We start from the raw sequence: 144,179 nt of genomic DNA on the forward strand, positions 1-144,179 counted from the left end.
ATCATGTCTTAATTGGCTTAAGGTGTGTGGGTAAACAGTGCATGATGTGTTTTTTCTTTCAATTACCCTTAATCTCCTGCTCTTCTTTTTGTATCAAGGATCAGGGCAGAAGACCTAGATTAGAGGTGTTAGAGGTACCTGGGATACCCCAACTCCAGGAAGAACTCTCAAAGAGCTTAGTTCTAGGGGTTTAGGTAGGAACACCTGGAAAATACTTCAAGTGGAGAAGTATTGGGTTGGCCAAGAAGTTTGTTTGCGTTTTCCTGTAACATCTTACAGAATAACCAGAATGAGCTTTTGGCCAACTCAATAAATGTTAACTAGTCTTGTTACTTCTTAGTGATTTTGTTTCTCGGGTTTTGTTGTTGTTATTGTTTTCTATCCTTTGGACTGTTTGACAGGGAGTAGGTCTATCTTCTGGAAGAAGGCAATGGCAACCCACTCCAGTACTCTTGCCTGGAAAATCCCATGGACGGAGTAGCCTGGTGGGCTACAGTCCATGGGGTCGCACACAGTTGGACACGACTGAACCACTTAGCAGCAGCAGGTCTATCTTCTGAGGGTCCTGGTTAGAGTCACAGTCAGGGTTACCTGGGGCAATTAGAGGAGCTGATGATGTCAAAGCGCGTTATTCCCTTCACCACACCAACACCTGCTCCTTTTAAAAATGTCTTGGGAGAAATGTGTTGACGGTTAAAGAAAAGCTAACTTGTAACAAGAAAATTGACAAATGAAGATTCAGCTCAAACACGGCAGTATCTATGTATCCATGAAGTGCTATTGAATCCAAGTTGGAAAATGCAATAATACACCTATTTGCTTAATGCTGTATTCTGTGCTGTGCTAAGTCACTCCAGTCATGACAGGAGTGGGATCCTGTGGGCTGTAGCCTGCCAGACTCTTCTGTCCATGAGATTCTCTAGGCAAGAATACTGAAGTGGGTTACCATACCCTCCTCCAGGGGATCTTCCGGACTCAGGAATCAAACCCCCAGCTCCTGCAGCTCCTGCATTGCAGGCAGATTCTTTACCACTGAGCCACCAGGGAAGCCCTTAATGCTATATAATTAAAGGCAATTTTCTAGTGTCAATGAAGCTTCATGGAAACATTGACTTAATGCACAGAAAAATGTGACAAAGGAGGTGCCTAGAACTCATAAGATACAGAAACTATTCACTACACACTTTTCTAAAAAGGCTCTAAATTCCTGACAATTGCAATTATACAGCCTTTGCAGATTATTCATTTGTCATAGAAATGCATTATCAGTCATTCTGCAGCACGGTTTAGGTGAAGAAGATATTGTGGAATCCTGATGACTTACTAGCCAGATAACCTTCTTTTCAAGGACATTAATTCAACAATGTTCAGGGCCCCACCCTTGGGTCCCCATTCAACTTTTACTACTTCTTTGGAGGCTCCATGTCCAAGTACACACTCGTGGGGAGGGGTCATTAGAGCTTCAACCTAGGAATTTGGGGGAGACATTCAGTCCATAGTACTCCCCATGGACAAGTTAGGATTACAGTGAACATCTCAAAGAATTTTTGACATAAACAAGACTGCTCATTCAGAGGCATCCAAGGGAAAATCCTCCTGAGGAGACTCTGCTGTCTGACAAGAGAAGTTCATGTAATGCAGAAACCACCTTATCTTAGCCAGCTGCAATGAACCTTATGCTTGTGTGTGTGTGTGGGGGGGGGGTAGGTGTGTATGTGTGGGTGTGTGGGTGGGTATGGGTGTGTGTGTAAGTGTGGAGTGCACATTTGTTTGACTGTGTTTATGTCTAGGTCAGCTTCCTCTATCAAAGCTTTCTCTCCTCCTTTCAGAGGGAATAGAATTAGGCATTTCCAAAGACAATTTAGGGTGTCCCTGAAGGCTCATATGGTAAAGCATCTGCCTGCAATGTGGGAGACCTGGGTTCAATCCCTGGGTCAGGAAGATCCCCTGGAGAAGGAAATGGCAGTTCCATGGATGGAGGAGCCTGGTGGGCTACAGTCCATGGGGTTGCAAAGAGCTGGACACAACTGAGTGACTAAGAGAATTTAACATTTGTTTGAAGTCAGCTCCCACTCACTTCCCTGTTACTTTTCGTTTTTCTTCATCTCCATCCTTTCCTTACCTACTTGGGAAATTTTGGAGACATATTGATCAAAGTCATCATGTTTGCATTCTACGAATTTCTATCTCAGATAAACAGAGTCAAAAAAGAAGTAAAAACAAAAAAACTGGATTTTTGTTTAAAAAAAAGAGCTAATTAGAAAAAAAGAACAGAGAAACAAACCAACTGAGAAATGCAGTCTAGTTATAATCATGTTTATTGCTTTTAAGAGTTCTAGTTCAAATAAGGAAAGAATTTATAAAGATGAATTTTGAAGTCTTTAATATTTAGTTTATGAATCTATTGGTTTATAAATCATATTAGAAAATCATGACTGTTCATGTGATAATATTCCTGAAAAAGTACAGGATTCCTTTGGCCAACTAGAATGAGAAAACAATAAAACCTTAGAGATTATGTGCTATACATCTTCTATAGTTTATTATATTAAATTATTATCACTGTAAAATTCTAATTTATATAGTGGCAAGGTTATATCTCTCATGGTTTAATCTTTCTAAATGACTTGAATTGATCTAAAGACTCAAGTTACTATTTATTTCACAAATGTTTTAGAGTTTAAATATTTCAAAATTCATAGGTCCCCAAAACCACTCTCACTTTTGATACCCTTGACAAGTTTGGGAAACCCCAAGAGCATGATCAGAATGACCTTGGTGGCTCACTGGTAAAATATCTACCCACCAAGCAGGAGACACGGTTTTAATCCCTGAGTTGGGAAGATCCCCTGGAGAAGGAAATGGAAACCCACTCCAATATTCTTGCCTGCAAGATTCCATGGGCAGAGGAGCCTGGCAGCCTAAATTCAGTAAAATTATATTACTGATCCTTAATGTGGACATTATCAAAATAAGAAAAACAGACAAATGTGGATCACTAATTCTAGCCTTAAGTAACTTTTATTTTAGAAGCTGTAAAATGTGAAAAGCTCTTGAATAATTATACATAACCATATCTATCTATCCATATGCATGAGTCTGTATTACATATGTATTAATATGTGTATATGAACTGAAGTTTACAGTCACATCTCAGTTAAAAGTAATTACACATAAATTCTTTTTTTGTACCTCTGTACTAATGGAAGACATGAAACAGAATCCTTAAGGATTCTTTAGAAGCTGAAAAATCATAAAAGAGACAGTTTTCTGAAGAATCTTGACAAAGCAACACGTGGGACATTTCCATCCAAAACTCCTGATCTAAGACTCCCTCTGGAAGCCCTCTGACTACCACCCCCTCTTTGTCTCATGTTCTTTGTTCTTTTTCTCTTAGTTCCTCCTTTCATGTTAAAATTCCAGATTATTAACAAAAGTTAAAACCTTTCTTTTTTCTCTTTAATTCTAATGTTTTCACATTTAAGGATTAATCCTCACTGTTTTGAAAATACCTCACGGAAAGGACACAGAATGGGACACAGAAGAAAAAATCTTGACCACCTGTCTCTTCTCTCACTCTCTGGATCACTCGAATCAGAAAATCCAGGTGGAGCATGGGATGTCTTTTTATGATTTCTACCAAGTAAGACAGTGGGACCAACGGACAGCCTTTCAAGGCCAATCAGTGATTCTGTTTCTAGTGTTCCAAGGCTTCCTGGCCCTATATTACATCCCTCTCCGAGTCTTAAATGGTACTTTACAGACACCATCTGGTCAAATGATTACAGTGACCAAAGAAATATAAAAGTTGTAGGCAGTTCTGATGAGATGGATGAAACTGGAGCCGATTATACAGAGTGAAGTAAGCCAGAAAGAAAAACACCAATACAGTATACTAACACATATATATGGAATTTAGAAAGATGGCAATGACGACCCTGTATGCAAGACAGCAAAAAAGACACAGATGTGTATAACGGACTTTTGGACTCAGAGGGAGAGGGAGACGGTGGGATGATTTGGGAGAGTGGCATTCTAACATGTATACTATCATGTAAGAATTGAATCGCCAGTCTATGTCTGACGCAGGATACAGCATGCTTGGGACTGGTGCATGGGGATGACCCAGAGAGATGTTATGGGGAGGGAGGTGGGAGGGGGGTTCATGTTTGGGAACGCATGTAAGAATTAAAGATTTTAAAATTAAAATTAAAAAAAAATAAATAAAATAAAATATAAGTCAGACAAAAAAAAAAGTCTATAAAAAAAAAAAAAAGTTGTAGGCAGCACTTCCACATGCACTGGAAATTCAGTAATTTCCAAAGGTATGGAAGGCACACATGAAAGTCTCAGATATGAGGTTCCCATCCTGACGTTGACAACTGGCCTAAGTATGTTATCCCTTAAGGTAACTCTGTCCAAAAGGAAAACCTGAGACTTTAAAATGTGAAATGACCCTTGTGATACCTTAGTTTTAGCTGTCCCTCTCCACTGCTTTCACTAAACCCAAACTGACCAACCAACAGCTATTTGACTAGGTCTTGTTGTTTCCACATCTTATCCAAGGAAAGACACAACATTTCCCCCCATAGTTTAGGAATTTGACTGGCGAGACCTTCCTGAAAAAAAAAAAAAAACTAAACCATGATTACCTTCCTCGATACTACCTTATAAAAAATTTCACTTCCTTCCCACAGTCATTTAAACTGACTGGAAAAGGTCAGTTTTCATTCCAATCCCAAAGAAAGGCAATGCCAAAGAATGCTCAAACTACCGAACAATTGCACTCATCTCACACTGATAGCAAAGTAATGTCCAAAATGCACTCATAGTAAAGTAATGCTCAAAATTCTCCAAGCCAGGCTTCAACAATATGTGAAATGTGAACTTCCTGATGTTCAAGCTGGTTTTAGAAAAGGCAGAGGAACCAGAGATCAAATTGCCAACATCTGCTGGATCATGGAAAAAGCAAGAGAGTTCCAGAAAAACATCTATTTCTGCTTTATTGACTATGCCAATGCCTTTGACTGTGTGGATCACAATAAACTGTGGAAAATTCTGAGAGAGATAGGAATACCAGACCACCTGACCTGCCTCTTGAGAAACCTATATGTAGGTCAGGAAGCAACAGTTAGAACTGGACATGGAACAACAGACTGGTTCCAAATAGCAAAAGGAGTACGTCAAGGCTATATATTGTCACCCTGCTTATTTAACTTCTATGCAGAGTACATCATGAGAAACGCTGGACTGGAAGAAACACAAGCTGGAATCAAGATTGCCGGGAGAAATATCAATAACCTCAGATATGCAGATGACACCACCCTTATGGCAGAAAGTGAAGAGGAACTAAAAAGCCTCTTGATGAAAGTGAAAGAGGAGAGTGAAAAAGTTGGCCTAAAGCTCAACATTCAGAAAACGAAGATCATGGCATCCGGTCTGTCAGACTTTATTTTGGGGGTCTCCAAAATCACTGCAGATGGTGATTGCAGCCATAAGATTAAAAGACGCTTACTCCTAGGAAGAAAAGTTATGACCAACCTAGATAGCATATTCAAAAGGAGAGACATTACTTTGCCGGTTAATGTCCATCTAGTCAAGACTATGGTTTTTCCTGTGGTCATGTATGGATGTGAGAGTTGGACTGTGAAGAAAGCTGAGCGCCGAAGAATGGATGCTTTTGAACTGTGGTGTTGGAGAAGACTCTTGAGAGTCACTTGGACTGCAAGGAGATCCAACCAGTCCATTCTGAAGGAGATCAGCCCTGGCATTTCTTTGGAAGGAATGATGCTAAAGCTGAAACTCCAATACTTTGGCCACCTCATGTGAAGGGTTGACTCATTGGAAAAGACTCTGATGCTGGGAGGGATTGGGGGCAGGAGGAGAAGGGGACGACAGAGGATGAGATGGCTGGATGGCATCAGTGACTTGATAGACGTGAGTCTGAGTGAACTCCGGGAGTTGGTGATGGGCAGGGAGGCCTGGCGTGCTGCGATTCATGGGATTGCAAAGATTAGGACACGACTGAGTGACTGAACTGAATGCTGCAATGTTTTAATAAAGGCTTGAGATAGTGGCTTGTCATTAGTCTCTTTTCATATTAGAGATAACTACCTATTAAACATTTCTTGTAGAGGAAATACATAAGATTCTAATTTTTTTTTCCAATGCTCCTAAGCTCGTCAGTAGTGTAAGAATTACACTGGACACAGTTGAAAGTCCACCAACCACGCATTCAATGAAAATCCAGAGAAAGACTCCAGGTTGGCCTTTGGAGCAAGAGAGACCATTCTGCTGGGACAACTGTAGTGTATGGTGGCCCAACACCTAGATTTTCCCTTTAGAACCCCAAACCTCTTTTCCCCATTTGCCAGCAGCACTGGGTCTCTGGCCTCTCTAAGATCTTCTAGGGAATCAATCTTGCTCAAACAGAGATGTCTCACCAAGGCTATGATATCTCTTTGGCCTTATCCTGTATCCAACAACATGATGGCAGATGACAACAGACCGCCCTGAGACCTGCATCTTCTGACCCTTGGTATTCTTTATTCTGGGCCATCATTACTCATCGAGTTTATTATCTATAAAATCCACAGACAGGTCTAAAGGCTGTAACATGGTTTTGAGAAGGTATTCAATTCCAAACAGCTTCTCCAGGTACTGATGATGATCTTTTGGAAGACGGAGATTTCCTGCTTCATACCACATCTCTGAAATCCTCCCCACTCAGACCAATACATATTAAACTATGAAAAATAATAACTCAGCCATGATGGATTTTAAGCAATTAGCACTTCACAAAGGTTTTGAAACAATGCAAATCTTATAAAAGAAAATTGGTGCATCTAATTAGTCTTATAATTCACCCATCTCTGTGATTGTTGGATACCATAAAGCCTTAATAATGAGCATAAATCTATACTGATGATACAACAGCCGTGTTGACTGCCGAGAAACATCCTAATTATGCAGTAGTGGAACTGTGGGGGGAGTTTTTAAAAGCTAGGTCATCGGGGCTTGTCTTAATTTTTAATGTTTACCAAAAAAACACATAACTGAAACCATATATTGAATTCACTAAGATAAATGACCCAATTTCTTTTCCCAAATCAAATTAGGCAAATTTACAACGTCTGTCATGTGTTTATGTTTTGTATATCATGCTGTGAAAATAAAGAGGCATCGTTAGGTGGTGGGGTTGAATGGATGGGCCAACAATAAAACCAGGGACCTAGAAAAATAAAAGATGTATAAATGTCAACAGGCAAACAAAAATAATTCAGGCAAAAAAAACGCAAAGTGATATCTTTATGATAACGGCTTGCTCCTAGTGTTTGGATAAGAGAGAAGGAAAATCCAAGTTCATGCATATAAGGCATCTGGATGAGGGACCAAAAAAGTTAAGTTACAAAGAAGAAAGGAATAAATGCTACCTTTTAAGGAGACGGGGATTGAGGCAAAAGAGTGGCTGAGGGCAGAATTTATATTTTCTGTCAGTCTTAGGCAATAGAACTAGAAGCATAAAAGAAAAAATTCAGAACTGAGTTGTGCAGTGTTAGTCACATTAATGTCAACATGTGACCCTGTTTTTCAGTGTTGGTTCTGTAGAATTAATGACAATCTTAAGAATGACACTCAGGGAGAAACATTACATCAGTGTTTACTTTCAGTATTGAGGCCATGTAGATGGCCAAGTCCCTTTAACAAAAGTTTACTCTTTCTTTAAAATTTCAACAAGACCCAATGCATTAGAGTAATAAATTAAACTTCACACAGATAATTCACCACTTACCTAAATACTGTTTACAGTGTGAAAGGGTATAAAATCATGTTTCATTAAGTAACACTTAATAGGAGTGTGGACTGTCAAATGTTTTAATGTGCTAGATGCCGAATTTAAAAGTTAAAAATGATGATAGATGTTCATGACACTTAATGCAATAATCATTTCATGGTGCATATAAGTCAAATCATTATACTGTACTCCTTAAAGTTGCACAATGCTATTTGATAATCATATCTTAATAAACAAGACATGGAAGAAACCTAAATGTCCTTCAACCAACAAATGAATAAAGAAGATATGTAGGCATACCTCAAGAAACAAGAAAAAAGTCAAATAAATAACCTAACTCTACAACTAAAGCAACTAGAAAAGGAAGAAATGGAGAACCCCAGAGTTAGTAGAAGGAAAGAAATCTTAAAAATTAGGGCAGAAATAAATGCAAAAGAAACAAAAGAGACCATAGCAAAAATCAACAAAGCCAAAAGGCGGTTCTTTGAAAGGATAAATAAAATTGACAAACCATTAGCCAGACTCATCAAGAAGCAAAGAGAGAAAAATCAAATCAATAAAATTAGAAATGAAAATGGAGAGTTCACAACAGACAACACAGAAATACAAAGGATCATAAGAGACTACTATCAGCAGTTGTATGCCAATAAAATGGACAACGTGGAAGAAATGGACAAATTCTTAGAAAAGTACAATTTTCCAAAACTGAACCAGGAAGAAATAGAAAATCTTAACAGACCCATCACAAGCACGGAAATTGAAACGGTAATCAGAAATCTTCCAGCAAACAAAAGCCCAGGTCCAGACGGCTTCACAGCTGAATTCTACCAAAAATTTCGAGAAGAGCTAACACCTATCCTCCTCAAACTCTTCCAGAAAATTGCAGAGGAAGGTAAACTTCCAAACTCATTCTATGAGGCCACCATCACCCTAATACCAAAACCTGACAAAGACGTCACAAAAAAGGAAAACTACAGGCCAATATCACTGATGAACATAGATGCAAAAATCCTCAACAAAATTCTAGCAATCAGAATCCAACAACACATTAAAAAGATCATACACCATGACCAAGTGGGCTTTATCCCAGGGATGCAAGGATTCTTCAATATCCGCAAATCAATCAATGTAATTCACCACATTAACAAATTGAAAAATAAAAACCATATGATTATCTCAATAGATGCAGAGAAGGCCTTTGACAAAATTCAACATCCATTTATGATAAAAACTCTCCAGAAAGCAGGAATAGAAGGAACATACCTCAACATAATAAAAGCTATATATGACAAACCCACAGCAAACATTATCCTCAATGGTGAAAAATTGAAAGCATTTCCCCTAAAGTCAGGAACAAGACAAGGGTGTCCACTTTCACCGGTACTATTCAACATAGTTCTGGAAGGTTTGGCCACAGCAATCAGAGCAGAAAAAGAAATAAAAGGAATCCAAATTGGAAAAGAAGAAGTAAAACTCTCACTGTTTGCAGATGACATGATCCTCTACATGGAAAACCCTAAAGACTCCACCAGAAAATTACTAGAGCTAATCAATGAATATAGTAAAGTGGCAGGATATAAAATCAACACACAGAAATCCCTTGCATTCCTATACACGAATAATGAGAAAGTAGAAAGAGAAATTAAGGAAACAATTCCATTCACCATTGCAACGAAAAGAATAAAATACTTAGGAATATATCTACCTAAAGAAACTAAAGACCTATATATAGAAAACTATAAAACACTGATGAAAGAAATCAAAGAGGACACTAATAGATGGAGAAATATACCATGTTCATGGATCGGAAGAATCAATATAGTGAAAATGAGTATACTGCCCAAAGCAATTTACAGATTCAATGCAATCCCTGTCAAGCTACCAGCCACATTTTTCACAGAACTAGAACAAATAATTTCAAGATTTGTATGGAAATACAAAAAACCTTGAATAGCCAAAGCAATCTTGAGAAAGAAGAATGGAACTGGAGGAATCAACTTGCCTGACTTCAGGCTCTACTACAAAGCCACAGTCATCAAGACAGTATGGTACTAGCACAAAGACAGACATATAGATCAATGGAACAAAATAGAAAGCCCAGAGATAAATCCACACACATATGGACACCTTATCTTTGACAAAGGAGGCAAGAATATACAATGGAGTAAAGACAATCTCTTTAACAAGTGGTGCTGGGAAAACTGGTCAACCACTTGTAAAAGAATGAAACTAGATCACTTTCTAACACCGCACACAAAAATAAACTCAAAATGGATTAAAGATCTAAATGTAAGATCAGAAACTATAAAACTCCTAGAGGAGAACATAGGCAAAACACTCTCCGACATAAATCACAGCAGGATCCTCTATGATCCACCTCCCAGAATTCTGGAAATAAAAGCAAAAATAAACAAATGGGATCTAATTAAAATTAAAAGCTTCTGCACAACAAAGGAAAATATAAGCAAGGTGAAAAGACAGCCTTCTGAATGGCAGAAAATAATAGCAAATGAAACAACTGACAAACAACTAATCTCAAAAATATTCAAACAACTTCTGCAGCTCAATTCCAGAAAAATAAACGACCCAATCAAAAAATGGGCCGAAGAACTAAATAGACATTTCTCCAAAGAAGACATACAGATGGCTAACAAACACATGAAAAGATGCTCAACATCATTCATTATTAGAGAAATGCAAATCAAAACCACAATGAGGTACCACTTCACACCAGTCAGAATGGCTGCGATCCAAAAATCTGCAAGCAATAAATGCTGGAGAGGGTGTGGAGAAAAGGGAACCCTCCTACACTGTTGGTGGGAATGCAAACTAGTACAGCCACTATGGAGAACAGTGTGGAGATTCCTTAAAAAATTGCAAATAGAACTACCTTATGACCCAGCAATCCCACTTCTGGGCATACACACCGAGGAAACCAGAATTGAAAGAGACACATGTACCCCAATGTTCATCGCAGCACTGTTTATAATAGCCAGGACATGGAAACAACCTAGATGCCCATCAGCAGATGAATGGATAAGAAAGCTGTGGTACATATACACAATGGAGTATTACTCAGCCGTTAAAAAGAATTCATTTGAATCAGTTCTGATGAGATGGATGAAACTGGAGCCGATTATACAGAGTGAAGTAAGCCAGAAAGAAAAACACCAATACAGTATACTAACACATATATATGGAATTTAGAAAGATGGCAATGACGACCCTGTATGCAAGACAGGGAAAGAGACACAGATGTGTATAATGGACTTTTGGACTCAGAGGGAGGGGGAGAGGGTGGGATGATTTGGGAGAATGGGAATTCTAACATGTATACTGTCATGTAGGAGTTGAATCGCCAGTCCTTGTCTGATGTAGGGTGCAGCATGCTTGGGGCTGGTGCATGGGGATGACCCAGAGAGATGTTGTGGGGAGTGAGGTGGGAGGGGGGTTCATGTTTGGGAACGCATGTAAGAATTAAAGATTTTAAAATTTTAAAAATAAAAAAAAATTAAAAAATTAAAAAAAAAAGAAGATATGGTGTGTATGCACACGCACACACACATATATACACATTGGAATATTACTTGGCCATAAAAACAAATGAAGTAATGCCATTTGTAGCAACATGGATGGACCTAGAAATTTTCATACTAAGAGAAGTAAGCCAGGCAAATGTAAATACAATATGATAGGCTGATATGGGGAATCTAAAAAGAAACAAAAGATACAAAAAGATTTACTTTCAAAACAGAAAGATTCACAGGCATAGAAAACAAACTTATGGTTATCAGAGAGATACAATTCTTTAACAGGGTAGATAATTTGTGAATAATTTTTTTTTATTCCTTTGCTCATCTTTTTGCTTATCTATCACTTAACATTAAGTGCTTTCCAAGAGAAAAGCAGATAATTTTGAAGAAGTCCAGTTTAACAGAGTTTTGTTCTTTGGATTATGGTTTTTGTGAATTCTCTGAGAAATCTCTCTATCTCTGTGTCTCTAAGTTTCTCTTTTTTTTTTCTGTTAAGCACATCAGTCATACTACATTATTTTACCTCTTAAAAATATTTTAATATCCATATGGTATTGATTCCCTCCTTTTAAAGACGTTTCCTAGATATTCTGTTTATTTTTCAAATGTATTTAACAAAGCTTCTTTGAAAATATTTTTGTATCGAATATAATTCATCAATACTTTAGAAATAATTACCTTTAATACTGAGTCATCCAAGTGAATCAATTCACACCTAGTTGCCAGCTACAGAAAGCCAATGCAAACGGAAGTATCAATACACCTTGATGGCTCATAAAGTTTGCAGGTGGAACTTCAGCTTAAGTGAGACATGACACTCAAGTGAATTCTGTCACAACAAACTAGTTTCTTTCTATGCTTTTATTTTGCTTTCCACAGAATTGTGTTCATTCTCAGGCTAGCATCTCTGGTTGCAGTGGTTTCCTGGCTCATATATTGGAAGAAAGACTTCTTAAAAGTCTGGGCTTCATGATTCTCTTAAAAATCCATAGCAGTTATTATATAGTTAAGCACAAAAAGGCATTTTTGTAGGTTTCACAAATATTCAAAATTTTATAAAGCTGACTATTAGGTTAAGAAGCTTTGGAGGAAAAAAAACTATCATTTTTCAAAATGGTTAATGTAACTTATTTTAATAACTGTAAAACTAACCTAATTCAACCATTAACTGCAATTTACACTATTACTTTTACTTTCTTTGATGGCATGTCTGTGATAAATGTTTCCTATAGTATTCCACTATACTGTGATATATACAGGAATGATAGTGTTCTCTGATTCAGGTAACATATTTCAGGTGGTCCTCTCTGTCCTGGAATAAGTGACCTCTCCTCAATCTTAGCTTAGGAACTGGTAAAATGAAGACCCTACTATCAAAAAATAGCAAAATATTGTGATGGTTACTAAAGTGAAAAAGTGAAGTCACTCAGTCTTGTCCAACTCCTTGCGACCCCATGGACTGTAACCTACCAGGCTCCTCCGTCCATGAGATTTTCAAGGCAAGAGTACTAGAGTGGGTTGCCAGCTCCTTCTCCAGGGGATCTTCCTGACCCAGGGATCGAACCCAGGTCTCCTGCATTGTGGGTAGACGCTTTACCCTCTGCACCACCTTCCCTGGTGGCTCAGATAATAAAGAATTTGCCTGCAATTCAGGAGACCTGGGTTCAATCCCTGGGCTGGAAAGATCCCCTGGGGAAGTGAATGACTACCCACTCCAGGATTCTCACCTAGAGAATCCCATGGAGAGACGAGCCTGGTGGGTCCATGGGTCAGAAAGAGTCGGACATGACTGAGAGAACAGTTGCATGGGTTAACATTAATATCACATGTAAAGCATCTTGCATGCTAACTGGCAATAATAGGTCTCTGATAAATATTAATTCTATTCCATACTATCTAGTACTGGTATGTGAAAATGTTTGCTGCTCCTGCTGCTGCTACTAAGTTACTTCAGCCGTGTCCGACTCTGTGCGACCCCATAGACAGCAGCCCACCAGGCTCCCCCAGTCCCTGGGATTCTCCAGGCAAGAACACTGAGGTGGGTTGCCATTTCCTTCTCCAATGCATGAAAGTGAAAAGTGAAAGTGAAGTCGTTCAGTCGTGTCTGACTCTTTGCGACCCTGTGGACTGCAGCCTACCAGGCTCCTCTGTCCATGGGACTTTCCAGGCAAGACTACAGGAGTGGGTCGCCATTGCCTTCTCCGAAAATGTTTTGACTGGTGCATAATATACCCTAGTAATGGTTAACTGCCTCTTCAGGACTGCCAAAAATAATTTGGTTTATCCAAATCTAACACTAGAGAAAACACCATCTTTGCAGAACTCATCCGAGACATGCCTTATAATTGGGCCAGTTTCATTCAGAAATGCAGCATGTTCCACTACTCCTGCATCAACCTAACAGCAGCAATCTCTAGAAAACACCATAATTCTGGGATTTGCGTGTGCATGTGATTTATAAAAATAATTCTTTCCAAATGAATACCTTATGAAACAAATTGACTTTCTGAATAGATTTTTCTTCTTCTTTTAGTTCTTTTATACTCCTAGAAGTGCTATACTTCAGCTCCTTTAATATTTAACTAGCAGTCTTTAACCTCAAGTTCCAGGGGAAAAATGCATTATGATCCAAGAGTCTTAATTATATTCAAGCTCTGTCAGTAAATGAATAGCGCAGTGTAAGGAAGTTACTTAATTTCCCTGGGCCTGAGTTTCCTCCTATAGAACAGCAGATATTTTGATGTTTTGTGAAAGTGACAATCCCACTTTAAAAACCTACGACTCTTCATCGGATAGAACTTCTAGTTAGGAGAGAACTTATAAGTAAAATTCTAAGACACTTGTTAACGATTCTATTTTCAGTGAAAGGATGATGCTTAGATAGCCAAACTGTAGAAAAGTAGAAAACCAGGAAGGTAGATGGGGGGTGTGGGGGCGGGGAGTGGAAACAGGATGCAAAGTTGGAGAAATAAGTTGTTCTGAAGGACAGAGACACAGAAAAACCACAATGTGTTCAGAACACACAATTCGGCAAAGGTAGTCTTAGTTTTCTGCAGAAGGCGATGGCACCCCACTCCAGTACTCTTGCCTGGGAAATCCCATGGACGGAGGAGCCTGGAAGGCTACAGTCCATGGGGTCACAAAGAGTCGGACAAGACTGAGCAACTTCACTTTCACTTTTCACTTTCATGCCCTGGAGAAGGAAATGGCAACCACTCCAGTATTCTTGCCTGGAGAATCCCAGGGACTGGAGCTTGGTGGGCCACCATCTATGGGGTCACACAGAGTTGGACACGACTGACGTGACTTAGCAGCAGCAGCAATCTTCGTTTTCAATTTTTACCTCAATGAGATACAGATTTATTATTTTATCATCCTGAGTCTCAATTTATTAAATGGAGATAACATCTCCCATAGGGTTAGTCTGCGGAGAAGGCAATGGCATCCCACTCCAGTACTCTTGCCTGGAAAATCCCATGGGCGGAGGAGCCTGGTGGGCTGCAGTCCATGGGGTCGCTAAGAGTCGGACAGGACTGAGTGGCTTCACTTTCACTTTTCACTTTCATGCATTGGAGAAGGAAATGGCAACCCACCCCAGTGTTCTTGCCTGGAGAGTCCCAGGGATTGGGGAGCCTGATGGGCTGCAGTCCATGGGGTCGCACAGAGTGGGACACGACTGAATCAACAGCAGCAGCAGCAGCAGCAGCAGCAGCAGCAGCAGCAGCAGGGTTAGTCTGAAAATCAAAGACAATCTCTCTCCAGTAAATAATATGGTTCTTGGCAACTTATTTTTATTACTTTTGCTGTGTGCTTAGTCGCTCAGTCGTGTCTGACTCTTTTCGACCCTACGAACTGTAGCCTGCCAGGCTCCTCTGTCCATGGGATTCCCCAGGCAAAAATACTGGAGTGGGTTGCCATGCCCTCCCCCAGGGGATCTTCCCAACCCAGCAATCGAGCCCAGGTCTCCTGCATTGCAGGCAGATTTCTTACTGTCTGAGCCACCAGGGAAGCCCTTTTAAATAACTCAAATCTTCTCTATTTTTCAATTATCTCTTCTTTTTCCTTTTTCATCAAAATAAAAATTCAGAAGAGATTATGATTTAAGGCAAATATTTAAAAGCTGATTCATGCTTAATGCAATATATTCCTGAGCACCCAATTAAATGCTACATGAAATAAAGGAGGAAAGGTGGAGTTCTTTGAACAGAGGTTTCCTGTGGACAGCAGCCACAGCTGGTCATCTGCAGTGAAAACTGCAGTCCTCGTGCAATTAGACCACATAGATTATCTTTGCAAGTGATATGGAGTTTATAAAATGTATGCTTTAATGAAGCACTTAGGCATATGCACTGCCATGGTGAACATTAGCACAATTATTCATATTTAAACATTGCACTTTTGATTTTTTAATCAGAAAATCACTTGTCTTTAGCTTTCGATGGTCATGTCTTTTCTAGGTTTCTACTTGCTAAGAATTTTCATGAGCTCTTCGAGGAGCTGTATAATGTAAGCCTCGTTTCATTTATTTTACTGGTTTTTAGTCTGTGATCTGCCTTCCCCTTGCCACAGAACCATTCAGAGTCCTTGTTAAAAATGCCAATTCAGGAACCCCATCCAGATACTGAATCAGATTCTCATGGAATTGTGTCCCACGGACTTGGAATGCTAAACTCCCAAAGTGAGTTTCACTCGTCACCATTTTAAGAAATGGTCTCTTTAGAGGGTTGGTAAAGTGCAGAAGGAAGAAGGCTAGACCACCAGTTAGGAGGCTCGTTACCGCCGCAGCTCTGCACTTTGTGATTCTATAAATCCTGGCAAGCCTTTTTGAGTGTAAGCACATGATGCTGACAACTTGGACTTTCCTGTGTGAATAGTTAAGTTACTTCAAAAGCAATAAACAGAAACTATTCCAAGTCAAACAAAACACAGGATTGTTAGATTTGAGTCTATTTCTCATCCGTAAGGCAGCTGGAGTGAACTCCACAGTCACTGTCCATATTAATATTTAGTGACTCTAGCAGATGAATACGGTTAATTCATTCATATTCAACACCTTTTTGTGATTGCAACATTCAAATGACTGAGAGGCAAGGGAGGCAAATCAGATTCTGATCCAAATACGTTTATCTCAAAATCCACTTGCCTAGGCATGCCGAGTGCAGTCTGACGCATGTCTCACACACACTTGCAGTAAAAGCAGGAACCCATCCTTACCAACTATCTCCACACTGCAACAAAGGTTGGGAAGAAAATAAGAGGAAGAATGAAGGAAAAAGGAAGCCTGCCTTCTTAGAAGCTGAAGGCATTCTGCGTTAACAAGCACCCATTCTCTCATTCTTTCTTCGAAAATATGTACTTAGTACCTATGATAAGCCTGAGCATTCTCCTAGGTGTTTGAGATACAGTAACAAAAGACTCCTAATTCCTAGGAGTATACGTGATACTCATAATCATGCATTCCATGCTCAACTGGTAAGACTGGAAGGTTGCCCATAAAATTCTACACTTTACTCTCCTGTTTTCTCGTCAACAGCTATCATTCAAGGCACCAATACAGTATAGATATATACACAGTTAGAGACACGTGGATGATACAGAAATAATTATATAACTATGTTTTTTCCAGTAGTCATGTACAGATGTGAGAGGTGGACCATAGAGAAGGCTGCGTGCTGAAGAACTGATGCTTTCAAACTGCAATGCTGGAGAAGACTCTTGAAAGTCTCTTGGACTGCAAGGAGATCAAACCAGTCAATCCTAAATGAAAGCAACCCTGAATATTCATTGGAAGGACTTATGTTGAAGCTCCAGTACTTTGGCCACCTAATGTAAAGAGCTGACTCATTGGGAAAAAACCTGATGCTGGGAAAGATTGAAGGCAGGAGAAGAGGGTGACAAAGGATGAGATGGTTGTACGGCATCATCAACTCAATGGACATGAATTTGAGCAGACATCGGGAAATAGTGAAAGACAGGGAAGCCTGATGTGCTGCAGTCCGTGGGGTCACAAAGAGTCAGACACAACTGAGCGACTGAACAACAATGGAGAAAGATAGATGGAGAGTTCTTGTGCTGCCTCTAGGGGAGCCCTAGAATGTGGTGTGCTATTGATAAGATGCACAGAACGCTGCTGAACCATTTTGGAGGAGACGGGGAAAGCTGAGCCTTATCTGCTGGGTCCATTTTTGCTCTTGTCATTCTTCCTGCCCAGAACACAACTGAGATGCTGGAACTGGAACCACAGAGAAACCACGTGGACACACGCCAACCACAGCTACGCAGAAATCCAAAAGACCCGGGCACTGACCACTTGTAGGCTTGCCATCATTTATGGGAAATGGTTAGAGGCCTGTCAAGTTTCAAATTTATAAAATGACCAAGAATTTTATGCAGCATATACTAGCAACTCCAGTTGTACAAGTACACAACAGAAATCCAAGAATTTTATATTGAAGGCACCTGCAATCTTTCAAACAGGGAAGCATTCCTTGTATTTCTACATGTTTTATAGAAATGTGTGAAAAAGATCATTTCCGGATACATAAAGTGGTTTGAGGTTTGAGACATTTTATGAGCCAGATGTTTCACCTCACTCTGATGCAGAATTCATAACTCAGACTAAAATATACCTTCAAAACCAAAATACTCTGCCTAACTTAGCATTGCAACATAAGAAAAATGTTTTCAGGCTTATATTACATATTTTATATTTATTGTGTCCCTTAATAAGTGAGAAGAATAATTGCATACTGATGGACCCTAATGATTCCTTATGGTTTAAGAGTTCATTATTTTGCGAGATAATTTTGTGTGTGTGTTTGAGACTATCAGCAGGCCCATCTCCATGTTTAAGATTTCAAACAGAACAAACCGAAAGTTTGGGGCTGACACATACATACTACTATATATTAAATAGACAGCCGACAAGCACCCACTGTGTAGCACAGAGAACTCAATACTCTGCAATAACCTAAATGGTAAAAAAATTTGAAAAAGATTAGATACATGTATACATACATCTGAATCATTTTATTGTACACCTAAACACAACACTGTTAACCAACTACACTCCAATATAAAATAAGAAAAAAAAATCACAGAAAATAGTTACACTGACATCTGGAAAAGGAGATTGGGATATTTGGGCTGAGACATGTCAAGAAGCAGGAAAAACTGCAGAAGTCATACAAACACACAAAACATCCACAAATATAAGATAATTAGAGACAAATTATCTGTTTCAGAACTGTGGTGGAGATTAGAGTAAAAAATGTATGATGGAATCTCTAGTTTCATATTCTCGGGGCATTTTAACAGCAATAGTGAGCTATTGTGGGAAATTTCAGAGGGGCAACCTCGGTGCAATGGGCTGAGGTTGAAGTTTTCCTTTATAAGAAGAAGGAAGAAAGATGTATAAGACTCAGAGACCCTTTGGTACTTTCAAACATTTACATGTTCTAAAAACTAGATGTTTATTTTTTTTTTTAACTTTTGGATTGCTGCAGTTAATATATATCATTCAATAGCAGCTATACATAGCAGGGCTTCCCTGCTGACTCAGTGGTAGAGAAACTGCCTGCCAATGCAGGGGATGCGGGTTCCATCCCTGGGTTGGAATGGGAAGATCCCTTGGAAAAGGAAATGGCAATCCATTCCAGTATTCTTGCTTGGGAAATTCTACGGACAACGCAGCCTGGTGGGCTACAGTCCTTGAGATCCCAAAAGAGTCAGACATGACTTAGCAACGAACAACAACTACACACATAAAAATACATACTTAATTTGCTGCAATTAAGAGTATAAAAAGCAAGTCATTGGAATATTTTGAGGAAGGTACCGTATTATATACAGCCACATAGGCTGGCAAAAAGTCAACTGAATACAGAGCACACTTATAACTGATTAAGATACACCTAAATATAACACGTACTTCTATTTGTGCCTATAAATCTAAGTATACATTTCAACTCTTCCTAGTCCCACATACTGGATTCAGAAACGCAACATTTAAAATGTAGTTTTAAGGCTTCCCTGGCGGCTCAGGGGTAAAGAATCCATCTGTCAATGCAGGCGGTACAGGTTCCAATCCCTGGTCTGGGAAGATCCCACATGCCAAGGAGCAACTAAGCCCAAGCAGCACAACTGCTGAGCTGGTGCTCTCAAGCCCAGGAAGCTCAGCAAGAGAAGCCCCCACAGTGAGAAGGCCAGGCTCCACACCTAGAGAGGAGCCCCAGTTCACTGTAATTAGAGAAAAACCCGCAGCAACGAAGACCCAACACAGCCCAAAGGACAGAACTAAAGTAAAAAAGTGTCATTTTAAAAAGCACCCCACTCATTCGTATTTAATGAACATGCATCTATTTATACTACTCTGAACTTTTCATTATTTATGCACCGCTCTATCATTAGCAAGACAAACCAAAACAAACAGCAAACAAGTTTAAAAATGCCACAATCTGCTTCTTGAATTTGCTACGCTGCACAAGCCTCTCTCTTTCAAACACAACCCCCTCTCGCCTTGCATCTTGCAAGCATGCCTTATGCCTGGCCCTATACCTGTAATCTAGGCTGAAACAAGATTAACACGAGAGACTTTATGGGAGCAATCTTTCTTTTTCTCCAATAATTGGGTTTCATAGTAATAACAAAGCTCAGTAAATTACATATGCCCAATGAAATACATTATCCATATGGGTGGAGGGTGGAGGAAAATCCCAAAATAAGTTAAAACAAAAATGGAGTAAAATGAGTTACTTTGTCCTACTGTTATCACAGGCATGATACACATTCTTTGGGAGCTGATTACCCAGGGGCAAACACAGATTATAGCCTTTGAGAAGAAAAGAAGCAAAACTACATGAGAGAGACCAGAGCTGGCGCTCTCTTTAACCCCAGTCTTCCCTCAAACCTCAGATGTGGGATGGGAAATACCAAAAGGGATCTCTTCTGGCAAAGCTAATTATTTCCAGACTATTCAAATACAACATATAAAAACAACTGTAACTACAATAAAATACTCAACTTTTTTTTTTTAACCTCTCAGAATCAATGCACATACTTGACATGAAGGGATCAACTTATTTTTACCAGAAGGAAAAACAAATCAAATTCCAGCTGATCATTAACTTTTTCCATTGAAACTATATTTTGCAGATTTTAAAAGTACTGCTTTTTAACAATTTTTATTAAATTATAGTTGATTTTGGCTGTTTTGTTGTTGTTGTTGTTCTTTTAGAGAAAAATGTTTAGAAAACAATGGAATTCAGGATACTTACCTGTAAATTTCAGAAGCAATTCCAGTTCTCAAGGTTATTCAAAAGTAGAAATTATATTGGAATGTTTAAACTAGCATTCATTCCATGCTCTAATGTGACCCAGTATCTAAAACTGAAATTCAGATTTAAGCTTCATAATATTAATAATGGTTACATTCAAGGAAAAGTTCCAAACACAGGATTTGATGATGTCTCATGAATATGCCTTTAGTTACTACTAGTGGGACATTGATTTGGGAATAATGTAATAGCCCTTTGTATCTGTCACAAAACCAGATAATTTAATCAGTTTAATTCAGAGGCAAAAAAGTAATGAACCTCTTTTGCAGGAAAACTAAAACACTTTTTTTCATTTATTTTGATTTATTCTGCTTATTATTCCAGAAAATATTTTAGATAGAATACAAAAGTATATAAGCTGTGATGGATGGTGTAAGTTAAATGTGTGATTAATGTAAAAAATAAACAAGGTCAGAATGTAGAGGACCATGGCTATAAATCCTTACCATAATCTACACACCTAACATGAGCCTGCAAATGTGTTATGTCTAAATTTCTTGGCAGCCAAAGGAAAAGTCCATAAGACATTAATAGAAACAAAAAAGTTGCAACCAGATTCCACTGAACACTCTCTAGGAGGGTTAGGGAGGCTGCGGGGAGGGGCATGGAAAAACTTAGTGTGTGTCCCTAAGTTGACAGTTGCTGCTGCTAAGTCGCTTCAGTCGTGTCCGACTCTATGAGACCCCATAGACAGCAGCCCACCAGGCTCCCCCGTCCCTGGGATCCTCCAGGCAAGAACACTGGAGTGGGATGCCATTGCCTTCTCCAATTCATGAAAGTGAAAAGTGAAAGTGAAGACGCTCAGTCGTGTCTGACTCCTAGCAACCCAATGGACTGCAGCCTACCAGGCTTTTCTGTCCATGGGATTTTCCAGGCAAGAGTCGTGGAGTGGGGTGCCATTGCCTTCTCCAAAGTTGACAGTGGAGTGTTTCGAATAATTATGTGATGAGAGAGGTGGTCAAAAGAGACAAGGGGACTGGCAGGTTTGTTCTTAGACTCCACTGAGAACAAGTGGAAATATTAGATCCAAAAGCAGAATAAGCTGTACGAAAATTAATCTTCAATAGCAGAATTCATTCCTAAATGGAGAGTGATACCTGCATAAGTAGAGATTCCAAGTAATTAAATCCCCAATAAAGCCAGCCGTCCTGCAATATCAGCTAAGAGTGTAAACTGGATCCACTTAGAAGACTAGGGGACAGATGGTCCTCACATCTATCGTGTTACTTTCTAGAAAGAGATGATGCAAGGATTATAATCAGAAAATGATACACACTCGTGATCCTTACATTCTTCCTTACAATCCATTCCTGAATTGCTTAGTCAATACTCCTCACAGTTTAAAGAAGTCCAGCAAGAAAAATATTGATGACCACTGTTAGTCAACTTCAAGTTAATGTGACTAGAAAAGAAAGCTGGCTGCATCCACACTGACAGCAGAACCAAAGTGCGAGCTGCACGTGTCCAGACGATGAGGTGGAAAGTCGCGTTAAGAGGGTCACTGAAGATCATTGGTTGAAACACTCCTCCACATCCCTTTTGTTCCCTCATCAGCCACATGCCTCAGAAAACTCGATTTGACACAGGATAATTTCATCAGACATCTGGAGACATCACTTCTGGAGGTAACCCCTCTGAGATGTTCTTTCAAGTTCACAGAACATCTGATTTACCAAAATCTGGGGGCTTTATATTTTGGAGACCAGGTATGATTCTGAGAACAACCCTCAGGAAAAAGTCGGGTGAGGGCTACAGAATGACGTGTTTAACAACCCTTTCCTCAGAAGTCTTAGACGAGTTCTTCAAGGACTGTGTGTGCTTTCTCCTTTTCCTACCTTCTTCCTTTCAAATAGCTCAGTCGGTAAAGAATCCGCCTGCAATGCAGGAGACCCCAGTTCAATTCCTGGGTCGGGAAGATCTGCTGGAGAAGGGATAGGCTACCCACTCCAGTATTCTTGGGCTTCCCTTTTGGCTCAGCTGGTAAAGAATCTGCCCACAGTGTGGGAGACCTGGGTTCGATCCCTGGGTTGGGAAGATCCCCTGAAGAAGTGAAAGGCTGCCCACTCCAGTATTCTGTCCTGCAGAATTCCATAGGTTGTATAGTCCATAGGATCGCAAAGAGTCGGACACCGTTGAGCAACTTCCACTCCTTTCAAAAGTACCCACTGTCTGTCCCCCTGCCACGGGGCAGTCGGCAGTGTGCTCGCCTTTTCTGCCACTATGGCTCTCTAGTACCCTGCGGTGTTGAGGCCCATGTTCTGCAAATAAGCAATGGCAGTTGTTTCATGCAGCACATCAGATACAGACTGCAGGTACTCAGCGGGTGCCTTTTCAAAGATCTTCATGAGGGAAGTACAACTTTATCACCCACAATCCCCGTCCACGCTCTCACTGAGGCCGGTCCCTACATCAGATTAGAGATATCTTGGAGTGACCATCCAATCCCTACCAGCATTGGTTTACTCCAGCCTATAAATGGCCTGGTTAGGAGTAATTGAAAAGAACATTATTTTTGAGTATGTTCCCTCTCAATGTCCCAGTCCTTCCCTCTTGCACTGATGGTTTCTGTGTGAGTCAATGGGTGTCAACAGTCAACAAATAACGATGCTAAACTTTGCTTCTTGCAGATGACACAAAGCTTCAGAGATACGCGGGCAGAGAGAGAGCCCTGTTTTACAAGGGCTTCCCAGGTGACACTAATGGTAAAGAACCTGCCTGCCAATGAAGGACACAAATGAGACATGGGCTGGATCTCTGAGTTGAGGAGATCCCCTGGAGGAAGACATGGCCACCCACTCTGGTATTCTTGGCTGGATAATCCCATGGATGGAGGAGCCTGGCAGGTTATAGTCCATGGGGTTGCAAGGAGTCAGACACAACAGAAGCGACTTAGCATGCACACACTGCTTTGAAAATACTTTCTTCAAAATAGACTCTTCTTCCTTTAAAGTTCCTTTTATTCCTTCCACATGGCAAAGCCTATGTAACCACTGAGCATCACTAGAACTGGTTATCTATTGCAATCTCTCTCCCCCAACAACCAGGAAACACTAGATAGCAAAACACCGAAAGCCTACAAAACAACAAAAAATGTTGAGTTTTTTTTTAAAGCTTCATTTTCCTTAAAAATCATCTCATTCTGAAAGCAGCAGGAAATACTGCTTCTTCGTGAGGTGACATGAAATGTCCATACTTCAGCGTGTCTTTCGCTTTATTTCAGACCTCCTCTGATGGGGCATGAGATCAGGAGGGCCAAAGAATGAGCCCATGGGTGTGGTGCCAACTGAAGCCACAGAAGCATGATCTCCCGAAATGTCCTTAGATAATAAACAATCCCTTCGAGCATCGATGTTTCCATCCTCCTTTAAGAAGCAAATGATCTTTCATCAACAAGATGCCATCATGCAGATACTAACAAGCTATCCATATAGCAGGCAACTTTTGCCATTCAAGAGAGAAATAAGAGGGTCTGAGATATAACTGTTGTCATGGCAACACAAAGATGTTTATAGCGTCGACTTAATATGGCTTAATGATCAACTGTAGGTGGTTTGAGGGAGAGGTTATTAAAGACGATTCTAAGATTCCTGGATTTTGTGGGCTATGAATATTAGAGACACAGACCATGAAGAATACAGAAGTCGTAAACTTGAGGAGATTGGGAAATAAAGAGTATCTGTGGATATGCTGAGTTTGAGGCCCCTGTGAGATAAGAGGAAGGAGATACGTAGGACATTTTTCAATATTGAAATGCCTATGCCGTCATCATAAAGCTCATGCTGAGTCATGTCCGACTCTTTGTGACCTCGTGGACTACACCCTGCCAGGCTCTTCTGTTCATGGGATTTCTCAGGCAAGAATACTAGTGGGGTGAATCTCAGAATAATCAGTAAAATACCAATCACAAAAATAAAGTAAATAAGTAAATACCGTTCTGAAGTTCTCCTGATAGACTTGGCATAGAGTTCAGGATGGACAGTCATCCGTTTAGGAGAACTGTCACTGTGAATGGCACACCCAATTGTGACAGTATAGAGTGGGAGGGGTGGTTTTCCACATGAAAACCAACATTTCAGGCAAGAGGAGAGAGAAAAATGAAATTGCTTTTGCTTGATATGAATTAATAATTAATATTGTATATAAATATTTAATGGATTGCTAACCATACTGCTTGAATTGTTTTTTAGAAAAGAAGCAAAATAAATGTGAGAACTTAACACTTTTCAAAACCAGCAACAGAAGGCAGAAAAATGCCAAGTTATGATGTGATGAAACAGACCACACTCATTAAGCACGACGGAGAAGGAAAAAAAGCAGAATGAGGACTCATCATTAATGGCTAACTTGCAAAAATAAGGCTGCACTGCTCCCCCACCACAGAATTTATGAAGCATTTGCAAATTAAAAAACAAGCCAATGAGAATGAGTGTTGTGATATTTCTAGGACAATTCAGAGGAATGTTTCAAATTATTTTCTATTAGTTGCTGTCTCACTGGTTTTTTAACGCACACCATAAAAGAGTGGCAGGATGAGATTCAGTCTCTTTGTTTCTTTCTCCTGATGATAGTGGGAAAGAACCTTTTATTAAAAACAGTAAGCAAGGCACCACAAACTGCAGATAGCTTGGATCACTGTGGGCGTGACTTTATCAGGCCACTTATTGTCTTAGTGGTAGAAGTGTGTATATAAACTCGTTCAAAGATGTATATAAAACCAATACACTCAGCATCTTAACATACTATGAAGAATCATCAATAATTAAATGCTAGTGTCACTTACAACCATAATGTTTTTTAGAAAAAATTACCTCATTTTTAACCATTATCATCTGAAGGCAGGTGAATATCTTTAGCTGACAATAGCATTTCAGGAAACAGGTTCATATAGTTAAGGATTTCTACCTTACATTTTTTATATAGCTGCTTTAGGTCCACATTTATTTTCATGCTGGGTAAAGAACTAACTTAGTAACTGTGTATCAAGTGTTTTATTATTTGCTTCTAACACATCTTATGAACTATTATTATATAACACTAACCTAGAAACATTTAAGTTTCCAGGCTTGATGAAATTTTGCATTATTTGAATTTGTTACTTACTTTCAACAATTTTTCAGGCAGGAATCTGGAAAAGGTTAAATCAGACATCATTAGCTTTTACTACCATAACCACGAATTCTTCAGAATGCATTTTGAAATTTTTTAAAATGAAGCTTTAAGAAAGAACTCCCATCAAATACATTAAATGACATGTTGTTAGAACCTTAAGCATTTACAAAAAAAAGAAAAGAAAAAAATATTGTTGCGCTGCAAAACTGTTTTACCAAAGATAAATTCTGTACAAAACTGTAAGATACCACAATTTTCACATGCTCAAAATTCTAAAAGAAGGATTCAATCAGGTGGACTCAAAGGAAAGAAAGATTGCTTCCATTAAATAACTCCAAATGTGTTATTTTCAATAATAAAATATTATGTTTCTTAAAGAAACTATGGTGAGCACATTAAATGTGTTGCCGTTAATTATTTTAAATCTTAAACTAGAGGAGAAGAATATATTCCCTGTTATTGATATGCTCTCTCATATGGAAGAATTTTTTACTGGAGGAAGACTTCCAGCCTCTTAGTTACTTGACTGAACAACAACAGGACATAAGAAATGGCCTCTTGGACCTGAAAAAATACTCAATACAGCTATCATCAGAAAAATTTAAATCAATATTACAACGAGTTACGATCTCACACTCATCAGAATGGCTATTATTAAAAACTTTTCCGGATAACAAATGCTAGAGAAGGTATGGAAAAAAGGGAAACCTCCTACTCCGTTGATGGGAATGTAAATTGGCAAAGTCACTATGGAGAACAGTATGGAGGTTCCTCAGAAAACTAATAATAGAGTTGCCATATGACCCAGCAATACCACCCCCGGGCATATATCTGAACAAAACTATAATTCAAAATGATACATGCAGACCTTTGTTTATAGCAACACTATTCATAACAATCAGAAAGGAAAACAACCTAAATTTCCACTGACGGATGAATGGATAAAGAAGATATGTTACATAAATATACAATGGGATGCTACTCAGCTATAGACAAGCACAAAGTAATGCCATTGGCAGCAACATGAACCTAGAAATCATCATACTGTCAATAAGTGAAGTAAGTCAGAAAGAAAAAGACAAATACCATACGATATCACCTATATGTGGAATCTAAACTATCAACATGATGCAAATAAACTTATCCGCAAACAGAAAGAGACTCAGACATGGAGAACAGACTTGTGGTCGCTGGCAGGGCAGGAGCAGGGGGAGGGAGGTGGTGCGGGTTTGGGCTTAGCGTGTGCAAACTATTACATGCATTATAGAACGGATGGCAAGGTCCTACTGCATAGCACAAGGAACTATATAGTCAATGCCCTGGGATAAACCATAACGGAGAAGAATATGTTACAGATAGATAGATGGGTAGATAAAATTGAATCACTTTGCTATATAGCAGAAATTAACACAACACTGTAAAGTAACTATACTTCAAATTTTTTTTTTAAATGGTTTTTCTGGGTTGATGAGTTTGATTGAGTGGAGTGAAGGAAGTGAGCAAGGCTCACTTTAGTTCCTGTTGCTTTCCCTCTTTACGAAAGGCTGGCTGCACATACGAGGCACTCATTCTGTTTCTGGGGTAGGGTGTCTAGTTTTCAGTGATCTTGCTGACTAGGGGCTGACTTTGTTTTACCACAAAGTTCTCCAAACACTTCGCCTCTAATCAAGTTGGCATTCCAACAATTCTTTATTGCGTATGTGATCATTCACAAACAAGACAGTAAATCATACTCTCAGTAACGACTAGCAATATTTCAACTCTCATAGGTGTTTGCAGAATACTCGTATGGACGACCAAGCTTTTTTATAATAATAGTAGCTACAAAAAAGCAAACTACTAAAAGTAAGCATTATTAATGTGGTCCTCTTCCCCTTAAGGTCTAGAAAAACCTGACTATATCAACTTTGCAGAGAAGCACGGATTCATATAATTAAAATAATAATTAAAATGTAATATTATTTAATAAAATACAGGCTTACTAGAATATGGATACAATGATTAGATTTTTCCCTTTCTCTGTATCTGGAGTTTAGAAATGAAGCATGCATCTTTAGAACATTTTTAATAGAAAACTATCAGGCAAATTTGAAAGATTAAAGTTGGTTAAACAAATGATTACTATTTTGAATGAGGAGCAATACAGTAATCATGATGCTCTGCATTTTATGTTGATTGCTTTAAACTATTATTAAAAGTAGTTGCTATGACATGAAAATTAAAATGAGTATTTGATAGCCTAGTAAGCATGAGCAATATGTTAATTAGAATTTATTTTAAACACATTACCTGAAACTGGCAAAAATCTCAATCTGAGCCACTAACTGTAGTTAGATGGATAGCTAGATAGATTTATATAAAGCACAATTTTTAAACACTAAACACATCCTGTATTTATTATTATATTCATACAAGTCATATAAAAGAGAAGACACTTTACACAATGAAATTCAATGACTGACAACAAAGTGTGTTGGCTACTTCAGACCAAATTACGGCTTAAAGAGGAGAGAATGGCTTGGTTTATTTGCATTTCTGTAGCGAATTTCTCCACTGGTGGCTCAGTAGTAGAGAATCTGCCTGCCAATGCAGGAGACCTGGGTTCATTCCCTGGGTCAGGAAGATGCCCTGGAGAAGGGCATGGCAACCCTCTCCATTATTCTTGCCTGGAGAATCCCATAGACAGAGGAGTCTGGCGGGCTACAGTCCATGGCGTAGCAGAGTCAGACAAGACTGAGTATGAATTTCCAGAAAAATCACGTGACCCTTGCCCTGTCTAGGCAACAGATTTATCTATACAATTGTATTGGTCTATTAACCATGAATTAAGCATCCCACTGTGTCATGCATCACACTAAACTGCCTTCACTGATGGAGTAAACTCAGCATGCCGCTCCAAGATCCCTTTTCTCAACCTCCTTCAACATCAGCGCATCCAACCCATTTATGCCGGGATAATCACAAGGGTTTGACAAAATCCTTTGGGAAGCAGTCGTGTGAGCCAGGTTACATCCCTCTTTTTCCAGGACTCAGTACTGAGCCACTAGATCTTTTCTAATAGCCCTCTCATTGTGTGTGTGTGTGTGTGTATGTCGGTGTGTCTCTGTGTCTCTGTGTGTGTGTCTGTATGTGTCTGTGTTTATGTGTGTGTGTCTGTGTATGTGTCCACACACACACGCACGCACACGCTCAATCATATCCAACTCTTTGTGACCCCGTGGACTGTAGCCCGCCAGGCTCCTCTGTCTATGGGATTCTCCAGGCAAGAATCCCAGAGTGGGTTGCCATTTCCTTCTCCAAGGGATCTTCCCAACCCAGGGATTGAACCCATGCCTCTTACATCCCCTGCCATTGGTAGGCAGATTCTTCACCACTAGGGAAGCCTTCTCATCTTTCTACTTGGTATTAATCTATTCCCTGAACAGTTATGCTCAGCAATCATTCCCTACGTTTGTGGCTATTCCTCTTTTGAATGATTAGGAGAGTTTCTCATCATTACAATTTATACATGGAACTGTGAAAGTAAGATGTTACAGTTTATTCTATAGCCCCTTTTCTTCCAAAATGAGAGGAGACTGAAGTTTCCAAGCGTGAAAGATACCTTGTATTAAGACACCCACTCATTTGTGGTAATAATATGGTCTAAGGTGTATCATTCTGGTGCAGTTCAGCTGTCTTCTGAAGGTCAGAATCCCACATGGGCCATTCTCAGTGAACTTGCACTCCAAGCCTCAGCTCAACCCACACCTTCACCCGTTCCTAAATGGGCAGCTGGAAACTGGAACCACCCAGGGACCAACAGGCAGTCCACCTGAACAGCCCTTTCCAAGTATGGCAACCATCAGGTTTTACTGTCATTTTTGTCACTCAATGTCAGAATGACATTTTTGTTTGTTAGAATCAAAGAGAGAAAAGTTTCATCGGGCAGCTGTGATATTTTGATGGGCGAGGAAGCTCATATCTTTAATTATATGTTCTCCTATTTCCAGAGTCGCATAGCTACTATTCCTACTTGATACATTTAGCAGCATCACAAATAAATGCTACATTTTCTGAATGTTATATAATTTATTTGTATTTGTTAAAAGACAGACACTAACAGGCATAAGGTTATTGTTCAACTAAATTGATCTTATCAACCAGAAAGAATTTTCAACATTTTACCTTATGCTGGAATCTGAAGAGTTCCAAAAATGCAATCCTCAATGATCTTTCAATATCATTTTTTCACAGCACACTAGTAAGAAGTTATGGGACTGGAAACTTTTCCTCGAGTATCATTAGGGAAAATTAATGTGGCTGTATTTTTATAACTTCTCACTTCACTCCAAGTTCCTTGAATTTCCCTGGGTTTAAAACTTTTCCAGTTTTCCTAGATGCCAATTATTTTAATATGCTTTCTTTCCAAGTTCCCCTCTAAACTTGAAGAGCTAAATTAGATTTATACAACTATCTTCTGAAATAATGAACAGTTTTTAGAAGCTTTTCCTAATTTTCCATAAAAAAATCTTTCCTCCTCCAATACTTTCCCAAAGCTATTTTTCTACAGATGATTAAGAACAAACAGAATATATAATGATTATTAAATGAAGCTGAAATATAGCTTTATACAACAGCATCACTTATGTGTGTCAAGTTTGAGTGACTTACTAGATTGAAAGGCAATACATATTGTACTACAAATGATAAAATATTTCCAAGTTAGAAAGGACCTGATTTTTTTACGTCCCTCGTAATAAAAGAATGAATTTAATGATGTCAAGAGTTAGAATTTTATATTTTTTGTCAAATTCCAAAGTCAAAATTACTAAAACCTAATTCAGAGCATATTGAAATAATTCAAAGTAATTATTCCATCATATTGTATGATAAAATTTTAAGTTGCTTTTGTTATTTTATTATGTAGTTAAAATGAACAAAGGAACTGATAAGGGCACACCAGTGAGAAATAATTTTAAAAAATCAAAGGAGAGTTTAAGCTTCAGTTTTAGCATTGAGGCAGAACCACGGAGGAGGTAATGAGACAGCATCTGAAGATCAGACACAATTTCATGGCTTTGAACTCTGTCCCTCTCTGTAACATAAAGGTAGCTTGTTTGGGTTTTTTTTTAAAAACTAAATTCTTTGAAACACAGGTTGAATGCAGACTCGCATTGTACACTCCGTTGCAAAAATGTATTAATTTAGGTTCTAAGGACATAATGGAGGCACAGTAAGAAAGGCTCAGGAAAACTAAAGGGACATTCACTCATTTTCCAGATTGAGTCCATAGTCTAAGAAGGAAATATGTGTGATTACAGAAAAATAACAGGGAAAGAAAGGGCTTGGAAATAAAAGAAAAAAATAATGTATCTTATTGAGCAAGTCTATTTGTGAGGCAAATGATGTGCTGGAGGCTTTCTGTGCACTGCTTTAAACTATTCACATCTCCACCTCTGGAGGGGCTAATTCAGGCCCTCATCCATCCGTCTGCCTCCTCTGGGCACACTGCTTCCTATCCTTGAAGACAGACCTTTTTTTCTTAGTTTCTCATTAGCACTCTGTAAGCACTCGCTGTGGGTTGAATTGTGTCCCCCGAAACCTTTCAGAGACACTCAGCATCGCAAGATGTGATCTTACCTGGAAACTGAGTTTGTACGGAGGTGAGAAAGTCGAGGTTGTCTTGGGGGCCCTCACCCAGTAAGACTGGTATCCTTGGACACAGTGGGGGAAGGAGAGGGTGGGACTAATTGAGAGAGCAGCATGGAAGCATACCCATTACCATATGCAAGACAGCCAGGGGGAGTTTGCTGGATGATGCAGGGAGCTCACCCTGTGCTCTCTGGCAATGTAGAGGTGTGGGACGGGGGAGAGGTGAGGGACGGGGGGAGAGGCAGGAGGGAGGGTCAAGAAAAAGGGGACGTGCGTATACCCATGGCTGATTCATGTTGCTCTTATGGCAGAAACCAACACAATATTGTGAAGCGATTATCCTCCAATTAAAAATAAGTAAAATTTTAAAAAGGGGAAAAATCAGACACACTAAGGAAGAACATCATGTGCTTCTCTTTCTGTATAATAAATCTTTTAATGTTAATAATTAGAGTATATTTCATTTATATGTATTCTGATTTAAAAATAATTTTATTAAATGTAACAAAGCAATTTTAGCTCAGGCTGTAGAATCAAGCGATGGGATTACAGCTGGACTATTTTAAGTACTAAAGAGGATGCTGTGAAAGTGCTACACTCAATATGCCATCAAATTTGGAAAACTCAGCAGAGGCCACAGGACTGGAAAAGGTCAGTTTTCATTCCAATCCCAAAGAAAGGCAATGCCAAAGAAACTCAAACTACCCCACGATTGCACTCATCTCACATGCTAGCAAAGTAATGTTCAAAATTCTCCAAGCAAGGCTTCAAAAGTATGTGAACCGTGAACTTCCTGATGTTCAAGCTGGATTTAGAAAAGGCAGAGGAACCAGAAATCAAACTGCCAACATCTGCTGGATCATCAAAAAAGCAAGAGAGTTCCAGAAAAACATCTACTTCTGCTTTATTGACTATGCCAAAGCCTTTGTCTGTGTGGATCACAACAAACTGCAAAAAAATCTTCAAGAGATGGGAATATCAGACCACCTGGCCTGCCTCCTGAGAGATCTGTATTCAAGTCAAGAAGCAACAGTTAGAACTGGACATGGAACAATGGACTGGTGGCAAATTGGGAAATGAGTACATCAAGGCTGTATATTGTCACCCTGCTTATTTAACTTATAGGCAGAGTAAATCATGGGTTGGATGAAGCACAAGCTGGAATCAAGATTTCCAGGAGAAATATCCATGACCTCAGATACACAGATGATACCACCCTATGGCAGAAAGTGAAGAAGAACTAAAGAGCCTCTTAATGAAAGTGAAAGAGGAGAGTGAAAAAGCTGGCTTAAAACAACATTCAAAAAATGAAGATCATGACATCCAATGTCATCACTTCATGGCAAATATATGGGAAAACAATGGCAATGGTGACAGACTTTATTTTGGGGGGATCCAAAATCACTGCAGATGGGACTGCAGCCATGAAACTGAAAGACTCCTTGGAAGAAAAGCTATGACCAACCTAGACAGCATATTCAAAAGCAGAGACATTACTTTGTCAACAAAGGTCCATCTAGTCAATGATGTGGTTTTTCCAGTGGTCATGTATGGATATGTGAGTTGGACTATAAAGAAAAATGAATGCCGAAGAATTGATGCTTTTGAACTATGGTGTTGGAGAAGACTCTTGAGAGTCCCTTGGACTGCAAGGACATCCAACCAGTAAATCCTAAAGAAAATCAGTCCTGAATATTCATTGGAAGGACTGATGCTGAAGCTGAAACTCCAATACTTCGGCTAACTGATGCAAAGAAATGACTCATTAGAAAGTCCCTGATGCTGGGAAAGATTGAGGGTGGGAGAAGGGGACGACAAAGGATGAGATGATTGGATGGCATCACCGACTCAATGGACATGAGTTTGAGCAAGCTCCAGGAGTTGATGATGGATGGGAAGCCTGGTGTGCTATAGTCCATGGGGTTGCAAAGAGTAGGACTCAACTGAGGGATTGAACTGAACTGTATAATCGAGATCAATTCTGTTTGTAAATATAGATGTTGATGTAATGCAATGTTTCATGACACTAGGGATCCCAGGTTGTTCTATTAGAAAAGGTACTGTGGTAAAATAAATGAGATGAATTTTAATGTTCTATTCTCTAATTTTTATTTAAAATTCCCTAAACTTCATAGATAATAGAATCTCTTTTATGAGTAGCAAACTATTATTATTCTATAAAAATAGAGTTTCAGGTTAGTTCCCAATTAGGAAAGTTCTGATGAATTTATGTTTTATCTCAACCAGAATAAAAAGGAAATAGTGAATTACATGACCTCAGACACTGAAAACATCATACAATGACATAAATATTGTCCATCAAATATTAATATACTTAAATGTATTAATGTACCAAATATTATAATGTAACCAAGTTTTACATATACATTATCTATATATATGCTCTCTTAAAAATGAGGTTTCATAGTTATAAAACAATGGTTAGGGTTTGGAAACACTGTATTAGAATTTATGCCTTGACTGACTTGCATGATAATCATGGAAATATCTATCTGAATCTATTGAAAAAACACACAAATATACATAGCTGGGAATTCTCAAATAGAGAATTTTGGCTTGTTCTATTCCTATACTTTAAATATTAGATGTCAGTATTAATCTGAACAGCATTTTCATTTATACCCACTTATTCATTTTTAATAACCTGAGAAAGTAACACATCTGAGTTTTTGATGGTCATGCCTTTGGATAGCTGTGTTGTTCAAAGTTATAGAAAAAAGAATTAGGCAGTGGGAGTCCAGGAATAAGTACAGATATACATATTATTCACAATTGTATTATTTAGCAATAATTATAAAGGCAAGAGGCAATTCTTGTCTTAATATTTAATGGCAATAATTTCATTTGTTTTGTGACTTTAACTTCGAATTCACTTTCTGTGCTCTTCCATGTTTAGAAACAGAAAATAAATATCAGAGTTATATCTGGATTATCATCAGAAGAGAGGGCTTAGTGGATGATTTGCAAAGAATAGAAAGTATTTGAAAATTAGCTCTTCTTGACTATGCATTTTGATGATTATTTCAATATTCTCTGTGATTATCAGAATATGAATCTATTATATATTTCCTTGACTTATTCAGCTATCTGTTGCTAACAAAATTCTACTATGAAATGTGACAATCTGCACAATAGACACAAAGACCAAACTAGCGATTCAAGTTGCCTAATTTTTCTGCCATGTGGTGGTTTAAAAAAGCAAATTTTATATATATATACACACACACACACACACACATATATACATATACATATACATACATACATATATAATATATGTAATATTATGAAAGAAAATACAGGATTGAATTTGGAACAATGATTCATAGGAAAGTACATTCCCAAAAATTTTCAGAAGAAATGATAAAAAGGATCAAAATCAATCATTAACAGATCATGTGAATCTGTTAATCCCCTACAAACTATTGTACATAAACAATAAGGATCTACTATATAGCATAGGGAATTATATTAAATATCTTATAACAAACCATAATGGAAAATAATATTAAATCTATATAACGCATACAACTGAATCACTGTGCTGTACAACTCTAACAATATTATAAATCAGCTCTGCTGTGTATTCAACTGCTCAGTCATGTCTGACTCTTTGCAACCCCAAGAACTATGGCCTGCCAGGCTCCTCTGTCCAAGGGATTTTCCAGGCAATAATACTGGAGTGGGTTGCCATTTCCTACTCCAGGAGATCTTCCTATCCGGGGACAGAACCTGGTCTCCTGTGTCTCCTGCATCAGCAAGTAGATTCTTTACCACTGCACCTCCTAGGAAGCCCATAAACCAACTGTACATCAACAATAACTATAGAATTTTTGCAGAGTATTACAACTGAAATATTGCAATTAAAAGTCACTTTCAGAAGGAGATGCAGTTGAATTTACAAGTTAAAAAGGTACAAAGTCATATAGAAATATGTAAAAACCATGAAGACAGTAAAGAAATGGGGAAAGAAATAAAAATCTTTAAGTATCAGATAACATCTCATAGGATGTTTTAGGGAAGCTGTGGTTATGAAGTAATGCTATGTATCTTGTCCAGTAATGTTCAACCCACACTTCTGGTTCCCAATATTAACATTTTTGTCTCTTTGCAACCAGCAGAGTGCTCTGTGCTTCAACATCCATACTCAGGCTTGATCTCCAACTCTCAAGAGCCATGTGAAGACCATCTACTGAGACAGTAAGGCAATACTGATTGTACTGTAAGTACAGTAATGTGGTGTTCTCTGCACCCTGTTCCATCCCAGGGGAGGACATTTCATTATTTTTTTAAATTTAAATTTATTTTTTTTTCCAATGGTATATATTTTTTCTTTTTTTCTTTTTTTAATTCTTTTTTTTAATAATTATATATTGCCATACATTGACATGAATCCACCACAGGTGTACATGCGATCCCAAACATGAACCACCCTCCCTCCCACCTCCCTCCACACAACATCCCTCTGGGTCATCCCCATGCACCAGCCCCAAGCATGCTGTATCCTGCCTCGGACATAGACTGGTGATTCGATTCTTACATGATAGTATACATGTTTCAATCCCATTCTCCCAAATCATCCCACCCTCTCCCTCTCCCTCTGAGTCCAAAAGTCCACTATACACATCTGTGTCTTTTTTGCTGTCTTGCATATAGGGTCGTCATTGCCATTTTTCTAAATTCCATATATATGTGTTAGTAAACTGTATTGATGTTTTTCTTTCTGGCTTACTTCACTCTGTATAATTGGCTCCAGTTTCATCCATCTCAACAGAACTGATTCGAATGTATTCTTTTTAATGGCTGCGTAATACTCCATTGTGTATATGTACCACAGCTTTCTTATCCATTCATCTGCTGATGGACATCTAGGTTGTTTCCATGTCCTGGCTATTATAAACAGTGCTGCAATGAACATTGGGGTACATGTGTCTCTTTCAATTCTGGTTTCCTCAGTGTGTATGCCCAGCAGTGGGATTGCTGGGTCATATGGCAGTTCTATTTGCATTTTTTAAAGGAATCTCCACACTGTTTTCCATAATGGTTGCACTAGTTTGCATTCCTACAAACAGTGTAGGAGGGTTCCCTTTTCTCCACACCCTCTCCAGCATTTATTGCTTGCAGATTTTTGGCTTGCAGACATTCTGACTGGTGTGAAGTGGTACCTCATTGTGGTTTTGATTTGCATTTCTCTAATAATGAGTGATATTGAGCATCTTTTCATGTGTTTGTTAGCCATCCGTATGTCTTCTTTGGAGAAATGTCTATTTAGTTCTTTGGCCCATTTTTTGATTGGGTCGTTTATTTTTCTGGAATTGAGTTACATAAGTTGCTTGTATATTTTTGAGATTAGTTGTTTGTCAGTTGTTTCATTTGCTATTATTTTCTCCCATTCAGAAGGCTGTCTTTTCACCTTGCTTATATTTTCCTTTGTTGTGCAGAAGCTTTTAATTTTAATTAGATCCCATTTGTTTATTTTTGCTTTTATTTCCAGAATTCTGGGAGGTGGATCATAGAGGATCCTGCTGTGATTTATATCGGAGAGTGTTTTGCCTATGTTCTCCTCTAGGAGTTTTATAGTTTCTGGTCTTATGCTTAGATCTTTAATCCATTTTGAGTTTATTTTCATGTGCGGTATTAGAAAGTGATCTAGTTTCATTCTTTTACAAGTCAATATAGTGAAAATGAGTATACTACCCAAAGCAATTTACAAATTCAATGCAATCCCTATCAAGCTACCAGCAATATTTTTCACAGAACTAGAACAAATCATTTCAAGATTTGTATGGAAATACAAAAAAACTTGAATAGCCAAAGCGATCTTGAGAAAGAAGAATGGAACTGGAGGAATCAACTTGCCTGACTTCAGGCTCTACTACAAAGCCACAGTCATCAAGACAGTATGGTACTGGCACAAAGACAGAAATATAGATCAATGGAACAAAATAGAAAGCCCAGAGATAAATCCACACACATATGGACACCTTCTTTGACAAAGGAGACAAGAATATACAATGGATTAAAGACAATCTCTTTAACAAGTGGTGCTGGGAAAACTGGTCAACCACTTGTAAAAGAATGAAACTGCATCACTTTCTAACACCGCACACGAAAATATTTATTTTAATTGGAGGTTAATTTCTTTATTGTATTGGTTTTGCCATACATCAACATGAATCCGCCATGGGTGTACATGTGTTCCCCATCCTGAACCCTCCTCCCACCTCCCTCCCCATACCATCCCTCTGGGTCATCCCAGTGCACCAGCCCCAAGCATCCTGTATCCTGTATCCTGCATCGAACCAATCAGGTGGAGAATACAGAACAGGCTGAGGCTTCCTGCTGCCCTCCTCTGGGGCTTCCTCTCTGTTGATTTGACCTCATCTCTTGTTCCTCTCTTCCTTTTGCTTGCTGAATTTGACTCTTGTGATTTCACAAGGTGCGCAGTTATCAAAAGCTCACCAACTGCTGGTCTAAGGAGATTTATTACCTTTCAAGAAAACAATATCCTAGGACTTCGCTCTCTCCAACAGTCAAGCTTAAATGGAAGCTTTTTTGCTAATGTACACAGCATAAGCAATAACTCCATATTTAACATGCTACAACACTGCTACTTTTCTATACTTGCTGCTAAGGCTCCAGCTTCCAGTCCACTCATGATGTGAGTTCCAAAACACAGCAGGAGATGAACTGATTAATTGCTTTACTGCCCATGACAAGGACAGACAGCATCATGCTGGGAGAGATGTTTTGCCTTAGCACAGGAAAGCCAATATTGTGTTCCCTATCACTTGCAATATAACATATACCTTAATATCAGTTTCTATATCAATATTTCTTGGAGAAGGAAATGGCAACCCACTCCAGTATTCTTGCCTGGAGAATCCCAGGGACGGAGGAGCCTGATGGGCTGCCGTCTATGGGTCACATGCATGCATTGGAGAGGGAAATGGCAACCCAGTCCAGTGTTCTTGCCTGGAGAATCCCAGGGATGGGGGAGCCTGGTGGGCTGCCATCTATGGGGTCGCACAGAGTCAGACACGACTGAAGCAACTTAGCAGGAGCAGCAGCAACATATCAATATTTCAAGTCACAGATATCTAGTTCAAATAAACATAAGAAAAATGTTTAAGTTTACCTAGACACATGTCTGAGGAGTGCAGAGATACTCATGTCTTCAGAGATTATTCCTTCATGTAAAGAGAACTTCACACATACTTCTGCACATCTTTCTGGGAGGTGGGGAGTCCAGCCTGACATTTCCACAGTGAGTGTGTAAGCTCAACTCTTCCTTTTATTGTCCAAATATCCATCCCACCAAAGAGTTTTGACTGACTATATGTGAGCAACATGCCTACTACCAGAGCCATTCACTTCACCAAATGAAACCCTACATTTAACTAGGACAAGTCATATGCCCTCCTTTGTGAAAGAGTGGAGGAAAACAGATGTTATCATGACTGATTTCATGTATCAACTTGACTAGGCCATAGTACTCAGATATTTGGTCAAACATGCCTGAATGCTGCTGGCAAAACTATTTTCAAATGAGATTAACATTTAGATCAGCAGACTTTGAGCGAAGGAGATTACCATCACAATATGAGTGGGCCTCCTCCAATCACTTGAAGGTCTTGAGATGAAAAAGACTGAGGTGTCTGAGAAAGAGGGAATTCTGCACGCAGATCGCTTTCAGACTCAAGTTGTGACATGACCTCTCCCCTGGGTCTCCAGCCTGCTCACCCTGCAGATTTTGGACTTAGCAAACTCCATAATCATGTGAGCCCATTCCCTGAAATCTCTCACCTCTCTTTCCCTTCATGACCCTTTCTCCTCCTCTCTCTCTCTTTATATATAAATTTATATTAGATCATATTATCCCTACCAGTTTTGTTTCTCTGAAGAACCTTCATAAATGCATTATGATTGGTAGGCACACAGAGGAATACTTTATTGGGGGTGGGGTATAGTATCTTTGGAGAGAATGCTGAGCAGAATAAAATACTCTAATTCCTCTGAAATACCCTAAGTACCAGCCCAGACATGTCAGATGACAAAACAAAGGGGACATAACATGTTCCCTTAAAACCTTATTTTTAGATATTATAAAATTGCCAGGAAAGAAATAAATGTAAATAAAATCAATATGTATGTAGGCATATGAAAATTATACATAAAACAACAGACTGGTTCCAAATAGGAAAAGGGGTACATCAAGGCTGTATAATGTCACCCTACTTATTTAACTTATGAGCAGAGTATATCATGAGAAATGCTGGGCTAGAGGAAGTACAAACTGGAATCAAGATTGCCGGGAGAAATATCAATAACCTCAGATATGCAGAAGACACCACCCTTAAGGCAGAAAGTGAAGAACTAAAGAGCTTCTTGATGAAAGTGAAAGAGGAGAGTGAAAAAGTTGGCTTAAAGCTCAACATTCAGAAAGTGAAGATCATGGCATTGGGTCCCATCACTTCATGGGAAATAGGTGGGGAAACAGTGGAAACAGTGTCAGACTTTATTTTGGGGGGCTCCAAAATCACTGCAGATGGTAATTGCAGCCGTGAAATTAAAAGACACTTACTCCTTGGAAGAAAAGTTATGACCAACCTAGACAGCATATTAAAAAGTAGAGACATTACTTTGCCAACAAAGGTCCATCTAGTCAAGGTTATGGTTTTTCCAATAGTCATGTATGGATGTGAGAGTTGGACTATAAAGAAAGCTGAGCACCGAAAAATTGATGCTTTTGAACTGTGGTGTTGGAGAAGACTCTTGAGAGTCACTTGGACTGCAAGGAGATCCAACCAGTCCATCCTAAAGGAGATCAGTCCTGGGTGTTCATTGGAAGGACTGATGCTGAAGCTGAAGCTCCAATACTTTGGCCACCTGATGTGAAAAGCTGACTCATTGGAAAAGACTCTGATGCTGGGAAAGATTGAGGGCAGGAGGAGAAGGGGACGACAGAGGATGAGATGGTTGGATGGCACCACTGACTCAATGGACATGGGTTTGTGTGGACTCCGGGAGTTAGTGATGGACAGGGAGACCTGGCGTGCTGCGGTTCATGGGATCGCAAAGAGTCAGACACGACTGAGTGACTGAACTGAACTGAACCTCATTTTAAATATATATACACACACACACACACACACACATATTAAGAACTACAGATATGTATATTTGTGAGTTAATAGACATACACATATTTCCTAGCTCTGTCTTCTGAGAGGACCAGAGTCAGTGATGGTACAGGTAACAACCATAATCTCCCTCACACATGCTGGACTCTAAACATTATTCACATTAAAAGGAACCAAGGCTCTTTGGAGAAGTAGCTGATTCCAGGACACAGGAAGGGAAAATCCAAGATGAGCCTGAAACATCATTTTGTGATGCTAAAACATAAGAGAACACTAAAAAAAAAAAAAAAAAAAAAAGAGGGGGTGGGGCATGGAAAGGGCTTGTTAAAAGAATGCAGTGGCCAACCTGAAGGAGGTCCTGATAGCCAGAGTTGAAACAATTTAAGAAAATAAATTGCTAAATATCCATGAGTCCAGAGAAATTAACAAGAGATAGCTCTTCCTTACAATAGAATTATAATTAATAGAAATAGGAAGTAGAAAGGGTTTCCCCTGGTGGCTCACATGGTAAAGAACCTGCCTGCAATTCAGAGATGCAGGTTTGATCCCCAGGTTGGGAAGATCCCCTGGAGAAGGGAATGGCTACCCACTCCAGTATTCTGCCTGGAGAATCCCATGGATAGGGAAGCCTGGCGGGCTACAGTCCATGGAGTCACAAAGAGTTGGACATGACTTAACAACTGAACAACAGCAATCCTGATGCTGGGAAAGATTGAGGGCAGGAGGAGAAGGGACAACAAAGGATGAGATGGTTGGATGGCATCACTGAGTTAATGGACATGACTTTGAGCAAACTCATGTGGGAGACAGTGAAAAACAGGGGAGCCTGGCGTGCTATAATCCATGGGGTCACAAAGAATGGTAAATGACTTAGCAACTGAACAGAAACAACAGGAAGTAGAAATTCACCAACAGGTCAGAATACCACCATAATATTACATATTCCAGACAACATGCATCAACAGATGCTAAAAATTTGGCAAGTTAATAGAGAAAAAGTATTTTCATAGTATCAAAGATATTAATTCATATCATCTATGGAGAGAATACAGTAATTTTATTGTGAGGAAACCCAGCTTCATTCAGCTAAACCACCAGTAAGATGTATGCATATCATTAATGTGCATACATCAGTTAAATCACCAGTAAGATTTATGCACATGATTAACTCCATGATATGATCCAATGAGGAACAAATCATTTCTATGGTATTCTTGTAAAAATCATAACAACTTATTATAACCCTGAAAAGATGTTAGACAAACAAAAATTGAAAGACAGTCTACTAGATGAATGATCTTCAAGTGTCAAGCTCATGAAAAGATAAGACAGAGGAATGGTCACAAGTTAGAGAAGACCAAAGGGGAAACAATCACGTACAATAGGGCACCTTCAAAGATACTCACTCCTGTGCTCCTTTGGTGAAAAAAAAATTTGGAAAACAATGGCAAAACCAGGAAAAAAAATCTGTACTATAATAATGAACAAGTACCAATGTTGAAGTTCTTTTCTTGATACTTGTACTGTGGTTATACAAAATACTGACTTTAAGGAATAAGATGAATTATGCAAGGCAACCTCCTATATGGTTTCTGCAAGTTTTCTTAGTCTAACATTAGTTTGAAACAGAAAAAAAATTTAAAGTCACGTGTATACATGCAAGTGCATTCACGTCAATCATTTGGTTTTACTGTCCTCTAGACTGCTCCCACCAAGGGAAACCTTCTGGCCCCTGTTTCTTGAATTATAACCACCATCCATGACAACCTCAAATTATGCCTAATTACCTAAAATTGTAGTCTCATTTCAATTGCAGTCTAATAATTAAAGATATATATCACCTAGTACAGTGGGATGAAGATTATACTTCCATAAATAGTGAAATAGCTTTTCTATTTTATTCTTAAACATAATGAGTAGCAAAGTCCTTGCTGAAGGAAGCTTTCTCCTAGGCATGTTTATTTCATCACCATTTATACATCTCTTAACAATTAAAAGTGTCTAAATTCATGGAATTTTTGTCTAGAAAAATAGGAGAAAAGGTACATGATGGCTACAAATAATGTGGAATTTTTAACATTATGTTGTATGTTGTTACTCATGTTGTACTAGAGTAAATGTTGTACTACAGTAAATGTGAGGAAGAGATTAAATAGAAACAAAAGTAACTGGAAAAGAAGCACTTTTAAAAATCTTTTTTGAAGAAAATTTTGGACACCCCATCCCCAAAATTGCCACTATGTAGATATCCCTAAACATTTTGGGAATAATTTTGTGCTAACAACAGCAATCCTTCTATGCAGAGTACAACAAGGCAAAACCAAAGTCCTATGACTTAGATTATGCTTATTGGAGCATTTTGTGTGCCATTTATATTAAACTATAAACCAATCACAATGAAATCAGGAGTCAAAATTGCATATTTAATTAAACTGAACAATTACTTGAGTGTATTAAAAGCTTGATCAAGTCAAATTAATTTTGTACCAGTAAACTTTTTCAAAAACCCATTTTAGTATTGAGGGGGTATAAATCTCTCCACTATCATATTCCTAGTCCCAAAATTTCAGTTCCGTAAGTGTCATTAGACTGCCTCATAATTTCCCTGGTTAAACCCATAATTTAGCATGAAGGGTGACATGTCCCTCTGTATGTGGTTTTCTTTAAAACACCTTATGAAAAGAAACGTGAGGGGATGAACAGACATGAAAAGATGTTGATGGCTGAACCTCAGTGATGAGAGAGCTACAAGATCTTTTAACTCTGTGCTCACTGCCTTTATCCCTAGGCTTATCCCTTGCTAATCTCTGTCTCAGGCTAGAATTCCTGAACAGCTGGAAATTCCCCAGAAATAGACTATTTTTCATGCTTTTTTATTATTTTTTTTAAAGATGCTGGTCCTCCTGTTAGGAAATTTTTTGTAACGCTACTCAATTCAATTTTCTTCCTTGTTCCCTGTCTGGCTACTTTTACTCCTTTAGATTTAGCTCAAGTGTTGACTCCTATATGCCTCTAGGGAAATAATCTCTCCCACATTATATGCAAAATCAGAATGTTCACTCTGAATACAGGGACAATGTACATCTCTGTGTCACCTTTTCCGGTGAACAATCAATGCAAAATCAGGTCAACATCTGTTCTCATGCTGATCTGAGTTGGACTGGGCATCTTTTTTTCATGTTGTGAATTTGCAGGAGGCTGGAGCATCTCTGCTCTGCCCATCTCACTCTGTGGCCCTGGCTAAAGGGGCAATGGCTACCTGGATAGTACACGTTTATCTTCACAGAGGTCAGAAACTTCCAAAGATGTCAATGGAAATGGAGGTGCCCTTTAAGTCTTGAAAGTGGCTCAAGGTCATTTCTGCCTATATTTCACTGAACAACAGCAGTTACACATTTAGTCAAGCTAAAGATCAGTGTATAAGAGCAATATACCCTTTTGATGGAGAAGAGAGGCAGTTCGGTTGCTCAGTCATGTCCGACTTTTTGTGACCCCATGAATCGCAGCACACCAGGCCTCCCTCTCCATCACCAACTTCCGGAGTTCACTCAAACTCATGTCCATTGAGTCAGTGATGCCATTCAGCCATCTCATCCTCTGTCGTCCCCTTCTCCTCCTGTCCCTAATCCCTCCCATCATCAGAGTCTTTTCCAATGAGCCAACTTTTAGCATGAGGTGGCTAAAGTACTGGAGTTTCAGCTTTAGCATCAGTCCTTCCAATAAACACCCAGGACTGGTCTCGTTTAGAATGGACTGGTTGGATCTCCTTGCAGTCCAAGGGACTCTCAAGAGTCTTCTCCAACACCAGACTTCAAAAACATCAATTCTTCAGTACTCAGCTTTCTTCACAGTCCAACTCTCACTTCCATACATGACCACTGGAAAAACCATAGCTTTGACTAGACAGACCTTTGTGGCAAAGTAATGTCTCTGCTTTTTAATATGCTACCTGATCACATGGACCACTGCCTTGTCTCACTCAATGAAACTAAGCCATGCCGTGTGGGGCCACCCAAGATGGATGGGTCATGGTGGAGAGGTCTGACAGAATGTGGTCCACTGGAGAAGGGAATGGCAAAGCACTTCAGTATTCTTGCCTTGAGAACCCCATGAACAGTATGAAAAGGCAAAATGATAGGATACTGAAAGAAGAACTCCCCAGGTCAGTAGGTGCCAAATATGCTACTGGAGATCAGTGGAGAAATAACTCCAGAAAGAATGAAGGGATGGAGCCAAAGCAAAAACAATACCCAGTTGTGGATGTGACTGGTGATAGAAGCAAGGTCCAGTGCTGTAAAGAATGAGAGGCAGGGAGGAGAGTATATATTTCCTTATAACTTATCAACTATCACATTCAATGTCTGGGACAGTCTCTGGCACGTAGTAGGTGCTTAATACATTTTAGTGTGCTTGATTGCTACTTTTAGAAAGACTTCAATGGTTTATCATTTTTAAGATCGTGAAAAGTACAGAGATTTAAAGCAGTCAACAATGGCTCATTAATTTAGTGTTTTATCATAGCACCTGGGGTTCTTTGCTTATTTCTCTTGTTTCCTTCACTCTACTGTGATCTCCATGATGTCTTGCCTTAGTACTATCCCCACCTGTCAGTAGTGGGGGTTTGCCATCTGGGACATGAGCAGTAAATGCTCATTGCATAAGGGGAAAAGGACCAGAAGTTAGAAAGGAAAAGAACACAGAAAGAGATCAAAGCAAATCTAAGACAAAAGAAGCAAGTGGCTTATCTTCCCTTGTGGAGCTCACAAGTGATGCCTTAGCATTTACTAGAATGCGTTTTCTTCCCTTTGAAGTGATAGTCAAAAACTTGGGATTTAACCAGTTGTTAATAAGTATAATTTATCATAAGATAAGCCTCTAAATTTGCTTTTGCTTGCTAATTTACACATCACATAGGGTAGATACATATGAATGCAAATTGAAAAAGATTCAGTTAGGTTTAAAGACCCTAGAACCACAGAGATAAAGAATCAAAAAATATTTATAGCTCAGTTAACTTTAGACTTCATCTAATCTTATGAGCTGAATTATAATACAAAAAAGCAAATTAAAAATAATAACTAAGACTTGATAATACAGCAGCCCATAATCATGTGCCTACGTGGATACAGAGTCAGAAAGATAACTGGGCATCCTGTTCTGGTCTCAATATTCTTTGTTTTTTTCCCTCCACCTCCCTAAGACTTGCAATTAATCTTACTCTGAAATATTATCAATATTTAATTAAAAATACTAGTAGTAATCAATATTAATATATTCCTATAATATATAAGTTTATTCTCCTTTATGTATATTTTAGAGTTAAGGGATTATACTTCAAAAGATATTTATGCAAAATCATGGATACATGTCAAGAACATATCATTGAGCAAAAGAAAACAAACACAAAAGTAAACTCCGTGCATTATTGTAATTACATGAAGTTAAAATGGAAGCAAAGTCATTGGAGGATTAAAAGTATAAGAGGGCTTACTTGAGCTGAGAGGGAGGTGATTGGAGAAGACAGTGGTAGAAAGAGGTTGATGGGTGGAAGCCTTGAGAAATACTGCTCATTTACTATTTCTTCCTGTGTGTGGTTTTCCCAGGAACCTCTACCCTGTGGAGACCCCCCTGCTCCCCTAAACATCCAGCTAGGCGTGGCTCCTCTGTCCAGGTGCACTTAGTTCAACATATTGTAGGGCCCGAGATACTTGAGAAAGGAAGCTCTTTTCACTGAGCAGCAGAACCACGAACATTCTAGTACATTTCAAACTTCCTCTTGTAATCATGTCTGTTAACATCCTGGTGACCAAAGTAAGTCTCAAGACCAAACCTAAACCCAACCGCTCCTGCAAAGATCAGGCAAGGGGGAAACTTGACTAAAAGTATGTTAATGTACCAAACAGGTAATTCTACCTAGAGTATTCCCTAGAGCAGAGAATTAAGAGCTAGAATTTTTACATATGCCTAGAATGCAGTGGGGCTAAAAAAAAAGAAAAAGGCTCCAATGAATAAAACTTATTTAGCCAAAAGACAGTCACTGCCCTCATCTCCGAATTTAGAATTGACATGTTTAATGCATTTGAAAGAAAAATCCTCAAAACTAATTGGAAAAAATTAGATATTTACAAAACATGCCGATCATGTAATTACAAAGGCTACTCTGAAAAGTATCCTTAAAAAATAAGGAAATAAAATGTAGGATACTAAAAAAAGAGGACAGGTATGCAGTCTATGTGGATCATGTGGAAATATGAATCAATATCTGCTAATTATCTAACAAACATATACACACACACACACACACACACACACACAAAGGTAATTACATTTATGCTCTTTGTGAAGGAAAGCTATGGCAAACCTAGGCACATATAAAAAAGCAGAGACATCACTTTGGTTAGATAGCATCACCAACTCAATGGACATGAATCTGAGCCAAGTCCTGGAGACAGTGGAGGACAGAGTCTAGTGTGTTGCAGTCCATGGGGTTGCAAAGAGTCAGACACAATTTAGCGACTAAACAGCAACAGAAACAAAGTCAAAATAATTGCTATGATGAGTGTATTTCTTGGAAAAGCTTCTTAGAGTATGTGAAAGTGAGAAAGTAAAATAAGAAATGGGGACTAGGTGCCTTGGACAACGTAGTCTCAACAATTCAATTCACAGTAACTTATTGAAAGTACAATAAGAGTACTATCGTTTTTTTATAAAAAAAAGAGTACTATTGTTAATAATAGTGTCATATAATTATTATCAATAAAATTTATTATCATTATCAGTAAAAATAATATTTATTGAAAACATGATTTTAGCACTTTTATACTTCTTATAAGAATCAATAGAAAAATCTTTCACTTGCTGTGAATAAAACTTTTTCAATAGAATGATCTCCTTATAAAGCAGCTTGTATTTGCAAAAAAAGAAAAAAAAAAGTGTCCTATTTTTATTGTTTCCTACAACCGTTTGATGAAAGCATTACAAAGGTTGCCAAACCACTTAAATTTTCTAGTACGTACCATGTTTTACATCCAGAGAATGTTTAATTAATTTACTGATTAATTTTTTAAGGCTATTGCTATTTGGCAGCTGTTTTGACAAAACTGCCTTCCTCATTATAGACGTTCTACTTGTGAAAAGAAGTCAACCATAGCAAATGGACTTATTGAATTATCCAGCTCACCAATTATATAGTATAAAATTATTCATCCTCATATAATTTGATCAGGAAAAATCATTTATCTTTAGCAACTGTGTAAAATTAGATATTATGCTGCTGGATGGCTGCAATTTCAAAAGTGTCTGTAGTTAAAAAAACTTCTAAAATGTATTTGAACACTGAGTTATTGCCTATTTTCTAGAACCACTTTGTTATAAAAAAAGGTTAGTATCTAAGTAATTGCTCCACCGAGCCCACTTCTCTCACCGTTTAAAAAGCATCACTTAGTTGTTTAAATGCAAAATGTCTGTTGGTTATCATTATTGGCTGTGCAATTTCGCAGAGACTTCATTCTTATTATATTTCAATGTTTATAAATTAATGAATACATAATCAATTCATTTCTTAATAAAACCAACATAATTTAATTGGAAACTCTTCTGTGTTATTATTATAGATATATACGAAAAGCAACATAGCAAAGCATTTATAAAGGTTGAGCTGACAGTTAACATTTCTTATTCATAGTGCTAGATTCAGCATTAATACTACTTTCCAACCTATTTATAGATCTTTGTATCTTATCTTATTTAAAGACCATGCCTGATGTATTTGAAGATTTCTTTTCAATTATAGCTAACCTAACCAGGTGGATCTAAATAGGTTTATCAACTAAAATGAACATCCCAATGGACCTCTCAGCCATCATTTCAGACTATGCAGATTAATTTCTCCTATTTGGGCACTGTTTCTAGATATTTTGCAGCTAATCTGTTACTCATCTAAAAGTCAAAAAGATCATTCAACTTTAGCTTCAATATATCTATCTATATTTTCTTGTATATAAATATGTATCTAATACACCTACACATAATTTATAGGCAACTATTTTGATATATTGGGCATCCCTCATGGTTCAGCAGTAAAGAATCCGCCTGTCAATGCAGGAGATACAAGTTTGATCCCCTGGTCAGGAAGACTCCCCTGGAGAAGGAAATGGCAACCCAGTCCATTCATACATTTGAATGACAACAAATTCATGTTCAAAACACTTTTATAATATCCATAAGTTCATAAGAGGACAATTTATCCCAAAACTTGAAAAGGAAAACAGCAAAAAGAAAAATTCCAGAATAGGAAATCTTACTACACATTAGTCACATGAATATGTATTCTACCTCAAGAGTAATCAAAATTAACAAATTAAAGATTATATAGTATACCTGACTAGCAAATATCTAAACAGTTATAATAGTACTGACAACACAGATGGAAATGGGGACATTCAAACACTTTTAGAGGAAGAATTAACCGCTACAATCATTCTAACATCTTTAGGCTACATTTAGTAAGTTTGGCTATAGTGAAGGACAGAGAAGCATGGCACGCTATAGTCCATGGGGTTGCAGGCAGTCAGACATGACTTAGAGACTGAACAAATAAGTTTAGAGGTGAATATGCCCAAAGATTCAATTTTCCATATATATATATATATATGAAAATATATGCAAAATATGTAAGTATGGACTTCCCTGGAGTCCACTGGTGAAGCACCTACCTGCCAATGCAGAAGACATGGGTTGAATCTCTTCTCAGGGAACATTCCAGAAGACCAAGAGGAACTAGGCCTGTGTATCACAACAACCGAGCCCATGTGCCACAATTGCTAATGCCAGCACACACTAGAGCCCAAGCCCCACAGCAAGAGAAGTCACTGCAACGCGAAGCCTCTCGTCACAACTGGAGAGCAGCCCCACTCTCTGCAATGGGAGAAAGCCATCGTGCATCAATGAAGATGCAGCACAGACAAATATCAGTAAAATTAATGTTATATATATATATATTTAAGTATGTACAAAAGCATTTGCTGCAACATAGTTTAAAATAAAACACTGCTGGCCAGTAAAAGGATCATAGAACAAGGAACAAATCTTACATGCAAGCCATGCAATGTTATGCAAGTGAAATCAGTTAACAAAAGCTTTTATGATCAACATGAATACATAACAGAACCATAATGGTAAGAAAAATTAAACCTGGTTTCTGAATGATTTAATGACATTTGTATAAAGTAGTAAAACATACAGAACAGTATTAAATGGCTATAAATGTACCTATATGTTACAACAGTTTAAAAACACACACAGGAATGAAAAATAAATACAGGATGTTGTTTAGTAATAAAGATATATTTAGGAGGGCATTGAGATGGAAAAGGAGTATAAGAAGGGTTTCAAATATGTGATGTTACATTTCTTAATTGGGTGAAGTTACCTTAGTGTCGGCTACTAATATTACACATATTTGCACTTTTGAAATAATACTAAGAATGAGTAATGCCACATTCAGTTCAGTTTAGTCGCCCAGTCATGTCCTAATAGTTGCAACCCCATGGAAAGGGGTGGCCAGGCTTCCCTGTCTTTCACCAACTCCCAGACCTTGCTCAAACCCATGCCATCAAGTCAGTGATGTCATCCAACCATTTCATCGTCTGTCATTCCCTTCTCCTCCTGCCTTCAATCTTTCCAGGCATCAGGGTCTTTTCCAGTGAGTTAGTTCTTCACATCAGATGGCCAAAGTATTGGAGTTTCAGCTTTAGCATCAGTCCTTTCAATGAATATTCAGGACTGATTTCCTTTAGGATGGACTGGTTGGATCTCCTTGCAGTCCAAGGGATGCTCAAGAATCTTCTCCAACACCACAGTTCAAAAGCATCAATTCTTCAGTGCTCAGCTTTCTTTATAGTCCAATTCTCACATTCGTACATGACCACTGGAAAAACCATAGCCTTGACTAGACTGACATTTGCTGGCAAAGTAATATCTCTGCTTTTTAATGGCTGCAGTCACCATCTGCAGTGATTTTGGAGCCCAAGAAAATAAAGTCTCTCACTGTTTCCATTGTTCCCCATCTATTTGCCATGAAGTGATGGGACCCGATGCCATGATCTTAGTTTTCTGAATGTTGAGCTTTAAGCCAGTTTTTTCACTCTCCTCTTTCACTTTCATCAAGAGGCTCTTTAGTTCTTCTTCACTTTCTGCCCTAAGAGTGGTGTCATCTGTGCATCTGAAGTTATTGACATTCCTCTCAACAATCTTGATTACAGCTTGTGCTTCATCCAGCCTGGCATTTCGCATGACGTACTCTGCACAGAAGTTAAATAGTAAGGTGGTATGATATTCCCTTCTCTTGAAGAATCTTCAACAGTTTTTGTGGTCCACACAATCAAAGGCTTTGGCATAGTCAATAAAGCATAAGTAGATGTTTTTCTGGAACTCTATTGTTTTTTCGATGATCCAGTGGATGTTGGTAATTTGATCTCTGGTTCCTCTGCCTTTTCTAAATCCAGCTTGAACATCTGGAAGTTCACAGTTCACATACTGTTGAAGCCTGGCTTGGAGAATTTTGAGCATTACTTTGCTAGGGTTTGAGATGAGTGCAATCGTGGGGTACTTTGAACATTCTTTGCCATTGCCTTTCTTTGAGACTGGCATGAAAACTGACATTTTCCAGTCCTGTGGCCTCTGCTGAGTTTTCCAAATTTGCTGGCATATTGAGTGGAGCACTTTCACAGCATCATCTTTCAGGATTTGAAATAGCTCAACTGGAATTCTATCACTGCCACTAGCTTTGTTTGTAGCGATACCTCCTAAGGCCCACTTGACTTTGCATTCCTGGATGTCCGGCTCTAGGTGAGTGATCACACCATTGTGGTTATCTGGCTCTTAAATATCTTTTTTTGTACAGTTCTTCTGTGTATTCTTGCCACCTCTTCTTAATATCTTCTGCTTTTGTTAGGTCCATACCATTTCTGTCCTTTTCTGTGCCCATCTTTGCATGAAATGTTCTCTTGGTATCTCTAATTTTCTCAAAGAGATCTCTAGTCTTTCCCATTCTGTTATTTTCCTCTATTTCTTTGCGCTGATCCCTGAGGAAGACTTTCTTATCTCTCCTTGCTATTCTTTGGAACTCTGCATTCAAATGGATTATATCTTTGCTTCTCGCCTTTGCCTTTAGCTTCTCTTCTTTTCCTGGTTATTTGTAAGGCCTTGTTAGACAACCCTTTTCCCTTTTTGTATTTAGTTTTCTTGGGGATGGTCTTGATCACTGCCTCCTGTACAATGTCACAAACCTCTGTCCATAGTTCTTCAGGCACTCTGTCTATCAGATCTAATCCCTTGAATCTATTTGTCACTTCCACTGTATAATTGTAAGGGATTTGATTTAGGTCATACCTGGATGGTCTAGTGGCTTTCCCTACTTTCTTCAATTTAAGTCTGAATTTGGCAATAGGAGTTCATGATCCGAGCTACAGTCAGCTCCTGGTCTTGTTTTTGCTGACTGTATTTTGTTCACTAACACCACATTAGTTAATGAACCCCACGTTAGTTAACTATTATAATGTTATGTGACTTGTAAGTATACTGTTTTGAAAAGTTTTTGTCAAACAACTACATTTCTTAACTTAATAAAAAGACAAGTGTAACACATCCCTTATATGGGGAATCTAAAAAGAAATGGTACGAATGAAATTATTTACAAAATAGGAGACCTGCACACTTAGAGAACAAATTTATGGTTGCTGGGGAGAAGGATGGGAGGAAGGCATAGTTAGGCAGTTTGGGACTGACATTCACATACTACTAGTTTAAAATGGATAAGAACAAGGATCTGCTGCAGAGCACAAGGAACTCTGCTCAGTGTTATGTGGCAGCCCGGATGGGAGGGGAGTTCAGGGAGAATGGATACATGTGTATGTATGGCTGAGTCCCTTCTCTGTCCACCTGAAGCTATCACAGTGTTGTTAATCAGCTATACTCTGATCTGAAATAAACAGTTAAATAAAATTAAAATTGAAAGAGAGAGAGAGTATATAAAACACCTGAGAAGATGGAGAAGGCTGCTTACAATCCAAAGCTGTGGCTGTTCTGGTTGCTCTTAACAGCCAAGGCATCAACATTCCAACACAAGTTGCAACACCATCAGTTGGAAAGCTCTGATCTAGGAAGTCGGCCACCCTAACAGTTACTACCAGACCTGGATGACCACATCCATAGACTGCATGTTTGCTCTCTAGACTCTGACATCTGATGGTTAAGCTACCCAAGGGGAAGGGTAAGCTAAGCATGATCTCCTGGACTTTGACACAGTGCCCTCACTCACAAACACTATTGGGGAAAAAACCATCATGCCAATCAGCTTAATTCTTTGTAGATACAGGACTGTTAAACTGTTTACTCAAGCATGGCCTCTCATCAAGGGTAGTCTCTAACCCTTAAAAAACTTAGAAGGGAAACGAAAGTCAGTTTTCTGGGTAGCATGGAATCACGGCAGGCTGACTTATTTTATTTTACTTTATTTTTCCTTTATTTTATTTTATTTTTTTTTATTTTTTTTTAAATTTTAAAAACTTTAATTCTTACATGCATTCCCAAACATGAACCCCCCTCCCACCTCCCTCCCCACAACATCCCTCTGGGTCATCCCCATACTGTATTGGTTTTGCCATACATTGACATGAATCCACCATGGGTGTACATGCGTTCCCAAACATGAACCCCCTACCCACCTCCCTTCCCATAACGTCTCTCTGGGTCATCCCCATGCACCAGCCCCAAGCATGTTGTATCCTGCGTCAGACATAGACTGGCGATTCGATTCTTACATGATAGTATACATGTTACAATGCCATTCTCCTAAATCATCCCACCCTCTCCCTCTCCCTCTGAGTCCAAAAGTCCGTTATACACACCTGTGTCTTTTTTGCTGTCTTGCGTACAGGGTCGTCATTGCCATCTTTCTAAATTCCATATATATGTGTTAGTATACTGTATTGGTGTTTTTCTTTCTGGCTTACTTCACTCTGTATAATCGGCTCCAGTTTCATCCATCTCATCAGAACTGATTCAAATGAATTCTTTTTAACAGCTGAGTAATACTCCATTGTGTATATGTACCATGGCTTTCTTATCCATTCATCTGCTGATGGACATCTAGGTTGTTTCCATGTCCTGGCTATTATAAACAGTGCTGCAATGAACATTGGGGTACATGTGTCTCTTTCTATTCTGGTTTCCTCAGTGTGTATGCCCAGAAGTGGGATTGCTGGGTCATAAGGTAGTTCTATTTGCAATTTTTTAAGGAATCTCCACACTGTTCTCCAAAGTGGCTGTACTAGTTTGCATTCCCACCAACAGTGTAAGAGGGTTCCCTTTTCTCCACACCCTCTCCAGCATTTATTGCTTGCAGATTTTTGGATCGCAGACACTCTGACTGGTGTGAAGTGGTACCTCATTGTGGTTTTGATTTGCATTTCTCTAATAGTGAGTGATGTTGAGCACCTTTTCATGTGTTTGTTAGCCATCCGTATGTCTTCTTTGGAGAAATGTCTATTTAGTTCTTTGGCCCAATTTTTGATTGGGTCGTTTATTTTTCTGGAATTGAGCTGCAGAAGTTGCTTGTATATTTTTGAGATTAGTTGTTTGTCAGTTGCTTCATTTGCTATTATTTTCTCCCATTCAGAAGGCTGTCTTTTCACCTTGCTTATATTTTCCTTTGTTGTGCAGAAGCTTTTAATTTTAATTAGATCCCATTTGTTTATTTTTGCTTTTATTTCCAGTATTCTGGGAGGTGGATCATAGAGGATCCTGCTGTGATTTATGTCTGAGAGTGTTTTGCCTATATTCTCCTTTAGGAGTTTTATAGTTTCTGGTCTTACATTTAGATCTTTAATCCATTTTGAGTTTATTTTCATGTGCGGTGTTAGAAAGTGATCTAGTTTCATTATTTTACAAGTGGTTGACCAGTTTTCCCAGCACCACTTGTTAAAGAGATTGTCTTTACTCCATTGTATATTCTTGCCTCCTTTGTCAAAGATAAGCTGTCCATATGTGTGTGGATTTATCTCTGGGCTTTCTATTTTGTTCCATTGATCTATATTTCTGTCTTTGTGCCAGTACCATACTGGCTTGATGACTGTGGCTTTGTAGTAGAGCCTGAAGTCAGGCAAGTTGATTCCTCCAGTCCCATTCTTCTTTCTCAAGATTGCTTTGGCTATTCGAGGTTTTTTGCATTTCCATACAAATCTTGAAATTATTTGTTCTAGTTCTGTGAAAAATATGGCTGGTAGCTTAATAGGGATTGCATTGAATTTGTAAATTGCTTTGGGTAGTATACTCATTTTCACTATATTGATTCTTCTGATCCATGAACATGGTATATTTCTCCATCTATTAGTGTCCTCTTTGATTTCTTTCACCAGTGTTTTATAGTTTTCTATGTGTAGGTCTTTCGTTTCTTTAGGTAGATATATTCCTAAGTATTTTATTCTTTTCGTTGCAATGGTGAATGGAATTGTTTCCTTAATTTCTCTTTCTACTTTCTCATTATTCGTGTATAGGAATGCAAGGGATTTCTGTGTGTTGATTTTATATCCTGCCACTTTACTATATTCATTGATTAGCTCTAGTAATTTTCTGGTGGAGTCTTTAGGGTTTTTTATGTAGAGGATCATGTTATCTGCAAACAGTGAAAGTTTTACTTCTTCTTTTCCAATTTGGATTCCTTTTATTTCTTTTTCTGCCCTGATTGCTGTGGCCAAAACTTCCAGAACTATGTTGAATAGTAGCGGTGAAAGTGGGCACCCTTGTCTTGTTCCTGACTTTAGGGGAAATGCTTTCAATTTTTCACCATTGAGGATAATGTTTGCTGTGGGTTTGTCATATATAGCTTTTATTATGTTGAGGTATGTTCCTTCTATTCCTGCTTTCTGGAGAGTTTTTATCATAAATGGATGTTGAATTTTGTCAAAGGCCTTCTCTGCATCTATTGAGATAATCATATGGTTTTTATTTTTCAATTTGTTAATGTGGTGAATTACATTGATTGATTTGCGGATATTGAAGAATCCTTGCATCCCTGGGATAAAGCCCACTTGGTCATGGTGTATGATCTTTTAAATGTGTTGTTGGATTCTGATTGCTAGAATTTTGTTGAGGATTTTTGCATCTATTCATCAGTGATATTGGCCTGTAGTTTTCTTTTTTTGTAGTATCTTTGTCAGGTTTTGGTATTAGGGTGATGGTGGCCTCATAGAATGAGTTTGGAAGTTTACCTTCCTCTGCAATTTTCTGGAAGAGTTTGAGGAGGATAGGTGTTAGCTCTTCTCGAAATTTTTGGTAGAATTCAGCTGTGAAGCCATCTGGACCTGGGCTTTTGTTTGCTGGAAGATTTCTGATTACAGTTTCAATTTCCGTGCAAGTTCAATGGTTAAAACACTGATTTTGCTAGCCTGACAGTCACGGTCAGGACACTGGCTTAGACTGTCTCCCAGAGAAACATTTTCTTTCCTGCCAAGGCCAAGAAGATCCTCTTCAGATTGAATTAACCTATCCAAGAGTGAGGTATTGCATGGTAACTCTTCCTATGCAACTCCAAGTCCTTCTTGTTGTTTAGTTGCTAAATCACATCCAACTCTTTTGCAACACTATGGACTGTAGCCTGCCAGGCTCCTCTGTCCATGGGATTCTCCAGACAAGAATACTGGAGTGGGTTGCCATTACTTTCTCCAGGGGATCTTCCCAATCCTGGGACTGACTTGAGTCTCCTGCATTGGGAGGTGGTTCTTTACCACTGAGCCCGTCCTGAGGAAGCCTGTTCTACAGGACACATTACTATGCTTTCAAATAAGGAAGAGACTGCAGAAACCCCGAAGTTACTATTTATTCTCACACAAAAAAAAGGACAAGATTTGCTTCAGTTTCAACCTAAAAAGACAACTGTTTTGTTCATTATTTCATGGTGTCAATTCCTCTGTTCTATGTCCTTAAAAATATCAGGTTTAATATAACATTAATTGGGTTTAGCAGGAAAGTATAGATAACAATGACTTGAACTTTTCTTAATCCATAGTAACAATTGCAGATTTTTCTCACTACACTTAACACAGCAGAAAATTTTCTTTATTCACTATTGCCAGATATACATTTTATATCAAATGTTGTAATTAAATTATTTGTTGGGCTTCCCTGGTGGCTCAAATAGTAAAGAATTCCCATTCTTATTGTAAAGAGACCTATTTCTTGAGAATGAGATTTTATTTCTTGAGTCATTAAGAAATTTAAGTGAGATACATACCCTCATCAAATGGCACTATATTTACACAATCACAATTATGTTGCATGTAATATTTAGCAGTTTCTTATAGAGACCAATTACTATAATTATGATCCAGACAGTGGTTTTTTTCTACCTCCTACTAAAGGGATTCATGTAGTAGTATTCTGCATTCTGTAAACCCTAAGTTAAAATAATTAACTTCTGGTAGATGACAGTGAACTGCAAAATCAATACTCTGTGAGATTCAGGTATCATAACAATATGTGACACTATTTACATGGCACTCATTTAATTTCACTATGTAAATGACATTTCCTTTCCGGAATCACTTAGTGAATAGATGTCTAGTTACTGTAGCATTTGACATTTGACCAACATTGAATATTAAGAGATTTTCCTCAAGGGCAAGTAATTTAGCATAAATAAGTCATCCAGAGGACTGGGAGCACCAAAGAGCTCAAGACTGGGAGATCAGGTATTAGCAAGGGTGTTGATTTTTAATAGTAAGTATTCACAGAGGATTGTGGTAAAGACAAATTAAGTTCCACTTTCCCAGGCTATTTTAGACCCCCACTGGCTTAAAAAAAGGTCTATGTTTTCAGTGACACTTCTCAGTACTTCCATTGTCAGAACCAGGAGTGGGCTGTTAATAAAAACAACCTACTTATAATGGTGATTTGTAAACTGTGATGATCAGTCTACTACTGAATGTGCCTTGAGGCACCCACTCTGGAAGCTGATGGCTCAAGCCTGAGCTGGGCTCAGAGGTCAAGAGAGAGAATGTAACAGTACTGTCTTGAGATCCTGAATCTTCTAAGTCACACCAATAACCCAGGAATCAGAGGAGGACTTGAAGATACTTCAGCAAAATTAAGGAGGTACTTTCCACTGGTATACCCTTCATCTGACCACACACAGAAATCAAAATGGTGATGCTTAATCAGAATGGCAGATCCAATTGCGGAGAAGGAAATTTAACATCTGAGAAATGATTAACAGCTTTAGTGGCTAGATATTAAGAAAATATAATTTTATATAAGCCCATGTTGTTATTATTATATTATTTAAATAAAGCATTAAATTGAAGGCAAATTGTTCTCACTTTGGAAAGCATTGGAATAACAGTCTACACTATGATGGTATAAAAAGCAATATTATAGTAGACTTACCAGGTTATACAAATTCTAACAGAAGAGCATTTTTTTTTACTTATACTTGAAGTGATACTTGATAAACAGGAAATTAATAATAAATTAACACACAGGCACCATAGAAAGAATTATTTTGGAGAAAAATAACTTCAAAATAAAAATTCATGTTACAGATTTATATATATTTAGGTAAAACCATATTTTCTAAGAAATTGTATTATATTCAAAACTTTTATGACCTTTTAAAAATATGAAAAAATGTTGAATATTTCCATGTATTTTATATATACATACACATTTTTTCTTAAAAGTTATAGAGTGCTAGATTATCAATATTCTATGGTTAAATTTAAATTGTTTTCCATTTAAACTATTAAATAAATATTATACATAGGTGATGTATGGATCGAGACAACAATTCCCAAAAGTGAAAGTGAAATCGCTCAGTCGTATCTGACTCTTTGTGACCCCGTGGACTGTAGCCCACCAGGCTCCTCTGTCCATGGGATTCTCCAGGCAAGAATACTGGAGTGGGTTGCCATTTCCTTCTCCAGGGAGTCTTCTAGACCCAGGGATTGAACCCAGGTATCCCGCATTGCAGGCAGAGGCTTTAACCTCTGAGCCACCAGGGCAGACCCCAAAGAAATGCTAAATCATGAGGTGACATAGTGTTGAGAAGCTGATGCTCCATGACATCTTAGAGCATTAACCAGTGTTAGCATCATTAAAGGTGATACAGTCAGATATTTTGTACTTCATGCAACAGAGGAACAATAGAAATTTCACAGAACCACCTAGAAGGTATTCTAAAAGTTTAGTCTCAAATCTAATCAAGCCTCAGATCTTTTTGAATTCACAGGAAATAAAAGAGCTTCCCAGGTGGCGCTAGTCATTAAGAACCCGCCTGCCAATGCAGGAGACACAAGAGACATGGTTTTGATTCCTGGGTTGGGAAGATCCCTCAGAGGAGGGCACAGCAACCCACTCCAATATTCTTGCCTGGAGAATCCCACTGACAGAGGAGCCTGGTGGGCTACAGTTCAAAGTGTCACAAATAGTTGGACACAACTTAAGCAACTTAGCATGCCCAAATAAGAAAGCTCTCGGCCAATGCTAGGATGAAGGATAGTCTACAGGAATAAATAACCAGGTTTTACTAACAAAACATTGACATTTTAAAAAAAAAGGAGTGTTGTTATAGGAAGAAAGAGACTTACAAGAAGTAACAAACACAATAGTGAGGACTTTAGAGTTTGTTGCTTGATGAAGATGTGGGTACTTTGAAAAATAGGATACATTCCATATGATACATTCCATATCCAAAAATAGGATACATTCCATATGATTCCATAGGTTATTAATATTTATAAAGACAATATGCATACTTTTAGAATGTTAGGCTGTTATAATAATATGGTGTTTATTTTTTTAAAGACCTTATAGCACACTGAAATGTCTATCGTCTCAGTGATGTCTATTGCCTCTGGGATTTGTTGCAAAATATCACAGAACAATAAAGATGCATATGTATAGACAAAACTTAGCAAAATGCTGATACTTGATACAGCTGTGTGATGGTTTAGTGAGAGTTTATTATACCTACCTTATTTTGCACATTTGAGATTTTTCATAAAGAGGCTAAAATGTTATGACAACTATTTTCCTACTAATGGTTTTGAGTATTTATGGGTTATTTTGGGGGGTAAATTCCTTATAAATGGACTCTTGGATCAAAATGAAAGTACTTCTTATGGTCGTCACATTTTATATCACAATTAATCAGTCACACATATAAATGCCTTTAATCTTTATCAGTGGATTATCATGAGTCTTCATGGAAACTATCTTTTTTTCCCTAAACAATGTAGTTACCATTTTGACTTGTAAAGCTACTGAATGTATCAAGAATATCAACCTTCTGTCTGCCCCATACATTACAAACATGAACTTGCTTTAGCATGAGCATTTAAACTTGTCTGTACATTCTTCCACACTGAGATGAGCTTTTCATGTTTGGTGATATCTATTTTTCTTCTCTGTTTTACTATCTGCTATTAGAATCACAACCTGAAAGTCAGAAAGAGGAAAGATTTCCCTGATATTCAGAATCTTGTCTGGTACTATGGACTGGGACTTGCTTTTCTGCATTAAAAATGAGTCATTTCACAAAACTCTAGTATCAGGACACCACTGAGGGACCAAAATGGATCAAATAAAGCCAAGACCAACTCACAGTATATGAACACTGACAAAACTTTGTCCAAGTCACAAAAATGATCAAATAGCACCTATCCTGACTCATACCCATGATTGCTACTTCTTTGTCAATTACATTTTTATTCAAGTTTTAGTTTTTCTCCTTGCAGATAAGGTTTATGAAGACACACGTTCATAGGATCATGCTTATTCCAAATGAGAGCAAAGCCCACTTCTTTAAACTCTCTCCAAAGCAGCCAGCAAGACTGGATCTTCTCCTAGGTCCTTCCCATGCTCTTCTGATTAAGACAACCCAGGTGCCTCAATATATGTGTTCTCTCAGGTTGCAAAACATAATAAATGAAATTATTCAACTATAGGTGCTGGTGGTTTACAGCTGCAGGACTTTCACAAGAGTCATAATCTGCTGTAGTTTCTTCATAATTTCATCTAATATGTGCTTCATTTTTATAATAATTAGCATGTTACTATAAATAGAATCCATTTTACTTTTAGTTTTTAAAGGATGATTTTTTCCCACAATGATTTAACCAATTTAAATGTATTAAATCATATTCACTACCATTAATTTGTTTTCCAGGCTTATTATATCATCTCCAAAATTGAATTCCTCCCACTAAAGTATCAGGAAAATAAAAAGAGATATATATAATTTTGCGTGCAATTTCAAAACTTTGAAATTTAGCTTACTTTTATGCTAAACAATTAGATATAAATGAAGAAAAATATATGTATATATAAATAGGTATACTGAAACATTTTTTTTTTAAATCAAGAGTATGCCCACTTGAGAATAGAGATGCACTAATACCTAAAATATTTAAAAGTCAAGATTTTGTTTGCTTCCTCTTGACAATTGCATGTTCTCTCATGCCTTGGATGTCTTTACCTGTGTTTTCATTTTCTACCCAGAATAAGCTTCTTCTGCTGCTCATCAAGTTAACTCTTGGACACCATTCAGCCTCAATTTAAGCAACACTGTCAGCGAAAGCTGGCCTGGGCATTCCTTCTCTGTGAATTCACAGCATAAATCACACCCTGAAGGACTTTCCTTACCTGTCCGTCTCCAGCTAATCACTAAGCTTACCGGAATGCCTCATTCGTGTTGAGTTGCCCAACATCAGGCCAGAGGAGGGATATGCAATGAGTGACCACTGATACTAGGCAGGGTTTCCATGACTCTGAGCGAGTCTGGGTTAGGGATTTGGGAACGACACCAGGTAAAGAAGACACTATTCCTGCGATCTCTAGGCACTGTTGACACTTTGTCAGTTTATTACATCCACTGCAGGAAAAGATCCACTCCCATTCGAAGGTCTAATAAGATAAAATAGAGGACATAGGGGAAAAAAAAAGATCTAATAAAGGGATGGCTTGGAAAGAAGTGAAAGTGTTACTTGCTCAGTCGTGTCTGACTCTTTGCAACCCCATGGACTATAATCCGGCAGGCTCCTCTGTCCATGGGATTCTCCAGGCAAGAATACTGGGGTGGGTAGCCATTCCCTTCTCCAGAGGATCCTCTCAACCCAGGGACTGAACCCGGGTCTCCCACACTGCAGGCAAATTCTTTATCATCTGAGCTACCAGAGAATCCCAAAGGGATGGCTGTATTATCATCAAATGATAGCTGAGAGAGTCAAGTTTCATGATTCTGTGCAGGTCATCCAGAGATCCCTCTGCACATGTGGGTGTCAGGCTTGTTTCTATGGTGTGGCTGCAGGCATTTTCCAGAACTGGGAAGAGTTCAATCAGAAAGGAGATGAGCAGAGGGTAGACGGGGAGGGAGGAGAAGAGCTTGCCCTTCTCCACGCAGGTATCACATGAACAGGGCTTCGCTCTGAGGCTGGAACCTTATGTTTTTTCTGCTTGTATCTCACTGACCTGCATAAATATTTGCTGAATTTGTCAAGGAAGTGACCTTTCAGCTCTGACCAGGGTGTCTGCCCTCTAACCTTCCTCTTAGGAAGATTTTTTCTCAGCGAAGGATTTTCTTTCATCTCCTGAATTGCCTCAGGACACCTGCCAGCTGGTCTTTGTCTGTTCCTTTAGCCAAGCACTTATCTGGCCTTTAGTGAGACGGATTATTGTTCCATTGGTTTAACTATTTTATAGTGTTACTGTATTGCAATCCTATTATTTCTTTTTAATTATATCTTGTTATATATGAAGAAGTATTTCACTGGTGGTCCAAAATACAAAATAGCATTGTTTCTTTTGTGTGTGTCGTTAACTGTGAATATACCAATTTATCTTCCCCAAATTGCTTTCACACTTCACCTCAGGTGCTTTCTTTGATATAAATATCTACACACTAAAAAAGATTCATAAACACACTTTTATTAAGGTTACTTTCTAGAAAAATGTCCACATACGGGTGAAGGACACGCTCATCCCTCCTATTGCTTTAAGCTAAAAAATCTAGGATTTCTGTCAGTATTTCTTCCCTCGTGCATCTCGTCCTAATCTAATTTCATCATCAAAACCCAAAGGACACAGAGCTTCAAAGAAATGTCACAGAAATCTTCTGGCCCCTGCATCTGCAATCATTACATCATTTCAAGCCATTTGGACAATAGATACAACCTCCTAATTCATCAACTTGTCACCACTCATGTATATGCACCTGGCATTTTCCAAACAAGTCACAGCATCATCTTCTACAAGGTGAGTCAGCCCAAACCTCATCTTATCCTTTAGAACCTTTCAGTGCCATCTCAGTAAACCTTAACAAAGTCTAAACTTGTCACATGGCCAATATAACACCCTAACCCAAAGATTTGCACCAAACCTAACCCTCCAACTTCACGACTCACTACTGACTACAAACTGGGCAAGATGCACTGGCTTTCTTTTTCTTATTATATTCACTTGCAAAGTTGATCCTGCCTTATGATTTTAGGCTTCATCACTTCTTTAGCTCCAAGCACTCCTGATTTAGTAATGTCTCAACTCCAGGGTCAGCTCCTGAAGAAAACCTCCCTGAAAACCCAGTTTTCCCATGTTGGTGGGTCTCTTTTTTCATATATCTTATTCCTTTCTCCGTCCTTTTCACCATCTTGATGAAAGTGAAAGAGGTGAGTGAAAAACTTGGCTTAAAGCTCAACATTCAGAAAACAAAGATCATGGCATCTGGTCCCATCACTTCATGGGAAATAGATGGGGAAACAGTGGAAACAGTGTCAGACTTTATTTTGGGGGGCTCCAAAATCACTGCAGATGGTGACTGCAGCCATGAAATTAAAAGACACTTACTCCTTGGAAGAAAAGTTATGACTAACCTAGATAGCATATTGAAAAGCAGAGATATTACTTTGCCAAAGGTCCGTCTAATCAAGGTTATGGTTTTTCCAGTGATCATGTATGGATGTGAGAGTTGGACTGTGAAGAAGGCTGAGTGCCGAAAAATTGATGCTTTTGAACTGTGGTGTTGGAGAAGACTCTTGAGAGTCCATTGGACTGCAAGGAGATCCAACCAGTCCATTCTGAAGGAGATCAGCCCTGGGAATTCTTTGGAAGGAATGATGCTAAAGCTGAAACTCCAGTACTTTGGCCACCTCATGCAAAGAGTTGACTCATTGGGAAAGACTCTGATGCTGGGAGGGATTGGGGGCAGGAGGAGAAGGGGACAACAGAGGATGAGATGGCTGGATGGCATCAGATGGACGTGAGTCTGAGTGAACTCCGGGAGTTGGTGATGGACAGGGAGGCCTGGCGTGCTGTGATTTATGGGGTCACAAAGAGTCGGACACAACTTAGTGACTGAAATGAACTGATTCCTTTTCTCATTATTCCTATTCCTCCTTTCTTCAAAATGAGATTCTTTAAAACATCTTTACATTAGAAGTTGAAAACAATGACAAAATGCTTATTTAAAGAGCAAGCCAGTTGTAGACTCTTGGATTCTGCTTCACTGGCTAATTTAACTTTCTTAACACCTTTCAAAAACCAGTAAAAAGTGAAGACCTCCTGCAATGTAATCGACTATGCTGTGAACACAAGATAAAACTGCAGTGGGAAAGAAAAGTGTGGGTATTTATGCTGACACAGAGATGCACATTTATAAATTAAACATATAAAACAAATTTAACCTTTTTATGCTTTACAGACTTGAGTAGGTGTGTTTGGTTGAGCTGATCAGGGACATGAATTCAGAAAGAGCAGGAAACTTAACAAAAACAAACTCCATCTCATAAATGTAAATATAGCAAGTGAGGCAAATACTTAAAAGAACTAAAGCTATACAAACACCTCTTAACACATGCATGCATGCATGCTTAGTCGCTTCAGTCATGTCTGACTTTTTGAGACCCCATGGATATACTTTTAGTTAAATAGGATCATATTTTATGTGTTTTCTGTCATCACAAACACATTTACTTTACTCTTCTGCAACCTATATTGTCTCTTTCCTCCACTGGACCTGATCACTCCCAAAGGTAACCCATGTCAGTGATGTCCTTCCATAACTTTCTGCCAGCTTATATGACTGCATGTTTATTCAAAGACACACACACACTATACCATGTCCTATAAAATTAGAATTATGTTCACAGCTGGGAATCATGCTTTACCCAATTAACAAAACAAGATGACAGTTCCAATTCTTTCACTTTATTTTCTTCATAATGCTCCACTGTATATTAAACAGGTACCCGCTGCTCTTCAAAAGTTTGCTTTATGCCACTTGGTTTTCACGCAAGACCGACATTAGTACATGTTTCTCTAAGCAAAAGCAATTCACAGAGAGTTTTCACTTTTATGAAAAAAATAACCACAAAAAGCAGAAACTGCATTCAGCCTCTGTCTGTCTTGCAGTGAACCCTGTAGAGGCTGCAGGTACCTGAGCAGGGTGTGGGCACCCCCCAGCACCTTCCCTGGGACCCACATCAGTTTCTCACCATCAAGCCGCCAGAGATTTGCACTCTGTGATCATCCACGCTTTACCTCCCTTGTGTCTGTAAGCAGGATGCCCAAGGGGATTGCTCTTTGCTCCTTTGTCATTTTGACTTACGAAAGGCTTCATGAGAACACTCTACGTTCAGATAGCAGGGAAACCTGTATTCCACAATTTCTGCACCTATTCACTTTTGGGGGGATCCTTAACTTGAGGTTTTAGCTTCTCATTCCACTGTTTCTTCATATAATGGCCTTCAAGTGGTCTCCATGTGGGACAAACTGGCGGAAGTAGAATTACTGATGATTACTTTTAATTTAAGTAAATACTCCAATATTGCATTTAAATAAAGCTGCAATAATCTTTAACACATCAATTAAAAATATTTTTGTATATCCAATCAATAATGTTACCTATCAGTATTTTGATAGCCAATTTTATATAAATTTACACTTAGAGCTACCAGTAAGGTTTTTATGCTTTATACATGTATTTTTACAGTAGTGCTTAAAACCTCACTGAATTTCCTGCTCACCCATTTTCTTGTTTACCCATTTGTATCTATCTCAATTTGTAAGAGCACTTTGCAGCATTATCACTATTATTATTATTAATCATTGAGCTTAGTCATGCATTGACAAATATATTTCCCAATCTCTTGACTTTTCAATTGATTATAATTTTGCTCATCACAGTCGCTTTTGGTTTCTGTCAGTTTTAGTGTTTAGAATGTACCATAAGATCTCACTGAAAAACCCAAACTTTTTGGCTAAACCAACACTATTCAGTCCCATGGGTATGGCTTATAATACTGAAAGGCTATCTATCCTGAGGTTATTTCTCTCTGGGGATCACAGATATGTGGGCAGACTGTAGGCTCCCTTGCAGAACATGGACCTGACATGGCCAGTCATCCTGGCAGAGAGGAGGATGGTAAGGAAACTCAAAAACTTGGGCTTGGAGAAAAAGAAGGTTTCATCCCTAGCATTCCATCACTTACAGTCCTTGTATCCTCAGAAAATTTGTATATGTGGTTGAAAGTTTTAAGACATAGTCCTGTATAACTAGTCCTACTCACCATTGAATGAGATACATATTTTATAGTCCTATAAATCACTCATCTCTAACACAAAATCAGTTCTTTTCAAGAAGGAAGTTTAGCTCCAATTATTCCTAAGATCATCATGTGTGTTAGTTGCTCAGTCCTGCCCGACTCTTTGTGACCCCATGGACTCTAAACTGCCAGGGTCCTCTGTCCATGGGATTCTCCAGGCAAGAATAATGGAATGGGTTGCCATTTCCTTCTCCAGGGGATCACTATAGGTGCCAGAAAATCTGTGAGAGTTTCAATTTCTAAAGTTTTGCCCTATTACTTTTGAAAGCACATTTGGACTTGTCAGAAAATCAGTTCTGGCATTTGGTTCGGAAAGTATGAGCCATGATTGTCAGTTTAGTACAGTTCAGTCACTCAGTTATGTCCAAATCTTTATGACCCCATGGGCTGCATCATGCCAGGCTTCCCTGCCCATCACCAACTCTGGGAGCTTAATCAAACTCATATCCATCAAGTTGGTGATGCCATCCAACCATCTCATCCTCTGTCATCCACTTCTCATCCTGCTTTCAATCTTTTTCTCTTTTCTAATGAGTCAATTCTTCACACCAAGTGGCCAAAGTACTGGAGCATCAATCCTTCCAATGAATATTCAGGACTAATTTCCTTTACTATTAACTAGTTTAATCTCCTTGCAGTCCAAGGAAATCTCAAGAGTTTTCTCCAGCATCACAGTTCAAAAACATCAATTCTTCGGTGCTCAGCTTTCTTTATGTTCCAACTGTCATATCCATACATGACTACTGGAGAAACCATAGTTTTGACTAGGTGGACTTTTGTTGGCAAAATAATGTCCCTGCTTTTTAACATGCTGTCTAGGTTGCTCATAGCTTTTCTTCCAAGGAGCAAGCATCTTTTAATATCATAGCTGCAGTCATCATCTGCAGTGATTTTGGAGCCCAAGAAAATTAAGTCTGCCACTGTTTCCACTGTTTCCCCATCTATTTGCCATGAAGTGATGGGACTGGATGCCATGATCTTAGTTTTCTGAATGTTGAGGTTAAGCCAACTTTTTCACTCTCCTCTTTCACTTTCATCAAGAGGCTCTTTCATTCTTCTTTACTTTCTGCCATAAGGGTGGTGTCATCTGCATATCTGAGGTTCTTGATATTTCTCCTAGCTATCTTGATTCCAGCTTGTGCTTTATCCAGCTCGGCATTTCTCATGAAGTACTCTGCATATAAGTTAAATACGTAGGGTGACAATATACAGCCTTGATGTACTCCTTTCCCAATTTGGAACCAGTCCATTGTTCCATGTCTGGTTCTTATAGTTGCTTCTTGACCTGCATATAGATTTCTCAGCAGGCAGGTCAGGTGGTTCGGTATTCCTATCTCTTTATGAATTTTTCACAGTTTGCTGTGATTCTCACAAAGACTTGAGTGTAGTCAATGAAGTAGATGTTTTTTCTGGAACCCTTTTGCTCTTTCCATGAGCCAATGGATTGTGGCAATTTGATTTCTGGTTCTAAATCCAGCTTGAATATCTGGAAGTTCACACACTATTGAAGCCTAGCTTTGAGAATTTTGAGCATTACTTTGCTATCATTCGAGATGAGTGCATTTGTGCAGTAGTTTGAACATCCTTTGGCATTGCCTTTCTTTGGGATTGAAACAAAAGCTGACCTCCAGTTCTGTGGCCACTGCTGAGTTTTCCAAATTCGCTAGCACATTGAGTACAGCACTTTCACAGCATCATCTTTTAGGATATCTCAGCTGGAATTTGAAATAGCCCAGCTTGAATTCCATTACCACTACTAGCTTTATTCATAGTGATGCTTGCTAAGGTCCACTTGACTTCGCATTCCAGGATGTCTGGCTGTAGGTGAGTGATCACACCATCATGGTTATCTGGGTCATTAAGATCTTTTTTGTGTAGTTCTGTGTATTCTTGCCACTCTTCTTCTTATCTTCAGTTTCACAAGAATGGGGACAAATAAGCAAAGAAAATAAAAATTCCCTACTCTTATGCAACTTAGCTTATATGAGTGAGGCCATAAATGGAATAAACAATAAGCAAAACAAGAATATTATATAATATTTTAAACATGATGTTTACTGTAAAAATTAAGAATAAGGGTAGTAAGGATGTTAAAGTAGGAGACATAATGAAGAGAGAAACATTTTCCCAACTCTGGAAGGAGGAGAGGAGGTGGGACTTATGTCAGCCTGGCCGGAAAAGCATTCCAGGCAAAGGATACGAACAGTGAAAAGCCAGGGGTATATCCAGGGGTACCTCCAGGAGGGAGATTTTTCTTTTTGAGGAAATTAAGGAAGATGAGTAAGTAGAATAGAGCCAGTGAGACTGGCGTAAACTAGAAAGATGCCGCAATTATAATCATAAGAGCTGACAGAAAGCCAGATCACGTAGGGTCACTGGATTAATTTCAAATGTCATGTGAGAGAATAAAAAGCCATTGCAAGATTTCAAGCTGGCTAGTGGCATGACTGACTTATTTTTAAAAGGATTGCTCTGGTTGCTATGCTGAAATAGCTTGGAAGGTGGTGGGAGTGACAAGATTTCGAGAAGGAATAGAAGCTACTGCAATCATCAAGGAAAGCAGTAACGCTGGTTCTGACTAGAGTGACAACAGAGGATGTGAAGCAGAAACGGTCAGAGTCCTGATATTTTGAAAACCCAGTAGGATGTCCAAACATATTGGGGTTTAGTGTGTGTGTGTGTGGATCAACAGAGGAAATTAGGAATTATTTACTCCTGTTGGGGATTTCTTTCCTTCCAGTTGATCTTCCCTGGAACTCAGATGTTTAAAAATCTGCCTACAATGCAGGAGACCCGGGTTCGATCCTTGAGACAGGAAGATCCTCTGGAGAAGGGAATGGCAAACCACTCCAGTATTCTTGCCTGGAGAATCCCATGGAAAGAAGAGCCTGGTGGGCTACAGTTCGTGCGGTTGCAAACAGTCAGACAAGACTGAATGACTTAACTACCACTGCTTTCTAGGGCCATTGTCTACTAGGCTGTTGCTACCTTACTAGTCCTACCAAGTCTTCATGGGTTATTTTCTTTCTTGTATTAATAGCTGTTTACAGGGATGTTGGTCTGAAAAAAGTGCCCAACCATTAATGAAAAGAGATGAGAGTCTCTGTCTCTGCAAGTCTTCCAGAGATAGTCTAACTTTTCAACTTAGATTTATAAGGACTTGGAATCTGCTGCTGCTGCTAAGTTGCTTCAGTTGTGAACAACTCTGTGCGACCCCACAGATGGCAGGCCACCAGGCTCCCTGTCCCTGGGATTGTCCAGGCAAGAACACTGGAGTGGGTTGCCATTCTTGGAATCTGAGTCTCAGCTTAATAAGAAACAGAAGTGTTAGTCCTTCAGTTGTGTCTGACTCTTTGCAACTCCATGGACTGTAGTCCACCAGGCTCCTCTGTCTCTGGAATTCTCTAGGCAAGAATACTGGAGTGGGTAGCCATTCCCTTCTCCAGAGGATCTTGCCAACCCAGCGATCGAACCCAAGTCCCTGCAGGAGGATTCTTTTCTGCTGAGCCACCAGGGAAGCCCATAACAAAACATGGAACTAAGGAAATGGGTAATGTGAAATTAACAATAAGAAACAGGGAAAATGCTAATATCATATTATCCATTCACTTAGTTCTAGGTGTCTTTGCTAATATATGTTTGTATATATTATGTGTTTGTAGACACATGCACATAAATGTGTATGAACATATACACACAAACATACACACGGGTGTACATATACATTTTTAAATGGCTACCTAAATGCAAGTTCCTTAGAAATTCCACTATTTTTGTTTTAAAGAAGAACAAAAAAATAATACAAATTCTGTACAATGTACCTGGTCTCTTTCTAAGAATACTGGAAACACTGATGATGTCCGTAAAATAACCCATCAATGATTTCATGGAAATTCAGAATTTTAACTATTCCTGGAATTGGATCAAGAATAAACAAGTAACTTTAGCCTTAGAAGTTATAACAATTAAACTTATCTGCTTTGTCAAAATAATCTTCTCAAAGAGATTATAGTGTAAGTTTTACATCTTTAATTCTTAATAGAAAGGAATAAGACTTCTTTAAAATGGACCATTCCATTGTCTCTTAGACAGGAGGCTCAGTGATCTATTTTGGCAATGAGACATATAATGAGGTAGAGAATGATTCACAAAACCCAGAGCTTTCAAGCATGTGCAGCTGCATATTAATGACCGCATCTGTTATGTTCTGCCTAGAGTTCTCTATCTGCAGAAAGTTGCATAACCACTATCAGGAGATTTAAAAGGCTTCCCATTAATTTGCAATGGTAGCAATTAGCAGAGATGATGCTAAGCCTTGCTAGATTTCAAGCTGTCGGGGTCTGGTCATTTAAATGTGTGTGTGTGTGTGTGTGTGTTTTAATAATGTGTCTTTTTTAAAAAATGAATTTGCACTATCATTGGCTAAACAACTTATATATATGAAAAACACTTTCATGGGTAAAGATTTCCTAGACACCTAAGCATATTTATAAATGATATCTGAAGTCTCAGAATTGGACCCATGAGGTATATAATGATCTTGTAAAGAAAGGAAATTAGAGATATGTAAGAAATATAAAAATATATTAAGACCAAAATCACTGAAGTCACCAAAATAGTAATCCACTGGGTTAGAAAAATCCTCTAATGAAAGTATGACATGAAGAAAAAAGCACAGAATCAGTTGTCAGGATTCGCCCTACTAAAAATAAAAAAGTATTTTGCAACAAGCAAATCCTGTTTCCTACAATCATCAGGTTTTCATCAGATAGATTTTGAAGCTGAATTAGAAAATATTTTCACATGCTAAAGCTGAAACTCCAATACTTTGGCCATTGGTTGCAAAGAAGTGACTCACTGGAAACCACCCTGATGATGGGAAAGATTGAAGGCAGGAGTAGAAGGGGAAGACAAAGGATGAGATGATTGGATGACATCACCGACATGATGGACATGAGTTTGAGCAAGCTCCAGGAGTTGGTGATGGACATGGAGGCCTGGCGTGCTGCAGTCCATGGGGTCACAAAGAGTTGGACACAACTGAGCAACTGAACTGATACTGACTGTGATACTGGGATCTCAAAACAGTTACTGAAAGCCAACTATCCAAACTAGGTGAAAGGCTTCACATAATCAAACTGTATTTCACTAGAGTAGAGGAGTGAGTTGTTTTTCTGATTGCTTTATAATTTCAAAGTTGCTAATAATTAGAGCTATTTAACTCAGTACAATATTCATCTAGATGACATCACTGTGTCAGTGCACTATTCTGGCTAAAATCCCACTGTTTTAATTGCAGAAACATTCTTTGAATAAAATGCTAAGTTAAAAAAAAAAAAAAAAGAATGACATCAGCAGGATGGCAGAATAGGAGGTCCTGGGCCATTCTTACCCCTTAAACGACACAAATTCAGCAAAACTTCACACATTCCCTCCGTGGGAATCTGTGCAACCAGGGCTCCAACTTCACCAGAGAAGGAGCATGTGTCTCATCCATCCTGGATACCTGCTGAGTCTGCACCATCTAGCCACTCAGGAAAGAACAGACAACAGCTGGTAGAGACCATGTGCCCTCCCCCAAGTATAACACAGAGGACCTGAATGAAGAATTCCAGCTCCCAGCTTCTCTCTGTGGAAGACAAGATTGATCGTTTTATCCAATGCTACAGATACCTGACTAGCCAGTCTTGGAGCTCTGGTGAGTCCAACGCAGTCTAACCGCCTGGTGGAGAGCAGAGAAGGCAGCTTAGAAAGCAGACAACCTGTCTCTCCCCCAGCTCAGTGCAGAGTAAGTGGATAAAGACCGCAGCTTCCTAAAGAATTCTCTGGGACAGAAAGATTTGGGGGAGGCCTTCAGAATCTTTGGCCAGAGAGACAGATGAAGGTCTTTTCCTGAGCAAAGCCCATCTATAAAGATGGAGAAGTGTCAGCTAATTGCAGACAAGCTATGAGGCAGGGGACATGAAGGCTAACAAAGATGCTACAAACAGACGAACCAGATACATCTTCAAAACTAATTCTAATGAAATGCATGTATTTGATGTACCTCACAGAAAATTAAAGTAACTGTTAAGTAGATGCTTACTAAAGTGAAAGAGATAACAATGCATGAATAATGTGATGATTTCAGAGAGAAAGTACAAAAAAGTATCAAAAAATAATCACAGACCTAAAGTGCATAATAGTGAACTGATACATTCACTATAGGGGTTCAATATCAGACTAGATCAAGCCTGGAAGGAGGTTCTTCCTGATGATGGTACAGACTCTGAAGAATAACGCATCTAAGTCAGGATCAATCCAGCTCTTTGTAATTCTTCCACTGCAGCATTGATCAAGAAGTAAATAGAAAACACCTGAATCTGGAAAGTAAAAGCTTCCTTCATTTGTGTCATACACATATTCATAGTTACAGTGAAGATATACTCTCTAAATTACCGACCTAATAGGATCTGGCAAATGAGAAGAGTTTAAAACTGGTTACAGCTGATGGTGGTTACAGAACCTGCCAAACTGGAGGATATAGGTATGACTGGTAGAGGAGAAAATTAATCCATTCCATAGTCACATGTTTCAATTCTGAAAGTACTGAAAGTCTCCCTGAAAAGTTCTAAAAGTCTATACTGAAAAGTTCTGAAAGTCTGCCTGACCCGTGGCAGATTCATGTTGATGTATGGCAAAACCAATACAGTATTTTAAAGTAAAATAAAGTTAAAAAAAAAAAAAAAACCTTTTACATGCATTGGGAAACCAAAAAAAAAAAAAAGAAAGTCTGCCTGAGGTCAACCATATGTCTAGTATTATTGTATCCAATACTCCTATCCGTATCTTTATAATAAACTCACATTATCCAAGAAAAGTCAATAAAGAGTATTCCATGAGACCATAAAATCTTCTTTATCAATAAGGAGGATGAAGGGCTATTTTATTCAAGATGAAATCACAGACAGAAGAGAATTTTAATCTAGATTTCCTTGACTCCATTGAGAAGATTTTTCAAGGTCAAAGTCAGTGTAATTCTCCCACTGCAGCATCAACCAAGAAGAAAAAAGAGGAAGCTTGAATCAGGAAAGCCAAGTATGCATTTATCGTCTGTCACTTCACAATGGAATGAACTCTGTGAGGATTGAGATATCATCTGCCCTGGTTGCCCCCAGATTCATAGAACCTAAAAACAGTATTTGGTGCCCAATAAATAAATCACTGTTGAAGGGATGACTAGCAAGTTTCAATGAACATTAGCTCATATATCAACATTATCACTTAATCAGAGTGTGGACGGGGACTGAAGCTATGAAATGAAGTTCCTTAGAAGGAAAGCTATGACAAACCTAGACAGTGTATTAAAAAGCAGAGACATCACTTTGCTGACAAAGGTCCATATAGTCAAAGCTATGGTTTTTCCAGTAGTCATGTACAGATGTGAGATTTGGACCATAAAGAAGGCTGAGAGCCAAAGAATTGATACTTTCAAATTGTGGTGCTAGAGAAGACTCTTAAAGAGTCCCTTGGATTGCAAGATCAAACCAGTCAATCCTAAAGCAAGTCAACTCTGAATCTTGTTGGAAGCCTGATGCTAAAGCTCTAATACTTTGGCCACTTGATGTGAATGCTGGGAGGGTGAATATACAGGAGTAGGAGGCAGCAGAGGATGAGATGGTTAGATAGCATCACCGACTCAATGGACATGAATCTGAACAAACTCCAGGAGAGAGTGGAGGAAAGGTGAGTCCATGGGATTGCAAAGAGTTGGACATGACTTTGCGACTGAAAAACAACAATTGAGTAAGTAAAATACTAGTATTTCCCCTGGATATCCCCCTTTTGTATCCAGAGATCAGAGATCATCTCTCTTGTCATCTCAGATCAATACAACACTGCCCGGCCAACTCACAACTGTGAAGCAACTATCTCTTGGCTGTGAAATCCCTTCATAAAATATATGAACTTTCTTCCATAAGAGAGGACAAATCACCATCAGGGTTCCTCTGAGATAAGCAAGTCTGAAGCAATCTTGCACCTCAAAAGCATTCAAGCAGTTTGCAGAAAGAACTGACAGACATGAGCAGAGGGAAAAGACTGAAAACCCACCATTCTGGAGTCTCTTACTGGGAAGAATTACTGGGAACAGGCTCCTTGGCTTCACAATCCATATGCACTTCTCTGTGGTACAAGGGTTAATGCTTGAGTCAAGCCTAATATTAAAATTCTATTCAGTAAGTCCCTTTGAGAGATTGTAAGAAATGGTTATTCAATTTAAAATAAAGTTTACATCAAGCATCCCTGGAGAAGCGAAAGGCTACCTGCTCCACTATTCTTGCCTGGAGAATTCCAGTCCATGGAGTCCCAAAGTGGACATGACTGAGTGACCTTCACTTACATCCAGCGTAAATGGAGAGGAAGACTGTTTGAAATGAGGGCTCTGTTAGTGGGAACATTCACCTGTGTATATTAATTTATTGCTATTTTGTTGTTGTTGTTTACTTGCTAAGTTGTGTCTGACTCTTTTGTAACCCCATGGACTGCAGTCTATTAGACTCCTCTGTTCATGGGATTTCTCAAGCAAATACTAGAGTGGATTGCTATTCCCTCCTCCAGGAGATCTTCCCAACCCAGGAATGAAACCCACATCTCCTGTACTGGCAGGTGGATTCTTTACCACGGTGCCACCAGGGAAGCTCTCTTGCTGTTTTACGTTGACCAATTCATGGCGCATCTAAAAAGTCTCATTTAGAATGCTGCACTATTATACAAAGCTCAAGCTTGCCTTTACTATTACTGGATATTAAGCTAATTGTTATAATATAAATTTTGTTGACATCTTAGCAGAAAATTGATTATGGCATAAAAGTATTTGTTCAGTTGGTCTCACATATGGAAAATCTTAATTGTAGAGCTCTTGGACACAGAAATATATCTTCACAGCAGAAGTAATAAAGGATTGATTTTATCGACTAAGACTGCATATAGCATCTGTTACTCAGTATTCAAAGGGTGCTTCCAGCATGCACAGATGGAAACACAAAGCCTTTTCAAAAGTTTCATCATTGTAATGAAGTGTATTTAATAGAGTATGGCACTTTTCAAAAATTATTAAAATATTCATACTAGCAAAATGCTTGGTTAACCTTTTTTAAATGTTCCTTTTGATTACTCTGTATTTTGTAAAGAATATGAAAAATTATTAACTTTAGTATATTACAGTTTACTCTTAAAATTAGCAAAAAACCTCCCCACATTGCCAGGATACCACATTCCCCTAACTGTTTTCATTCCCTTCTCTCCATGCAAATAGCCATGTTTTGAAGGAGACCTGTACCTACACACAGGGAATTGATGTGAGTTTTATGAAGCTTTATGAAGCACATGGACTAATGCAATGAAGTCTTGCCATTTCTTCATGAGACTATCACCGTAAACAAAACAATACTATTCTGGATTAATATTTTTATTCTTTACCAACAATCATTCCTTCCATCTTTTCTATCTAATAATGCATTTTAAAATAAGTATTAATTAGCCAGAGAGCATACTAACACCTGTTATGTTAATAGTCCACTTTTATTATAGGTTCACAGGTTAAATTTCTAATTTTTTTCCCATTGAATTGCTTCCTTGCTACCGATGCCACCATGATAAAGACTCTTTCATGAATGGATGTTTCTCAAGGCAATTTTTCCTTAGTAATAAACATCTGCAGTGAAAAAGAAAAATTAAATCTATGTTACTCATGGATCAAAGTAGGTATTGCAATACCAACAATATTTATGAGAAGTGCAGCGTAGACACTGGTGATGTCACCAATCTCAGTAGCCCCTAAAGACAGCTCTGATCATTACACAAGAATTTCAACTGTAAGAGCAAGTAAAAAATCTACACTTTTCCTAAGGATATGAATTTTTCTAATTTGAGAATATCACCTGTACTTCACTTATACTTTAGAAAATATTAAATTGCATGCTTTGGGATGAGCCATACTCTTGATATTGAGAATATTTGTTTTGTATATATGGATAGTTGATAGAAAGCAGTTTAAAGAATAATAAAGTCCCAAGAATTAATTTCAAATATGCTGTTGCTGCTGCTAAGTCGCTTCAGTCGTGTCTGACTCTGTGCGACCCCACAGTCAGCAGCCCACTAGGCGCCTCTGTCCCTGGGATTCTCAAGGCAAGAATGGAGTGGGTTGCCATTTCCTTCTCTAATGCATGAAAAGTGAAAAGGGAAAGGGAGGTCTCTCAGTTGTGCCCGACTCTTAGCGACCCCATGGACTGCAGCCTACCAGGCTCCTCTGTCCATGGGATTTTCCAGGCAAGAGTACTGGAGTGGGGTGCCATTGCCTTCTCCACAAATATGCTGTAGATTTTTAAAAATGCAAAGAAAATTAACTTGTATTCATTCAAGTTAAAATGAGGTTGATTTTTCCTTTGTTAGACCTAGGTCTCTGTGTATTTTTTTTATTGAGTCAAGTACATATTTTGCATATGCCCTTAATCTAAGACTGAATACAGAAATCTTCAATATTTAATTATAATCTAGTATATTTTCCAATGTAACTAGTCATTCTTTGATTCCTGTTATTGTTTGTCTTATTTTGTGTTTGTCAGTGGGCAAAATAAAAAGAAAATGTTGATATGAGATGACAAAGTCTTTTTAATATTTAAAATAATTTCTCTTTTTTCCAAATTACATAAAACAAAAGCAAATGATTATATCATTTAATTCCATAAATACTTAGAACCTTGCTGTGATTTGCCTGCCTTTCAGGATCCACTTTCATGCATTGGAGAAGGAAATGGCAACCCACTCCAGTGTTCTTGCCTGGAGAATCCCAGGGACGAGGGAGCCTGGTGGGCTGCCGTCTATGGGGTCACACAGAGTCAGACACGACTGAAGCGACTTAGCAGCAGCAGAAGGATCCAGCAAGGAACAAACATGAGTCCTTCCCTGAAGAAGCTTGCAATACAGAGAGGGAGAAAGGCCCAGGACTCTAATTCCTGCATCACATAAATGCACACAAGCATTAGAGTTCTTTCTGTTGCTCTGAAACATTACCGAGGAAAGCTCCAAATAAACTTGCCATTTCCTACATTATACTAAGTCATTGAATCTATTACATGCCTGCTGCTGCTGCTGCTGCTGCTAAGTCGCTTCAATCGTGTCTGACTCTGTGCGACCCCATAGACGGCAGCCCACCAGGCTCCCCCATCCCTGGGATTCTCTAGGCAAGAATACTGGAGTGGGTTGCCATTTCCTTCTCCAATGCATGAAAGTGAAAAGTCAAAGTGAAGTCACTCAGTCATGTCTGACTCTTAACGACCCCACTGTCTGCAGCCTACCAGGTTCCTCCATCCATGGGATTTTCCAGGCAAGAGTACTGGAGTGGGGTGCCGTTGCCTTCCATGCCTCGGTAATATAAAAATTAAAAATTAAAAAAAAAAGGATGCTGACTTAACAGTGATCTCATGAAGCTTACAATCTAACAAAAAAATATTTTCCCCTTCATTACAAAGAAGATTCTGCTTGATGATATATTGATTTCTCAGGTTAATATCAAAATACTTCCCATGTAAAAAATTTAAAAATCATCAAGGTTATACATCTTTCAAAAGTATATGCAATAATATTAGGCAACAATTGTGCTTATTCTTTTTCTTTTAATTTAAATTTATTTATTTTAAGTGGAGGCTAATAAACTGTTTATCATAGAAATAATGCTCCTTTGTGGCAGAACTCTTCTTCCCTTTCTCTTTTGTTGCTGCTTCTGTTCAGTCACTAAGTTGTGTCTGACTCATGGCAATACCAAGGACTGCAGCATATCAGACTTCCCTGTCCTTCATCATCTCCTGGAATTTACTCAAACTGTAGTCCATTGAGTCGGTGATGCCATCCAATCATCTCATTCTCTGCCACCCACTTCTCCTTCTGCCTTCAATCAGAGGGCATCAGAGTCTTTTCCAATGAGTCAGCTCTTCACATCAGGTAGCCAAAGGACTAACACTGTGTCCTTTGAAAGTGAAAGTCACTCAGTCACGTCCAACTCTTTGTGACCCATGGTCTCTCCAAGCCAGAATACTGGAGTGGGTAGCCTTTCCCTTCTCCAGGGGATCTTTCCAACCCAGGGATCCAACCCAGGTCTCCCACACTGCAGGCAGATTCTTTACCAGCTGAGCCACAAGGGAAGCCTAAGAATACTGGAGTGGGTAGCCTAACCCTTCTCCAGCAGATCTTCCCAACCCAGGAATTGAACCGGGGTCTCCTGCATTGCAGGCAGATTCTTCACCAACTGAGCCATCAGGGATCCTTTGACCCCTGTATAAATCTTGATTTTTAAGAGCTCAGTCAGTTCTAATGGCTGGTGACCAGGTCTAATTGCCACTAGAGCACTTTCTTCAGAATTGCCCCTGTTTTTCTTTAACCTTTCCCTGTTTCTTTCTCTAATAAGCAACACATGCTTGTCTACAGAGTTCCAGTCTCATAGAAGGTGAGGTGACACTATGATTAATCCAAGTAAACATGGGCTATACATCATGGCAAGAACACAAACTCTTGAACCACAAGAAACTAAATCATTTGGAGCTAATTCTCTCTCATTTATTAACAATCAAAAATTATTTAATTTTCCTGAACCTAAATATACATAAACTATAGATATGACACCCCTAATAGCCGAGTGGTACATGAAATTCAATTAACATTATAGAAAAAAGTAGTGCAATGCCTTACACATGGTCAATTAGTGAGCTAATGTCTTTCCATATCAGATTGTTTTTTAACTGATGATTTCACTTCCTGAAGCTTAAGAAAATGATGGATACCCTTGGTGCCCTGCTAACTAGAAAATAATTTTCATGTGCACTGAACAGTGTATTATTACAACAATTCCTTATATATTATGTATTCTGTTCTTTATTTCTAAGCTTTTAAAGTCAAAGGTAGATTTTTAGATGATGTTACATGAGTAAAACTCCATGACTGACTTGTCACCTAGTAAAAAGCCAGTAATATAATCCCTCATTATAAATAAGGTAGGAGAAGATGAAGGTTCAAATGGGTTTACCATTTCTATTTCATTATGTTCCATTTTAATTGAAAAAAAATGCAACTAATCCTACATGTATTTTTCCACAAAGCCTGTAAGATTGAAAAGTAAATGTGGCATCAATATGATTTATGCTGCAATGGACTATTTTTCCTAAAAATCTCAATTAAGCTTCCTCTGGGGCTAGCAGTTTTGAAGGAAAATACTGTACTTTTCCCTTGTGGCCTCCAGTAGAAATATTCTAAAGTTAACTAACACTTTTTCTTTGTAGCATCATATAGGAATACAGAAGGGCTAAAACCTTGAGATGTGTCAAATTACTTTTGGAAATAATGACTTGTTGCCATGGTAACCTAGAACCTAACGAATCTATCACAAGATCTCAGTCCAGGTAGGAAATGAACTGCACTGGAGATTTTAAAACAGTGACTCAGTTGCCTGAATCAGAAATGAATTTCTTTTTTTCTTCAAGTATTAGATAACAGAGCATCATCTAGCAAATGAACCCTTGAGTCAGGTTTAGTTATTTTTCTCCCCCCAAAATGGAGAATTACTATGTATAGAACTGATTTTAAAAAAGGATGTTGGCAACACCTTCAAGGTCATCTTTAAACACTGGTCCTTTTCTTATTGTACTTACACTGTCACCTGACAGACATCAGTAGTTTCTTATGTCCAGGAAGGGCACTCATGTTAGAGTGATGGTACCACCCTCAATATATCTTAGACTGAGCTTGACTGTTAATTAAAGGAACAACACAGGGACAAGTAGGTAGAGGAATACACTCTTACTCGTAGAGACCAGCAATGACGTCTATCCTACCAGTGGGGAGAAAGGATTGACAAAAGTGTGCCTGGTGTACGACTCAGTAGATTCTCAAGACAAACCATGGTTTTGGCACTGAATGCTCCAGAAAGTTGTGCAGGATGGAAAATGCTATGTCACAACTGAAGCACATGGATTGAGGAGCTTTCACGGCTGCCGCCTACCCAGGGCCTGATGCCCCTGCCGCCTACCCAGGGCCTGACGCCTCGGGGATATTTCTTCTTCTCCTTAAAGCAACTTTGACTGACCTCAGGTGGAAGGCATCATGTCTCATCAGAAACCCATTTAACAATCCCAAATTGCTTCTGATATTGGTGTCTACACAGTTTGTTCAAGTTTCCATAATGACGAATCGTGAAACTAAGGGTAAAACTAAATGTGAAATATTTCAAGAATAAATAATACAATAATACAATGATCCCTCTGCTCTTGGGATCTCTTTGCCTACTAAACATGCTGCATAACTTTGCAGGGGATGCTCTCTGATTCCACGGCTCCCAGGAGATAGTTGTCAGTATATATCAACCACCACCCGAGTCCACATAATTAGTGTGGCAAGCTGAAGCAAAGCTTCGTAGGTTAGAAGGGAGCCGTGGAGGGAAGTGTAGAGAGCCACCAACTTTCACTTGCCTTGGGTAGCTGGAACCTTAGCAACCTAAGATACTTTAGACAAATGAAAGCCAGGAAAAATTGAACCTCCTTTGCCCACATAGACCATTCTATGTTGGAATATACAAGCATTAAAAAAAAAAAAGTTAAAGCTAAAACAAAGCCCCAAACCAAAACCAAACTAAATTCAGTGATTGAACTTATATGAACTCTAGGAAGAAATCCCTCTGTATTCTTTGGAACAATAAAGTATCAACTCAACAGTTACAATTGTATCTCTTTCTATTCAAGTTAAAAGAAAAAAAAATTGACTCAAATGCTGGAGAAACAAAGACAAACATAAAAAACCTATTTGACCTGAAAGAAGGTACTGTAGAGAAAAGAACCTAAATATAGATATTTTGGGAGCCGTGCAACCTCCTAACCTCCTTGTGACAGAGCCACAGTTCTCTGATAGCTCCAGAGAAGCACTTATTCTAGCCAAAGAGTTCTGCAAAGAGTCACTGGAGGAACATTTATTAGAAGAAAGGTGTAGAAATAATTTGGATAAAGTTAGGGACTTATTAGAAGTAAACTCCTGCTTTCAAAAGTGTTAGGGTGTTTTAAGAAAGTAACATAAGTAAAAGCTCAGAGATGTCAGGCAGGTGGTATGGAAAAACTTATGTTTAGGAAGAAATAAATTTTTAACATTGTTAGAAGATGGAAGTGTTTAAAATGTACCCAAATGAGAGGGGAAAAAAAAGTCCTTCACAAGAGCAATAAGAACATGACCCAAATAATAAGTAGTTAGGGGTGTGAATGACTGAATGATTAGACATAGAGTAATGAATACAGTAAATAGTCTAGGGATATTTTAAGCATTTGGACTGACCATAAATTTAAAAATTTTAAGAAATAAGGAAGGTAATATATGTTCTATTTTGAAGCACAGTGGACCTAAGGTATCTTTAGGACATCCAAAAGGTGACAAAGATCAGCCAGTCTGAATTTAAGAGAGGACAAAAAGATAAAAGATTTGAGAGACACAAGGATCCATGGCTATAAAACCCACGTGGAAAATGACATGAACTTAGCTTGGGCCTATAAAATAAGATCTAAATTTCAATTTCAGCTTGAAGATATAGAATGCTGCAGTTAGGTCCCTTCCACCCACACAACAAGGAAAACAGAAGGAAAAACATATGATGCTCTTGATTGCATGATAGAACGGAGAGTGCAGAGAAGCACTTACACCATATGATAGACAAGCACCTCACACAATCATAACCTAAGCTGAAATAAATGGTAACATGGCAGAAGAAATGCAAGGGAGTGATTGGAGTACGTTTCTGTAAAGGTATATTGCTGCATGTAAAGTAGTTTGCAGTTGTATGAAGGGTTCTCAGATTAATTATTTTTTGCTTCTCTTGCTTTTTGCTTTCCTATTATGTGCATGTTAACTTTTAAGAAATAAATGTTATTTTAAAAACCTTAAAAATATATACATTGCAACCCTAAGACAATCATTTTAAAAGTTTCCTCCAAAACACAAATCTGATAAATCAATAGAAGAGACTAAATGGAGTCATAAAAACTCACTTAAAATGAGAGGACAGAAAAAGAGGAAAAATGATACAGTGAATAGATCATAGCTAGCAAGATGGTAGGTTTTAAGCCAACTTTATCACTAATTATTTTATATGTAATGCTCAAAATTCTCTAAGCCAGGCTTCAGCAATACATGAACCATGAACTTCCAGATGTTCAAGCTGGTATTAGAAAAGGCAGAGGAACCAGAGATCAAATTACCAACATCTGCTGGATCATGGAAAAAGCAAGAGAGTTCCAGAAAAACATCTATTTCTGCTTTATTGACTAGCCTTTGACTGTGTGGATCACAATAAACTGTGGGAAATTCTGAAAGAGATGGGAATACCAGACCACCTGACCTGCCTCTTGAGAAACCTATATGCAGGTCAGGAAGCAACAGTTAGAACTGGACATGGAACAACAGACTGGTTCCAAATAGCAAAAGGAGTACGTCAAGGCTGTATATTGTCACCCTGCTTATTTAATTTATATGCAGTTAACTTTCTAACATCATGAGAAACGCTGGGCTGGAAGAAGCACAAACTGGAATTAAGATTGCCAGGAGAATTATCAAGAACCTCAGATATGCAGATGACACCACCCTTATGGCAGAAAGTGAAGAGGAACTAAAAAGTCTCTTGATCAAAGTGAAAGAGGAGAGTGAAAAACTTGGCTTAAAGCTCAACATTCAGAAAACTAATATCATGGCATCCGGTCCCATTACTTTACGGGAAATAGATGGGGAAACAGTGGAAACGGTGTCAGACTTTATTCTGGGGGGCTCCAAAATCACTGCAGATGGTGATTGCAGCCATGAAATTAAAAGACGCTTACTCCTTGGAAGAAAAGTTATGACCAACCTAGATAGCATATTGAAAAGCAGAGACATTACTTTGCCGACTAAGGTCCGTCTAGTCAAGGCTATTGTTTTTCCTGTGGTCATGTATGGATGTGAGAGTTGGACTGTGAAGAAAGCTGAGCGCTGAAGAATTGATGCTTTTGAACTGTGGTGTTGGAGAAGACTCTTGAGAGTCCCTTGGACTGCAAGGAGATCCAACCAGTCCATCCTAAAGGAGATCAGTCCTGGGTATTCTTTGGAAGGAATGATGCTAACGCTGAAACTCCAGTACTTTGGCCACCTCATGCAAAGAATTGACTCACTGGAAAAGACTCTGATGCTGGGAGGGATTGGGAGCAGGAGGACAAGGGGACGACAGAGGATGAGATGGCTGGATAGCATCACTGACTCAATGGACGTGAGTTTGAGTGAAGTCTAGGAGATGGTTATGGACAGGGAGGCCTGGCATGCTGTGATTCATGGAGTCGCAAAGAGTCAGACATGACTGAGCGATTGAACTGAACTGATTTTATATGTGAATATTTTAAACAAACCAGTTAAAAAATAGCCAGTCAGTTCAGTTTGTCGCTAAGTCATGTCCGACTCTTTGCAACCCCAGACTTGCCTGTCCATCACCAACTCTTGGAGCTTGGTCAAACTCATGTCCATCAAGTCGGTGATGCCATCCAACTATCTCATCATCTGTCATCCCCTTCTTCTCCCACTTTCAATCTTTCCAAGCATCAGGGTCTTTTCCAATGAGTCATTTCTTCACATCAGGAGGCCAAAGTATTGGAGTTTCAACTTCAGCATCAGTATTTCCAATGAATATTCAGGACTGATTTCTTTTAGGATGGACTGGTTAGATCTTCTTGCAATCCAAGGGACTCTCAGGAGACTTCTCCAACACTACAGTTCAAAAGCATCGATTATTTGGTGCTCAGCTTTCTTTATAGTCCAACTCTCACATCCATACATGACCACTGGAAAAATCATAGCTTTGGCTACACAGACTTTTGTTGGCAAAGGAATGTCTCTGGTTTTGAATATGCTGTCTAGGTTGGTCATAGCTTTTCTTCCAAGGAGCAGGTGTCTATTAATTTCATGGCTGCAGTCACCATCTGGAAAAGGCAATGGCACCCCACTCCAGTACTCTTGCCTGGAGAATCCCAGGGACAGGGGAGTTGGTGGGCTACTGTCTATGGGGTCACACAGAGTCAGACACAACTGAAGCGACTTAGCAGCATCAGCAGCAGCAGCAACAGTCACCATCTGCAGTGATTCTGGAGCCCAAGATAATAAAGTCTGTCACTGTTTTCATTGTTTTCCCATCTATTCACCATGAAGTGATGGAACCGGATGCCATGATCCAGTTAAAAAAAAATAGCCAAATTGGAAGCAAAAGTAATACCCTGATATATTCTGTGTACAAGAAAGCTACATTAAGCATCTAAGGATTTTGGAGGTTATAAGTTAATGCATGTAGAATAATAAATGATTCAAAACTAAACTAAAGAAAACTGGAATAGCTCTACTAATTTTCTGGAGAAGGAAATGGTGACCCACTCCAGTACTCTTGCCTGGAGAATCCCATGGAGGGAGAGGCCTGGTAGGCTGCAGTCCATGGGGTCACAAAGAGTCGGACATGACTGAGTGACTTTACTCACTTACTCACTCTACTAATTTCAGACCAGGTAGATTTCAGATCAATGGAAATTGTTAGGAATAATGAGGGGCATGACATGATAAAAATGAGTCAGTTCTCCAAGAAACATAATCCTGTATGAGTACACACTCAAAAACAGAGGTTCAAAATTTATAAGGCAATGAATTGATGTATTAGATAGGAGAAATGAGACACATCTATTAATTTATTTGAAGACTTTAGCACTTTTATCTGATAACTGATACAACATGTAAGGAGTAAATTAGTGAGGGTTATAAATGACCTGAACAGCATTCTCAACTACCTTAACTGACATATTTGAAAAGGGAAAGAAACTGTAGTCGCTCAGTCATGTCTGACTCTCTTGCAACCCCATGGACTGTAGCCCACCAGGCTCCTCTGACCATGGGATTCTTTCTCTAGGCAAGAATACCATAGTGGGCTACCATACCCTGTTCCAGGGAATCTTACCCACGCCAGGATTCAAACCCAGGTCTCCTGCATTGGAGGCAGATTCTTTACCCTCATAGACACCAGGGAAGCTAATAGAACACCCCATTTAATAACACAGGAAACATTCTTCTCAAGTTCACAGAAAATATTATCCAAATAGATAATTTTCTGGTCCATGATACATATCCTAAATGAATTTTTAAATAGAAATCATATAACATATGATCTTACACCGGGTACTTGAATTAAGATGTGTATCAACAAAGGAAAGGGCTTCCCAGGAGGCACTAGTGATAAAGAACCTGTCTGCCAATCCAGGAAACATAAGAGACACGGGTTTGGTCCCTGGGTTGGGAAGATCCCCTGGAGGAGGGCATGGTGATCCACTCCAGTGTTCTTGCCTGAAGAATCCCCATGGACAGAGGAGCCTGGCGGGCTGCAGTCCATGGGGTCACACAACTGAAGCGACTTAGCCCAGGCACAGAGTACATCACCAATAGAAATAAATCTAACAGTCTCTCAAAATTCAGAAAGTAAACAACACACTTCTAAATAATGCATGAGTCAAAAAAGAAGTCTCAGAGAAACTACAGAAAAATTCTTTGAAGTAAATGAAAATAAAAATATAACATCTCAAACCTTGTGGAATGCAGCTAAGTCAGTTCTTACAGGGAATTTTTATACTAAATGCATGAATTCGAAAAGAAGAACTACAATTAATCACCCTTAGCTTTTACCTTAGGAAATAAGAGAAAGAACCCATTCAATCTCGTACATGTGATTGAAACACGCATGATGGCGTTTCATTCAAGCACATCAGTATGCGCCCCTGTTGGTGATATGTTTGAGAGGACAAGATGGGGTAGTAAGCAATGCTTGATTCATCCTATGAATTTTTTTAACTGAGGGGATTAACGGTTGTGTTTTCAAGAAAACATTTTGAAAGAAAAAATAATGTGACATTACTGAAGCAACTGCAATGTGAAACTCTGGCCCTCTCACTCCAGAACAGGCCTTTTGATATCCTACCTTCAAATGAAATTCAGCCTCGGGAAGTTCTCTCTATAGATTCTCACTGTGGCAGAAAACACTGTTAAAAGCAAGTTTGACTCTTATGTGTGTATTAAGTGCTGCCTAACTTAAAGGATTTATCTCTTTAGGGAATAAAAAGCAAAAAAATAAAAGACATTTTGGTTTTCAGGTCCACACAGATCCCTTGAGGACAGGACACTGTTTTTCTCTCTCCAGCATCAGCAATGAGCCTGAAAAGTATCTGTCAGGCAATAAGTACCTGGGGAATACATACATCAATTTCTATTTATCCTGATTTCTCACTTACAGCATTAAGAGCAGGTCTATGACATTAGTGACATTCTGAAAACACTCTCCCTAGGGTAGTAGCAGTCTTGTCAGCTACACAGGAAGGTGCCTAACTTTATGAGAAAATCATGGGAAGTACAAAATATATCTAATCAAATTGTATCAAATGTGCCTTCTTAGGTATTAGTTTCAACACTACCACCTACTGATGTCACTTGCAAGATTTCCAATCATTCCCTCAATATACACAGCTGATATGATTCATTTCTTGTATTAATCAATGATACTCCTCACATTGGGTAAATAGTATTGTACAATATTATGCAAATTGTACCACTAAGCAACCCAATATAGTAACATCCTCATTAATGGCAAAGAAATATGAAATAAAGCGAAATTATTCTTCAGAGCAAAGTCAAATAGGTTTGATAAATACAACTTAATTTTAGTCTTTTGATTGATATTTTGCTGATATGTGGCACACTGCATCTGGGTGCAGGAGAAAGGCTTTGTAACTGGGGATAACGTTTTTTTGAATTGTATAAAACTCATTAGAATTGGAACTATAAACATATTGCTTCCCTGGTGGCTCAGCAGTAAAGAATCTGCCTGCCAATGCAGGACACATGCATTCAATTCCCGGGTCAGGAAGACCCCCTGGAGGTGGAAATGGCAACCCCTCCAGTCTTCTTGCCAGGGAAATCCCATGGAATGAGTAACCTGGCAGGCTACAGTCCACACGGTCCCAAAGAGTTGGATACAACTTAGCATCTAAACCACAACAATATAAATATATTCAGTTCAGTCGCTCAGTCCTGTCCAACTCTTTGCGACCCCATGAATCGCAGCACGCTAGGCCTCCCTGTCCATCACCATCTCCCAGAGTTCACTCAGATTCACGTCCATCGAGTCAGTGATACCATCCAGCCATCTCATCCTCTGTCATCCCCTTCTTCTCCTGCCCCCAATCCCTCCCAGCAGATGTCTTTTCCAATGAGTCAACTCTTCGCATGAGGTGTCCAAAGTACTCGAGTTTCAGCTTTAGCATCATTCCTTCCAAAGAATTCCCAGGGCTGATCTCCTTCAGAATGGACTGGTTGGATCTCCTTGCAGTCCAAGGGACTGTCAAGAGTCTTCTCCAACACCACAGTTCAAAAGCATCCATTCTTCAGCACTCAGCTTTCTTCACAGTCCAACTCTCACATCCATACATGACCACTGGAAAAACCAGAGCCTCAACTAGATGGACCTTTGTTGGCAAAGTAATGTCTCTGCTTTTCAATATGCTCTCTAGGTTGGTCATAACTTTTCTTCCAAGGAGTAAGCGTCTTTTAATTTCATGGCTGCAGTCACCATCTGCAGTGATTTTGGAGACCCCAAAAATAAAGTCTGACACTGTTTCCACTGTTTCCCCATCTATTTCCCATGAAGTGATGGGGTGCCGTATAAGGTATATACACTGTATATATTGATGCTGTGATCTTTACATTTGTCCTTCGGATAAATGCTGTCCTTAGAGCTTTTCATGTACTAGTCATATTTGAGGGAGCTGATTGAAATGGTGACTTTTGGAGTCAGCATGCACCGTCTTAATATTTCTATTAACACATGAGCCATCTGGCATACTGCAATTTCCCTGAAAACTAAGGCTCTTCTTCCTGTTTTCTGTTTATTTTAGCTGGAGCACATTTTTTTTTCTTTGACAGTGAAACAGTTACATTTAAAAATAAAAACATTAAGTCAGGTTTTTATGAAAACAGAAAAACAATACGAAGTGAGGTGAAAAATATTTCCACTAATTTAAAGCTTTCTCTGAAAACAGAAAGCCGTGAATTTTAAGTTCTGTTTATAAATCTCATTTTCAAAATAATGTTATTTGACTGAAAGAAAATTCTTGGCCATAGCCTCTAAATTTTTTAATATTCATGTTTTGCTATTTATTTTCCTTAATCTTATTTCTTCTCTCGGCTTATTATTAAATATAACTTCCTTATCCATGTCTTTGCTGTTATTATTTAGTGGCTAAGTCGTGTCCAACTCTTTGTGACCCCACAGACTGTAGCCTACCAGGCCCCTCTGTCCATGGGATTTCCCAGCCAAGAATACTGGACTGGGTTGCCATTTTCTTCTCCAGGGGATCTTCCCAACCCAGAAGTCAAACTCACATCTCCCACATAGCAGGCAGATTCTTTACTGATTGAGCCACCAGGAAAGCCATCTCCACATCTTATACTTTTCTATTGTTTTGCTAATAGATCTTCACATTAAGTTCTATAATTTGGGTTCATTATTAAAAACTGGAAACATTTAGTATTTTTATAATTAGCTAAGTCTGCTCTTTGCCTAGAAATGCAACACATAGTATTCACAGGTTTACTGAATAGATGATTTCAAGATCCCTGATTAGACACCTCCAACCTACCTTCATGCAAATTTTAAAAGTACATCTATTTCTCAATAAAACTTTATTTTTCCTCTCAGAAAGTTATCACAGTCTGAGGGCTTTGCTGACACAAGATATTTCGTTGTCATGTGTTAGAATGTATGATAAATCAACAAATCACTAGGGTGTGAACAGTCTCCCCAGGGGTTGTGAATTTTAGCTGGGTTCTTCAATTCTACCTTCCCTTTTGATACTTTACAGTTCTATTTTCTGAATGACTTTTACTAAATCACTGAGTTTTTCAATTATACCAGTTTCTATTTTTTCCCACTTCTATAAATTTAGTTCTAACACTTATTTCGTACTTCTGAATCTTGACACTATTTGCTTATTTCAACACCTTTAACATCTTGCTCTATTTTTCTCCTATTATTTTTATTTCACAGATATTTGTGTCTTAAGAATCATCTACTAGGCAATATGAGGAATATTTTATGAATATTAGTTCATTATTCAATAATAAATCTTACCTGGTGACTTAGCTGATGACCTAACTAAAAGACTGTGATGAAAGAAACTGAAGATGACACAAACAGAAAGTTGGAAAGATACACTATGTTCAGACACTGGCACTGCGTTATTAAAATGAGCACACTACCCAAGGCAATATACAGATTTACTACAATCTCTATCAAAATACCAACGGCATTTTTCACTGAACTAGAACAAAATAATTTTCACATTTTTATGGAAACACAAAAGACCCCAAATAGTCAAAACAGTCCTGAGAAAGAATATAGCTGAAGGTATCAATAACCTCAGATGACACCACCCTTATGGCAGAAAGTGAAGAGGAACTAAAAAGCCTCTTGATGAAAGTGAAAGAGGACAGTGAAAAAGTTGGCTTAAAGCTCAACATTCAGAAAACTAAAATCATGGCATCTGGTCCCATCACTTCATGGGAAATAGATGGGGAAACAGTGGAAATAGCGTCAGACTTTCTTTTGGGGGGCTCCAAAATCACTACAGATGGTGACTGCAGCCATGAAATTAAAAGACGCTTACTCCTTGGAAGGAAAGTTATGACCAACCTAGACAGCATATTAAAAAGCAGAGACATTACTTTGCCAACAAAGGTCTGTCTTGTCAAGGCTATGGTTTTTCCAGTGGTCATGTATGGATGTGAGAGCTGGACTATAAAGAAAGCTGAGTGCTGAAGAATTGATGCTTTTGAACTATAGTGTCAGAGGAGACTCTTGAGAGTCCCTTGGACTGCAAGGAGATCCAACCAGTCCATCCTAAAGGAGATCAGTCCCGGGTATTCATTGGAAAGACTGGTGCTGAAGCTGAAACTCCAGTACTTCAGACACCTGATGTGAAGAGCTGACTCATTTGAAAAGACCCTGATGCTGAGGAAGATTGATGGCAGGAGGAGAAGGGGACGACAGAGGATGAGATGGCTGGATGGCATCACCGACTCAATGGACATGAGTTTGGGTAGACTCCAGGAGTTGGTGATGGACAGCGAGGCCTGGCATGCTGCAGTTCATGGAGTCACAAAGAGTCAGACACAACTGAGTGACTGAACTGAAACTGAAAACTGAAATCATACCTCCTAAGTTCACACTATGCTACAAAGCTACAGTAATCAAATTGTATGATACTCATACAAAAACAGACCGGGATGAATGGGAAAAAAAAGGAGAACCCAGAAATAAATCCATGCACTGATAGTCAATCAATGCCTGACAAAGGAGGCAGGAATATACAATGGAGAAAAGACGGTCTCTAATCACCAGGGAAATGCAAATCAAAACCGCAATGAGATATCACCCCTCACCTGTCAGAATGGCCATGATCAAAAAGAAAACAAACAACAAATGTTGGTGAGGATGTAGAAGAAAGGTAACCCTCTTACAGTGTTGCTGAGAATGTGAATTGATTCAAACACCATGGAAAAAAGCATATGCATTCCTCAAATAACAACAACAACAAGGAGAAATCTGTATGATCCAGTAATTCCACTCATGGGTATACAGCCAAGGAAAATTAGAACACTAATTATGAAGGATACACAAGCCCCAATGTTCACAGCAGCATTATACACAGTAGTCAAGATATGGAGGCAATGTAAGTGTCCATCAACAGATGAATGGATAAAGAAGATGTGATGCACACACACAAAAAATGGAATACATAAAAAAGAAATGAAATTACAGTCTTTGCAACAACATGGATGGACTTGGATGGTGTTATGCTTAATGAAATGTCAGACAGTGAAAGATACTGATATATGAAGAACTGAGTCACTTTGCCATACAACAGAAATTAGCACATCATAAATCAATAATTCAATACAAATTTTTTTAAAGACAAATACAGTATGGTATCACTTACACATGGAATCTAAAAGAAACTAATGAATATAACAAAAACAAAGACTCACAGATATAGAGAATTAGTGATAGCCATTGAAAGAGAGAAGGGGAGGACAGGAAAGGGGGAGGAGATTAAAGATGCCCACTGACTATGCATAAACCAAACAGAGTCCAGAGATACACTGTGCAGCACAGGGAACATAGCCAATGTTATATAATAACTATAAATGCATCATCATTTATAAAAATTTTGAATCTCTATGTTGTGCACTTTCTAGTCAAGGCTATGGTTTTTCCTGTGGTCATGTATGGATATGAGAGTTGGACTGTGAAGAAGGCTGAGTGCTGAAGAATGGATGCTTTTGAACTGTGGTGTTGGGGAAGACTCTTGAGAGTGCCTTGGACTGCAAGGAGATCCAACCAGTCCACTCTGAAAGAGATCAGCCCTGGGATTTCTTTGGAAGGAATGATGCTAAAGCTGAAACTCCAGTACTTTGGCCACCTCATGAGATGAGTTGACTCATTGGAAAGACTCTGATGCTGGGAGGGATTTGGGGCAAGAGGAGTAGGGGACGACCGAGGATGAAATGGCTGGATGGCATCACGGACTCGATGGACCTGAGTCTGAGTGAACTCCGGTAGATGGTGATGAACAGGGAGGCCTGGCATGCTGAGATTCATGGGTCACAAAGAGCTGGACACGACTGAGCGACTGAACTGAACTGAACAGGCAAATTTAGCCTTGGAATAAGGAATGAAGCAGGGCAAAGACTAATAGAGTTTTGTCAAGAAAATGCACTGGTCATAGCAAACACCCTCTTCCAACAACACAAGAGAAGATTCTACACATGGACATCACCAGATGGTCAACACTGAAATCAGATTGATTATATTCTTTGCAGCCAAAGATGGAGAAGCTCTATACAGTCAACAAAAACAAGACCAGGAGCTGACTGTGGCTCACATCATGAACTCCTTATTACCAAATTCAGACTCAAATTGAAGAAAGTATGGAAAACTGCTAGACGATTCAGGTATGACCTAAATCAACTCCCTTATGATTATACATTGGAAGTGAGAAATAGATTTAAGGGCCTAGACCTAACAGATAGAGTTCCTGATGAACTATGGAATGAGGTTCGTGACGTTGTACAGGAGACAGGGATCAAGACCATCCCCATGGAAAAGAAATGCAAAAAAGCAAAATGGCTGTCTGGGGAGGCCTTACAAATAGCTGTGAAAAGAAGAGAGGTGAAAAGCAAAGGAGAAAAGGAAAGATATAAGCATCTGAATGCACAGTTCCAGAGAATAGCAAGAAGATATATGAAAGCCTTCTTCAGTGATCAATGCAAAGAAATAGAGGGAAAGAACAGAATGGGAAAGACAAGCGATCTCTTCAAGAAAATTAGAGATACCAAGGGAACATTTCATGCAAAATGGGCTCGATAAAGGACAGAAATGGTCTGGACTTAAAAGAAGCAGAAGATATTAAGAAGAGGTGGCAAGAATACACGGAAGAACTATACAAAAAGGATCTTCATGACCCGGATAATCACGATGGTGTGATCACTCATCTAGAGCCAGATATCCTGGAATGTGAAGTCAAATGAGCCTTAGAAAGCATCACTATGAACAAAGCTAGTGGAGGTGATGGAATTCCAGTGGAGCTATTTCAAATCCTGAAAGATGATGCTGTGAAAGTGCTGCACTCAATATGCCAGCAAGTTTGGAAAACTCAGCAGTGGCCACAGGGCTGGAAAAGGTCAGTTTTCATTCCAATCCCAAAGAAAGGCAATGCCAAAGAATGCTCAAACTACCACATAATTACACTCATCTCACACGCTAGTAAAGTAATGCTCAAAATTTTCCAAGCCAGGCTTCAGCAATATGTGAACTGTGAACTCCCTGATGTTCAAGCTGGTTTTCAAAAAGGCAGAGGAACCAGAGATCAAATTGGCAACATCCACTGGATCATGGAAAAAGCAAGAGAGTTCCAGAAAAACATCTATTCCCGCATTATTGACCATGCCAAAGCCTTTGACTGTTTGGATCACAATAAACTGTGAAAAATTCTGAGAGTGATGTGAATACCAGACCACCTGACCTGCCTCTTGAGAAACTTATATGCAGGTCAGGAAGCAACAGTTAGAACTGGACATGAACAACAGACTGGTTCCAAATAGGAAAAGGAGTACGTCAAGGCTTATATGCAGAGTACGTCATGGCTTATATGCAGAGTACGTCATGAGAAACGCTGGACTGGAAGAAACACAAGCTGGAATCAAGATTGCCGGGAGAAATATCAATAACCTCAGATATACAGATGACACCACCCTTAGGGCAGAAAGTAAAGAGGAGCTAAAAAGCCTCTTGATGAAAGTGAAAGTGGAGAGTGAAAAAGTTGGCCTAAAGCTCAACATTCAGACAAAGAAGATCATGGCATCCGGTCCCATCACTTCATGGGAAATACATGGGGAAACAGTGGAAACAGTGTCAGACTTTATTGTTTTGGGCTCCAAAATCACTGCAGATGGTGATTGCAGCCATGAAATTAAAAGACACTTACTCCATGGAAGAAAAGTTATGAACAACCTAGATAGTATATTCAAAAGCAGAAATATAACTTTGCCGACTATGGTCCGTCTAGTCAAGGCTATGGTTTTTCCTGTGGTCATGTATGGATGTGAGAGTTGGACTGTGAAGAAAGCTGAGCGCTGAAGAATGGATGCTTTTAAACTGTGGTGTTGGAGAAGACTCTTGGGAGTCCCTTGGACTGCAAGGAGACCCAATCAGTCCATTCTGAAGGAGATCAGCCCTGGGATTTCTTTGGAAGGAATGATGCTAAAGCTGAAACTCGAGTACTTTGGCCACCTCATGCGAAGTGTTGATTCAATAGAAAAGACTCTGATGCTGGGAGGGATTTGGGGCAGGAGGAGAAGGGGATGACAGAAGATGACATGGATGGATGGCATCACTGACTCAATGGACGTTGAGTCTGAGTGAACTCTGGGAGTTGGTGATGGACAGGGAGGCCTGGCGTGCTGCCATTCATGGGGTTGCAAAGAGTCAGACACGACTGAGCGACTAAACTGAACTGAACTGAACTGAAACCCCAATAAAAAATTTTATAATAGCTGAAAACTAGGTTAGTAACTTATCAATTCCAAACTTAGGCCAATTTCAACAAAATAATAAAGTATCTGTTTTATAAGTAAACACAATTCTAGTAGAGATGAATGCTAGTGATAAGAGGTAAAAGTGATATCTAAAAGTGATTAATAGCCTTTTTATATGTGTAAACAGAATCCCAGATATGTTGGAAAAGGCAGAAAATCAACTATCATTTTTTCATATACATTATATTTGTCAAAATAATATTGCTTTATTTTGTATAATTTTTCATATATATTTGTCAAAATAATATAGCTTTGGTATTTCTGACAAATATTTGAAATGTTAGAGTAACATTCTTGTTATTTTGGAATATCAAACTCTAAGTCTCCACAAGAAGACATAATATATAAGTTTCTTTTGGTATTTTTACAGCTAATCCTCCTCACAAAGGCTCTAAACTGGATATGCTGTCTCTTAATGATATAGGGCATTTTCACATACATAGCCATTTCCCATCAAAGATTTCATGGTATTTCCCAGAGATTTCAAGTGTTAACCTTTTAAAATATGTAATATATCCTGAAAGGCCTAATTGGAAATGCGTGAATTCATAGAAATATGTGATTAATGTCACAAAGTGATTCAAATATTAGCTTTATGCTCATTTTCAAACATCTCCTTATTCTAAGCAGGTTGGTGTAAAGTGGCAAATTGAGTAGCATTGAGTGGTTAAGCCACTCAGTGTTACATTTTTAATACCCTCTTTTCTCATTACATTCATTAGTGTTATTACAGCTTTTCTTCCAAATCACTAAAAACAAATGCACCTGATTTTTTCTCATTATTATTTGTTTTTAAGGGACAAAAAAGCAATAATGGAAAAAATCAGTTCAGTTCAGTTGCTCAGTTGTGTCCGACTCTTTGCAGCCCCGTGAATCACAGCACGCCAGGCCTCTCTGTCCATCACCAACTCCCAGAGTTCACTCAGACTCACATCCATCGAGTCAGTGATGCCATCCAGCCATCTCATCCTCTGTCGTCCCCTTCTCCTCCTGCCCCCAATCCCTCCCAGCAGATGTCTTTTCCAATGAGTCAACTCTTCGCATGAGGTGTCCAAAGTACTCGAGTTTCATCTTTAGCATCATTCCTTCCAAAGAAATCTCAGGGCTGACCTCCTTCAGAATGGACTGGTTGGATCTCCTTGCAGTCCAAGGGACTCTCAAGAGTCTTCTCCAACACCACAGTTCAAACGCATCAATTCTTCAGCACTCAGCTTTCTTCACAGTCCAACTCTCACATCCATACATGACCACTGGAAAAAACAGAGCCTTGATTAGACAGACCTTTGTTGGCAAAGTAATGTCTCTGCTTTTCAATATGCTCTCTAGGTTGTTCATAACTTTTCTTCCAAGGAGTAAGTGTCTTTTAATTTCATGGTTGCAGTCATCATCTGCAGTGATTTTGGAGCCCCCCAAAAATAAAATCTGACACTGTTTCCACTGTTTCCCCATCCATTAGGTAGTTGCACATTCCCTAATTGACTGCTATTGACATTCCATGGATGCCATTATATGAAAGACTTATTTCATTGGGAAAAAATATAACAACACTAGCAAGAAATTCTGTAGCAAGAAAAAAAAAAAAAACCCATAAGGGTCAGTTAAGGTGATGATTCATAATCAAGACACTGACATTTCCACTCTTGCTCTGATGGAATAGCTTGTTGCTAACCACTATTCTTATCAAACAAAACAGGAAAATACAGTAACAATCAGGAAGAGGGACTCTACATGGTTAATGACATCTGAACATGTTATCAACCTTATTAGTTGGGGAGGCAAAGTTAAGTAAACCCACAGTGATGTACCATTGCATACTATCAGAATGCTGCTGCTGCTGCTACTGTCAAGTCGCTTCAGTCGTGTCTGACTCTGTGTGACCCTGTAGAGGGCAGCCCACCAGGCTCCCCCGTCCCTGGGATTCTCCAGGCAAGAACACTGGAGTGGGTTGCCGTTTCCTTCTCCAATGCATGAAAGAGAAAAGTGAAAGTGAAGTCACTCAGTCGTGTTTGACTCTTAGCGACCCCCATGGACTGTGGCCTACCAGGCTCCTCCATCCATGGGATTTTCCAGGCAAAATTACTGGAATGGGTCGCCATTGCCTTCTCTGTTATCAGAATGGGTGAAATACAAAAATGAAAATAGCAGGTATGGATGAAGATACGGAACGATGAGGATTCTCATAAAATAATGTCTTTATAGACCAAACATAGTCAAGTATCATTAATTTCATGTTTTGACCTAGATGAGTTGTTTTGAAAATGTGTTTGCCAATAGATGTTTACACACACCATGTCCCAGACATTCTACTCTTATAAACTGAACAGAAGTGGGTGGTATCATATATATGGAAAGGAAAGGTGGAGAAAGGCACTACTCATTATTGGCCAAAGCTGGAAAAATTCAAAAAGACTAGATATATGTAACATATTCCTGTGATGCAGTATTACAAACCAAAGAGAATAAAACACTGACTGGCACACACAGAACCATGAATCAATCTCACAGACATAATACTGAGAGGGGAAGAGCCATACCTAAAAGAGTACAGACTGTGTCATCCCATTTACGTAAAACTCAAAAACAGAAAAACAGAATTGATGGCGGTGAAAGTAGGTCTAAGGGCCCTATGACTGACATCAGCTCAGGGGCACTCTCCATGGTGCTGAACCTTATCCTTCCTGAGCTGACTACTGGCTCCTACTGTTGCACTTAATGTATGTGTATACATTTCAATTAAACTAGATTTTAACAAAAAATAAAATAAATCTTACAAATTTGGCAAAATCCCAGTGTTTTGCCCTGCGTGAACAATATAATTTTCCTTGGTTAACACTTTTAATACATTGGAGAAGGCAATGGCACCCCACTCCAGTACTCTCGCCTGGCAAATCCCATGGACGGAGGAGCCTGGTAGGCTGCAGTCCATGGGGTAGCTAAGAATCGGACACGACTGAGCAACTTCCCTTTCACTTTTCACTTTCACGCATTGGAGAAGGAAATGGCAACCCACTCCAGTGTCCTTACCCGGAGAATCCCGGGGATGGGGCAGCCTGGTGGGCTGCCGTCTATGGGGCCGCACAGAGTTGGACACGGCTGAAGCGACTTAGCAGCAGCAGAACGGTGTGCATCCACAGCTAGAAGGCAAACTAGTTAGTTTGTGTCTCTAATCCTCAGACTTCTGGAATAGTTACAGTGACGCCTGGATCAGGGAATCTTAAACTTCAAAGAAAAGCAGTAAAGGAGGCCTTTAATATATTCTTCCCACATATTTTGTCTTGTTTTCTCATCTTGTGGTTTTTATCCTTATTCTTACTTCTCTCTAGTGATTTGCAATATATACATTCAAATCACCCTGATAGCTAATCTTAAGGCCTTAAACAATGTACCTGAACATAAATTACTCAATTATAAATATCAAGAATGAAACATTATTTGCTATTTCTCACCCCGTGAGATAAATAGCTCAGCTCTATTTTCTCCATTTTATCCTCTAACATTTAATTTCCCAAATGCTCTTTTGATAATAATTTTGATAATACTGCAATGATCAAGTCACTCAATTCTTTTACATTTTATTTTTAGTTTATTATTATTATGGCATTATATATTTTCCTTTAAATATTTCAGTTATATTTTGATTGTATTTTTCAAAAATAGTTTATCACTTCACAAATCTTAAACTCTTGCCTTTGTACCATCTTTCAATTTACTGTAATTTTTCTTTTTATTAATCTTAAAGTATAGTTTTCATTAAATATCCATGAGTTGTTTACATTCTAAATTGTATGACTCAAGGCTTTTTTCCCCTATTTTCTCAGCCAGGAATATTAACTTAGTATATGTTGATATTTAGGTCAAATATTTCTAACTCAATCTTTCTAAAGACAATATTTCTTTTCAAAATATCCAAAATCTGTCCCTTTTTTAAGAAAATCTTATTCTTAAAAAAATTCTTAGTATTTGTAAGATTTGTTTTACATTGTTGAATTAGAAACAATTTGAAGGAAAAATTATATAGGTGTTAATTGTGCCACTGAGGTTCAAGTAAGCATAAAGTGCTAAGAAAATGACTGGGTCCAGAGGAGGCTGATTTAAAAAACACACCAATCACAGTGCAGAAATAATGTGTTCTATGAAAATCTGAGTAAAATAAAATAAATGCATTTAGCTATTAATGATCTCCTCAAAATAAAACCAGGAGTTTTCATACCTTCATACATTCAGTTCCAGTATTATTTTGCAAAATATTTTGGGTGAAAAATCTTGACATAATATCTGAAAACAAAGAATTTCATTTATCTACAAAAACTATAGAATCGCATATTTCATATGACACAAGTTAATCTGTGTTATATGGTAATATGACATAATTAAGATGCTGTATATTTTAACAAATTATGACAGTATCATTTTTAATGCAAGCTGGTTCAAAACCGTATGTATCATCATAAGCTTCATGCACCTGCACACATAAATCTTGTTATCCCAGTAAAGTGATATTTTGAGACAAAACTTACCATAGACCTATGATCTCCCATAAGATATGGATATAAGTACACAATTTCACCCATGAATAGTCAGTGCAAATCATAAAATCATTTAAAAATATTTGAGCTTCTATGTGCCAAAATCTTTGTTCAGTTAGGAAAATATAAAGATGAATACAATGCAGAAAATCTTCTCAAAAGGTTTAATCTAAACTTGCATGTAAAAAGCAAACAAAAGAGTGGAATAAATGTCATCATGAAAACAATAATAGTGATAATATAGGTGTCATTTTATAAGATGAGAAAATAGAAGCACAAACAGAGGGTTGTAACTGCCTGATACCAATTATCCTGCAGTACCAATGTCAGGATTGAAACTCTGGAGTTCAGGGTCTCACCTACTACAGTAAAAGTGCAAGCCTTAGTAGTTCTTTCCTGTTTGACTCCTTGCGACCTCTTGGACTTTAGCCCACCAGGCTCCTCTGACCAGCACTTTCTCTTGAAATGCTATGATGCCAAGGGTACAAAAGGCTCTCATAACCCATCTTCCAGATTTCAATGTTCCTAGCAAATATGATCTCGACTCTACTCAGGAAAAATGAGGCATTAGCAAGAAATAAAGATCTCCCCATTTTTAAAAAATATGGGAACATTTTAAACACTGTTATATACTCCAAAGAAGCACTCACCTCCCTAGAGATTAGATTAGAGATGATGGACTTGGAGCTGGTGAATACACAGCAGAGAAATGGGATCAAATATAAATGAAGCAGGAACAGAACAACATAACTAAGAGAGGACAATTATCCTAGAGTTGACTTAACTTTTTCAAGATTTAGAATACTTAGAAAAGTTCTGCTTTTATCCTAGTTGTTACATTGGTACTCACATTTTAAATGTTTAGTCTCTGTCCTCTTGTTAAAGAAGTGTTTCAATGTTTTAAATGATATCCTTTAATTACCACCTACTAACTAAATAACGATGATCTGTGTTCCTATTCTCTTACCTTTCCCACATGAATTATAGCTATTTTGTCACAAGCACCATATTTGCACATCAAAGTCTCCCAGCATTGATCCCACTTGTTTTACTTTAGATGTTTATTAAGCATGTATCCTTTTTGCAGGGATGTTCCCAGTCATTACTTGGTTGCAGGAAGCTCCTCCTGGGTCAAGTTTCTTCTGAAAGTGCTTATGGATAAAAGTTTTCCTAAATTCTTACATTCTGAACTTTTATTCCCTTACTCTGGCAGTACAATAAAGCACATTTGGTTTCATTTTTTGTTTTACAGCCTTAAATTCCCCTTTTTGCTTCTCTTCCCCTTCACCACCCAATTGTCAAAGGATGCCTCTCTTTTTCCTTTGTGCCTCTTTTTCTCCCCCAGAAGGTCTGCATTTCAATGACTGCTGCTTCAAATGGCAGGTCTTTCAACTCCCTTCCCTGTAGACCCTGCGCTCATCTAGAGCTCACTTATTTTAGAATTTTCAGACTCAGGGTACACTTGCTCTCTGACAGTGATTTTAGACAAGTCTGAGACCCACTGCCAGCTCCTTCTCCCTTCTCCCAGTTTTGCTCAGGGTAGAAGGGGGAAAGACTAGAAGAGATGGCTGGCTGGAATGTGATGAGTTCATTTTGATGTATATATAAAATAGAGTTACCTTGAAGTTTAGGCATTTTCTGATTCTAACTATGCTGGGGTTTGTAGTTTTATTTTTCCATATTGTTCTTCTATTTCATTTCTGGACTTCTATTGATTTCAACATAGTAATCATAGTAATTTTCAAATTCCTGCCTGTAATTCTCATACACCTCAATAAAGATGGGGGAAAGGGAAGAATTTTGATTCTTTACATTGTTCTCAGATCCTCCCTATAGTATGTCTTTAACTACTAAACACCTTATTACTGCAGGAAATTTTACTTCATTTTGTAGAAGTCAGCTGAACTTTTTTAGCCTTCTACAGGAAGCTTCAGAATCTAGCAAGTATGTGGAGCACACAAGTAGCCTTGTGTCTGAGAACTCTCACATCTCTGATTTTGGTCAAAAGCTCTAATGATTCCTGTCTTAAAATAGAAGCTTTCTGCTTTGTTCAAACCCAGATTCAGAGGTCCTAGCCTATGTCAGATCAGCAAATGATCCTAATTCAGGTAACATCTCTCTGAACTGCTTATATACATGGTTTTTTTTTTTTTTCCTTCCTCCAGATTTTCTCCATATTTTCTTGTTGCAAACTAGTTCACTCTGCTAGAAATAAACTATTTTTATTTTTAAGTCACCCATTTAAAGTCACCAGCTTCAACTAACAAAACAAAAACTACAGAACACCTAGGAATAAATCTAATAAAAAGTTATGCAAGACCTATAAATAGAAAGTTATAAAGCTTTACCGAAAACCTTAAGAAAGAAATAGAACAGTTATTGATACTTTACCAGGGAAACTCAAGACCATAAAGACATCAATTCTCACTGTTTATGAATATGCTAAATGAAATTTTAATCAAAACCATAACAAGGATTTTATTGAAGTTATCAATATTAAACTTAGATTGAAAGAGCAAAAGAAAAAGCAGAGCAATAGCTGCAGAAGAAAAAGAGAGAAGAGAAATTAAGAGCCTTTAGTGTTTTAACAAATAAAACCTAGAGCTACTGGTCAGCATGTAGTAAAGAGACAACTTACAAAATGGGATAAACTACTTACAAACTGAAAATTTACATCTGAGAAGGGGTTAATATGCAAAACATATAAGTGGCTTAAATATCTCATTAGCAAGAAAAAACCTCAGTTCAAAAATGGGCAAAGGACCTGAACAGACATTTAGGAAAAGACATACAAATAGTCTGGCTTCCCAGGTGGGGCAGTGGTAAAGAATCTGCCTGCTGATGAAGGAGATGTGGGTTCAATGCCTGGATCAGGGAGATCCCTTGGAGGAGGAAATGGCAACCCATTCTAGTATTCTTGCTTGGAAAATTCCATGGACACAGGAGCTGCCATGCTTCAGTTCACGGGGTCACAAAGAGTTGGACACAACTGAGCACACACACACACACACACACAAATGGTCTACTGGTATAGAACAAAGTGCTTGCCATCACTAATCATCAGAGAAATGAAGTTCAGAGCCACAATGAGATACCAGCCTACACCTTTCAGAATAGTTGCTACCGAAACTGCAAGAGAACATGTGTTGCTCAGGGCATGGAGAAAAGAGGAGACTTGTACATTGTTGACAGAAATATAAGCTGGTAGAACCATTATGCCAAACATACGCACCGAGGGAACCAGAACTGAGAGAGACACGTGCACCCCAGTGTTCATCGCAGCACTGTTTACAATAGCCAGGACATGGGAGCAACCTAGATGCCCATCAGCAGATGAATGGATAAGAAAGCTGTGGTACATATACACAATGGAGTATTACTCAGCCGTGAAAAAGAATTCATTTGAATCAGTTCTGATGAGATGGATGAAACTGGAGCCAATTATACAGAGTGAAGTAAGCCAGAAAGAAAAACACCAATACAGTATACTAACACATATATATGGAATTTAGAAAGATGGCAATGACGACCCTGTATGCAAGACAGCAAAAAAGACACAGATGTGTATAACGGACTTTTGGACTCAGAGGGAGAGGGAGAGGGTGGGATGATTTGGGAGAATGGCATTCTAACATGTATGCTATCATGTAAGAATTGAATCGCCAGTCTATGTCTGACGCAGGATACAGCATGCTTGGGGCTGGTGCATGGGGATGACCCAGAGAGATGTTATGGGGAGGGAGGAGGGAGGGGGGTTCATGTTTGGGAATGCATGTAAGAATTAAAGATTTTAAAATTTAAAAACTTAAAAAATTTTAAAAAAGAAAAGAAAAAAAAATTTAAAAAATAGAACTACCATATAATCTGGTGCTTTCCTGGGTAGGTATCCAAGCAGAATGAAATCAGAATCTGGAGGAGTTATCTTTCCACATTCATTCCAACATTGTTCATCAGAGCCAATGCGTGCAAAGAACCTACGTGTCTGTTGATAAAGAAATAAAGAAAATGTGATTTGTCCTTGTGTGTACGTATAGGCTTATGATTCAGCCATAAGAAAGATGGAAATCCTGCTATTTGCAACAATGTCCATGAACCTGGAGAACATCGTGCTAAATTAAATAAGCCAGACATGGAAGGACCAAATATATATATATATATATATATAATATTTACAATCTAAACTTATATATAGAATCTAAAAATGCAGAAACAGAAGAGAATAGTGGTAGTCAGGAGCCTGGGTGAGGGAAACAGGGAGATGCTGATGAAAAGGTACAGAGTTTTAGTTATTCAGGATGAATCTGTACCAGAGACCTTATGTAGGGCATGGAGACTCAAGTTAAAAATTATGACTTGAAATTTACCAGGAGAGTAGATCATAAATATTCTTATCTCACACACAGATAAGTAAGTATGAGAGGTGATAGATATGGTAATTAGCTGGATTGTGGTAATCACCTTACAATGTATACCAGAACATCAGACTGTACACTGTAAATATGTACCACATATTGTACGAAATTGCTTTCCTGTCTGTTGCATTCAGAATAAACCAAAAGGCAGGAAAGTGAGTGAAAAAGTGAAGCCGCTCAGTCGTGTCCGACTCTTTGCAACCAGGCTCCTCTGTCCATGGGATTTTCCAGGCAAGAGTACTGGAGTGGGTTGCCATTTCCTTCTCCAGGAGATCTTCCTGACCCAGGGATCGAACCCAGGCCTCCCGCATTGTAAACAGATGCTTTATCATCTGAGCCATCAGTGAAGCGGCAGGTAATAAAAACCAATTAGGAGGCCATTGCAGTAACCTAGATAAGAAGTGATGGAGGTTTACAGGGGAATGATTGGGGAAGTGAAAAGTGGTCAGATTCTGGATTTATTTTGAATCCAACAGAATTGACTGCTGATGAGATATGGCACATATAGAGTCAAGGAGGAAACCTAGGTCTATTTGGCCTGAAAACTTAAAAAAAAAAAAAAAAAGCAGCTTATATTACCTGCTGAGATGAAGAAGCTCTGAAAGAGTGAATTTGGTTGACAGAGTATCAGGATTTCACTTTTGGATATATTCAATATGCACTACCTCTAGCCATCCCAGGAAAAATGCCAAGTATAGATTGAGTCTGGAGTACAGGGGGAGGTTTGCTCTAAAGGGATCAGTTTGGAAATCTTTAACACACGGATACCAGTTAAAGGCAAAAAGCTGAAGGGGATTCCCAGTGGAATAAGTGTAGACAGGCATGGCAGTTGAGAAAATACCAGTAAAATGTATTTAATGGGGAAGGCTTGGGCATTAAGGAGAAAAGTTGGAGAGCTTAGTTTTCTGAAAACCAAATGCAGAGAGCATTTCAAAGGAGACTGGATTGATCAATTATGCCAAATGCTGCTAATAGTTCAAGTGAAATGAGCACTGAGAATCAGAGGGAGGGGGAAATCACTAGACTATGTTTATACATAAATTCAAAGGCATGGGATCTAGTGCCCAAGTGCAGGAATCAGCCTTACAAAGAAGCAAGGATGTTTCACCTGTAGAAACAGGGAGAAACACTGAGTCTGTGGGCAGAGGCACGGACTAGGTGGGGGATGGGGCGCAGGCAGGCAGTTGCATGCCCGATCACTCCAGATTTCTCAGAGAGATGAGATCATCAGCTGGATATGAGGATGAGAATGTCTGAACAGAGAACAGAATGCACGAAACGTGAGGGAGGGTAGACTGGAGACGTCGGATTGAAAGAGCACAAGAGCGCACAGAGTCAAACTGTTCAGCAGGGCTGTGAGTCTGATTTTGCCAAGAACATACACAGAGAATAAGATCACCTCCTCCCAGAGAGCAGTCTGTCTGAGGACTGAAGCGTCACGCTGCCAGAATGGTGCTATGTGTGTGAGTGAGTTTACAGATACTGAAATACGATGTCCTGTTATAAATTGCATTTCTTACTCCATATGCCAGGAGATCATCTGTCTTCTCACAGCAATCCACCACATAATTTTAAAAAGCTAGCCTCTCTTTAAAATCTCCCTTCTCGCCCACTTCTTCACTATATGCAAATGCAGCATTGATTTGCTGGGCATTCTCTTTTTAGAATGTCACTATGATATTAAATTCTTCAATGAGCATTTCTGTAATATCTCCTTATATATCTGTGCTATTCCAAAAACTTGGTAAAACTGCTACATTAAGTACTTGTATATGTAAATGTATGTAGAGGTTGCTGAGAGGTATATATGCAAAGTGATAATAAGAAAACCTGATTTTACAATCGGCATGGATCGCTGTCTCCCAAACCATGAGGGTTCACTTATGTTTTCCTTTGACAGGGCTGAAGGATGGCGTTAGGTTTCTCTTTCTCCTTACACCAGTACCTTTAAATTAAAGAGTCTGAACCATCTCATTAACTCAGCACCCTTTCATCATGTTAACTATCTTTGCAGACACCATGTGGCTTTCTGTGGTCTCTTAGGAGCCACTCTAATCACCTGATTTATGACCATCCTTTCAACTAGGAATTCGAGACAAGTTTTGCTAGCTTTCTGCATAATTTGGCCTTGGTAACTAAAAGAAAGTTGATGATCAATAAAAAGTAAAAGCACTTCTAAATAAGCCATGAAAATATGGACTTATGTTTCTACTTTGGTATTTTATCATTAAAATGACAAACCTTGTGAAACTTGTATAAAGTACTGATCAACCACTTTCATGTTATTTTTCTCGAAAATCATGCAGAGCATTGATTCAAACTGGATGTCAACACATACAAATAAGACAGTTAGCTAGTCAACAGTGATTACAGATTGTTAGCCTGCTATGGATTTTAGCAGCAGTTTAGGGTTAATACATCAAAGATAAAGAATCAACTGTTACTGACATATAATTGTGAAACAAGTACAGTTCCAATCATTCTTGAGTCAAAAATGGAAATTACTTGAGATAGGATATGTGTAGCTGCAGGTAAGTAACTAAAAGATGGAAAAATTATAACTTTAAAGTTTCTATTTAACCATTCACTAACCTTGCATATGTGGCTTTTTTTTTATATGGGAACTGGAAATGTAATAAAATGAAAACCATCACAGATGAAAGCACAAGTAACAGTTATGCTTGTGCTTTTGGAGTCATACTGAAATAAATAAAACTCACTGAAATTGAAAGAGTCAATTTGTCTAGCCATACTGGAAAGGCTTGATCTAGTCTTCCAGTTGAAGAACTGAGCTGAAAGTTGTCTGTTCATGGGATGGATATTCCAGTTAAGGAAACATACATATTATTTTTAAATACATAGAAAAAAGGATAAGCACACACCAGTCTTTTCAGTCACATCTCCACATACACAAATGGTTCTGTTAATATCAGTATATTCACAGAAAGCAAAAACCTAAAACTAACATCCTCCGTATCTTGTGTGTAAGATACAACTAGTCCCAGATGAGTGAAAGTCTGATAGCACTTATAACCCAGACATATAAGCAATATGCAAGCCCCCTCTGGAAGCAGGGGAAGCCTGTTCCTTACAGAGAATCATGAGATAACCATACAGAGAATCTAATGATCAGCTTAATCATTAAACCAGGAATCACCAATGAACAGTAAAAACAGCAGAGGGAATTTCTAGTAAAAGGATAATGTTCAATCATCTCACAATTTACTTACTGTTTGTAAAGAAAAAAAAATATTAACTTGTCAATGGACAAACCTGACATACACCACCTTTTCCAACAGGAACATCAACACTAATGGAACAAAGCGACTTCATACATCATGAAACGAGGCACTGAAAAGAACACAATATCTTCTTGCCAAAAGTGCAATTAAATTGAAAGATTTTCTACAGATAGATGCTCATTACCTGTACTGTTTCAAATGGCTGAGGAAATGTTTCTGATTAAAGAAGACAAAAGGGGTGTGCAAACTTCATGCAAGGAATGATCCAGAGCTCTGTCTTGAAGGCACCATCAGGACAATGGGGGAAATCGACAAGGTCTGTAGCTCATCTAAAAGTATTGAACCCATGGTGTTTTCCTGTTTGAGAAGTATACAATGGTTACAAAGAGAATATTCTTGCTTTTAGGAAAGCTAAAGTCTGTAACAATTCTGCAGCAAATTCTATAATGCTTCCCCTAGAATAAAAAAATAACATTAGTATAAAGGTATGACAGAGAGAGAGGTCAAAAGATAAATGCGGTCATTTGGAGAATCAAGTCAAGGAGAATGTATGGATCTATGCCTTTCTCTACAAATGAAATATTATGTCCAAATCAAAATGTAAATGAAAGCAATGCCAGATTCTCTTGGAGACTTCAAAAAACATAATAATATTGAAGGATTTGCAACTATTTTTCAAATTTTATTTGAGAAATAAATTTTTTATCTGAATCTGCCTGCAATGCAGGAGACCCCAGTTTGATTCCTGAGTCAAGGAGATCTGCTGGAGAAGGGATAGGCTACCCACTCCAGTATTCTTGGGCTTCCCTTGTGGCTCAGCTAGTAAAGAATCTGCCTGCAATGTGGGAGACCTGGGTTCGACCCATGGGTTGGGAAGATCCTCGGGAGAAGGGAAAGGCTACCCACTCCAGTATTCTGGCCTGGAGACTTCCATAGACGTATAGTCCATGGGGTTGCAAAGAGTCGGACATGACTGAGCGACTTTCATTCACTTCACTTCACTTCAAATTCTATTTAGCTATTATTTCTGAAACATCTGATGAAAAAGCTACATGTGTTGACCCAATGGTTGACAGAGATCTCTGCAGCATGGTGTGCTGTGAATTTATCAGTGTTTGCACAGGTGAGAAAACAAGCCAATGTTTATTTCCATTTCAAACTGTATTGATAAGTACCCTTTAGGAAAATTGTAGAAAAGAGTATGGCAGTCAGGATTCAGACATCCCATCTCATTCCTGGCTGGTTACTCACCTCAAACCATATACCCATGCTTAGAAGTGCTATATGTTCAGAGTAAGTGTGAAGACATAGGGGAACAAGCACATTCCAATGGTATTAGAATGGTACACTATTGGTATACTTACAATACACTACCATGTGTAAAATAGCCGATGGGAATCTGCTGTATAGCACATGGAACTCAGCTCGGTTTTCCATGTGACTTATGACAACCTAGAAGGATGGGATGAATGAGGTGGAGGCAGGCTCAAGAGGGAGGGGATGTATGTGTGTGTGTGTACGTATGTATGTATATAGCTGAGTCAGCAGCTTGTGTACAGCAGAAACTAACACAACATCGTAAAGCAATTACACTCCAAGTTTGAAATAAATAATAAAATAGAAACCAGTATGGGTATGTATATTACTGAAACATAACTGGAGGGAAATAGCACAATACATTAAAAAAAAAATTCTAAGGAATATATCCTAAGAAAATGTAACTGCACCAAACAAAAAATGTATAAAATGATAGACATTATACTTTTTATACAGCAAAACTATTAAGAGCAACTTAACCACCCCCATGGTAGAGCTGATCTAGGACATGAGTGCTGTACCAGGCTGTAGGGCTGAGAGTCTCAGGACTCAGGTCATTTGTCCTGAACACAAGTCCAAGCTTTTCTCCTTCTGACTGGATAGCATTGGTCCAATCACTCTCTCCTCTCAAGCCTCAGTTCTCCCATCATAGGATTACAATGAATGTTAAGAGTCGATGTGCACACTCCAAGGATTTTTTTGGAAATGGGGAATATGAAGCACTGAGAACTGTCCCTGGCACATATTAGAGAAATTTAGCCATTGTTTTATTACTGATTTATACTCACACAAGGGAACACTAAGGAACTATTCCATGGTGACTAACTACACACACTTATCTACGTTAATTTGTGTATTATTTCAATGTATTGTTAAAGTGAAAACAGTTTTCAAACAGCATTACAGTATGATTCTATGTGTGTGTATTTTCATGGAAATATCTTCTGGGCTATGGTCTAAATATTAACATATAGTATTCATATTTTCCTTTCAATATTTATTTTCTTTTTGAGTAAACATAACTAATTTCATAATTAAGGAAAAAGGTATATCTTTTACACTAAAAAGAATTGCCACCCCCAATACTTAGTCCCTTCCCTTTATCTTAATCTCATTTTCAATTTTTATTGCCTAGAGAAACAAGATATATACATCCTGACACTACCTGCTATAAGTAAGGTCATGGCATCTAAGAATATCCTTCAATCATATACCTTGCAGGCCTCTCCCATTCTGGCCAACTACTTGATTAGTTTTATACAAGGCTTGAATTTTAAATTAATCTTTTAAAAAAAACTCCATTTGACTGTTTGTACTTTGCATGACAAGATTTTAGTATATTGATAATGCTTGCACTTAAAGATTTCTTTATTAAATATGTGCTGCATTTGTACATATGAGTATGGAAAAAAATTCCTCAAAGAAATTAGACTTAACAATTTAAATCAGAAAAGTACTATGGTTTTCAATAAGGATAAATCATTAAATAAAGAAAAGATTGATGACATGTTTCCCTATCTTAAGTTAGTAATAAAACACACAATCACTTTTTTTTTAAAGTACTATGGTTTTTAATGCCAGTTGTTTTACATTAAGACAAACACTGAGCCGAAAACGATATACTATACATAAGGTGCCATTAATGATAAGAGGTACCATTGAAGTAGTTTTTTCTCACATTAATTTTAATATGCATCCTAAATTCAGAGATGATAAATATGAAAGAAAGAAACCACCCAAGTTTCAGCAAATTTCCATAGAGACTATATCTCTTTAATATCATATTATGGAAGCTACTGCCTCAAATCCTACAAGATACATTAAGATGAGGTTTTCCTCTTGTTTTAATTATTGGCTGTCAACACAGTTTACATAAAATTGAACCAGTATATCTACTCAAAGGGGTTAATGCTCTAAGCCAAGAGTATTCCATTGAGCCCCATCCATAATTAAAACATGAAGGGCTAATAAAAAAGGATGAAGCAGCATTTAAAAAATTTTTTCTCCTCTCAGTTCAGCGCTAATAAAACAATCTCTACATAAATATATTTTTTCTTCCCCACCCAACATAAACCAGCACTTGCTTAATGGAGAGGCAATACCCTTATTAAGAAAACTGATGTAAATCCATAGTATATAGACAGGAGCCAATGATGCCAGGCAGCTTTCTCAAATGCATTTACTGACAGCATCGCATCCCTCTGGTCAGGAGCTATTGGGAACACATCTCGAAAAGCACAGAGTGATACAAAGGACGCATGCAGACGCCTACTGCTCAGCTGAAATTTAATCACCTCCTGCTTGTGACCATTTGGCAGTTTTGGGGAAAGTTCTCTCCCGCACCAGCTCTCTGAAGCTGAGCTATTAAAGTGCTAATTAAAGAAAGTGCAGAGAAGACATGAACACTAGGAGTCTGGGGTAATTGGCTACGAAAAAGACAAGGCTGAAACACGTCACTTTGTCTGCTTCTCCTGATTAGACTCTAATTCGAATACCAATATTTCCCTGCACGCCGAGGTACTCCAGGAGAGGCGTCCGCCTGTCTCTGTTGAATGGATGGCTCTTGTGTGAAAAGGGAAAAACAGCAATTTGGTTTTATATTTAATCCTCTCACACCCTCAGGGTCATCAGGGAAGACCACAAAACCTTTCCGGTGCATCTCGACCCAATTTATTAAATATGAGGGAAGAAAAAACAAAAAGATGTCTAGTGAAACAAAAAAGTAATTCTGTGCAATGGGAAATCGCCAGCGATCCCATCAAGGAACAACCATAATTACATCTGAAGTGCTCACAATGCTGCCTGCAAAACCAGTTCAAAACATAATGTGCCTATTTCTCATCTACTTCTAGCTGTTTTCGTAAATGAGACACACTAGAATGGGCACAGAGTCAACAGGGAGAAGAAATCGAAGGAGGGATGTGTTTACAAAAGTTCTGAACCATCAACCACATTCTGGACAATTCTCTGAGCTCGATACCTGTGTCCTTTTATTGAATCCAATCAATAGCCCAGTGAATTTGGTACCATTTCCTTCTTGACTGACAAAGAACTTGCCAGAACTTATGAACCTACCTAGGATGTCCTGAGAAATAATATTGAATTCTAATTTTAATTTTGAGAAAACCAAAGAGTAGAGAGAAAGTTTTGGGTTGGCTGAAAAGTTGTTTGGATTTTTGCATAACATCTTACCCAAACAACTTTTTGGCCAGCCCAATATTCTTGTTAAGGTCACACACTAGTCAATCCTGGACCCAGAATTTGTCTCCAGACTCATATGCTACATACTAACCATAACTATTAGCAGTCACACAGGCAATATTTTAAATTATCTGATAATTAAATTTGCACATTAACATCCCATGCTACAGTCCATGGAGCTGCAAAGAGTTGGACATGACTTAGCAACTGAACAACAACCTATAAAGCTTAAGTAAATATGGTACTATTAAACAATGCAAATTCTATTCTTCAGAGTGCTTACTATGTTCCCTACTAGAAATATATTTCAGTCACAACAAAAGTAGTCCAAACCCCATGCTCCAAGGATGTTAAAACAGTGATGTCTTCACTTAGGACATTTTTACTCAACAAATTTAGTCCTATCACCTTTTAAAGACTAGTATGTTCATGTGTCAGACTTCGGAGAATTGAATGTAAGTAAATATTCAAAACTAGAAACCACTTCTGAATTCAGCTAATTTTCCAGAATTCACTGTCTGTGAGATAATTTTTCAGTTTGAAATTACAATGAAAGATGGGGTCTGAAAAGTCTTCAAGGGATCACACACACTGTGGAAGAAAGAGGACACTACTCTGCAAACATCTATGAAGAATCACTGGAATTTTAGAGGAAAATGCTGGAGGAAAGGCTGAGAAGTCACCCAGTTCAGAATCACTGCAGAGAAAGGGCCATGAGAACAGTCTTTTAATGCTGGGGCAGCTGAAAAGGAAATCTGGGGGAAGAGAAAAGATAGGTTTTTCATCTTATTAGCTGCGCTTTTCTCTCCTCCTGCACTCACCTCTGTCTCACTCCTCTGTGATATAATCAATAAAGTCTCCATTTGTCTCTGTGGCAGAGAGCCATTTTTGAGAACTTGAAAGAGAGCCTTGAGAAAACACCAGTGAATGCAACCCAACGAGAGAAGTAGAGCACCATGATAATGTAAGTCTTCTGTATTTCACAGAAATCAGAGCAGGTATATGGCTAGAAGGTTTCATTTGAGAACATACAATCAGTAGATGACAGTCAGAGCTCCAAGTGGTAAGGGGTCAGAACATAATGACATAATTACAAGCACCAAAGAATTGATGCTTTCAAACTGTGGTGCTGGAGAAGACTCTTTTGAGAGTCCCTTGGGTAGCAAGGAGCTCAAACCAGTCCATCCTAAAGGAAATCAACCCTGAATATTCATTGGAAGGACTGATGCTGAAGCTGAAGCTCTAATTCCATGGCCACCTGATGCAAAGAGCCAACTCATTGGAAAAGACCCTGATGCTGGTAAAGATTGAAGGCAGGAGGAGAAGGGGACAACAGAGGATGAGATGGTTGGATGGCATCACCAACTCGATGGACATGAGTTTGAGCAAACTCCGGGAGATGGTGAAGGACAGGGAATCCTGGCATGCTGCAGTCCATGGGATCACAAAGAGCTCGACATGACTTAATGACTAAACAACAATAAGATAGCTGAGAAAATCTTTCAAAACACAAACTAAAAAGAGGCAAGCAGTCAGGACAGCCTTATGGGGGATCTACCACGACCATCTCAAGTTCAGCATCATTCAGGTCCTTTCTGCTGGCTTGCACATGTGTCTTTAAAGTAATGGCTGCATCTGTGCAGCTTTTACTCACATTTCAAAGTGAAGGCTTCCCCTCCTGGGCAAGGTTAATCTGTCTACCTCTGTCCTGGACTTTATACGGTGCTTTAAATCTTCGTGCAAACATTGCTCAGATAGATCTTTATGAAAACCACTCACTGAGGGGCAGACACCGTCTCCTCGAGTCCCATTGAAGCCCACATATCTCTTTCATACCCATTACCCACTGGACTAAGCTTGCTGCAACATGGCTGCAGAAAAGTTAATTCACAGGGAAGTTAGAGGTCTATCATGCCAAGCAAAGAAAATAAGGTTTCCCTGCTGTTCTCTCCCTAGAAAAGTGCTGCCAAGGACACAGATTCACTGCTAAAGGGGCAGTCAGTAACAGGGCACAAAGGCACGAAGATCTAGTCAACATCCCCCCTCAGTATATTGATTGTAAAATCCTTAAAGACAAGAGCATCTATTCTTGTGTTTTTAGCACTTAGTACAATGCCAAGTTGGTGATATGCTTTTGATGCGTTTTCTGATGTTGATAAATGAATTAATCGGTGAAAGAACAAGCGAACATTTAGCCAGCAGTTTTAGTACAAAGTGAGGGATCTGACAGAACTTTGCATTTGTTAAACAGATGATGTATCACAGTTCTCAAGTAGAACAGAGAGATCTATTCAAAAAGAGCAAATTGTGGCTGCAGCAAGGGGCCGGGCTGTTGCCAACAAGATGCTGGCTGAGGGTAGAGAACCAAACGGTGACTGCGTGGTGGGGTGAGTTTGTGCTCTGCAGACATTCCCCCAAGAAACAGTGCCAGGGAACCAATCCCACAGTGAGGAATGGCACACACAGGACGTGAGACATTAAACTGAAACATGGGAGGATGTTGGGTGAACCATACCATCCAGATGGCAGAAGACATAAACGTGCAGAACAATGTGTCAGTGAAAGAGCACAAAACAAGTTGCCTCTGACATGAAGTGGGTGGCAGCAGATGGATTCAGATGCTATCAACTTCCTGCCTTATCCTTTTCAAAGCATCAATGGCCATACTGCCCAGGTCCCAAGACTGACATCATTCCACTTAGGTTCTTACTATTTGCATTCCACATGGTATCAGACGCATCATTAAACACTGCGTCAGGTTGGTAATCTTTTATTTAGACCACTGTGCTTTTCAAATGCTTTTTGAAAAATGCTTTTTTTTTCTTATATATGACTGAGAAAGAGAAACAGGTAAGGAAATGGAGTCCCACTGTGTCAAATGACCCCCAGGCTCACTAAACACTACATGGGCTAGATCCACCAAGTAGAATTTAAATGCCCTTCTACAGCACTTTTCCACAGTATTGGAGCTACTTCTTCAAAGCAGGATATAGGCAGATGGAGCAGAGAAATAGACTCAAATATTAGCACCCTTCTCTAGAAGCCAGAATACGGTACAGCTCAACCAAATGCTCTTATAGCTGAGATGGTGCTGCTGCTGCTGCTAAGTCACTCAAGTCATGTCTGATTCTGTGCAGCCCCACAGATGGCAGCCCACCAAGCTCTCATCCCTGGGATTCTCCAGGCAAGAACAATGGGTTGCCATTTCCTTCTCCAATGCATGAAAGTGAAAAGTGAAAATGAAGTCGCTCAGTCGTGTCTGACTCTTAGCGACCCCATGGACTGCAGCCTACCAAGCTCCTCCATCCATGAGATTTTCCATGCAAGAGGACTGGAGTGGGGTGCCATTGCCTTCTCCAAAATGGCACTAGTGGTAAAGAATCCACCTGCCAATGCAGGAGACACAGAGTTGTTTGTTTGATCCCTGACTCAGGAAGATCTGCTGGATCTAAGGAAATGGCAACCCGCTCCAGTATCCTTGCTGGGAAACCCCACAGACAGAGAAGCCCAGCAGGCTATAGTCCATGGAGTCTCATGGAGTGAGACGCGACTGAGTGCACATACAACACGGCATTAACGCATAACACAAATATTTTACCAGTAAGAATAAAGGCACACTAACTGAAAAGAAACATTCAGAAGCATATTTGAAACTGATTTAAGAGCTTGCCTAATTTTAGAATAAACTATACAAAATAACATTACGAAAACAGATTAATTATAAAGAGAACAAGGTTAATAAACAATGACTACCATCAACCACTTCAGCATCAAGGTGAATCATCTCTTGAGTAACAATGGCCTTGAAATCAATCCTTCTGTATTCTGAAACGTAAATCTCTTAGTTTACTCACGCTGCATAGCAAGTTATCCGCTGTGGGTTAGGGGTCCAGGCATAACTTAGCTAGATCCCCTCAAGGTCTCTCGAAGTTACAACCACAGTGTTGACTGGGCTGCCTTCAGTGGGGGCCCAACTCAGGCAGGCTCCACTTCCACACTTACTCGGGTTGTTGGCAGACTTCATCACTTACAGCTATGAGGCTAAGAGTCATCAGTTTTTGCTGTCAGTTGGAGGTGGCACTTAGCAATGATAGATTTCTGTAGTTCCTACAGGCCACTCACAGTTCCTCGACATACAGACATGTATTCAGTTGGCCAGAAATTTCATTCTGGTTTTTCTGGATGACGTTATGGAAAGAACTCTTTGGCCAATGCCATAGTTCCTCAGGCCAATGAAGAAATTTCTGCTGCTTGGAGACTTTCGGCTGATGAAAACTCAGTCCATCTTTTAAGGTTGATAGCTATTTCAGATAAACTTACCTAGGATAATTCCTTTCTTAATCGCCCTCAACATCTACCCATTTGAGATCTTAATTACATCTGTGAAGCGCCTTCACCTTTGCCACGGGAGTGGCACGTGGTCACTTTGGCCAGAAGCAAGTCACTGGCCCCACTCACAATCGAGACAAGGGGTTATTCAAAGCATGGACATTAGGGCTTGAGAGCCACTGATTCACCCTAGAGTCGGGCCAACACAGTAGGTATCAGACACGAGTGACCAGAAGGAAAGAGTCCAAGGGAGGTGTGAGCCTGACTCAACTCCACTGTGCTGACTGAGACACTCGGAATTCTGCCCTGAGGAGAAACAGCAGGTCTTTCATTGGCAGCGCTCAAGACGCTCAGTTCCTGCTTCACTGCTGCTGCTGTTGCTACGTCTGAGCAGCACCTTTACCTGCACTCTCCTAGCCCTCACTCCCATCGAGGTTGCTCCAGCTTGCTGCCGAAATCCTCCCAGTTATAAATATGCAAATGTGAAAACCGTTATTTTTAAGGAAAAGTAAGAATACTACTCTTGAGATGAGATGAGTCAAATTTCTACGTATAAGGCCACAAGGTCATCTTTATGAGCTTAAGGGAATCAGTTTGAATAGAAGTAACACTTAGAGTCGTTTGTGGCAGAAAAGCTCACAGAAGAGTTACTCTGAAGAAATATTTACTCTCTGAGTGTCAATGTGCCTCTGTTTATCTCGACACTATAACCTGAAACACTAGAAATAATTGGGCAAAATATGCCATCATGAATTTTGTGTAAATCTCTGATTTTTAAAGCTGAAAAACTACCTATGGGGAGTGAAGAAAAGAAAAAAAAATAGAAGCAAGGAAAGTGAAAATAAAATGCCTTAAAATGGTGCTACTGCACATATAGTACTCATTCCCAAATCATTCCTAAATAATAAAATACAAGTACTGTGCTTTCTAAATGCCAAATCCATATATTTTCAAAATCCTAACAAATATATACTAAGAACAAAATCTATGTGACCACAAATATAGGCTATATGCCCTATGAAAATGAAGCATCATTTCTTAGTTATTTTTCAAATTTAAGTACAACCATTATGTTTCTTCTATTTATTGCTAAGGGCTTGCTAGGTGGCTTCCTCAGATGGTAAAGTATCGCCCAACAATGCAAGAGACACAGGAGACACCGGTTCGATCCCTGGGTTGGAAAGATCCCCAGGAGGAGGAAACGGCCACCTGCTCCAGTATCCTTGCCTGGAGAAATCAGAGACAGAGGAGTTTAGTGGGCTACAGTCCACGGGTCCCAAAGAGTTGACCACAACTGAGTGACCAAGCGCAAGCACAGTTTATTAGTAAACTTTCAACAGGGGACTTTTTATTTTCACCTTTTTCTCAGCACTGAAAAGTTAATGTAACATGGATTAATTATTATTTCAGTTGAGGGGTAGGTACATGGGAGGAAAATGATGACGACGTCGTGCTATTTGCCAGGGAATTTGCTCTTAGTCACAAGGCATTTCCTCTCTCACCTTTTTGACCTCCTCTAGATTATGGTAAGAAAGGACCATCTACTTATTGTTTTATATATTATGTTAGCTGTTCATCTTCGACTGCGCTGGGTCTTCACTGGGGTGCAGGGTACTCTCTAGGTGCAGTACTCGAGCTTCTCATGTCGCAGAGCATGGGCTCCAGGGCAAACAGGCTTCAGAAGTCGTGGCATGTGGGCTCAGTAGTTGGGACTCTCAGGCTCTAGAGCACAAGCTCAATAGCTCTGGCACATGTACTTAGTGCTCCGAGGCATGTGAGATCTTCCTGGGTCAGGGATTGAACCCATTCTCCCACACTGGCCGGAAGATTCTTTACCACTGAGCCACCAGGGAAGCCCAAGACCATCTACTTCTAAGTCTTGTTTTCTACCTAGAACTTCAGTACCACAAAAGATGGAGCTTTACTCTAATCTGCTCCATTCTGACACCTCTTCTGGTATCACCTGTTGTTACGAGAAAATCTGGAACAGTGGAGAATAGTCAGGAATTTTCAGGAACATAGGTAGAGATGCTCTAAAGAACCATATAGAAGCATCTTTTGAAAAGACAGAATATTGTGTTATACTTTTAGTACTTGAGAAGGCAATGGCAACCCACTGCAGTACTCTTACCTGGAAAATCCAATGGATGGAGGAGCCTGGTGGGCTGCAGTCCATGGGGTAGCGAAGAGTCAGACACAACTGAGAGACTTCACTTTCACTTTTCACTTTCATGTATTGGAGAAGGAAATGGCAACCCACTCCAGTGTTCTTGCCTGGAGAATCCCAGAGAGTGTGGCACCTGGTAGGCTGCTTTCTATGGGGTGGCACATAGTTGGACACAACTGAAGCGACAGCAGCAGCAGCAGCATGGAGGGAAAAAATAAAGAAGAATTAAAGAGCCTCTTGATGAAAGTGAAAGAGGAGAGTGACAAAGTTCGTGTAAAACTCAACACGTAGAAAAAACTAAGATCATGGCATCCAATCCCATCATTTTATGGCAAATAGATGTGGAAACAATGGAAACAGTGAGAGACTTTAAATTTGGGGCTCCAAAATCACTGCAATGGTGACTGCAGCCATTAAGTTAAGAGATGTTTGGAAGAAAATCTATGACCAACTTAGACAGGATATTAAAAAATAGAGATGTTGCTTTGCCAACAAAGGTCCATCTAGTCAAAGTTATGGTTTTTCCAACAGTCATGTATGGATGTGAGAGTTGGACTATAAAGAAAGCTGAGCACCAAAGAATTGATGCTTTTGAACTATGGTGTTGAAGAAGACTCTTGAGGGTCCCTTGGACTGCAAGGAGATCCAACTAGTCCATCCTAAAGGAAATCAGTCCTGAATATTCATTGGAAGGACTGATGCTGAAGCTAAAACTCCAATTCTTTGCCCATCTGATACGAAGAACTGATTCATTGGAAAAGACCCTGATGCTGGGAAAGATTGAAGGAGGGAGGAGAAAGGGATGACAGAGGATGAGATGGTTGGATGGCATCACCGACTCCATGGACATGAGTTTGCGTAAGCTCTAGGAGTTGGTGATGGACAGGGAAGTCTGGTGTGCTGCAGTCCATGGGGTCACAAAGAGTCAGACATGACTGAGCAACTGAACTCAACTGATGGAGGAAAAACTGAAAACCATATCTGGAGAAGGGAGTTCATTAGGTAATAAAGAGCTGTCAGTGAGGCATCAAAAACCACGGCTTGTCTTTTACTCCTAGAGACAACACTAGGACTTCCCTTACTTATCAGTTACTGAATAACCTTACTGCTTTCCACTCATCCACTGTCCCTATTTAAGGGACCTGATTTAAACTCCCATGAGAAATTCCTGACCAAGAAAATTTTAGAGTATTTTTTTATACCATCTCAGAAAAATAGTGAGGAATAAGGGAAGACTGGTCTCATTTTTTTATATATATATTCTGTTCTCACTCAAGTATTCTTTAAACAGCAGGCATGTAAATCACACTCTACTAAATGGCATTTGATCCAATAAAATTTTTTCACTACTCATAGAAGCTGAATTGTATTCTATATTCATGATATTTACTGCAGCAGTAACTTGTTCTCTATCAATGGTAAGTCTTGGTGCATTGAGTTTAAGACCCCATTGAACTTTTAGAAGCTTCTCAAATTCCTGACATTCATTCATTATACTACCCACTAGAGAAAAAGGAGGCACAGAAAAATGTGATGTCAATTACACTAATGACTTTAAAAATAATATACTAAATGTGAACATTATATGATGGGCTAATAGACTGAGTCAGAAATTGTAAGCATCTAAGATTCAAGTTTAATAAAAGTCAAAATTTGAAAGATAAGTTCCTTGCTCATGGCTCATCATTGAAAAGTTTTCAATATTCAAACTCTAATAAAACTCTGAATGAAAATAAAAATAAAAACTGTGGATGAGTCCATCCATCCAAAACATCTTTTACCTTCCCCAGAACTTCTAGGAGAGCTTTTTATTCAAGTGAATGTCAGAGTCATTGTTGGTAGCACAGGTTCATCTATCAAGGTCATTGCTTTGTCAATTTGCTCAGCCAAACGGCTATTGAATAACTATTGTTTCTATTCAAACTGTGCTCACAGAATTATTGAATTTTATTTTTTTCAAAGCTCTTTCAAACTGGTTCAAATTCAATATGGTCGCATTTTGCCCCAACTCCAAAACTATGACAGTTAAGAGGATGGGATATGTTTATTAAACCACAGAAAAGAAGAAAATATTTTTTAAAAGCATGACTTTCCAACATTTCTTTCTACATGTCCATATATTTATGTACTGAGTAGTAATAAATATATACAAATAATTGCATGTAGTCATCACTAGAATTTGCATTTAAAGTGGTCTCATATAGTAAAATTACAAGGCTAGCCATCAAATAATAACAATTTATATTGAAAATAACAAAAAGATTTATATTTGTAATCTTTTGTGTGTGCTTAAATGACTTTCAGGTCTTAATTAAAAACTTCTTTTGTAGAGATCTATGATAGTTCTATAATTTAGCTCACTATGGTAATTTGAGGAGAGAAAAAATATTACTAAATTAATTTTAAAGCTATTTCCATTGGTGCCTTTATTTATAATCTCTTTACCTCAGAATTCAGCTTTTTTTTCTAAGCAAAGTAGAATTGGACAGAGATATAAACCACCAGTTTTGTTTTTCTTGCTAAGACTTACCTCCTACAATTGAATAGAACTATATCTGTCTAGGGACAAAAATGTAATCCTGACTTACTAAATGTCTGAGAGGTGAAAGTGTTAGTCACTCAGCAGAGTCCGACTCTTTGTGACATCATGTACTTCAGTCCACAGGCTCCTCTAAACATGGAATTTTCCAGGCAATAATACTGGAGTGGGCTGCCATTCCCTTCTCCAGGGGATCTTCCCTGACCCAAGGATAGAACCCAGGTCTCCTGTATTGTAGGCAAATTCTTTATGTTGGAGCCACCAAATGTCTAAATCCTTATTTTTATAGCATTTACTTTGGAATTTAGTTTATCAACATCATAGCAGGTCCCCCAGAAAAACCTGTAAATCATAAACTGTAGTACTTGATAAATGTCTAACACCCTTATTTTTGGCATAAATCATTTTCAAATCATTAAAGCATCATTTAATAATTTCACAAATGTGAGTCAGTTTAGACCAATTCCAGTGAAGCAGCATCACTTGAGTTTTGATAATTAAAATAGAAATTATCTATAAATCATTCCCTGGTAGCTCAGAGGTTAAAGCGTCTGCCTGCAATGCAGGAGACCTGGGTTCGATCCCTGGGTGGGGAAGATCCCCTGGAGAAGGAAATGGCAACCCACTCCAGTATTCTTGCCTGGAGAATCCCATGGACAGAGGAGCCTGGTGGGCTACAGTCCACAGGGTCGCAAAGAGTCGGACACGACTGAGCGACTTCACTTTCACTTTCACCTAACTCTCTAGAGATACATGGCATATAATGGGATTAATGGTACATAAGTAGAATTTATATATATTTGATAATATATATAAACATAGAGATATTTGACTGTATTTCAAAATATAGAATATAAAAGTCTCAGTGGACTTACATTTTTGAGTTCTGGGGTTTTATAAGTTTCTATGTCTTGGGTAATGAAGATATATATTTCATTACAGGAAACAATTTGAATACCCACTTTGAAGATTACACAAATCAGTTTTACTAGAAAGATGGTTTTTCAACAAACATGAAATATAAACAGCTATAATTCAATTTAATGTAACTAAAAGTCAAAAGGAATTAAAGATAAAGTTGCATTCTAAAAATACACAAACATACATTTAAGCCATACATACATATACACATTCTAGTTACAAGAGAAGGTTAAATTAAGTTACAAATGAAGAAATGTAGAGTAAGACATGAGACTGTACCAGTAACCATGGTTAAAAAAAAAAAAGTATATTAAAAAAATGCAGTATTTGGTCAACTGCATGTTTTGACATTGAAATATCTGAGTATATAAATTCAAAGGTTGCCCACTGGCTATGTATAGGGCCCTAGTCCATTTTACATTAGAGAGAGTAGCTTTTTAATGTTCTATCTTGTATTTTTTAGAATTCTTTGTCTGCAAGCCATGTTAACTAAGGGTTTCCCAGGTGAAAGTGAAAGTCACTCAGTCATGTCCGACTCTGTGTGACCCCATGGACTATCCAGTCCAAGGAATTCTCCAGGCCAGAATACTGGAGTGGAGAGCTGTGCCTTTCTCCAGGAGATCTTCCCAAACCAGAGATCAAACCCAGGTCTCCCACACTGCAGGAAGATTCTTTACCAGCTGAGCCACCAGGGAAGCCCAAGGGTTTCCTAAGTAAAGAACCTCCCTGCCTATGCAGGAGATGCAGGTTCAACCCCTGGGTGAGGACGATCCCCTGGAGAAGGAAACGGCAACCCACTCCAGTATTCTTGCCTGGGAAATCCCAAGAACAGAGAAGCCAGATGGGCTACAGTCCACAAGGTCGCAAAAGAGTCAGACACAACTTAGCAACTAAACAATAACAATAGCCTATTAACTAAATCTGGCTAACTGGAATAATGGACAATGATCTGGGATTTATAGGAAGAGGCTAAAAGAACCTAGGGGAAAGTTTTCAAAAATCTAATATCAAAGAAAACAGGAACCAAAGTCTACAAAACACCAGAAACTGGAATTGAATTCCTTCATGCCACTATCACACGGTTTTGTCCCTGTGTCATCAGGGACAAGATTCATGACCCAGGAAATAAACAGAATTGACTGGATGAGACAATGATGGTAAGGCGTGTGACAAAATCCCCTTCTCTTTTTTCTGACCTCATGACTCAGTTGCTTCTCTTTCTTTGTCCACCTGCACAGGCCAGATGACTGATTCTCTGGAAGTGAAACATGCGGGCCAGTTCTCAGCCCAGCCTGGATGCCTGAGTGCTTGCCCCCTCCAACCTCCCTTTACCTACAACACAAGCGTATCTGCAACTCAGCCTTTTCCAGCAGGTAAAAGAAGACTGTTGTTGCTCCAAAATGCCTTCTCATTTTTGATCTGGAGTATTTCTTATACTATTGGCTCTGTTTCTAATTCTTGGATACATATTAGCTAGAGTCCACAGGTGATAATTCAATGACTGGAAACTTAGGGCGCGGATTATTTGTTTCTGCTATCTGTTGTTTCATTGACACTTGCTCCTGAGTCTTCCTTCTCATGACCACAAAAGCATCTTAGTGTGTGTTCCTCTACAGAGTCACTTTCGTTTTGCCAGGTGTCCAGGGTTATTTTAAGCCTCAGTTCAGTTCAGTTCAGTCGCTCAGTCATGTCCGACTCTTTGTAACCCCATGAATCGCAGCACGCCAGGCCTCCCTGTCCATCACCAACCAACTCTTGGAGTTCACTCAAACTCATGTGCATTGAGTCAGTGATGTCATCCAGCCATCTCATCCTCGGTCGTCCCTTTCTCCTCCTGCCCCCAATCCCTCCCAGCATCAGAGTCTTTTCCAATGAGTCAACTCTTCACATGAGGTGCTAAAGTACTGGAGTTTCAGCTTTAGCATCATTCCCTCCAAAGAAATCCCAGGGCTGATCTCCTTCAGAATGGACTGGCTGGATCTGCTTGCAGTCCAAGGGACTCTCAAGAGTCTTCTCCAACACCACAGTTCAAAAGCATCAATTCTGTGGCGCTCAGCTTTCTTCACAGTCCAACTCTCATATCCATACATGACCACTGGAAAAACCATAGCCTTGACTAGACAGACCTTTGTTGGTAAAGTAATGTCTCTGCTTTTAAATACACTGTCTAGGTTGGTCGTAACTTTTCTTCCAAGTCTGGCACTGCACATATTAACATTTTAGCTTGACGGTTCTCTCAACACAGAGAAAATGCATATTTGAACATTAAACAGAAAGCAAGTCTGTTGTTACCCAATCTTAGGTGTGATTTTTATCCTCTGTGGCAGTCAGGTGAAGACAAATAGGATGTCCTATGATTTCTTTGACAATGACCAGAATAATTTTTAAATTCTAATTTTTTTCACTGACGTTGTAAACCTTTAATAGGGCTGACTGTTTGAAAGAATTTCAATAAAACCTTCATGCTTTACATAAGTCCAGTCTTGAGTGCCCTCCACATAGTAATTAAAGGAAGCCTCTTAGATATAGAGACTGGCAGTGCCTCCAAGAAAGCTGAAGCCACAAGAGACCACTCACCACCTCTGACCTCATGTTGATTTTTTACCCTGAGAGTTTTCTCTTACCTCTTGCCAGTTCATCTGTATCTTTAAAAGCATGTTTATGCTACCTTTTTCACTGTTGGTGGGAATGTAAATTGATATAGCCACTATGGAAGAGAGTATGGAGATTCCTCAAAAATCCAGGAGCGGAAACTATGATATGATCCAGCAATCCCACTACTTGGCATATACCCTGAGGAAACCAAAACTGTACCCCAGTGTTCACTGTAGCATTGTCTACAATAGTTAGGACGTAGAAGCAACGGAGATGTGCATCCTCAGATGAAAGGATAAGATAACTCCACGTATACAATGGAATACTACTTGGCCATAAAAAGGAACACATTTGACTCAGTTCTAATGATGTGGATGAGCCTAGAGCCTGCTATTCAGACGGAAGTAAGTCAGAAAGAAAAACGAATGTCACATACTAATGCATACATATGGTATCTAGAAAGATGGTGCTGATGAACCTATTTACAGGGCAACCATGGAGGTGCAGACATAGAGAACAGACTTATGGACAGGGGTGGGGGTCAGAAAGGAGGGGGTGGGATGAATGGAGAGAGTAACATGGAAGTATAGACACCACTATGTGTAAAATAGATAACCGATAGGAATTTACTGTATGATGCAGGGAGAAGCTGGGACTCTGTAAGAACTAGAGGGGTGGGAAGGACGTGAAAGAGGCAGGGGACACATGTATACCTGTGGCTGACTCATGTTGATGCACGGCAGAGATCAACACAATATTGTGAAGCAATTTTATTTCAATTAAAAATAAATGTTTGGAAAAATAATGCTTATTTTTTATTATTCATCACTTTTCACAATTTTTCTAGATTAAGTTTTTCCATGACAGCATTAAAAGTTCTTTGTATTATGAAATATAGTTGAATATATCAAGACAAAAAGAAATGTTCATTAATATCCTATTCAACTTCCTATACCATCTTATGCCAGTTTTGTTTTTTTAAACTGTTTTAAACAAATTCGTGCCCTGGTTTTTTTATTTTTATTTTTTTTAATGTTTTATTTTTTATTTTTTTTAATTTTAAAATCTTTAATTCTTACATGCGTTCCCAAACATGAATCCAACTTTTATAATTTTGAGTTGCAGTAATTGAAATACTTACATGTCAGTGAAAATTGAAGGAAAACTCAATTTCTTACAGGAGCTGAAAACATATGCAAAACATTCCTGACATTTGTGGCAATTAAATGAACACATGAAGAAAATAATCTTGATTTAATATGGATGTAAGGTAATATGATGTTATGCAAATAACACTTTGAGAGAGTTTCTGAAGAATATGTGAAAAGGAAAGCATTGCTCAAATCTAGAGAATACTATTTAATAAAGATAGCACTGCTAGAGGCTATGATAGCCAAAAGACAGAAGAGGAGTGGCAAAGACTAGAAACACAATGCACCAAATATTTTTGTAAATAAATCCAAAAAGTTGGTTGCAATGATTTTATCAATAAGCTATGAATGAATCTGGAGCAAAGTATCTAAAGCATTTTGATAATCAGATTCCTGAACAGTCACAGTCCCACAGTCGTAAGTGCAAGGACAGCATGTTATATACTTTCAGTGATAGTAAAGAGGAAATGTCACAAACTGGACTTAATAAGGAGGTAAAGAGAAGCAGTTCCAATGGAATGAATGAGATGATCAGTGCACATAAACATCAGATTATTGATCATGGAAATAGCATTTTAAGTATTGAACACCTGATTTTGTATTCATTTATAACTGTTAATTACTTGCAATAATTTAGCGTTATTGATTTTTTAAGAAATGTAAGCCAATGGATTCTCAAATGATAAGAATATGGTCCATCTTCATTTATTTTTATAATAGTTATGCCTAACATTTTTCTCATATGTGAACACTTTACATCATCTCAAACTTTCCAAAAAAACATAATGAAAACTGAATTCTGCTTCACAAGTTACTTTGGCTGTAGCATTTTACCTCAAATAAAGAGTCCTAGACTAGCACAGCTCCCTCCTAATCCTTCTAAAAAAGGAAACCCCTAAAAACACAAATTGCTTTCAATTTAACTGTGTCCAAGAACAAACCTGTTTCCAATAGCCAACAATATAAAATACACAATATTTGCATGTTTAGCAATATTTGACTAGATTCCAAAGAAAAAAGAACATATGATTTATGACTAGTAGAGAAATCAATCAAGGCAAATCAAGAACGACACAGATGTTTGAATTAGTAAGTAAGGACAATAAAGCAGGAACTGTATTTTAAATGGTTGACAAATTAAATGGAGACATAAAAAGTATAGAAATACCCAAAGCGGACTTTGAGAGATGAACACTATAATGCGTGAGACGAAAAACAGTGGGATGAGGTTGATGGCAAGTTGTGCGTGTAGAAGAGAAGACCGTGAACTTGAAGATCTAGCATTCTGCCCTATCCAGGGTCATCCACGAACATCATCCTTGCAAGTCACTTTTACATGCATAACAACCTAACAGATCTCTAGCTTTTAGATTTTTGAAGAACTCTCCTTGGGGATAGCTGCCCACCCCATTCAGGACCCATGAAATGGATGGAGGTCAATGATGATACAGGTCCCTGGGATACAGGTCTCCCGCTGAGATCGACTCTGGGAGGCTGAGTGGGACACCTGATCAGAAGGCCACTCTTCCTGTCCACTGCGAACAGTTATCCCAGCTCCTGTGGTCAGTGGCTTCTCCTTACTCAACCACAGACTTTACAACCCAACCACAGACTGCCAGCCCTGTTCTTTCTCCAGGCACCCACATTCTGATGACACTAACCTCCTTTGGGGGGTATCCTTTAATAGATTCCATAGTTCCATAAACCCAGGTCGCCTGTCACCTACCCTGGTCCAGGGGATGTATATGTTAGGCCTCCAAGAAGAGGACTGAAGGTGATCACTCTTAAGATGATTTTTGCACTTAAGCACAAAATCAAAGCAGTATCAAAATTTCTGCTCTGCCAAATGTGTGTCTTTTACTCAGGATAATAGTCATAGGAAGAAAGAAAGTCATAAAATCCTTGCTTTTACAATAATCTGGTCCAAGTTGCTCTAAATTATATCATAAACTGCGCCAGGTTATTGAAGGTTACTTTTCTTAACTCATGTCATCCACTGCCACAAAAAAATAACCCAAATTCCAAGAAATAGCTAAATGCTTTACCAAATGGTCTCCATAGCCTGTGTGAAGTATGTCAAATCATATGCTAATAATCAAATAATGGTAACTAGCATACACACGGGCTGCCCTACACCTTTCTGTCTACTTTGATATGGACTGCCCCAATGACATCTTAGAGAGCAACAAAGCAAAACAATTCTCTTTGGGAATATAGAAAGAATCAAAGACTTACTAATCATAAGAAATTGTATATGAAGTAGATCCCAAAATGTATTCCTTTAGAATTAACTTTGTTCATGAACCCTTTCAACCTCAATCAACCCTTTGGAAAATCTCCATCTATTTTCACAACCACAATTATCACAGTTTAAAAAATCACTCTTATAAAGCATGTCAGTATTTTAAAATGACAATAACCAATGTACAAAAAAATCTCCAAGGGTAAACAAATTTCATTGAATGACCTGATGTAGTATTAATTTTCCTTTTCACCTATTAGACCATTCTAGTAGTTTCTCTACCTACCCTGATGCTGGAGGAGAAGCGGATGGCAGAAGATGAGATCATTGGATAGCATCACTGACTCAGTGCACATGAATTTGAGCAGAGTCCTGGAGACAGTAAAGGACAGAGGAGCCTGGGCGACTGAACAGCAACTGTATCCACACATCTCAGAAGTTGCTAATATTAGCATCTCATACCCCAAAGTTCAGTTGTGCTGTATAAATTTCTCTGCAACATAATTACTAACATATATCCTAAGATGATTTGGGGAGGAAACATGCAAAACAGCCTGGAGATACATAAATCCTTTTTGCGTACATTCTCTCAAGGTCAAAATCTAGCTCATAAAAATGGTATCACATTAATTCTCTTCAAGGTCATGATTAGAAAATACAAGTTTGTGGAAAAACAGCAACATTTGCATTTCACACGAAGTGTGACCAATGACAGGTGCAGCCCTTACATGGCTCATAAGACTAGCAAAAAATGCTGCAGAGTTACTACCCATTCCATAAAAAGAAATATTTACTGAAATGGAATGTACAGTGATTTCATATCATGTTGCTAAACCAGGCAAGCCTAACTAAATGAACCCTCCAGACAGGAAAGACGTTTTAACACACTTACTAGGGTGGTAGAATTCTAAAGAAATGTAAAATCACGTTAGAGGCTCAGGAAATCTGCTGGTCACATTCTCATTCTAGAGAAGATGATATTTATCCTGGTGAAGTCACACAGGGCACAGCCCCCAAAAGATGCCCAGTCTTTCAGAGTCTAATTCACTGTTCTTTCCACACTGGTAATATATTTTAGAAATTACATTCTGAGGATAAATTCAAAACCAAAACAAGAATAAAAACCTCCCACTCAGGGGCTTTGAGGTAAAGATCCTTAGTTGAGTCTAAAGGAAAAAAAAAAAAATCATTAGCTTGAGTTAGAAAAGGATAACCCTCCTCTTCCTGCTAACATTCCTTCACATTTTGCTTTTGATCATTGCTAACAGACCTCATTTGTACTGTTTCCTTTCATGTTCCTCTGCCTCATCCCATCTCTCCTTCAACTAAGGAAGATTTGGGGGTTTTCAAATCAAGCCTTAAGCTAGCGAGGGCCAAGTAGATTGATAATGGAGCAGGATGCCTTATTAGTAGAAATTGCAAACACTGAAAGAGCCCCCAACATTCCAGCAAAGATTTCAGTGCTCATTTCTCCTCCAAGTTACTAAGATACCTCTACTTTGTGGCCTAAATTGCTCTCTTGCAAGCTGAAGAATCTCCTCATTAGCATGAAGCTATAAAATATTAACAGAGGAATTATTCTTTCTTCGGAACAAGACACCTTGCACAATTTGCTCAATATATTCCTAACTTATACTTCCTGGTTCATTGAAGAAACTGTCTATCCAAATACCACTGAACAGAAGATGGAGACTCAGCCATGACAATATGAAATAGCCAATAATCTATTGAAGAATAGGCTGAGTTTCATCATGATAGTTATTTTTACTGATCCCTTGATCATAAACTTACAGGGGCACAATTATTCCCAAAACAGTCAGAAGACTTGCTGAAATATTTACAATGGTTACACAATATTAACAGTCTTGACAGATTGCTTTTATCCTAAGTTGTCCAAATATGCATTTGCATGTATAAATTATTCCAAATATTATGAAAATAAGATATACCATGCTGCAAAGAGTGAAAGTGCTAGTCGCTCAGTTGTGTCTGATTCTTTGCAACCCCATGTTCTGTAGCCCACCAGGCTCCTCTGTCCATGGAATTCTCCTGGTAAGAATACCAGCTGCTGCTGCTGCTAAGTCACTTTAGCCGTGTCTGACTCTGTGCGACCCCACAGACGACAGCCCACCAGGCTCCTCTGTCCCTGAGATTCTCCAGGCAAGAATACTGGAGTGGGTTGCCATTTCCTTCTCCAGGAGATCTTCCATATCCAGTGATCAAACCAGGTCTCCTGCATTGCAGGTGGATTCTTTACCATCTGAGCCACCAGGGAAGCCCCTTTTTATCTATTCCCAATGCCAAATCCATAAGGAAATATTTTCAGTAACACTGAATTTGTGTTTTCACCCCCATTTTGTTTTGTTTTGTTTTTTGCTGTTCTTGCCTTAGACATAGGAGCAATTCAATGTGGGTCTCAATAAAGACAAGATGTACAAAACAGAATTTGCAAGAACAGATTGAACTTCATTCCAGTATTAACTTGAAGGTTGAAGCTCATCTAATTCTAAAATATTAAGAACATGTTCTGCTCTAGAGTATAAATTTTTCATAAACATAAATTTTGTTGTTTAGTTGCTGAGTCATGTCTGATTCTGTGTGACCCCATGGATTATGGGGTTAGCCCACCAGGCTAACTTCTGTCCATGGGATTTCCCAAGCAAGCATACTGGAGTGGGTTGCCATTTCCTTCTCCAGGGGATTCTTTAGCTTAGCATTTTTAATAAGGAACAGAAATCTGTCCTGTAATGTACACAAAAGGCCTGGAAATCAAGCCTTCTCTGGGAGATTATATACCAAGTTGATTGCTAACTTTGTTGTGGCAATAGATTATATTTGAGGCACTAACATACCATGTTAGAAATTTTAATGAACATTATCATAACATTCTTACTTTTTAGTTTCTGTTTTCTATCAGACAATGCTGGTCAGGTCTGTAAATATAGCTGCAGATGATTCTCCTTGAGAGCTAACATCTTCCTTTCTATGAAAACCATGCACAAAAATTCATGAGGCTAGTGCACATTCCTAAGACTTAAACATACATCCTGGAAATGCAGTATTTTTTGGAGAGCCTAAACCCTCCCAGTTTCAAGAAGATCACCCTAGATGCCACACATCAGTCGTGAGATTCACCACTTGAAATAGCCAGTGGAAGTCAGCTAATGAAACACCCACCCTTGAAGACTCCAGAAACCATGACCCACAGCTCTCCTTCTTTTAAACCCAACACAGGAGGATTCCAAAGTAACATGTCAAAGAAAATTCATTGTCATTAAAACTGAGTAAATTAAGTAAGCCATTGTAACTTCCATAGTCCTTCACAAATTACTTTCTTTAAAAAAATAAAAAGCGTACAAGGCACAAAATAAGTCACAGACATTATCCAACTTACCAAGTTGTTCAGCAAGGAAAACTGATGCTGAAAGCTGACACCTGTCCATACATTGTCATCAGCAGAATCCAGTATAGAGGTCCCAATTCCCGAGCAGGAAACTTCCCATCTGCAGGAAAAAAAAAAGAAAAAGGTCAAACATTGACAATTATCTCAAATATGCATATATATTGCTAATAAATATGTGCATATCTAATATATACATATGTACATACAAGTTATATATATATCAAGAATTATTCTACAGTTCAGTTCAGTCACTCAGTCGTGTCCAACTCTTTGCGACCCCATGGACTGCACGCCAGGCTTCCCTGTCCATCATCAACTCCCAGAGTTTGCTCAAACTCATGTCCATTCGGTGATGCCATCCAACCATCTCATCCTCTGTCTTCCCCTTCTCCTCCCACCATCAATCTTTCCCAGCATCAGGGTCTTTTCTAAGGAGACAGTACTTTGCATCAGGTGGCCAAAGTACTAGAGTTTCAGCTTTAGCATCAGTCCTTCCAATGAATATTCAGGACTGATTTCCTTTAGGATTGACTGGTTTGATCTCCTTGCAGTCAAAGGGGCTCTCAAGAGTCTTCTCCAACACTACATACAGTGAAAATAATGAAATGTAATAACTGAAAAATTTTATTAAATATCTTTGGGTTTTCTCATAACATCCATGTCTTAACTGATGTTCTTAAACTGTGGTGCTGGAGAAGACTCTTGAGAGTTCCTTGGACTCTCGAGACAATTAAACCAGTCATTCCTAAAGGAAATCTACCCTGAATATTTATTGGTAGGACTGATGCTGAAGATGGAGCCCCAATACTTAGGCCACCCTACACGAAGAGCTGATTCATTGGAAAAGACCCTGATGCTGGGAAAGACTAAGGGCAAGAGGAGAAGGGAGCAACAGAGGATGAGATGATTGACTGGCATCACCAACTCAATGGACATGAGTTTGAGCAAACTGCAGGTGATAGTGAAGGACAGGGAAGCCTGGTGTGCTACAGTCCATGGGGTTGGAAGACCCTGACACAACTTAGTGACTGAACAACAACAACTATGACTAAAACAGCCAGAAGAGACTGTGAATCTCTAATTCTTAAACTTGACATAAATCACTCAAACATCCACAGCCTGGAAAATCTCCACATATGTAAATGTAAATAAAGATGCTACAAGAATAGCAGGTATGATTCAAAGGAGACACCAGCTGCTGCAGAGGGGGTGGATCTAAGTCTCTGCTCATCAGTCCCACGGGATCATCCTCAGTGTGGACCTGCTTTATTTCATGTGTAGACACAGCCATAGGGACAACCCGAATCCTTGCATTAAAGAAAAAGAAACATTTTAACAGGTTTTTAAAAGCATTTGAGGTCAGCTGAAACTGTGTTATTTTCTCCATTTTGTTAATAAAATGTACTGTCCTTTTAAAGGAATTATTTATTCTCAGACAGCTTTAAAATTTGAGGGGAAAACGCCAAGATAAGTATTACAGGATGATGTACATGTTGTATATCAAGAAAGATTATCTCCCTCTGTGACTACAGAGATGAATGCTACTGTATTTCTTTTTGGCACTTTTTTGGATATTTATTAATCCTTAATAAAATATTAATCACAAGAAAAATAGAGGTTTGGGTCAGAAGAAGTTTTGTGTGTGTGTGTGCACCATACTGAGCAGACCGGATTCATAACGCAAACAGTTTGACACAACATGTATGAAACTCTAGTGAGTTGAATTCTTATTTTACGGAACTAAACAAAGGCAGTTCAAAAGAAATTTTGACTCTGGTTAGCCTAAGTAATCCCTGTGAAATTTGCTTTTATTAACGATAGCAACATCTTTCAAAGGGCACTCTATTGTCAATTTTATTTACCCTTCATTTAAGGTTAGAGATAAATCTGATAACAATGCTTCTTAATTATTAAGCCTGTTCAAATACTTGACATGAAGTAATGCTTTAGGATATTATAGTTAGACTTTGTGAAGTATGGAAAATTGAAAGAGTGCATTTAGTATTGTTATTGGTATTTTCAATTTCACATAATGAGTAACAATGCAAGTCTTAGAACAAGCTGCCTTGATTCCAACTCTCTCTAGCCTATCAGTAATAGGAGTTAAGGCAAATTAACACTTTTACACATCAGTTTCCTTACCTGTCAGCTAAGGATGATAGTAAATTAGTGCAGAATTATCTCTCTGACACCAAACAGATGTTAACTACATGGAACTGAACCATGTATATAACAAATACTGCATAAGAGAGGGTTGTTATTATTCATATTAATATTCTGAATACCCGAGGACCACATTTATGCCAGGAATTCTTTTAGGTGGATAAAGCATCAGACAAAGTTCACACATCGCTGTCATGGTGAAGCTTATATTTTAATAAGGCAGATAACCAATAAGCACTAGAAATAGAAAAACACATGGCACTTAGACAAAAAGCACTAAGGAGAGAAATAAAGCATCACAGAGAATATGAAAACAACAGAATGGGAAAGACTAGTGATCTCTTCAAGAAAATTAGAGATACCAAGGGAATATTTCATGCAAAGATGGACAAAACAAAGGACAGAAATGGTATGGACCTAACAGAAGCAGAAGATATTCAGAAGAGGTGGCAAGAATATACAGAAGAACTGTATAAAAAAAATCTTCAAGACCCAGATAATCACGATGGTGTGATCACTCACCTAGAGCCAGACATCCTGGAATGCAAAGTCAAGTGGGCCTTAGGAAGCATCACTACGAACAAAGCTAGTGGAGATGATGGAATTCCAGTTGAGCTATTTCAAATCCTGAAAGATGATGTTATGAAAGTGCTGCACTCAATATGCCAGCAAATTTGGAAAACTCAGCAGTGGCCACAGGACTGGAAAAGGTCAGTTTTTATTTCAATCTCAAAGAAAAGCAATGCCAAAGAATGCTCAAACTACCACACAATTGCACGCATCTCACATGCTAGCAAAGTAATGCTAAAAATGCTCCAACTCAGGCTTCAACAGTACATGAACTGTGATCTTTCAGATGTTCGAGCTAGACTTAGAAAAGGCAGAGGAACCAGAGATCAAATTGCCACCATCCACTGGATCATCGAAAAGCAAGAGAGTTCCAAAAAAACATCTACTTCTTCTTTATTGACTACGCCAAAGTCTTTGACTGTGTGGATCACAACAAACTGAAAAATTCTTCAAGAGATGGGAATACCAGACCACCTGACCTGCCTCCTGAGAAATCTGTATACAGGTCAAGAAGCAACAGTTAGAACTGGACATGCTGGAACTGGTTAGAACCAGTTAGAACTGGTTGCAAATGGGGAAAGGAGTACGTCAAGGCTGCATATTGTCACCCTGCTTATTTAATTATATGCAGTGTACATCATGTGAAATGCCGAGCTGGATGAAGCACAGGCTGGAATCAAGATTGCCAGGAAAAATATCAATAACCTCAGATACGTAAATGACACCACCCTTATGGCCAAAAGTGAAAAAGAACTAAAGATTCTCTTGATGAAAGTGAAAGGAGAGAGTGAAACATTAAAGTTTAAATGTTCAACATTCAGAAAACTAAGATCATGGCATCCAGTCCCAACACTTCATGGCAAATGGAAAAACAATGGAAACAATGTCTGACTTTATTTTTCTGGGCTCCAAAATCACTGCAGATGGTGACTGCAGCCATGAAGTTAAAAGACACGTGCTCCTTGGAAGAAAAGCTATGGTCAACCTAAACAGCATATTAAAAAGCAGAGACATTACTGTGTCAACAAAGGTCCATCTAGTCAAAGCTATGGTTTCTCCAGTAATCATGAATGGATGTGAGAGTTGGACTATGAAAAAAGCTGAGCACTGAAGAATTGATGCTTTTGAACTGCGGTGTTGGAGAAGACTCTTGAGAGTCCCTTGGACTGCAAGGAGATCCAACCAGTCCATCCTAAAGGAAATCAGTCCTGAATATTCATTGGAAGGACTAATGCTGAAACTGAAACACCAATATTCTGGCAATCTGATGTGAAGAACTAAGTCATTGGGAAAGACCCTGATGCTGGGAAAGATTGAAGGCAGGAGGAGAAGGGGACGACAGAGGATGAGCTGGTTGGATGGCATCACTGACTCGGTGGAAATGAGTTTGAGTAGGCTCCCAGAGTTGGTGATGGACAGGGAGGCCTGGCATGCTGCAGTCCATGGGGTCGCAAAGAGTCGGACAGGACTGAACAACTGAACTGAACTAAGAATAGGAAATGTGGTAAGGTGGTGAAGTTTTAGAAAGGCTAGGATGGGGGTGGGGATGGTGGGGCCGGGGGCGGGGCTTGTTGGGCTAAGTATTAAACATCTTCCTAGCAGTTTTAAACTACCTCATCCTTTCTGAGTGGTACTGGGTCCCGCTGGACCTGGGACTTCAGAGTTAAAATCTGCTCGGCGGGCTGCTCCTGGCAAGACTCTCCAGTAGGAGAGCTAGAGACAAACTATGACGGGAAGCGGGAAGGTTCCTACTTCCTGCTCATTTCCGGCTGAGTTCCTGGTTCTAGCCACTTTGCTCAGCATTAGACTCACTTTGCTCCAGCATTCCCATTCCCTCTTAAGCAGTTGAAGCCCATTTTTATGGACTTCAGAGTCAGTCTTCTCACGTCCCAGTGAGCCCAGAGAAACAGCTGCACTGCTGGCTGGTAGCTTCTCTAGTGCCTGAGCCCATGATCACTCCCTCCAAGCTCAGAGAGCCCACCCAGTGGAACACATCCTCCCGCGCTTTGCAAGCCTCCCTCCCAGCTTCTCAACTGTAGTCTTGGCAGTCGTTTCCTCATTTCTCCAAGGGATGTCAGCTGTTTCCTGCAGTGGTGACTTCTGATACCTTCATGTTCTCACTGCCCCATTTCCAGTTGTCTGGTTCACAAATCTCCGTGCTTAGCTGATAACTTTTTCATGAAATTTTCTCATTTAAATTCTGATGTGAGTTCTCTCTCCTGGAAAGAATGTGATCATAAGATGGAGAGCAAAGGCTTCACTGAGTCAAGGTTTGAAAGAAGTGAGGGAGTGAGCCACACAGATTTTGGGGAAAACAGCATGGTAGACAGGATCCAGTGCAAAGGCCCTGGGGTCCATCTGGTACCTGTGAGGAATCACCAGAGAGCCTTGCTCAGGACAGTGAGCAAGGGTGGAACAGGGGAAGCTGAGCGGTTACCAGGGGCCAGATAGAGAATGCCTCATAAACAGGGTGACCAGGACTTACCCTAGGCGCTGGACACTTCAGAAGATGAAAGTATGCTGTAAATAATCATGCTGAAAGAATAGGCATTGATGGGGAATATTCTGGGCATATTGATTTGAATGACCTTCCTATGTGTGATTCATTGCCAGGACTGCGGTTTTTTATTTGAAGTGAGGTACAAAGCTATTTGACAGTGTTGCATAGAGAGATGACTTGCTCTGATCTGCATTTTAACTGCTCCCAAGAGAAGAAGAGATATGTATTTTCTGCAAAACAGTGTTTCTCAACTCAGTATGAATTATTTAACTACAGTCTACAATAAATGTGGTAAAACATACATGGGTTTTTGAGTAAATTCAATATAAAGGAAAACACACATGTACCAGCCCTGCTGCTGCTGCTGCTGCTAAGTCACTTCAGTCGTGTCCGACTCTGTACGACCCCATAGACGGCAGCCCACCAGGCTCCTCTGTCTCTGGGATTCTCCAGGCAAGAACACTGGAGTGGGTTGCCATTTCCTTCTCCAATGCATGAAAGTGAAAAGTGAAAGTGAAGTTGCTCAGTCATGTCTGACTCTTAGCGATCCCATGGTCTGTAGCCTACCAGGCTCCTCCATCCATGGGATTCTCCAGGCAAGAGTACTGGAGTGGGTTGCCATTGCCTTCTCCGATGTACCAATACATTTACCTTGAAATCCAAATGTTATCAATAATTATTGAAGTAAACTCTGGCTTTCTTCTCTATTTTCAGGAAAATCATTTCGAGTTTTGAAATGTTGAAGCTTATTATGTGAAAAATCCTTAGGCCTTTGTCTGTTCCAGATTTCCCCCTCTGTTCTTAAAATAGTATAAAGGATGAATTAGCTTATCTTTATTTCAAGCCAATACTCATCACAGGAAAAAGTAAGGTTAGGAGGAAAAAAACTGGCTAAGAATTAACAAGGCTGGAATTTGAGCACCTGTCTCTTTCAAAGCCAGAATTTTGTATTAAGCATCCTTTCTGGCTAATTTTATGACCTTTTAACTTCATTTTAAACATTAAAGATAAAATGCAATGAAAGGTACATGTTGGTTTAATTTGTTGTTGAGGGAAAATTGGAACTTTTTAAATGAGAAAAACAGTTCCTTTGAAAATAAAACCAGTAATCTTAATGCTTTTCCTCTGGCAGGAAAGGCCTAATTGTACTTAAAGCCATTTCTTTTCTCTAACATTCCCACATGTGACATGAACAGGAAGACTGGAAGCTTCATTTAGCAGAACCTACTGTTGACTGGGATCCAGCTTGATTCTACCATTGAGATGCACTTAGACAAATGGTTCATTACATATGAATATCAGACATCTGTACTGCACAGAAGAAATAATCACGCCTGCCTGGGTTATTCTGTGTCCTATCCAGGCTAGTAAGAACCTCAATTCTGTTCTCTAGATCATATACATTGAGTAAAAGAGCTTTAATCTATCGAAAGTAATAAAAACATTTCAACTTCTGTCTTACTTCTGGAGACAGTGAAAAATCAATCTCAAAGAAATGGAACATGTGTATCAAGTTCAGTCTATGTTTCAAGCAATAGCCTTCATATCTCCCTAGAAACAGGATCCATGACAAAAATAAAAGAATACAGAACTAAGCAAGACAGTGAAGCTGAAAAATCATCTAGAATTTTGCTTGTCTGATAATATATTCAGTTAGTTTGTGAATTAAATGCTATTTCTCTTTTCTAAATTATATATTATTTTCCTAGATGCCATATATTCTGTTATATGAAACAAAATCTGTGCTAATTTAAAAAGCAGAACAGTGAAATAGTTGAATTTGAGAGGAAGGTCTACTTGCTTATTTTGAAGCAAGTTTTCAATAGAGATGTATTTTATTTTTCTAAAATCTATACACAATTTATGAAAACTTTCACACTGAAAGAATGGAAGCATCTTTGTGTTGATCATAGAGTTTGTGCATGAGAAACAGATTCTCCTCATCTTTCTTCGATGCTGAAAATGTCTGATGGCTCTCTACTGACAGCTAAGTGATATTCCAACACCTCCTGCAATCCTGAAGGATCATCTACCATATGACCCAAATGTTTAATTATCTGAATAAAACCAAAACATTTTATTCAGCACCATGAGTATTTCTCTTTAACCAGAGTGGATGTTTTCCTATTGTCTAAAGAGGTTCTCAAATTCTGCACACTTATCAGATTGATCACCACACATAACATGTTTCACTCTTCTTTTCTGGGAACACTGCCAGAGACTGCAGGTCCACCAGTGGCCAGCAGCACATTCAGATTATTTTGTCCAAAACAGAGGGCTATTGTGTCCGACTCAGGGGTATGGTTTTACTTCAGAATTCCAGGGGACTGTGCTGTGACTCACACACTGAGGAATGCCATACGGATCTCCAGGACCTCCCACATCACACAGCCTTTCCTCTAAACACCTTCAACCACAGCTTGAACTGGATATAGTATTCATTCTCCCTCTTTCTTGCTTCAGGCCCTATGTGAAACTTCAAAGCCTCTGTTAGTCCAAAAAAAGTATCACAGAAGTATTTTTTTCTTTTTTCCTTTGCAGAGAGAGACACTTTATCCTAGCATTATTATAGGCAATGCATTTACACATGAATTGATCAGTTCAGTTTGGTTGCTCAGTCTTGTACAACTCTTTGTGACCCCACGGACTGAAGAACGCCAGGCTTCCCTGTCCATCACAACTCCCGGAGCTTACTCAAACTTATGTCCATTGAGTCGGTGATGCCATCCAACTATCTCATCCTCTGTCATCCCCTTCTCCTGCCCCCTTCAATCTTTCCAGGCATCAGAGTCTTTTCAAATGAGTCAGCTCTTCTCATCAGGTGGCCAAAGTATTGGTGTTTCAGCTTCAGCATCAGTCCTTCCAAAGAATATTCAGGACTGATTTCCTTTAGGATGGACTGCTTGGATCCCCTTGCTGTTCAAGGGATACTCAAGAGTCTTCTCTAACACCACAGTTCAAAAGCATCAATTCTTCAGTGCTCAGCTTTTTTTTATAGTCCAACTCTCATATCCATACATGACTACTGGAGAAACCATAGCTTTGACTGGATGGACCTTTGTTGGCAAAGTAATGTCTCTGCTTTTTAATAGGCTGTCTAGTTGGTCATAACTTTTCTTGCAAGGAGAAAGAGTCTTTTAATTTCATGGCTGCAGTCACCATATGCAGTGATGTTGGAGCCCCTGAAAATAAAATCTCTGTTTCCACTGTTTCCGCATCTATTTCCCATGAAGTGAAGGGACCAAATGCCATGATCTTTGTTTTCTGAATGTTGAGCTTTAAGCCAACTTTTTCACTCTCCTTTTTCACTTTCATCAAGAGGCTTTTTAGTTCTTCTTCACTTTCTGCCATAAGGGTGGTGTCATTTGCATATCTTAGGTTATTGATATTTCTTCTGGCAATCTTGATTCCAGCTTCTTCCAGCCCAGTGTTTCTCATGATGTACTCTGCATATAAGTTAAATAAGCATGGAACCAGTCTGTTGTTTCATGTCCGGTTCTAACTGTTGCTTTCTGGCCTGCATGCAGATTTCTCAAGAGGCAAATCCGGTGGTCTGGTATTCCCATCGCTTTCAGAATTTTCCACAGTTTGTTTAAATTGACACAGTCAAAGGCTTTGGCATAGTCAATAAAGCGTAAGTAGATGTTTTCCTGGAACTCTCTTGTTTTTTCTATAATCCAGCAGATGTTGGAAATTTAATCTCTGGTTTCTCTGCCTTTTGTAAAACCAGCTTGAACATCTGGAAGTTCACAGTTCACATACTGTTGAAGTCTGGCTTGGAGAATTTTGAGCATTACTTTACTAGCATGTGAGATGAGCTCAATTGTGCAGTAGTTTGAGCATTTTTTGGCACTGCTTTTCTTAGGGACTGGAACGAAAACTAACCTTTTCCAGTCTCGTGGCCACTGCTGAGTTTTCCAAATTTGCTGGCATATTTAGTGCAGCACTTTCACAGCCTCATCTTTTAGGATTTGAAATAGCTCAACTGGAATTTCATCACCTCCTCTAGCTTTGTTCGTAGTGATGCTTCCTAAGGCCCACTTGACTTCGCATTCCAGGATGTCTGGCTCGAGGTGAGTGATCACACCACTGTGATCATCTGGGTCATGAAGATCTTTTTTATACAGTTGTACTCTTGCCACCTCTTCTGATATCTTCTGCTTCTGTTAGGTCCATACAATTTCTGTCCTTTATTTTGCCCATTTTTGCATGAAATATTCCCTTGGTATCTCTAATTTTCTTGAAGAGATCTCTAGTCTTTCCCATTCTATTGTTTTCCTCTATTGCTTTGCACTGATCACTAAGGAAGACTTTCTTATCTCTCCTTGCTATTCTTTGGAACTCTGCAATCAAATGGGTATATCTTTCCTTTTCTCCTTTGTTTTTTGCTTCTCTTCTTTTCACAGCTATTTGTAAGGCCTCCCCAGACAGCCATTTTGCTTTTTTGCATTTCTTCTTCTTAGGGATGGTCTTGATTCCTGCCTCCTATACAGTGTCACAAACTGCCATCCATCGTTCATCAGGCACTCTATCTATCAGATCTAGTCCCTTAAATCTATTTCTTACTTTCACTGTATAATCATAAGGGATTTGATTTAGGTCATACCTGAATGGTCCAATGGTTTTCCCTACTTTCTTCAATTTAAGTCTGAATTTGGCAATAAGGAGTTCGTGATCTGAGCCACAGTCAGCTCCTGGTCTTGTTTTTTGCTGACTGTATAGAGCTTCTCCATCTTTAGCTGCAATAATATAATCAATCTGATTTTTGTGTTGGCCATCTGGTGATGTCCATGTGTAGAGTCTTCTCTTGTGTTGTTGGAAGAGGGTGTTTGCTATGACCAGTGCGTTCTCTTGGCAAAACTGTATTAGTCTTTGCCCTGCTTCATTCCGCATTCCAAGGCCAAATTTACCTGTTACACAAGGTGTTTCTTGACTTCCTACTTCTGCATCCCTGTTTCCTATAATGAAAAGGATATCTTTTGGGGGTTTTAGTTCTAAAAGGTCTTGTAGGTCTTCATAGAACCGTCCAACTTCAGCTTCTTCAGCATTACTGGTCAGGGCATAGACTTGGATTACTGTGATATTGAATGGTTTGCCTTGGAAACGAACAGAGATCATTCTGTCGTTTTTGGGATTGCATCCAAGTACTGCATTTTGGACTCTTTTGTTGACAATGATGGCTACTCCATTTCTAGATACAATGGTCATCTGAGTTAACTTCATCCATTCCAGTCCATTTTAATTTGCTGATTCCTAAAATGCTGATGTTCACTCGTGCCATCTCCTGTTTGACCACTTCCAATTTGACTTGATTCATGGACCTAACATTCCAAGTTCCTATGCAATATTGTTCTTTACAGCATTGGACTTCTACCTCCACCACCAGTCACATCCACAACTGGGTGTTGTTTCTGCTTTGGCTCTGTCTCTTCATTCTTTCTGGAGTTATTTCTCCACTGATTTCCAGTAGCATGTTGGGCACCTATCAAACTGGGGAGTTCATCTTTCAGTGTCCTATCTTTTTGCCTTTTCATACTGTTCATGGGTTGTCAAGGCAAGAATATTGAAGTGGTTTGCCATTCCCTTCTCCAGTGTGAACAGTATGAACTGATCATCAGAGGGTAAACCCCAACCGGCTGTGAGCAGATAAAGGAGCATGGTGAATTGTACTTAAGTACAGAAAGATGACACCCTAAACTGCAAACACAGACTGCAATGCACTTTATCAAAAAAAAAAAGAAGAAGAAGAAGAAGAAAGAAAGAAAAGAAAAACAAGCAGTCACATTTGTATTTGTTTAAACTGTCAGCTCGTAAGTGGAAGAACCTCAAAAATAGAGAGTCTGCCCAATTAGCTGTGCAATACTTGACTCTTTAGCTGTTCATTCCCTGTGTGGTCCAGCCTTCCTGTTTGATAAATCTTAAGAATTTCACATTTTCATCCTTCAGGATACCTTTAATATTTTCTTTGTATATCATTTTTAACTTCTTGGACACACCAACATAACACTTAGCTAATATTCATAGATACACCAGCATAACACTTAGCTAATATTCATTGGCTATGTGTGTTAAGACCAAAAAATTTCCTTCCTAAGGTTTAAAATCTGAGTAAAAAAGAACAAAGTGAACACCAGAATCTTAATAAAAGTCAAATAGCGGAGCCAGTGTCCATTTAGAAAAGCACTCTCACCCTGCCGTAGCATTCTCTTTCAGTAAATACTAACATTTAACAAGTTATCAAATTATTTAACCCAGTTATCAAATTAACAGTGTCATTCTAACAGTCACTCTTCTGCGTATAGTACATGTTGGAAAGATGAACTTCACATTTGATAAAGTAGATTTGAAAAACGGTTTGCATAAAAGTGTGCTTCTCACTTAACAGCAGTTTCAGCTCAGAAAAAATGAATATAGGCTCCTTGCAACTGCTGTGGAATAGAAAATAGATGGAGGCTCAGGAAAAAAGGAAGCGAGGGCTGCAGAAGTGGAAAGTGGGTGGGAGGAGAGGACGAGGAAGGGCTGAGAACAGAAAGAAAGGAGGCGGCAAGTGTCAACAGCTGGAAACGTCCCTCTCATGGACATACTCTGAAGTGAAACATGTGTGGCCTCCAAAATCCAGAGTTATCAACTGTTCATCTCTGTCTTCCTAGCAGGAGTTACACGGTGCACTTACTTCCTCTTTATCTTGGAGGGGAAGGTCCCAGCATGATGGAGACCCTGGCATTTTACTATACATTTGATTGATACGGCATTCTGCTGAATGTCCGCGGAGTTCACGCCTACTCCTTGGGACATGTGCTTTGACAGAAGGTTTAGAATCCTTGTAACTTCCTTATCACCAGGTCTAATCAGCATACTGTCATCCAGAGAGTCAACCAGCATGATGTCCTTTAGAGCGTCAACCTGACCGAGGTCCCTGTGTACTATAGGATGAAAGGCAGCAGGACAAGGAACGCAGCTCTGGGGCCACAGGGAATGCGTGCTGCTCCGCTCACTACTCAGAGGCAAACTGTTCTTAATCCTCCCTGGTAACGGTTAGCAAGAAGAAAGCAGCTGCCAGATAAAAGGCCACATACCGAGTGCCAGCAGCTGTGTTGATGCGTTCTGGTATAACACCAGCACGTCTTACACGGCATCTGTGATGTGGCTACCACAATACACGGCATCTGTGATGTGGCTACCACAATAATGAGAGCAGCGGTGTGCCGTGGGGCCTCCCTGTGCTTGCTCGCCCTTGCTGGGCATGCCCAGTGGGCAGGGTCCTGATCATTTCCCCTGGAAGATGGCTTCTAGGGCTTGGGTTTCCCCTGAGCAACCTTGAGGAATGTCTCCCTCTGGACATTATGGTCCCCCAAATCTCAGCTCCTCAGCTGTGATGCAAATTCCTTGCTCCTGTAGAGCACAGTCAAGTGATGGTTTCTTTGGCTGCTGCTGATATATCCATTGTTATATATACACAACAGCTTGAGTTCCCTTATCCTTTCTCTAATTCTACGCAAAGGAAATTCTGACATCTTTACTTTGCCAGGTTAGGCACAGCTGTGTCTGGATTTCAGGAGATACCCTTGCACAATACTGAATCCTATATCATGGGTCAGTGTCCCAGTGTTAATAACGGGGTACAGTTGCTTTGGGCTTCCCTGGTGACTCAGTGGTAAAGAATGCATCTGCCAATGCAGGAGATGCAAGTTTGATCCCTCGATTTGTAAGATCCTCTGGAGAAGGAAATGGCAACCCACTCCAGTATTCTTGCCTAGAGAATCCCATAGACAGAGAAGCCTTGCAAGCTATAGTCCATGCAGTTGCAAAAGAGTTGAACACAAGTTAGGAACTAAATGACAAAAATAGTTTTACAATGTTATATAGTTTCTATGGGAGAAGGCAATGGCACCCCACTCCAGTACTCTTGCCTGGCAAATCCCATGGACAGAGGAGCATGGTAGGCTGCAGTCCATGGGGTCGCTAAGAGTCAGACATGACTGAGCGACATCACTTTCACTTTTTACTTTCATGCATTGGAGAAGGAAATGGCAACCCACTCCAGTATTCTTGCCTGGAGAATCCCAGGGATGGGGGAGCCTGGTAGGCTGCCATCTCTGGGGTCGCACAGAGTTGGACACGACTGAAGCAACTTAGCAGCAACAGCATAGTTTCTATAGGAAGTGAATCAGTTATATGTACACATATATCTTCTCCCTCTTGGACTACACCCCCCTACTCTCCCAATGATATATATACACTATTGATACTATGTGTAAAATAAATACCTAATGAGAATCTACTATAGAACATAGGAAACTCTACTCAGTGTTGTGATGACCTAAATGGGAAGAAAACCCCAAAAGAGAGGGAATAAATATGTACATGTATAGCTAATTCTCTGCTATACAGAGGAACCTAATATGCTGTAAAGCAACTCTACTCCAAT

This window comes from Capra hircus, chromosome 24 (genome assembly GCF_001704415.2).
Source record: "Capra hircus breed San Clemente chromosome 24, ASM170441v1, whole genome shotgun sequence".
NCBI classification, from domain to species: Eukaryota; Metazoa; Chordata; class Mammalia; order Artiodactyla; family Bovidae; genus Capra; species Capra hircus.